The sequence below is a fragment of the Salmo salar genome, chromosome ssa03 (genome assembly GCF_905237065.1).
Source record: "Salmo salar chromosome ssa03, Ssal_v3.1, whole genome shotgun sequence".
Lineage (NCBI taxonomy): Eukaryota > Metazoa > Chordata > Actinopteri > Salmoniformes > Salmonidae > Salmo > Salmo salar.
Genome location: NC_059444.1, coordinates 56953208 through 57097386, shown reverse-complemented (window position 1 = coordinate 57097386; position 144179 = coordinate 56953208). Strand labels below are relative to the sequence as shown.

At 44.1% G+C, this 144179-nt stretch overlaps 2 protein-coding genes across 3 annotated transcripts; both read left to right on the top strand.

Moving 5' to 3' along the window:
* The first annotated feature begins 27856 nt into the window (after window positions 1-27856).
* LOC106600852 (collagen alpha-1(I) chain) lies at window positions 27857-49529 on the top strand. Its single transcript, XM_014192569.2, has 47 exons — window positions 27857-28138; window positions 30189-30380; window positions 30902-30924; window positions 31166-31201; window positions 32377-32469; window positions 33170-33241; window positions 33761-33805; window positions 34320-34373; window positions 34888-34941; window positions 35123-35176; window positions 35461-35514; window positions 35770-35823; window positions 35940-35984; window positions 36135-36188; window positions 36796-36840; window positions 36980-37033; window positions 37579-37677; window positions 37803-37847; window positions 38028-38126; window positions 38274-38327; window positions 38522-38629; window positions 39599-39652; window positions 39903-40001; window positions 40191-40244; window positions 40386-40484; window positions 40845-40952; window positions 41233-41286; window positions 41402-41455; window positions 41663-41707; window positions 41950-42156; window positions 42374-42535; window positions 42862-42915; window positions 43207-43314; window positions 43702-43755; window positions 43888-43941; window positions 44315-44476; window positions 44673-44780; window positions 45083-45244; window positions 45448-45555; window positions 45881-45934; window positions 46052-46159; window positions 46350-46403; window positions 46542-46649; window positions 46739-47021; window positions 47270-47460; window positions 47576-47818; window positions 48195-49529. Exons 1-47 carry the CDS (start codon window positions 28057-28059, stop codon window positions 48339-48341), a joined length of 4350 nt encoding a protein of 1449 aa, XP_014048044.1. The 5' UTR covers window positions 27857-28056; the 3' UTR covers window positions 48342-49529.
* An 11754-nt stretch (window positions 49530-61283) lies between these two features.
* LOC106600853 (neurabin-2) lies at window positions 61284-137745 on the top strand. Of its 2 annotated transcripts, none has more exons than XM_014192570.2 (11): window positions 61284-61450; window positions 65422-66939; window positions 115031-115163; window positions 117902-118022; window positions 118131-118235; window positions 121379-121514; window positions 123325-123468; window positions 123626-123679; window positions 125290-125519; window positions 133796-133892; window positions 134078-137745. In XM_014192570.2, the coding sequence occupies exons 2-11, from the start codon at window positions 65485-65487 to the stop codon at window positions 134129-134131; spliced, it is 2529 nt and encodes an 842-aa protein (XP_014048045.1). In that variant the 5' UTR covers window positions 61284-61450; window positions 65422-65484; the 3' UTR covers window positions 134132-137745. The 2 variants fall into 2 exon arrangements, with proteins under 2 accessions (XP_014048045.1, XP_045570951.1); XM_045714995.1 differs by lacking the exon at window positions 61284-61450 and adding an exon at window positions 61888-62008.
* Window positions 137746-144179: the final 6434 nt, after the last annotated feature.

Below are 144179 nucleotides of genomic sequence, written 5' to 3'. Positions count from 1 at the left end.
TTCCAGACTCACATTAAGCATCTCCAATTCAAAATTAAATCTAGAATTGGCTTCCTATATCGCAACAAAGCATCCTTCACTCAAGCTGCCAAACATACCCTCGTAAAACTGACCATCCTACCAATCCTCGACTTCGGTGATGTCATCTATAAAATACCCTCCAACACTCTACTCAACAAACTGGATGCAGTCTATCACAGTGTCATCCGTTTTGTCACCAAAGCCCCATACACTACCCACCATTGCGACCTGTACGCTCTCGTTGGTTGGCCCTCGCTTCATACTGGTCGCCAAACCCACTGGCTACAGGTTATCTAAAAGTCTCTGCTAGGTAAAGCCCCGCATTATCTCAGCTCACTGGTCACCATAGCAGCACCCACCCGTAGCACGCGCTCCAGCAGGTATATCTCACTGGTCACCCCCAAAGCCAATTCCTCCTTTGGTCAGCTTTCCTTCCAGTACTCTGCTGCCAATGACTGGAACGAACTGCAAAAATCTCTGAAGCTGGAGACTCATATCTCCCTCACTAGCTTTAAGCACCAGCTGTCAGAGCAGCTCACAGATCACTGCACCTGTATATAGCCCATCTGTAAACAGCCAATCTATCTACCTACCTCTTCCCCATACTGTATTTATTTATTTATCTTGCTCATTTGCACCCCAGTATCTCTACTTGCACATTCATCTTCTGCACATCTACCATTCCAGTGTTTAATTGCTATATTGTAATTACTTCACCACCATGGTCTATTTATTGCCTTAACTTACCTCATTTGCACTCACTGTATATAGACTTTTTGTTTTCTTTTGTTCTACTGTATTATTGACTGTATGTTTTGTTTATTCCATGTGTAACTCTGTGTTGTTGTATGTGTCGAATTGCTATGCTCTATCTTGGCCAGGTCGCAGTTGCAAATGAGAACTTGTTCTCATCTAGCCTACCTGGTTAAATTAAGGGGAAATAAAAAATGTACAAAAATTGGGTGTAATTTAAATTGAGGATTCAGAAAGAGGATGGTGCTGGCTTTTACGCTACTTTCCAACGTCCTGTCCGTTATGTTCCACACTGCTAGCCAGTGACTGGAACGTCAACGAGGACAGCAGTCATAGTCCAAAACTGCAGATTTTATTGTAGGTCTTGAGATGGTCAGAAGGGAGACCTTTAGACGTCTTCATTTGACAATAGACAACGACAGGAGATGAATGAGTAGGGAGGAAGATGGATTAATCATTCAAGAGAAATCAATATATTTTCATAGAGGTGCATTTGTCATTTAAATAAACAGCACAGCAGTGGTCATGAGAAATTGTCCCTAAAGTCCAGCTTTGACTACAATGATCTTGAAGGATTGGGTTCATTATGCTTTACCATGATCAAACTGGGACCACCATGGTCATTTCTGGTCAGATGCAGGAATCCTTCCTTCTCCCAATTCCCCTCCATCTCTTAATACAAGCTCCCTTACTCTCTCGTTCTCTCTTTACTTAACTTGGTAACATTTAACTACCCCGACCGTTCTTTCCTGCCCTGGAAATCAGCCCATGGGGGAACACGATACACCCACACACAGACCAGAGGTAGACTTACCCATTCCCTCAAAACAGTGACATAGGTAAAGCATACATTAAAGTTCTGTGTGCATCTGTGTACATTATGTATAAATATTATCCAGTATGTTAAATGTTATATTTCAGTGTTTAGAGACCCTTTGTTGTCATCTGCATGAACCTTGAATTGTTCCCCTTTATTTGTAGAAATCTGTCCCTTGACTTGACTCGAGCTCCAGATACAGTATTTGTTTGAAACATCAACCCAGTCGCCCTTTATTTCCTAGCTCCCTGCTGGACAGTGCTGTGAGAGGTTGGGCAGGGTCAAAGTGTTGTTTGAGGACAATCTGTCGAACACCAGAAACCAAATTTCTCAAATGTCATCCCGAAATCTCTCCAAAAGAAAAAAACAGTTCCCTGTTGATTTGAGCTCAAATAAAACTGTTTATGATCGATGTGGTAGCTGTGTCACCCTTTGTAACATACCTGCATGCTGTAATGGGATTTGAATTGGCAGGTAAAAGTTTTTGTAAATGATATGTAAAAGTATTTCTCCTTACATCGAATTAGGCCTATTGTCTCTACTACTTTTCAGCAACGTGCTGCAAATGTGTTCCGTGCCAGTTTGTCTAAGTAAAAGTTCAGTTCAACGCTTCTACTGTGGCATCATTATACAACTGAACTGCTATCTCTACACCGCTAACTCACTCAGTGGTTTGGGAGATTCATTTACAATCAACACAGGGATGAGATTGGGAAGATGAGACTTAAATCCACATGCCAAGGTATCATTTGTGGTCACTAGAGACAGGGAGAAGACGAGAGAGAAAGATAGCAGACGAGAGACAAGCGTGCCAAACCCCTTTGGCGTGTTATAAAGTCCAAATGCACCAGCATGAATTGGTAAGGACCTTTTGGAATCTTTCTGGAGCAATCTCTTACTAACAGTAAAGGGTCCTCCACATGAAAAAAAAGAATAGGTATATTGGGTGCACATTTTCCCCTTCTGGACCTAAAGCTGAAATCTGTAAATGGGGAAACAGCGCCACTGTTCACCCCAGCGACTTGGTCATCGTTTATGTTTTGTTGATGAAACGGAGGAGAGAAAAATCCAGAATCGTGGTAAAAAAAAGTAGCAGTACAAATTCTGCTGTTCCATCGTGCAATGATGTCCAAGGAAAAAAGAACTGTTTGGTGTTTGAAGTAGCTTCTTTGTTGTTGTAATATTGCTAAATGGACGTGGCCGTTTCACCAACTGTGGATTTCAGCTTTGAGGCCTCTTTCTGATGACCTTTCCCCAAAGGAATTTTCAAAGAAGCAGCGCACCTGTTACTTTCCTTCACAGGCCTTCTCTAACCTCACCTTACGGTCCTGAGTACTAATACTTCCGCCAATGTTGTGTTTTATGATGTCCAGGATACTGAGCAGCAGGCCCTCTAGTGAATGGTGAAACAGTTGGGAAAGATGCTATATCACACAGGAAACTGTGGACGGCTCTGGTTTACAGGACGTCGCTAACGGCATTCGTTAACCTTTCGTTAACATACCAAATAAAGTCAAACTCCAGACATGCAGCTTGCCCAACAGGGACATGTTCTAATTCTTTATTGTAGAACAAAAGATAGACATTACACCAAATGTTGGCAATGCATGGCTTTACTAATACTTACCATAACATAACGAAAGCATGGAAGAGGAAGTGACATGGCTATGGGTCCGACCTCTACCCATAATCCTTTGCAGCAGTTAATTGGACCGTGGGTGCTGAGTGTGTGTGACATAAGGGGAAAATACTGATTGTTTACACAGTGCTGCTTGGTAGGTGCTGTACTGCCCTGTCGCTGCCTTCTAATGGAGAGAGGATTGTAAGTTCCAGCTCTCAACAGGCAGGCTGCACTACTGAGAGCATTCTTTCCCCATTACATCACGTATGCCTCATCATCTACAGGAGACAATTCCAGTTTTTTTTTTTTTTGCTTTAGTTCCATTAAAAGCCTGTAGCTCTTCACACAAGTTTTCTTTAAGTGTTGTACACAAATCTTGATATATCTACAACATTAAAGAGAATGATAAATTCTACATGTAATGTTCCTTGAAAACAATTGTTTTTTCTCTATAACCGCTGTAGCAATCTCTCCCAGATTCTGTTCTTCTCCTTTCCCTGTACTGCCTCTCTAAATATATCCTCTTTGATCCACTTCTCTTTCACTCTTTCTCCTTTTCTCTTTCTTTCACCCGTTCTCTTTCCTCAGTTCCTCCCTGTGTCTGTGCAAAACTGAACCAGAGGACCAGAGACCCAGAATGAAAGACAGTGAGTTAATGTAGTCTCCAGACAGGCAGCTGAGCTCACTCTCTGACTCATTTTCCCATACTGGAACGTTGAACGACGGGGGGAAGGGTAAACCTAATCGCTGCCTCAAGAGCTGTTTTTCCAAGGCTGCGCAGGTCTGGACAGTATTTTCAGCCAACCTGGAGAAAACAGCCTCTAGACTGACTGCAGTGATATTCAACCAAGAATCCCTTTAGATAAAATAAGGCTAGAATAATTCTCTAACAGCTGGTCCCAATGTATTATTTTCTAGGGAACACGCCAGCATGATGCATGCTAGCATGATGCATGCTATAGATGCATTAACATTCAGTGTGTGTGCAGTCATAATCTGTTGCTAAACCATGGCTTTGCCCTTAGGCCCATTCTAGTTTCATTAAAAGGTAATTAAATCAACTCCTAGTTCAGACAATCTCTGTCTGAGGTCACAAAACATACCTTCCCCTATAATGCTGAAAAGACACCCAAATTAGGAATTTAATTTTAAAAAGCAGGGGAATATTTATGGGACATTTATTCAAATATCAACATTTTTCAAAGAATGCTAGGCTACTGTAGGTTAGCTAGGTGGTTTCTGTCAGTTGGCTAACCGTTTAAGTGTTCACCAGTCGTTCCAATGTCAGTGTTTCTTCAGAAATTCTAGGTGTGATATAGGCAATTCTGTTGGTGTCCGTTATAGTTAGCTACACAGTAAATCAAGGAGAGTTGAAATCACAGAGTAAAAAAAATGTAGAGTTAACTCCAGTAGAGTAAATTTATCTTAACCCTCGACAGAGTTTTAAACGCTCCCTGGAGTTAGTGTTAATAACTGGAGTTGATTGGGACTGAGTACTTTTAACTCCATTAAGAGTAAGCACAAATGTCTCTTACTTCCCAGCATGCTCTGTTGAAGGTTGATTTTTTTTAAAATTGTTTCAATATCTGTTTTCGCATGTACATTTATTCATTTTGATCTTGTACTACACAATTATATGTAACATATATTTTCCTAAACTAATCTCATCTGTAAATGGTTGGATTTATTGTAACCATTACCGAGAAGGCTGTTCCAGTTTATATGGTGGAGGCAGTCTAAATGATGGTACTCTCATCCTTACTCTGACATGTAATTCTGAATGTACATTGTGGATGTAAAATTGCTGGACATCCTCCCTCTTAAATGATACATTATGTACTTTACATTTACACCTCAAATGGGACCATATAAACCCCAAAATAGTCTCCATAGGAGTTGAATTAATTAACTAGTGTAATTATATTGTGAAAGTAAATATTACTCTAAATATTAAACTATAGCATACTGAACAACATTGCAGAGTTTTCAAAAGGTAGTTCTTTTCAATGAATACTGTACAGAGTGAGTATGCCTTTCTCAAGACCATGAAAACACATGAATTCAATTTGGAAATTTACCTCCACATTGTCAATTTCATCATCTGTTTTCACTTTTGTTATTCAGCCAGGAATGTTCCATTACACACCCGTCTCTTCGGCCGACCCCCGTTGAACAATGTGCAATGGTCTAACCAAGTTCTGGACTGTCTGTCATAGAGCATGAGGGAAGAACAATGGCTTCACTGAAAAATCAGATTTTTTTTACTAGTGAGAAAATACCAATGTGGCGCCAGTAAGAGTGGAAAGGAAAGGATTGAATATTGAATGGAGATTGCAATGTCTACCCCTCAGGTCAGAGTTCTTACCAGAGTATTTACCACTAAGAAAATGCCAAAGTATTTACCCCTAAGGAATCTATATAGCATGTATTATTATGTCTTGAAAAGGAGGAACCACAATGTCGGGCAGTGGATCCATAGAGATCCTTTAACTATAAGTATTCTCATTCTTAATTTTATGAGAGGACCACTCTCTTTCATCCAGAGCGAATTATGTTTCCTTTAGGGTGTTTCCTTCTCGTCTGAACAAAAATGGCTGCCACAGTGATGTGGGTTCACAGATTATCAAAGTGGGAAGCTTACACAGGCAGGAAGCAATGGTGAGGTCACTGCATCTGGCCCAGTAAGAAAACCTAGCACTATTTCTGTTTTTCATCCGTGGGGGTCCACGTCAGCCGTGACTAGCCACCCTGGAGGCAGAATCTACTGCGGGAGCACACTCATAGCTATCCCATGAAGCACCCTGTTCTTGAATTAGAGTCAAGCAAAAGGTAGTGCTTGGATCTAAAAGGCATAATCATATAGTAGAAAATGATACACTTCTTTGGGCGCTTGGACTCAGAAACCCATGTTGGCACCTTCCAACTGCAAAGCGATATCAGTGCTTTAGAAGTGAAAGAGTCATGTGCCGTGTCAGAAATCTGTCTTGCCTACTACTTACTTAAACTGCATACTGTGTACTAATCATACAACATACTATTTAGAACGTACTGTTTAGTAAAAACAAATGCGGCAAGCAACAAATATCAGCATACTAGGCTCCTCCTACTGAGAATGTGTCGTCTAACGCGCAATTACGTTGATTCGTTCATTTTGGTACAGCGTGTCCCCTTGGCTGATTATCAGCTGTTGTCAAACACACGTGAGTCTTGAAAGACGATTCTCTTCTTCCATAGCGTGCAGCGAATTCTACTAGATGAAAAGCCGAATGAGTACAACATCCTGGCATTTAAAGCATGCATACACCATTTTTTTAAAATGTCACATAATATAAAACTTTATTTTTTTCTCATACCCAAAATGCCTACTATTTATAACGCAAACACGGGTATTCGGACCGTGGATCTGAAAAAGTCATAGAAAATGACAAAAGAAAGAAGGAAAGAGCCTGCCCTAGGTTTCAATGGGCAGCCTGCCTATGCTAATGTGAGAGTCTTAGGCCTGGCACACAGATGATAGGTAAATTGATGTCCATGCCGACTCCGCTCCACATTGCTCTACTGTAGCTGCCGGTGATGTAATTCCACCCTGTAATTGAACCCCTCCCATGCTCGGCTTCGTCCTCTCTCTCATTTAGTAAAAACACTGCTTTTGGTGCTCTCCATCTCCCTCTTCGTCGGTGTATTTGCTCTTCCCACTGGGCAAATAAAATGGTTGAATCAACGTTGTTTCCACGTCATTTCAACAACAACAAACATCAATGTGATGAAGTGTTTTTACTAAACGAGAGAGCGGAAAACTGATTGGATTTGAAAAAAGTTCTCAACGTTTGCGAATTTTGTCATTTCCTTCACCCAACTTTGAACCTAAATCCAATGACATGGTGACATTTTTTTGTTGATTTCACGTTGAATTAGTTGACAAATCAACAAATTGTAAATCAAAACAAGATGTTGAACTGACGTCTGTGCCCAGTGGGCCCCCTCTCTCTCTGTCTCTCGCCCATTCCCTCTTTGGCATGGCCTACTATACCTGTGGTCTCCTACACACACACACACACACACACACACACACACACACACACACACACACACAAAACCTGGTGCCAGACACCAGTCCTCCGGCCCTGTCTGTGTTTATGTTGGGTTTGAGAGAAACAGCCCGTCTGGGTGTGTGGCACTGGCTGGCTGCGGCAGGTGAGCTACACACTGTCAAGTGTTTGTAGGGCGAGTGATGTTTACTCACACTCATCTGAGGATTAAGAGCCATGCCAATTAGGTTAAGACGCTTATAATAGATCTGAGACCAGATGATCATCACTTTAACATTTCTCAATGGAAGCTTAGTGTGGCCAACCACACACTCTATCCCTGGGTTTCTCTCTGGAGGGAACAGAGAAGTAAACTGACATTAAATAAAAAACATAGATTTAAAAAAAGCTACTGTCAAATGTCACTTTTTTATTCATGAAACACAATTTCAAATCAACTTCCTGGATTGACTGAATCAACATGGAATTGACTCCAACCCTGAAACGAACAACTTTAGCATCTACAGACACGTCATCAAATTGCTCCATGTCGGTGTGGTTGTCCCTGGGTTTTGCTTCATATTCTCCCTCTCCATGCTACTCCAGTGTCTTCCCTGACCAACAAAAACAAAGGCAGAGAAGTACACACAGAAATGATTCCGTTTGGGAATGTTGAAAACCCACTGTGTGGGGACAACAGTAGTTCATAAGCTACAGAGCTAAGGCTTTACCTTACTTTCAACCGTAAACCATGAGAGTTCCACAGTTCCCTGATAACAAATGACTGACAAATCACTGTACCGTGGTAAAATGTATCCAATGTTTTCAGGAAATGCAGTTAACTTGGGGGGGTAGCTCAAGCAGGACTCAAACCCACAACCCTGCATCAGAGAGCAAGAGAGCGAGAGCTCACAGAGGTCAATGAGCACCTAGCGCTGTGGTGTGAATGGTGCTGGTGACATGGATGTTCACACCTCAGCCGTGTGTAGACACTGCTGCCCATATTTACAGACCTGCCTGCTAACGGCATTGGAAGCCAGGATTTAATGCTCTACTTATAGAAGTTTAAGTTGCATTTCCCCCCCTCAGTGTTAGGTCTAAGCACATCTATACCTGTAGTTATCCATTTTTCTTCAAATCATCTGAATGCAATTCTCTCTGTTCGGACTATGACATTTTCTATGTTTTCTTTCGGTGCTTTTCATGTCTCCTGAATGTAGCCTACATAAAACCCTAATGTCTGAGTTTAGCTGCCGTAGCTGTGTTAGAGCCAGCCTGAGGTGTCTTTTATAAAACTAAGTAACGGGGAATACTATCGGTAATGAGCAATGACGTAGTTGACCATTAGTTCAGACAACTACCTCATCCCCATATTGTTATTTAGTACAAAAAAAAATAAAAAAAAATGCATGAAATGAAATGTATGCATTCACTACTGTAAGTCGCTCTGGATAAGAGCGTCTGCTAAATGACTAAAATGTAAAATGTAAATGTATTTTTTGCTCCTTTGCACCCCAGTATCTCTACTTGCAAATTCATCTTCTGCACATCTATCAATCCAATGTTTCATTGCTAAATTGTCATTATTTCGCCACTATGGTCTATTTATTGCCTTACCTCCATAATCTTACTACATTTGCACAAACTGTATATAGACTTTTTTATTGTGTTAACGACTGTACGTTTGTTTATCCCATCTGTAACTCTGTGTTGTTTGTGTCGCACCGCTTTGCTTTATCTTGGCCAGGTCGCAGTTGTAAATGAGAACGTGTTCTCAGCTGGCCTACCTGGTTAAATAAAAGGTGAAATAAAATAAAAATGAATTTGCCAACAGAATGGAGCCGAGTCAACTCGGAGTTGCAATAGGACAAGCCCAAGGTTAATGATAGGGTAAGGAAGCTGTAAGATGTTGTACATGACTGGATGACCTGTTCCATTCAGGTCATCCAGTTCCATTTGCCATGGCAACCAATGCAAGAATCCTTTCTGGACATTTTGTTTGTCAACATAATGACGTCATTGAACCAATTAAGACTCAAGACACCCTTTCTCTCCCCCTCATCCCGGTCCTAGTGTGTCTGTAACATTGGGAAAGACAGTGGCAGGTTACCTGTAATTGGAGCAGATTATTTTTAACTCTGCGTTAAATGACATGTTTTACAGTCTCCCAAATTGAAGTGGCTTGAAAAGGGTGTGATTTTGCCCCCGTTCTCCCCCCGGCCTATAATTTGTCTGGAACGCGAGGGCCTATCAAAGAGGATCCACTACCGCCGCTGCACCTGGCGGGGATAAAAAAAAAAAAAAAAAGACGGTCTGGGAAGGGAAAGAGGAGAGAGGGTATTATCTCCACATTAACAAACCCTTCTGTCTCATCTCATCCCACTGGGGCACGACCTGGTTTCCTCGAAGTTGTCGCCATGTCATTTCAACAAACATTTGATTACATTGTAACCCCATGAGCACAGAAATAGAATTCTATTCTCGTGTGTTGTCATATTAGCCAAGTCTCCGGTGTCTCACTCTGGCATCCCTGCTCATCTATACTACCAGTAGGTCTCCACATAACACCCCTGTCACTACAGATATGGTTGAAGTAATATATATATATTACTTCAACCATATCTGTAGTGACAGGGGTGTTATGAGGAGACCTACTGGTAGTATAGATGAGCAGGGATGCCAGAGTGAGACACCGGAGACTTGGCTAATATGACAACACACGAGAATAGAATTCTAGATATATACTGCTCAAAAAAATAAAGGGAACACTTAAACAACACAATGTAACTCCAAGTCAATCACACTACTGTGAAATCAAACTGTCCACTTAGGAAGCAACACTGATTGACAATAAATTTCACATGCTGTTGTGCAAATGGAATAGACAACAGGTGGAAATTATAGGCAATAAGCAAGACACCCCCAATAAAGGAGTGGTTCTGCAGGTGGAGACCACAGACCACTTCTCAGTTCCTATGCTTCCTGGCTGATGTTTTGGTCACTTTTGAATGCTGCCGGTGCTTTCACTCTAGTGGTAGCATAGTCTACAACCCACACAAGTGGCTCAGGTAGTGCAGCTCATCCAGGATGGTACATCAATGCGAGCTGTGGCAAGAAGGTTTGCTGTGTCTGTCAGCGTAGTGTCCAGAGCATGGAGGCGCTACCAGGAGACAGGCCAGTACATCAGGAGACGTGGAGGAGGCCGTAGGGGGGCAACAACCCAGCAGCAGGACCGCTACCTCCGCCTTTGTGCAAGGAGGAGCAGGAGGTGCACTGCCAGAGCCCTGCAAAATGACCTCCAGCAGTCCACAAATGTGCATGTGTCTGCTCAAACGGTCAGAAACAGACTCCATGAGGGTGGTATGAGGGCCCGACGTCCACAGGTGGGGGTTGTGCTTACAGCCCAACACCGTGCAGGACGTTTGGCATTTGCCAGAGAACACCAAGAGTGGCAAATTCGCCACTGGCGCCCTGTGCTCTTCACAGATGAAAGCAGGTTCACACTGAGCACGTGACAGACTCTGGAGACGCCGTGGAGAACGTTCTGCTGCCTGCAACATCCTCCAGCATGACCGGTTTGGCGGTGGGTCAGTCATGGTGTGGGGTGGAATTTCTTTGGGGGGCCGCACAGCCCTCCATGTGCTCGCCAGAGGTAGCCTGACTGCCATTAGGTACCGAGATGAGATCCTCAGACCCCTTGTGAGACCATATGCTGGTGCGGTTGGCCCTGGGTTCCTCCTAATGCAAGACAATGCTAGACCTCATGTGGCTGGAGTGTGTCAGCAGTTCCTGCAAGAGGAAGGCATTGATGCTATGGACTGGCCCGCCTGTTCCCCAGACCTGAATCCAATTGAGCACATCTGGGACATCATGTCTCGCTCCATCCACCAACGCCACGTTGCACCACAGACTGTCCAGGAGTTGGCGGATGCTTTAGTCCAGGTCTGGGAGGAGATCCCTCAGGAGACCATCCGCCACCTCATCTGGAGCATGCCCAGGCGTTGTAGGGAGGTCATACAGGCACGTGGAGGCCACACACACACTACTGAGCCTCATTTTGACTTGTTTTAAGGACATTACATCAAAGTTGGATCAGCCTGTAGTGTAGTTTTCCACTTTAATTTTGAGTGTGACTCCAAATCCAGATCTCCATGGGTTGATAAATTGGATGTCCATTGATTATTTTTGTGTGATTTTGTTGTCAGCACATTCAACTATGTAAAGAAAAAAGTATTTAATAAGATTATTTCTTTCATTCAGATCTAGGATGTGTTGTTTAAGTGTTCCCTTTATTTTTTTGAGCAGTGTATATAGTATAGCCTCAGTCTCCATAGCCGCAGGCAAGTGTCTCTCTGCACAATTCTGTGCCCTTACATATCATCCACCCACACCTCTAAATATACAGTAGCTCACTAGCACATCTGTGTAGTCTGAAAGGGTGATTATTACTAGGTAAGGCTTCCCATCACCCAGCTATATGACAAGTTAAATATAGACGATACAGTAGTGGTCCCTCCTGCGCCGTCTTTCCAGTAGTATCAGTGAACCTTATGGAATAGTATGCCTGTCTAGCGGGGTGCCTGTCTGGCGGGGTGCCTGTCTAGCGGGGTGCCTGTCTAGCGGGGTGCCTGTCTAGCGGGGTGCCTGTCTAGCGAGGTGCCTGTCTAGCGAGGTGCCTGTCTGCGAGTTTAGACCTGCACACAAAACAGCCATGGACTGAATTCTCAGCAGCTGGCTGGGGGCGGGGGCTCTGCTCTACCTCTACCTCACCTGACCATCCACGTCAGCTACTGACGGAACAGGGGATTTGATTCAGTGCTCGCGTTCCTGGAGGCCATATGCGACGCGGCAGAAAATGGTCAGTGCCGAGACGGGGACCTTTCCAAAGAATCGTATTGGCTACATTGGGGTTTAAACCAAATTCTACCTGGACAAGATGAAAATAGTCAGCCAACATTAGGCTATAAGAGACAACTTTATGCCTTGGATACCGATTTGAAAAACCCTATGTCTTGCATGTGTAGGAGTGCTACTACACATGTAGGAGCCAATTTACAGCACATGTAGGAGTTGTACGTTACTGCCCGGTAGCGGTTCACTGTGCTTTGTGGAGTAGCGTAGAGTCCTGACACAGTAAAAATGGTGGCGTCTGGTAGTAGCCTAATCGCAGCCAGAACACCTGCTGTGAAACAGAAGCCCTCGTTGGAAGCAGGCGCCGAATGACTGCGCCTCTCCTGCCCCTTACCTCTTAACAGAGGCTCGTGAAGTGTGTCTCACAGCTAGTATCTGCTGCCTTCCTTGCCCCGGAGGTGCGCGCGTGCGCGCACACGCACACACACACACACACACACACACACACACACACACACACACACAATCAAATACTCATGGAAAAAACACACATTTATGCAGACTCAGACACAAGAACATTCACACAAAACATGAATTGCCGCCAGTGAAACGATACATTAGTAAACTATCGCATGAAGCCATTGCGCCATGATGTTCAGACTTGTGAGATGGCTAAGCATCGGCTAAATGGACGATTGAACATTAACCTCTGCGAATAATACCCCAGTGCATCACTTTCACAAGTCCCTCACCTATTTCTCTGGGCACACATCTGATAGCGTCACCTTGGTCAAATATCCCACTTCTGACACCAAGAATGGAAATGGCGAGTGAGACATTCAAACCAGCAACCAGTTTCAGATGTTTTGCATCTTGTGAGGTTGCTAAGCATTTCAGTAATGGTTCCTATAAAACACACCCATATCTATGGGCAGATGGGCAAGGCGAAGATGGGAAATCATTACTTGTGATGAATAGGCATGAACACTCTATAGGTATAAAAGGCCTGATTGCTACCATTCAGCTAGTTTTATTTCACCTGGGAAATAACAGGGATCCTGCCAACCACTGCAGTACATTTTCCCTTCTATGGATTCTGTTCTCAATCTAGACGAGGGCTCATGAGAGGCAACATAACTCAATTACAAAGGGGATGAGCAGAGAATATAAGAACCTGCGCTGCACTAACGATGCAGGGTCATTACTGTGGTACGAAGGAAGCCCTAAGTGACGCCACACACCAACTAACTATTCAGGCCCACAATGTGATGAGGTGGCTGCACAGTGCCCGTTCTAAATTCACACTTTCCTTACAGGGCTGTGTAAAGGAAGTAATTCAGGTTCAAATATCTGCTAAATAGCTGCAAAAAGTGACACTTGAATGGGTTGTTCTTTTTGAGCAGCTGGGATTTCTGCTAATTTGGAGACAACTTATCGAGGAGGAATGTATACAATTAGTATTTAGGGAGGGTGCTAACAAGGCTAAATGACAGGATATCTATCAAACCTTACAGATGTTTTGTTGTATAAATAGACTCTAATCTATGAAGAAACATGTACTGTATTAGTTGAAATGGATGCCTATTTCAACATTGTGCTTTGTATCCAAAACCTTCAGGAAAAAAAACCAATGTACAGGACACCACTTCCTGGTACAAAAATCATTATGAGTAGCATGAGTTAGGCTACGCAAAAACAAATATCTACACACACACACACACACACACACACACACACACACACACACACACACACACACACACACACACACACACACTTAATAGATTGTTTTAAATGCTCATAAATGTTCAAAACAAGCTGTTCAGTTACTACTCTGCCCCTCACTGAGTGCCAGCAGCAGCAGCTCCGCAGGCGCATAGGCCATGCAAAAAAAATGATGATGATTGTTTTTTCCAGCTATTTGCTATGAGGGGGAACTGCCCCAATGAAATCACAGGATTTCATAGCAAAAATTATAAACGGCACAAAGTAAATGGATCGTCCTGGGGGCGCTCAAATGTGAGTCCCATCAGAACTTCTGGGTCTGCTCTCCCTCCCAATAAGTCCCTCGAGCCAAATGACTTACTTCCGCATGTGAGACTAGATCTGCTCTATCAGGTACAGATGGCGCTAAACTTTTTGTAATCATAAGTCATGGGAGCCTGGAACCTGATGAACCGGACATCTACATCCGACAAGAGTCGAAGGACAGAAGGATACACTAGCTAGAACTTTCTCATCGCAGATCTAGTAGAACAAAAAAGCATGATGGTGGCTGGCCAATTTTATTATTCATCAGGTTCTACTGTGGGTGACAGGTCGACATCTTGTTTGGACTAAAACAGCATAAAACCGGGTGAATCACAAAGCATGATCAAATTAATTAGCCTGCTAGAGTAATTTTGAGAAACATTTGTCAATTTTTGGGGTCAAATTAACCAGTTATCTAACAGCAGCTAGCTGGTAGCTCGCTAGTTGCTTAACTACCATGCCAATTTTAAGTCTTTCTAAACAAATATCTGATTAACTCAGAAATATGAAGTTATTTCAGAGTGAAAGTTAACTGGCTAGCGTATCATGCTTTGTAACATTATGTTTGCAGTTAGGGATAATGTGTTTTTACTTATTGCATCAAAATGCTTGTTGTGTTCTCCCTGGTGCGCTCATTCGTTCGTGAGCTGGCTGCTTGTTCTAATTAGTATAGTCTAATCTTTATGAGATTAAAAAGAAAATGTATTACCCTTTTTCTCCCCGAATTTCGTGATATCCATATTTTTCACTATTCCTGACATTTAATCCAAGTAAAAATTCCCTGTCTTAGGTCAGTTAGGATCACCACTTTATTTTAAGAATGTGAAATGTCAGAATAATAGTAGAGAGAATGATTTATTTCATCTTTTATTTCTTTCATCACATTTCCAGTGCGTCAGAAGTTTACATTCACTCAATTAGTATTTGGTAGCATTGCCTTTAAATTGTTTAACTTGGGTGAAACGTTTCAGGTAGCCTTCCACAAGCTTCCCACAATAAGTTGGGTGAATTTTGGCCCATTCCTCCTGACAGAGCTGGTGTAACTGAGTCAGGTTTGTAGGCCTCCTTGCTCGCACATGCTTTTTCAGTTATGCCCACAAATTTTCTATAGGATTGAGGTCAGGGCTTTGTGATGACCACTCCAATATCTTGACTTTGTTGTCCTTGAGCCATTTTGCCACAACTTTGGAAGTATGCTTGGGGTCATTGTCCATTTGGAAGACCCATTTGCGACCAAGCTTTAACTTCCTGACTGATGTCTTGAGATGTTCCTTCAATATATCCACATAATTTTCCTACCTCATGATGCCATCTATTTTATGAAGTGCACCAGTTCCTCCTGCAGCAAAGCACCCCCACAACATGATGCTCCCATCCCCGTGCCTCACGGTTGGGATGGTGTTCCTCGGCTTGCAAGCCTTCCCCTTTTTCCTCCAAACATAACAATGGTCATTATGGCCAAACAGTTCTATTTTTGTTTCATCAGACCAGAGGACATTTCTCCAAAAAGTACAATCTCTGTCCCCATATGCAGTTGCAAACGTAGTCTGGCTTTTTTGGTGGTTTTGGAGCAGTGGCTTCTTCCTTGCTGAGCGGCCTTTCAGGTTATGTCAATATAGAACTTGTTTTACTATGGATATAGATACTTTTGTACCCGTTTCCTCCAGCATCTGCACAAGGTCCTTTGCTGTTGTTCTGGGATTGATTTGCACTTTTCACACCAAAGTACGTTCATCTCTAGGAGACAGAACGCGTCTCCTTCCTGAGCGGTATGACGGCTGTGTTGTCCCATGGTGTTTATACTTGCGTACTATAGTTTGTACAGATGAATGCGGTACCTTCAGGCATTTGGAAATTGCTCCCAAGGATGAACCAGACTTGTGGAGGTCTACCACTTATTTTCTGAGGTCTTGGCTGATTTATTTTGATTTTCCCATGATGTAAAGCAAAGAGACACTGAGTTTGAAGGTAGGCCTTGAAATACATCCACAGGTACACCTCCAATTGACTCAAATGATGTCAATTAGCCTATCAGAAGCTTCTAAAGCCATGACATAATTCCCCCCCAAAAAATCCAAACTGTTTAAATGCACAGTCAATTTAGTGTATGTACACTTCTGACCCACTGGAATTGTGATACAGTGAATTATAAGTGAAATAATCTGTCTGTAAACAATTGTTGGAAAAATGACTTGTGTCATGCACAAAGTAGATGTCCTAACCGACTTGCCAAAACTATAGTTTGTTAACAAGAAATTTGTGGAGTGGTTGAAAAACGAGTTTTAATGACTCCAACCTAAGTGTATGTAAACTTCTGACTATTTATGCTGTTGTTAAAATGCACAGATCACTTTATCTTCTCAAAGAAACCCTTGGTAGTTCGAACAGTTGGTATTATATTTCTGTCATCCTGCTTTGTTGAGAACTCCAACCACCCCGCGCCCCGGATATTCAGCCAATCAGAGGCCGCCACTGTTCCGATGACACCTTTCATGTGGTTACTTCCCATCTTCTGAGATGAGCAAATGTTCCTCATTGGGTAATTACAGGTTCACATTACTGTACAGGTGGGTTTCATTTTTCAACAGACAGTTAGCAGAAACGTCCATGTAGCCATTGATGTGGAGTTGAACCCCTCTGCACAGACGCAAAGAAAATAAATCTTAGGTAACCGCGCTCCTCCAGCAGACACAAAATGCCCAATTTACTGGTGCCCTGGTTCCTGTCTTGCAGATGTTCGTAAACTACATGTTGTGTGTTTAAATACATGATTATTAGCCCCCCAGTAATGCGCTTTTTTTCACCCCACTCCTCCCCACTGACATCCACTCGCTGCTTTTGGCAAACATGCGGCTCCTGCAAAACTTCAAACGGCAAGGCTTCCGTTCATAAAAACGACATGCTTTAAAGAGAGAGGCACCTTTAGGGTTGTGGGCCGTGAGGAAAAAGCTGCATCAGTGTATTCATTAAAGGCCTCTTATGGAGGTAAAGAAAAAGCTACAGTCATCTTTTCATCACTTGCTGTGCTGGCTTGCTCTGTTCTGCAAGTCTGTGGTCTCCCTAGTAGAAAATGGTACATAATACATAATAACCATCAAATCATTCTCTTTACCCCAAGCTGCTCTGAAGTGCAAGGTAGACCGAACGGAACATCAAGCTACATTGGTGTGTTTTATGGTAGTATGTAGCTGCTGTACACTTACACAGTGCAGTCAACTCCTGATAAGTAAAGATAAAGCCTTGTGCCTAAACTCTAGCCCCAGCCATGCTAATATTCTTGATATACCTGTAGCTTCTCGGGGTTATTGCTTCATTGAAATGTGCACGCTTACATACTTACTCGGTCAAATCTTTCATGAGTAAGACGAAAGTACTATAATATAGGAGGCACTTGATCATCTTTCTATTGTATGTACATGTAGTTAAAAATTATATTTGGATGAATTTGGCTCTAAAGCCTTGTGCTGACCAAGAATCAGTCTGAGCAATATAAAGGAGTTGACCTCCTAGGTCTGAACAAACATTTGTCTTCAACTTTGGGGTAAATGGCAAGGCGTAGAAGGGTATGGTGTGTGAAATTATGTGTACACACATATGGCAGTTGGCAAACTAAACCCCTACATTTTACTAGTAGCTTGGCATAACCAACCCTGCTCTTATGGTTTGTCCTTAGAGGCCCCAAATGTAATAATCTGTTCTTCTTTAAAACCCTTTCCTGCAGGGAAATGACCTAGTGGCCTTATCGGTAGAATGTTCATATTTTTCATTATTTCATTTAATTAATAAACATTTTCAAAAGACTACCAAGAAAGATGCCAATAAACACCTGTTTAGCCCACTGCAGTAAAAGGTTAACAATGTGTGTAAATCAAACATCCCATTGCCCTTTCTTTCTTTCTGTGGTAAAAACAATAATAGTATTTTTCCCCAATTAAGACTAATGCAAATCTTATGTGCTTCTCTGGCACTCAACTGCATCCAGTCTCACAACTTTTCCACTATCTTCTGTCCAACTTAACTCAAGAGCCTGACGTCTGCTATCGCTATGGGGGGGGGGGGTATTGTCTCGTGTCAACTGCGAGAGGAGCTGTAACCTTTCTGCGCTGCGGTCTGCAGAAGAAAAGTACACCGCGACAGTTCGTCCTCTCCCTCTTTCCATCTCTCTAAGAGTCTGAGCCAACCCGACACAGTGGGACTCCACCCTTCTTAACCACCAGTTTGAACTGTACAAGACACTGACCACAGAACAGTAGATTACAAAGAGTCCTGTCTGGCCAGCCGGACCAGTAAATTAATGTTTCTATTTCAGACGCTGTTTGCCCTTTGGCCAATGCAAGGCACCAGCGGTGCTCTCAGAATAGCTGAATCCCTAACAAATGGAGATGGGTAAGAGTAGGTGACTAACTGGTGCGTGACTTTGTGGTACTGCAGTAATACATTTAGCATATATGGCATTTTGCAGCCATTTTGGTGGAAAGTAAAGGTATGTGACCACTTGTGGCCTTCACTGCACATTACAGAAACTCACTAAAGAATGAATGGTGTTAAAAATGCCAAATGTTAGTGAGAATTGCAGTACAACCCTTTGAATTCCACAGGCTCCTTGAGAGTAATGAAGCCAATGAAATGAAAAGCAACAAAGACAACAATCATATATAGGACAGAAAAGTTCAACTGGTTCTACAGTATCTCCTCCTTTCTTCCGAACTTCAATTCTTCCCTGGTCCTGTGTTTCCATTCCAGGAAAGCTCCCGGTCGGTCTGCTGGCAGGGCCAGGCTCAACAAGAGAAAGTTTCTCTGCTCCATCTGGCTTCAACCAGCACATTGAGCAACACTCACATACAGTGCATTCTGAAAGTATTCAGACCCCTTGACTTTTTCCACATTTTGTTACAATACAGCTTTATTCTAAAATGGATTAAATACAAAATCTCATCAATCTACACACAATACATCAATGACAAAGCGAAAAGAAAAAAAACTTTTGGCAAATATATAAAAAATAAAAAACAATGACCTTATTTATGTAGGTTTTCAGACCCTTTGATATGACTCGAAATTTAGCTTAGTTGCATCCTGTTTCCATTGATCATCCTTGAGATGTTTCTACAACTTGGAGCCACCTGTGGAAAATTCAATAGATTGGACATGATTTGGAAAGGGACTCATCTGTCAATATAAGGTCCCACAGTGGACAGTGCATGTCAGAGCAAAAACCAAGCCATGAGGTCGAAGGAATTGTCCATAGAGCTCTGAGACAGGAATTTGTCGAGGCACAGATCTTGGGGAAGGGTAACAAAAAATGTCTGCAGCATTGAAGGTTCCCAAGAACACAGTGGCCTCCATCATTCTAAAATGGAAGAAGTTTGGAACCACCAAATCTCTTCCTAGATCTGGCCACCCGGCCAAACTGAGAAATCGGGGGAGAAGGGCCTTGGTCAGGGAGGTAACCAAGAACCCGATGGTCACTCTGAGAGAGCTCCAGAGTTCCTCTGTGGAGATGGGAGAACCTTCCAGAAGGACCACCATCTCTGCAGCACTCCACCAATCAGGCCTTTATCGTAGATTGGCCAGACGGAATAACTCCTCAGTAAAGGGCACATGACATCACGCTTGGAGTTTGCCAAAAGGCACCAAAAGGACTCAGAGACCATGAGAAACAAGATTCTCTGGTCTGATGAAACCAAGATTGAACTCATTAGCCTGAATGCCAAGCTTTGAGTTTGGAGGAAACCTGGCACCATCCCTACGGTGAAGCATGGTGGTGGCAGCATCATGCTGTGGGATGTTTTCAGCGGCAGGGACTGGGAGACTAGTCAGGATCGAGGGAGAGATAAATGGAGCAAAGTACAGAGAGATCCTTAATGAAAACCTGCTCCAGAGTGCGCAGGACCTTAGACTCGGGCGAAGGTTCACCTTCCAACAGGACAACAACCCTAAGCACACAGCCAAGACATCGCAGGAGTGGCTTCGGGACAAGTTTCTGAATGTCCTTGAGTGGCCCAGCCAGAGCCCGGACTTGAGCCCGTTCAAACATCTCTGAAGAGACCTGAAAAATATCTATGCAGCGACGCTCCCCATACAACCTGACAAAGCTTGAGAGGATCTGCAGAGAAGAATGGGAGAAACTCCCCAAATACAGGTGTGCCAAGCTTGTAGCGTCATACCCAAGAAGACTTGAGGCTGTAATTTTTATACATTTGCAAACATTTCTAAAACCTGTTTTTACTTTGTCATTATGAGATAATGTGTGTAGATTGTATTAAATTGCCCGCCCCAATCATTTTAGAATAAGGCTGTAATGTAACAAAATGTGAAAAAAAAGTCAAGGGGCCTGTCACGTCCTGGCCAGTATAAGGTCAATTGGTATTGTAGTTTGGTCAGGACGTGGCAGAGGGTATTTGTTTTATGTGGTTCGGGGTGGTGTTTTGGAAAATAGGGTGTTTGATTTAGTATTTCCGGGTTTTTGGTTTATGGTCTGTGTTTATGTATTTCTATGTGTTATCTAGTTAGTTGTATGTCTATGTTTGGTTAATTGGGGTGGACTTCCAATTGAAGGCAGCTGTGTGGTGTTGCCTTTGATTGGAAGTCCTATATTAGTTGGGTGTGTTTGTTTGTCTAATTGTGGGAGATTGTCTTTGGACTGCTGTGTTGCCTTCAAGGCTATCATTTTTGTCGTTCATCGTTTTGCTTAATTTTGTATACGTGTTTGTTTGGTTTTTTCCTTCTTTTACGTTAAATAAAGAAGATGAGTATACACATACCTGTTGCGTTTTGGTCCGCCATTTCCAACGACAAACGTGACAGGGCCTGAATACTATGAATGTACTGTATAATACATCTATTTGACTCCTCTGCTAAAATATACAGGATCTTAATTTGAGCCAGTTTGCTACAGCAAGAATAATCCTCCAGCAACAGGAAATGTGAATTATTATGTGGATTATAATTCATTTCATGGAAATGTTTGTAGGGGTTGTATTTTTCATAAGGGCAAATCAAGTCTGAAATGACAAACTTCAGAAGCCTTTTTCATTCTCAGCAACAAAAGTGATCAAATTAAGATCCTACATCTTTGTTAATTTGTTAATTCCCGTTTTCATCGTATTCTTTGTTAATAATAAAATACAGTTTCACTGCAGTGCAGACGATTAAAAATACAGTATTCAACTACAGCATAACATAAATTATACAGTATGAGGCGATGAGTGATATTGGGTTGCATTCTTCCCCTACCAGTCCATACTGAAATGGTAATGACAGCATCATAAACCCTCACCTGGTCACAGTGTAACAAAAGGGTGTGGTGGTGGGGGTATGGAACGATAGGTCTCCGTCTTACCCAATCTGACACCAAGAATCCATCTAATTTGCATACAATTGGTTGGAGCATGCAGCAAAGTCATTATGATAATGGTATTGTCAAGAGTTCCAGCATAGTAACACGATGAGACAGATCTGAAGTCTCACATGTTGTATGTCCAGGCTTCATTGAGTTCATAATATGTTACTTATCTTCACCCTTAGATGAATAGACAGTAATGGTATGCAGTATGGGTGTGATGGAACCTCAAATGTCTTCCTATTTGTAGTCCAGATAGGTAAAAACCCATAACTAAGTGTTTGTATGTCTCAGATTAAGTCAGTTCGTCTTTTGTTCCATTTCAGACGTGGTGGTTTGGCCTTAGTTGTCAGAAATCATGTTGAGTGCTACAATTTCAGTGACTTGGAATGAAACGAGAGGACCCAAATATTTTGTAAGCAACAACTTCCTCTCAAAATGAGCCAATGGTTTTCTACGAGCCAATCGAGTCACAGTTTGAGGCCTTTGATTGGCTCATTCCGAGAACTTTAAGTCAGTCATTTCTATTTTTCTCAAGTCCTTTTTAGAGATTTGTTTTGTTTGTACATGTGTGTGTGGGTGGAGGCTGCTTGAGGACCTATGTGCTGCATCCAGTGTCCATGGATGTCCATATGACGTTGTGTTTGAACTATGCTCACACAGAATACATCTAGATGTACTTTCCAAATGCACATTTCTCTAGAGTCTAGAACAGCAAGTGATTAAGATATGTTTCTGCAAAATAAAGCTATTATTACTATAGACAGAATAGAACCATGTCTTTTTTTATGAATGAGCAGCATACGCTTTTCTTTCCATGATTTACTGACGATAATTGAGGTCTTGCAGTGCCATTGCGTCCATCTTGCATTCCTCTCCTTCTTTCCAGGTTTGCAGAGATTCCTACTCATTTTCTGTTTTTATGATGCTGCCGGGAACCACAAAGAGGATGGGACCCTTTCCAAGAGGGAACAGCTGCGGTGAAACACCAAACTGCGTGAAGCTGGTGTTTTCAGAGGCATCCCCCCCTTTGCACAAGACTGACACCCACCCATCAACCAGTCTCCTTGTATTTTCCTTCAACAAGCAGTGCCAGTAGTTGTTGATTAGATTAATTAGGCAACTCTCCAAAATAGAATAATGAGAGGGTACGTGGCTGTGCATCAAGGGTCAGAGCTCAAGGCTTGTTATGTGCTGCGTTTACATAGGCAGCCCAATTCTGATAGTTGTTCCACTAACTGCTTTTTGACCAATCACAACAGATCTTTTCACATCAGATATTTTTCAGAGCCGATCTGATTGGTCAAAAGACCACTTAGTGAAAAAAAGATCAGAATTGGGCTGCCTGTGTAAACCCAGCTTCAGAGGGCCACTTGGCATAAAACAGCAAATAATGACACTCATAGGAAACTGATCATTAGTTTATTTGTAGATGGGAGTTCTACCTTGAAAGGTTGGGTAATTGGGTAAAGGGTAATTCCACGGTAACAGAGTGATGCTGAGACTCAGATTTTTCACTTTAAAACGTACTATATGTCAAACTAAAACCAATGGTTGCAAAGTTAAACAAACCAACTCTATACACACAGACAATTTGTATCAATTTCTACAGATTTTGTTGTACAAAAACACATTTACTTGAAGAACAGTGCAGAAGCAAAGTTCGGTAACAGAATGATGACACAAACAGCACAAACTATCATTATGTTACCAAACTTTGCATCTGCACAGTGGAATTACCCATATGTGAACTGGCATGCATGTGTAAACTGCCCTTTACTCAATTACTGTACTCCATTAACATCTTCTGACTTTATCATGTAGGCTTGGGGTCAATGGCATCTCAATTCTATCACTGGCATTGCATATCTAAGTGAAGCTCTGCAGCTCTTAATAAGCCACATGTGAGGTGTTTTGGTTGGCAAAGAGATGAAGATCCTTTTTCAATGCTGGTTCTAGACGATGGCGAGATCATTGAAGTCTCTGCGTTCTCTCGGCCTCGCTCTTGCCCTCCGACTGAATGATCAAAACTACAGCCCTTTTCGTTGCAGCTTCCCATCTCTCTTCATGCGGTCTTTCCACCATCAACAGTCCATGTCCAAACACTCATAGGCCTAAATGTCTTTGCTTCCTCGTTTTATTTATGCCTTCCTTCCTGAGGTGAGAGCAATATGGCTGCTGCAGCCACCAGCTATAGCAGCGGAGATTTCATCACACTGCTTTTACACATTCATATATCGTTAGGAGCATATGGCAAAGAAGTCTTGAGGTATTGCTCGCCTGAGGTAGAGTACCTCGCTCGTCGGATGTGGCAGAGCTTGCAAACTATTACGGACTACAAAGGGAAACCCAGCCACGAGCTGCCCAGTGACGCCTGCCTACCAGACGAGCTAAATGCCTAAAGCATGCATGAGAGCACCAGCTGTTCCGGACGACTGTGTGATCGCGCTCTCTGTAACTGATGTGAGCAAGACCTTTAAACTGATCAACATTCAAAAAGCCGCAGGGCAAGACAGATTAACAGGACGTGTACACAAACCATGCGTGGACCAAGTGGCAAGTGTCTTCACTGCCGTTTTAAACCTCTCCCTGACCAAGTCTGTAATACCTACATGTTTCAAGCAGACCACCATAGTCCCTGTGCCCAAGAAAGCGAAATTAACCTGCCTAAATGATTACCGCCCCATAGCACTCACGTCAGTAGCTATGAAGTGCTTTGAAAGGCTGGTCATGGCTCACATCAACACCATCAACCCGGAAACCATAGATCCACTCCAATTCACATACTGCCCAAACAGATCCACAGATGACGCAATCTCAATCGGACTCCACACTTCGCTTTCCCACCTAGACAAAAGGAACATCTATGTGAGAATTCTGTTGATTGACTACAGCTCAGCGTTCAACACCAAAGTGCCCACAAAGCTCATCACTAAGCTAAGGTCCCTGCGATTAAACACCTCCCTCTGCAACTAGATCCTCAAAAAGTTATACTGCTGCACCATCGAGAGGATCCTGACCGGTTGCATCACCGCCTGGTATGGCAACTGCTCAGCATCTGACAGTAAGGTGCTACAGAGGGTAGTGCGTACGGCCCAGTACATCACTGGGGCCAAACTTCCTGCTATCCAAGACCTATATACTAGGCGGTGTCAGAGGAAGGGCCAAAAAATTGTCAATGACTCTAGTCACCAAGTCATAGACTGTTCTCTCTGCTACTGCACAGTAAGTGGTACCAGAGCGCCAATACTAGGACCAAAAGGCTCCTTAACAGCTTCTACCCGCAAGCCATAAGACTGCTGAACAATTAATTAAATGGCCACCGAGACTATTTACATTGACACACACACACACACCCTTTGTTTGTCCACTGCTGCTACTAGCTGTTTATTATCTATGCATAGTCACTTTACCCCAAACTACATGTACAAATTTCCTTGACTAACCTGTACCCCGCACATTGACTCTGTTCTGGTACCTCCTGTATATAGCCTCATTATTGTTATTTTATTGTGTTACTTTTTTATTTTTTTATTACTTTAGTTTATTTTGTAAATATTTTCTTAACTCTATTTCTTGAACTGCATTGATAGTTAAGGGCTTGTAAACTAAGCATTTCACGGTAAGGTCTACACTTGTTGTATTCGATGCATGTAACAAATCAAATTTGATATACTAAGAACTAAGCCAAGGTTAAGGTCTTGAATTACAGGCTTGTAGTTTGACTTTTTAATTTGAGATATTTGACACTTTTGCTTGTCAAAAGTAGCCCTGCACAAATTTTTGAGCGTGACCATGTTTATGTATTTTTTTTAATGTAGGCAATTTTTTTGTATGCATTTCCCTCTGGAGACATTGGTGGCCATCACAGCAGAAAACACTGTGGCTTTTGCTGTTTCACTTGACATTCTTACTGCACGGTCAATTTCACATTTTTGCGACGATTCGATCTGGAGAGTTTGGGCGAACATCTGACAACAACAAAAAGATTAACGCCTCTCGGTATGGAAGCATAACCTCAATTTATGACGGACATTACTTTTATACGACCCTGCGGTCTGTCAAAAATAAACATTTTTAGTAGTCTAGGCCTATACAAGCCAATCTAGGAAAAAGTGCCCAATACGTAATTGCAGTAACCAATGCGAAGTTGCAGTTCAGTCATTGTTGTTAAACATTCAACATGAATATACAGTCTTCCATCAAATTACGTTTCTATTTTAATCTGCTGATCGACAAGTGAAGCTTAAAATTGCCTCATCAAAAATAAAGCAAGGCTTACATTTACAAAAGTTAGGGTATTTCCCGCGCGTAAAGAAAATCACAAAACTACAATGAATTGCATTGATAATTGTAGACATACAGCCTATTAAACATGCGGCTGATCCGAGTGAAATTATTTTTAGCACGGATGATTTGGTCGTAACCGCAATCTCTCTCATTCACACAATTGCCGGGTAGCTCGCAATTGGTCCTGTAGACTGCCATTGGACTGTACAGCAGTCCATCCTAAATGCTACCTATCCAAATGGAGGGTGCATTCACGCAAAGCAAGCTTCCTTTTCTCACTGACTTTCCATCATTATGAGAAGCCAATCGTGCCCCGTTCTGTGTTTATAATGGTACAATGCACCTTTAATTCAGTCCCAAATACACCTGATTCAGAACTCGAAATGATGAGGTGGCGCTTTCCATCTCAGAGAAAGCATTCCATCGTCATCCTAGTAAAAAGAAAAAAGACACGCATTTCTTGGATAATGCGAAGGCACGTGAGAAAGGCTCAGAAGTGAAGGGAAAGAGCAGGGATGGGATTGGGTAGTTCTGCTCAAAGCTGCAACGTGTCTGCAGTGCAGAGAAAAGACTACTGATGCCAAAAAATGTATTTTTCATAAGGAAGACGCAGACGCGTCTATGGAGAGGTGTCTTTCTGTGCGTAATAATTATAGTATGGGCGTTACGGAGCGGTGCCTCTGACGACCTACAATTACACTTTATTCACTGATATCTCGTTGTATTGATTTGCTATATGTGCATGGATGTTGTATGATACCTTCATCTGGGGAGTTGGGATGCTTTTTGTTTTGATTTTTAACAAACTTGAGAGAGACAGACGTCCTAAATAAATACATTATTTTTCGTTCTGAATAATTCGTTTCCATTGTGGAAACTCCCCTGAAAATCCACATCGGTTTCTGTCACGCTAACTTTTTTTGCGTGTTTATGGCTGTGCACAGACATTCTGCAGCATACATACGACCAGTAGAAGTAGAATAATTGACGGTTTCCATTCACAGAGAGAATCGGGTATATATTCTTCAAACAGGCTATAACCGGGAGTTAATTTACGGTATTCTCCTCAAGCGACCTGTAGTGGGGTTGATGCCAAGATGAAAGATGCGCTGGCAAGCCACAGGCATTCAATTTTCCGACCACTCGTTCCACGTACCTTTCTGAAGCCGAGCCCATATCGCATGAACTATACTATGAACAAATTTGAAATAAAAACGTAAAATTACAGCCAAAATAATACTATAGCCTAAACTGTGGGGTTCCATTGTGCCACATAACGACACTGTACACTCCTTCCCTAAACTGTAGCTCAGTAAGGCCTAGCAGCCATCCTTTCAGCAATCAAGATCCTTATCGATATGATGATGGGCTACATACAATAGGTTATCGAAAGCCCGCACACCTCTCCCAATATGATCGGTCATAGAACTTCAAACCACATTTACTACAAAAACGAAAATAATCTTAGGAATACATTCGATATTGCCCCACATCTGGATTCAATCGATGAGCAATTTCACCTTACAAAAAAATGTAGGCAAACGTTTCCGATAGATAGATTTCGATCAGAAATATCCTAGGCCTGGACACAGATGTATAGGCCTGCTAAGCAACAGCCAACCCATCCCCACAGAATAATACATGGCAACGGAACCACAGCTCCTGAGCTTACAGTGCGTGCCCAATTTAGTGCCCAAGTTGATGTAGCACTTTTACTCGTAAAAGTAAGACTGTGCTACAACTGCAAAGCATTCAATATTGACAACAAAATAGCATCTGCCTGGAAACACACACGCGATGTAAGGAACATAATTTAAGTCAATTTCCTGTGCAGAGCTCGTTTCTATTTAATTGCAACCCAGAAGAATCTACCGAAAGTGAGCTAGGTATCCGGGCCCTCCTCGCCAATCGACTTTTGGAGATGTCATGGCCTGTCGTCTGTCTAAGCCAGGATGGGATGTTTTTTTTTTTACAAAGCCTCCACCTTTTCTAGAAAGATCAAGTTTCCTGAGACTTTAAGGTGAAAAAAAGTGCCTACGACACCCCCTTTGTACCGATGGAAGGAGGGACTTTTTTTTGTAATGAACATGAGCATGCTAGAGCTTTCTGGTGAAGCCAGCACCTCCCCAAAAGTTTGGAATATAAAAGGCAGGGCAAAAAGTTTATGTAGGCAGTAGGGAGTTTTCTGCGGGGTCTGGATTGGAAATACAGAGGACCGGTCCCCTACTTGTATGATTGGAGTCTAACGGAAAATATAACTTCCCCCCTCGCCTCAAAGAGTCTACATGTCTAATATTTAGACATGTTCAGCTTTGTGGATATTCGGTTAGCGCTGTTGCTCAGCGCAACAGTGCTTTTGGCAAGAGGACAAGGCGAGGACGATCGTAAGTGTCACTTTGTAGTCTATCCTTGCCTCTGGTATGTAATTGTCTTAACGAAATTCATATGGAAAGACAGTGGGTTGATGGAGAAAAGTGGTTTTCATAGGGACAAGGTTTGCTGATGACTGAGCCATTGAGATACATATTAGGATACATTTCTATTCTTTATCTGTGGTAAGTGTTTATTGATTGTTGACTGGTTCCCTGGTTGTTTGTGTGTGTGGCATTAATAAGGATAGCCCACCTCTTGCAACTTGAGGAGAGTGTATGCGCATCATTGCTTGTTGGCCTTCTCACGCGTTGGAACGAGTTGGTACAGGTTCCAAGGCTTTCCCTTCCACTCGTTATTTGATGCCCTGGAGGTACATTTTAACAGCTGGAAATATTGGAATGCATGTAAGGGACAGATGGGAAAGCTACAAGGCATGCCAACTCTCTGCCCATTGGATTGAGTGGAATTGAATAGGCCTATATGGCTCAACAGTCTGGAAATAAAGGATACAGGCATTCAGTTGGTTATTAAACAATAATTCGTAGCCTGAGGCTAAATGGCAGCCCAGTAGAAAAGGATCAGGGTCATTCCTGAACGATGGAAATCTAGTTTTTCTAAATGGCATGTAGCCTAGGATACAGTCATTCATCACATGTAGGCTATACATTTTCTAATATAATTGTTTTACTTTTGCGGAAAGACTACAGTGACCTCAACATTGAAGGAGAGGACAAAGCATCATCATGCGCAATAAGCTCAGTTATTTGGCCTAGGTAGCTACTTACAAAAAGTTGATTCTAATGAGAGATAAAAGGATAAGAACCTAAATGCATTACCTATAGACAAACTACATTATCCGTTTTAAACTATTGGATTATGGTGTCAAATTGTCTAGACTGGTTGAGTATAGGGTTTCTAGTTGCATCTGGGGCGGACAGATGTGCAAATTCGCTCTACGGCCCAGTAGCGCCACCATGTGGTTCTGACATGCAACTCCAACAATGACATGCATTAGACGCGCCCCCTACCATCCCCTTTCATTTTTTTTATGATAATTGAAAACACATTCAGACTTCGGAAACTTTCCACTGAGGGATAAACGCTGGTGCTTGCCAAGCCGATAGTTTTCAATTATTTCAGCAGCGTTTGGAGGACAGCATTGACGACGTGGACCTTTTCCACTGACCGTTTCGCCCTCTACAGTCAAATTGTAGTAACTCCTGTGGACCAACATTTTTTGTTTTGGACACAGGTTGGCGGGCCCACAGCTAAACGAAGACCACAAATTAGCCATCAATACACTATATAATATAGGCTATTTAGGCCTAGTTCGAGCGCTAGCTGGGCTTACTTTGGAAATGCAATGTCTGGTTGGATATCTAACAATAAATAAACATGCTCAAAACGAATTTTGAGGTAGTCAAGCCTGCTGAGTATACGACAAAGCAGGATCAATTAGTTAGCCAGCTAATTTGAATAAAATAAACTGAAATACTTAACGTTATTCATTTTCTGGTTCATTAAGAAAATAATAAGTTATTTCAGATTTAAGCAAGATATCCGGGTAACTAATTGAGCCTACTTTGTAGTATAGGATAGCAATCCCTCAAGGATTGCTATTTTACGTTTCAATGTAGGACATAGGCCTTACTTTAATCGTTTTCCAGGCCTTCTGTCCTGTTGTTCATTCCAATCAAGGCATTACAAATGCATTTGTCATTTAGCACAGTGTTTCTCAACCCAAGTCCTTGAGTACCCCCAACAGCACACGCATTTTTGTTGTTGCCCCTGACAAACTCACCTGAATGAATTTGTTGGGGATTAATTCTAGTTGACAAGTTGAATCAGGTCAGTTTGTCTGGGGCTTCAAGAAAAATGTGTACTGTGGGGATACTCGAGGACTGGAGTTGATTTATCAGACACTTATCCAGAGCGACTTGGTGAGTACATACATTTTCGTATACATCACCTGGTCAAGGCGTCATCACATGGGCATCCGTGCCTTCCAAGTCGACATTGAAGGCAGCGTTGTGAACTATTTCCTCTCTGCATCTTTCTCAGGCACCGCCGGCAGCTGTACGTTGGACGGTCAATTCTACAACGACAGAGATGTCTGGAAACCCGAGCCATGCCAGATCTGCGTGTGCGATAGCGGCACAGTCATGTGCGACGAAGTTATCTGCGAGGACACATCCGACTGCCCCAATCCAGTGATCCCCCACGACGAATGCTGCCCCATCTGCCCCGATGACGGTACGCCGATTTCCTCCCGACTCAACGTTCACGGAGTTTACGTTACAGGCGCTTCCAGAATCAGTTTTGAAATGTTTTTCGAGGCCTCAGAGGGACTATTCGGCTTTTACTTTTAAGGGGTTGGAGAGCATTTTATGGATGGCCAACGAGGAATAAACTTGGATTTACCTTTATTCCAATCACACCAGTCATTTTTTTCCCCTTTTCCTCCGAAATGTGATGGGATACTATTCAGTGCTCCAGGCACATATTATGCGCATGACCAGTCTGGTGCCACTGCCACCTCCTAACTACCTTTGGCCTTCCTTTCAACTTTGACCTAGTCTCAAATTGGGCATTTTGTGTACATTTTCATTAGGCCTAGTTCAGAGATTGTAGGCCCCTGTTAGTTCTAAATCTAATAGCATAGGCCTAATGTACAATTTGAATTCACCCTACAAATATTACATTTTTTTACTGTTCAGATTTTTTCAGATATTTCACATTTGAATCTAATTGTTGTTTTTCTGTTGCTACCATAGGCTTCCAGGAGCCAAAGGTTGAGGTAAATATGATATGATCCTTATTGTTATTATCTATTAGATAAAACGTATAATTAGATTTGCTATTATTGTTAACGTTTAAAATGTACTTTACATGTATTCTTTATTGTTGATTCATTATAAACACATCATTGCAACAAAACTATTTGATCTTGACTGCAACACTAGTAAGGCCATAGGACAATAAGAACCACATCCTCATTTACAATCATAACCTAATTCTACTATTTTCCCGTCAAATAGGGACCCCAGGGTGATCGTGGAGCCAAGGGCGAGCCAGTACGTTTCACTTCCTTATTTCTATCATGCTTTGTATTCACTTCCGGTGGGCCAAAACCTAACAAACATGAGATGCATGCAAAACCTTCAAGTCACAGTCTTTCACCGATCCTCCTTTGACAGAGGTGTGTGGACGTTTTAAGGTTTGCACCTGTATCCCAAGTTAGGATTTGGCCATTGTGTTCTGGTATATTTTTGTACTTGTGTGCCTCTTGTCTCAGTTTTAAAGGACAGGCATCTTGCACATATCACTCATCATGACTGTTGTATTATCTCGTAATACTCATAGCCGAGTTTTGGCCTATAAGATATTAGCCATTAGTAGTTTCTGCTTTTATATTGGTAATGTCTGACACAAGGTTAGATTGTTATCGAAGGCAATGGATAGACATGTACATCCAGAGTCTTTGGAGTTTACTAGTGGAGCTAAATGGCTAAATAGTCGACCACTACCTTCATTATTTAGATCTCAGTTCATATTCTTCAATTGGTGTAGATGTTATACTTAATCCAAAACCCAACCTGTCTAGATACCCATTTGGTGACTAGCATTTTGAGATATGTGCGGATTTGTATCGGGCCAGCATATGCAGATATATTGTACATTTATTGAAATAGAAATACAATTTCTTAACTTGAGTAGTTCTACTCCATTTCAAATTAATTTGAAGAATAATGTAGTTCTCACAATATCTGGGACAGTGACTGGTTGGCCCTAACCAAATACTTTAAGTGGGTACAGTGAAGTGTTACAATCTTTATGACTTAAGTCACTTGGGATTGTCTTATAACTGAGACCGTGCGTGTAATTTTATCTCCGATCAGTTGGATGGATGGATGGATGGATGGATGGACCGACTGGTAGATACTTATACAGTTGGATGAACAAATAGATAGATTGATGTATGGAAGGACAGGAAGATAGCTAGACTAATGTACAAGTAATCTGAAGGTATTACAGATACGACCCATCAATTTGTTTCTAATATACAAGGGGCCTATATGCCTTGAGTTCACCCCAACCCCAAGGCCTATGTTAGCTTCTCCCTTGTCACTCTTCACTAATGCCTTATCCCCCATAGATAATAACGAAGCCCTTTTCTATATTCAATGACTACTACTATGTCTCTGTGATAGTTTATCACTAACCAGCCTCTCTCTTGTCTCTCCTGCAGGGAGCTCCTGGTTTCCCGGGCAACGATGGTATTCCTGGCCAGCCCGGCCTTCCTGGACCCCCAGGCCCCCCTGGACCCCCTGGCCTCGGCGGAGTAAGTATCTCAGGCCAAGATGGACATTTAGCCCACTTAGTAATGACCCGGTGTCTTCTTTGACCCAGGTGGAAAGGTTATGCGTTAGACAGAGGAAACTGATCCTAGATCAGAGATTAGGGGCAGCTTCTGTTGTGGGTTAGTAACTTAGATTGAAAGAAATGGGAGAAAGTGGCTAGCTCTGACAGCCGGTAGGAGAACACAGCAACACCCTCTTATGATGTCACATATCTTAACCTCACTGATCTCCATGTAGTCTGGACAGGCTCCAAATACAGTTAGCGCAGTAAATACAACAGAAACTATTGTGCTAGTCTATTCAGAATGGAAATCTCCAAATCATAATGATAAACCTCCAACAAGAGTACAGGCAAGAGCACGGGAGGTGTAATGCTAAGCTATCCTGGTTAGAGTGCAGTGCAGTCTGTATTTCAGCACCAGGGCAGGTGGACAGTGCCCAGCCAGGAGTGGACAGGGAGGTAATGCCAAACACAGCTAGGGAACGCCAGAGAGGTAGTCACCCTGTAGATATGTAATGGATATGAACAGATCTGTCATTGATATGGACAGGCCTAGTGCCTTGTATTCTCTAGCCGTGTTAGGCCCATCCATATACTGTATGTCGAGATTGCAGCACTGTTCTCATGATTCCCAATACTGACTGACTGTAACACATCTCTCCCTTGTGTTTCCCGTACAGAACTTCTCCCCTCAGATGTCTGGTGGTTTTGATGAGAAGAGCGGTGGTGGCATGTCCATGCCCGGCCCCATGGTACGGACATACAACTACACAGAGCCTGTTGGCCCAGTAGTATCACTCGCTCGTGGAATCTGTTTTATGTATAGGCACTACCGAAAACTATGGCCATGGGAGACTTTTGCTCAGCAGAAGTCCCACAAATTGACCTCTGTGGTACTCCATAGGTCACAGAAAATACTATCCCTTAAAAAAGAAGATATTTTCATGTCTTATGTACTTCCATATTCCATAAACGACTAACACTATACATTAGATGTTTGAGATATCTGCATAACCTTTGACTCATAATCTCCCTGTTACCACTGTGTAGATGCCTTGAAAAGTTACTGATACCACTATTTTAATATCCCTCTTCATGGTACGACTGTTGGGCATTAGAATGTATACTTTGGGAGGAATCTAACTCTCGCCCACCCACCCTTTGGTTGATCCTTTGGTCAGTTGGCTCCTTCTCAAAGATATATTCTAATGGGAAGACTGATGTGATTGGTCAATAATTGACTGATTGTTTCTCTTCCTTTTGATTGACAGGGCCCCATGGGTCCCCGTGGTCCCCCAGGACCTCCTGGCTCAAGTGTAAGTATCCCTTCCCATTGTGTTCTAGCTGTTTAAATGGCATTTGTCATGTAGGGGAAGAGACCTCGGGTCAACGGTCAAAAAGAGGTCAGTTTATGACCCTAGATGAATTGCATGATGGGAGTTGAAGTCGCTCTCGAGTTGTTTAATTGTAGGTGTGTTTTTTTTTTAAGCATATATGGCTGTATGTAAACTTTGTTTCATTTGATAGGTTCCTGACCATTTCTATTTAGTATCTTTTTAGTTCTTGTCAATTTTATTTTAGTTTTCGTTAGCTCCTAGTGTCTGTCATTGGCTTTACTTTTAGACTATTTGTATTGCTTTTTTGTTCTGTTTTTTGTTGTTGTTACATTCAGTTTCAGTCTTCGATAACTATAATGACTGTGGGAATGTTTTACCCACAGGACTCATTGTTCCATATGCTCATAGCCCATTGACAACAGAATTAAACAATGTTGTTTTTTGGATGGATGAACGTCATAGTCTGACATTGTCTCTTTGTCTCCCCCTACAGGGACCTCAGGGTTTCACTGGCCCCCCTGGTGAGCCTGGTGAGGCTGGTTCTTCCGTGAGTATCTCGTTCCCAGAATTTTCCAGAAAATGATACACCACCATCTCAATATCATCTCAGTATCTGAATCCCTCATAAACACACACTTTGAACTAAATTCTACACCATATTCTGCAGGGCAATACAATGTCAAAAAGCAGGAAATAAATCAATATATAATAGCTACACTTAAAAAAAAAACTTCCAAACAACCTCCAGAATACTAAGCCACCCATTACCTGCTGCATAGGCCTTGCCCCAGCCTGATGCTTGGAATGGACTCCACTAAGGTCACAGGGTCACCAATGTATGTTAATGTAGCCCCCCACACACACACACACACACACACACACACACACATCACCACCTTCCAATAGTATTTTGACTTACCTACCTATTAATTATAGTTTCTAGATTAAGGACAAATGATCCTAGATTATTTCCATTACTGACAAATTGTAATGATATTTCTCATATCAAGAAATCTCACGCACACACACAGCCTTCTCACCCAGTGGTTTATTTCTTACAGGGTCCCATGGGTCCCCGTGGTCCTGCTGGTCCCCCTGGCAAGAACGGAGATGATGTAAGTCACCAAGATATCCATCATTAAAATCGACCATTTAACATCTATGTCCCAGGACAATTTCTGGGTAAGATATTCATAAAGGGGATGGATTTGGAGCATAATTTATTCCTCACCTTGTCTCCTGCTCTCCATCCCTCTCCTTCCTTCCTTCCCTCCTTCCTACCCTCTTCCCATCCAGGGTGAGTCTGGCAAGCCTGGTCGCCCCGGTGAGCGTGGAGCTTCCGGCCCACAGGTGAGTCACAATGTCATTCTAATGTCACCTTATGTTACTCCATACTCCATCCTACACTCACTCTAGAACGTTAGTCTCAAGAGCAATAGCACCTAATGGTCAGACACCATGAGACATCTCATATACTTGAAGGGACGTTAAGCCATCATAACTCGCCCTCTTTTTTTTCTTTCTTTCTTTCTTTCTTTCTTTCTTTCTTTCTTTCTTTCTTTCTTTCTTTCTTTCTTTCTTTCTTTCTTTCTTTCTTTCTTTCTTTCTTTCTTTCTTTCTTTCTTTCTCTCCAGGGAGCTCGTGGATTCCCCGGAACCCCCGGCCTTCCCGGCATCAAGGGACACAGAGTGAGTCACCGCGCCCTCAAACTGTCCTGGTAGAAGTTGCTCTCCAGAGCAGACCCAGGATCAGCTAAACGTCCCCATGTCTAACCTTAATCATGAAGGGGATGCACGTTAAACTGATCTTGGATCAGTGTCTGGTGGCAACATCAGCCTATACTTCCCAAATAGCAGCAATACAATCTGCCCTATTTTCCTCTCTAATCTTGTCCTCTCTCGCTCTGTCCCTCTCTCTCTCTCCCTCTCTACTTCCTTCTCTAGGGATTCAGCGGTCTTGATGGAGCTAAGGGAGAGACTGGCCCCGCTGGACCCAAGGTGAGACCCCTTCTCCTCCATCTCTCCTACTGATGTTGAAATCACACACAATCCCCCTTCCCCCCTCTCTCGTCCCCCATTCACTGACCTGTCTGTGTCCGTTTGTCCTTCCTCAGGGAGAGGCTGGTGCATCCGGTGAGAACGGAGCCGCTGGAGCCATGGTGAGTCCCAGCCTCCATTTAGTCAGCAGACCTACACAGTACTATGAGTGTAGAGAGAAGATCACACTCATTTTTAACATTCTGCAGCAGTAGCAATGTGAATGGCAGCCATGGTTACTTACCGTGCCACTATCTCTCCCTCTCTTTTAGGGGCCCCGTGGTCTGCCTGGTGAGAGAGGCCGTGCTGGTCCCAACGGAGCTGCTGTAAGTCAACCCCACAACCACCCCCTGTAACCAGTTGTGGGAAAAGTACCCAATTGTCATACTGGAGGGAAAGTAAAAACACCTAAATAGTAGTACTTTAAAGTATTTTTACTTAAGTACTTTACACCACCCCCTGTAACCATAAACAAGGGGTGCAATATCATCATCACAACATTGTCTTATTGACAGAGACCCTATACCTGTAGCTCAACGGTCATCACATTTCCCAAGTAATTTTGTATATTTCAGATGTTTACTGATCAGTCCAGGGCTAACTTGTTGGAAACAACCGTTCTTACTCTCAATCTACAAAATGCCTCACAAACTGATTTGCCTGAATGTCCTATATTGTTGAACATAAGCCTTGTACAGCCTTGCATACTGGCCTCAGTAGGAAGCCATATTTGATATGTTCTAAAAATTCAGTATGTCAGTTAATTCGTTTTACAGTGTCATGTTGGATTCTGACATTGAAGGGTCAGCCATTTTGTTTGTTTACAATTCATGTTTACAGTTCAGCCATATTTGAATTGGACCCTGAAGGGTGGTAGCTGGTTGCATCTGACCCAGTTGTGCCTCTCTCTCTTTGTATCTTTCTCTCCTGCAGGGTGCTCGTGGTAACGATGGTGCTGCTGGTGCTGCTGGTCCTCCTGTAAGTACTAACGCCAGCTATCTATTCACACATACACAACCATCAACAGAAACATATTGGTACACAAGCTCACTTATGCAGTATTCATGATTTAGACACTAACTCAATCCTCTCTCTCTCTTGTTTTCTTGTATTCTAGGGCCCCACTGGCCCCGCTGGTGCCCCCGGTTTCCCCGGTGGCCCCGGAGCCAAGGTAAGATATCAACTGGCACCTATCCGTGTTCACACACCTGTATACCTTCTATCCTCTCCCCTCTACCCTCACCTCTAGTTCTTTCCCAGGGAGCCGTATTTGGAGAGGTAGATGAGATAAAACATACAGTACATCCATTCTAGCACAAAAGAAAACAACAAAACAACAATGGTAATAGTAATCTACATACTGCTGGGTTTCCAAGATAGTGGTATCCATTTGCACCATGCATGAAACCGTGTGTAGTTGACTGCCAGTTGAAAGTATATCCAGCTTCACTATTGTGATTGTGCCATGCCATGTGACCTTCAGAGGTCACATTGATTTATATGTGGATATGATTCTATTGAATGGCAGCATAGTCGAGTATTAGTACAGTACTACCATAGGGAAGTACTAGGTAGTAGGGTAGTATAGTACACTAGTACTTCACTTGGTAGTAGTAGTACTACTAGAGTAGTACTTGTGTAGGGTAGTACTAGTACAATACTAGTTCCATGTTCTTTCTGTTCTTGCCCTGACCATATCTATCTTCACCCCAACAGGGAGAGGTTGGTGCCCAGGGAGCTCGTGGTGGCGAGGGACCCCAGGGATCCCGTGGAGAGGCTGGTAACCCAGGACCCGCTGGCGCTGCTGGCCCTGCTGTGAGTCTCACCCTCAGAAACCTCTAGTGAAATACACCTCTGGACTGTGTGGGAGACTTGAAGTTACATTTGCTATCCTTGTGAGAGACTTTCCCCTCTAACCCATTGGTTTGTGTCTCTTGTAGGGAAACAACGGTGCTGATGGAAACCCCGGTACCAAGGGTGCCCCTGTAAGTCTACACCTCACCCCACTCCTCAGTGAACTAGCCATTTTAGTTGTCATTGGTTTGTCTTGGTATTTGTTAGAGTTCAACTTTGGAAATAACCAATATTGTTGTCACTGACTGGTCTCTCAGTGATGATGAATCCAGGAAGTATAATGATTGTTGTCTCTCTGCTGCCTCCTTTAGGGTTCTGCTGGTATTGCTGGCGCTCCTGGCTTCCCTGGACCCCGTGGACCCCCCGGACCCCAGGGTGCTGGTGGAGCTCCCGGACCCAAGGGTAACACTGTAAGTCCAGCTCTCTCTGACTTCCATCACTAAATATTGTGTATATATATATATATAATATCTTAACTTGCTGTTATAACTTGGTCAGAATGCACAGACCATTGAGTGTGGATTCTGATAATGATGTTTGTTGTTTCTTCAACCTAGGGTGAGGTTGGTGCTACTGGAGCCAAGGGAGAGGCTGGTGCTAAGGGAGAGTCTGTAAGTACACCTTTTGACTTCCTCTTTGGTCAAATACGATCCACCAAGTCACCCATACCACGGACACTGTATCCACATACTCTGTCAGCAGTCTATATGTGTCTGAACTCTACCACTGTACTGATCCACATCTCAGCACAATGCCTTGCCACCCTCCATTTCTCTGACCTCTATCTTGTTTCTCCATTACCCAGGGCCCCGCTGGAGTCCAGGGACCCGCCGGCCCTGCTGGTGAGGAAGGCAAGAGAGGGTCCCGTGGTGAGCCCGGTGCTGCTGGTGCCCGTGGAGCCCCCGGCGAGCGCGTAAGTACCCCAGATAGTCACACACTGTCCCCTCTTCATCATACTCCTCCTCTCTCCCTCTGTCCCTCTCTCTCTCTCCCTCTCTACTTCCTTCTCTAGGGATTCTTACTCCTTACTCTTAGGACAGCCAGTTTGACTGTCCTCTTACTCCTTACTCTTAGGACAGCCAGTTTGACTGTCCTCTTACTCCTTACTCTTAGGACAGCCAGTTTGACTGTCCTCTTACTCCTTACTCTTAGGACAGCCAGTTTGACTGTCCTCTTACTCCTTACTCTTAGGACAGCCAGTTTGACTGTCCTCTTACTCCTTACTCTTAGGACAGCCAGTTTGACTGTCCTCTTACTCCTTACTCTTAGGACAGCCAGTTTGACTGTCCTCTTACGCCACATGTCCTCTGATGTCCTAGTTTTAGATTACCCTCCCCCTGCCTCACTAAACTGTGTTGTAGGCCTCCAAAATCCACTGTCTTCCTCTTCCAAAGAACCACCATTGCATTCCTGCCCCATACCCATCAAAATGATGGTGTTTGAGCCATCCAATATGATGCATTAAATCAACTATAGGAACTGGGTCAGTAGGGGAGTGCGATACAAGAACTTGAGCATTTGTCTTTTTATACATTGCTTACTTCCTCAACAGTACAGCTAGCGTTGGCACACGCATACACAGCGATGATATCTCTATGACTATTCCATCACATAAATAATCACATTTCGACTTATGAAGGCTTAGCTCGTTGGAACCAATATCTAGCTAACAACCTCTCTGGTTCCCAGTCAGCTAAATGTAACTGTCGCCCTCTCCCTGATGTTTCACCTCATTTGGCCACCAGAGGGCTGTGAGCGCTGAGCAGTAATGTGGTGTTACTGAATGGTTGTGTTATGGTGCTGAGGTAGCAGTAATGTTGTGGCACTGACTGAGTGACAGTGTTGAGGTATTGACCTGTGTTGTGTTTGTCGCCCCCTACAGGGCGGCCCTGGTAGCCGCGGTTTCCCTGGTGCTGATGGAGCTGCTGGTCCCAAGGTGACTACACACACACACACACACACACACACACACACACACACACACACACACACACACACACACACACACACACATACCTGGAACAGACACACATACACACCTGCAACACCCACCCACTTGTTCAAATGTATATACTACAGTACACCACCAAACGTTGCTACATGCTATGGTCACTAGCTAAGTACAGCAAACTCATCTCTCCATCTCTCTCTCTCTCTCTCTCTCTCTCTCTCTCCCTCCATCACAGGGTGGCCCCGGTGAGCGTGGTGGCGCCGGAGTTGCTGGAGCTAAGGGTAACACTGGTGAGCCTGGCCGCAACGGCGAGCCTGGTATGCCTGGATCCAAGGTGAGTAAGACAGGGGATCGGTCTCAGATCGCTGGACATTTGTTATGCTCTATCATTGTTGGATAGTTACTCCACAACTAATAGATACTAGAAGAATGGAACCAATATATTCATGTTAATGTGGCATATCAAGATATGTTATGTACCTGACCTTTGCCCTCTCACCTTTGCCCCCCCCCCCATCTCTAGGGTATGACTGGTAGCCCTGGCAGCCCTGGTCCCGATGGCAAGACTGGCCCCTCTGTAAGTTCCTCAGCTACAGATTCACCTGACCCTCACAGCACCGATTCAACGACACTGAAAGACACTGATAAAGATGAAGACCTATGGCTACTTCACCCAATTTCACTGTGGTCACTGACTCTCTACCCTCCTCTGTGACAGGGAGCTGGTGGTCAAGATGGTCGCCCCGGACCTCCCGGCCCCGTTGGAGCCAGAGGCCAGCCCGGAGTCATGGGATTCCCCGGACCTAAGGGAGCCGCTGTGAGTAACCCTTCTCTCTCGCGCTGCTCTCATTCGGGCGCAGTATTTTATGGGCTAATTCGAGAAATGTGATCTGAAGTTGCGAGGAAACACAATGTATCAGTGGAGGCTGCTGAGGGGGAGGAAGGCTCGTAACAGTGGGTGGAATGGAGTCAATGGAATGGTATCAAACATATGGTTTCCATGTGGTTGATACCATTCCGTTGACTCCATTCCAGCCATTACTATGAGGCGTTCTCACCTCAGCAGCCTTCACTGCAATGTATGATATAGTTGTCCATAGCCTAAAACCTAGGTTTCAGTATACAGTATTGATCTCTGATGGGAAATGAGCTAATGGGTATTTGCCTTCTCCTGTAGGGTGAGGGTGGCAAGCCTGGTGAGAGAGGAGTCATGGGACCCGGTGGCGCTGTTGGCGCTCCCGGCAAAGATGGTGATGTTGGTGCTCCTGGTGCCCCCGGTGTTGCCGTAAGTACACTTTCAGCATCCCACAATGCTTCACTTCCATTCTCCCCGAAGCTTTGAGGACAACATTCTTCAGTATTACCTGCACTACGTCACACTTGCACACAAGCAAACACACTATCACTAATACAAGCCAGCATGGAATCTCCTAGGAGATTGCAACACCACTTTTGCTTACATTATATGGGGGTAACTCCATCCACTACCAAGGTGTAGCACCCACCATTATGCCGATCACACTAATGTTCCTAACCAACTCTCCTCCTTCTTCTCCTCCTCATAGGGACCTGCTGGAGAGCGAGGCGAGCAGGGAGCCGGTGGCCCCCCTGGATTCCAGGTACAGCATTGAACTATGGGAAATGATCAGCATCTGACCAATCACAGATCTCCTCCTACTTCAGGACCTCTGGCCCTTGCCTCACCTGTCTCTCACTTGTCTCTTTGTATAACAGGGACTTCCAGGACCCCAAGGTGCTATTGGTGAGACTGGCAAGCCCGGAGAGCAGGTAAGAATACTACAGGAGTACAGCATCTTTGGTGTCACTCACTGCCCCATGCCTTGTCCTTGGTACTCATCACTACATGACACTTGACTTCCTGACAAGATTTGTGACTTGACAATGCTAATCTCAAATCTCTAATTGTGATCTCTAATATCCTCTCTCTCTCTCTCTCTCTCTCTCTCTCTCTCTCTCTCTCTCTCTCCTGTCTAGGGTCTGCCCGGTGAGGGTGGTGCCCCTGGTTCTGCTGGATCCAGAGTGAGTATCCCAGAATAATAATGACATCACTTCCTGAGTGGTAGACTGCTACAGCTACACTGTAGCCCAGCGGCCTAGCCAAACTAGACAACGGCTAAAGGCTAAAGCAGCAACAGACTAGCACCCAGCCGACCCAGGCTAAAAACATTAGCATTGACATCGAAAACATCCTTCATCTTATATACATGTGATGTGATGCTCCGGAACCAAAGCTGATGTCCTCTCTTCTCTCCGTACCCCAGGGTGACAGAGGTTTCCCCGGTGAGCGTGGTGCCCCCGGCCCATCTGGACCCGCTGGTGCCCGTGGCTCTCCTGGCTCTGCTGGTAACGATGGTGCTAAGGGAGAGGCTGGTGCCGCAGGAGCCCCCGGTGGCCAGGGACCCCCTGGCCTGCAGGGAATGCCCGGAGAGCGTGGTGCTGGTGGTCTTCCAGGCCTGAAGGGAGACAGAGTGAGTACCGGTGCCGCCCTTCACTTATCATCCGCCATGCCTAAATTCATGTTCATCAGTAGGCCTTGACTTCATACTTCTGTGGCACTCAGTGGCATACCCTCCATCCATCCAAACTTCCACTTGCATTACAGTGGACTTGCCTGAGTCCATCCATCTCGGTATCTGTATAACCCACAGCGTACAATACTAATTCAGCTACTCTTGTGTTTGACAGGGTGACCAAGGAGTCAAGGGTGCTGATGGCGCCGGTGGTAAGGATGGTGCCCGTGGTATGACTGGCCCCATCGGACCCAACGGCCCTGCTGGCTCTCCTGGTGATAAGGGAGAGACTGGCGCTCCTGGAGCTGTTGGACCTTCTGGTGCCCGTGGTGCACCTGTGAGTACCTCAGGCCCAGCCTGTCACCATCTCACCACAGACATGACACAAAGACCTAAAAACATAGCTCCCCATGCATCCATACCACGGGGCATCGCTCTATGGGAGTTAGTCTTGAAGCTTCAAATAGAGACCACATTGCCACAATGCATGAAGCAAAGTAAAAATGGTGCCGGAACACACCGAGCACCAAAGCGAGCAATAAAGAATGAAACTTAAGTAGAAATAAAGGCGTATAGAAGAAAGAACTTACCCACACTCATGTGATGCTAGTCCCTGACCTGTAACACACTCCTGGTCTGACTAACCCTAACCTTCTCTCCCAGGGTGAGCGCGGTGAGTCTGGTGCCCCCGGACCCGCTGGATTCGCTGGGCCTCCTGTAAGTACACACACCTCTTTACCTGTCCTCATTTCACGCAGAAATCACTTCTCAATTCACACAGAAAACACTTCTCAATTCACTCAGAAATCAGCTGCCAATTCAAACAGACATCGGTTGTCAATCAAGATGATGACTCGTAACATCTCGCACACTATGACAATTCTAAATTGAATTCGTTGACGTTAAAGGAGACCGGCTTATCTTACCATAGCATCCAGTCTAGATGAACCTCAACACTAATCTACTCTACATTCACTCAATCACTTCTTCTTCTCTCTTCTCCTTCAGGGTGGTGATGGTCAGCCTGGTGCTAAGGGAGAGGCTGGAGATAACGGTGCCAAGGGTGACGGTGGTGCCCAAGGACCCGCTGGACCTACTGGAGCCCCTGGACCTCAGGTATAACACGTGGGACTGACCACTGGGTACCCACCCTGACCCATCTTAAATGGTTCTCTGTAGCTCAATTGGTAGAGCATGGCAGTTGCAATGCCAGGATAGTGGGTTTGATTCCCGGGACCACCCACATGTGAAATGTATGCACGCATGACTGTAAGTTACTTTAGATAAAAGCATCTGCTAAATGGCATATATTATGATATAGTTCTTTATTGATATGCATTAAAAGTCATTCAAATGAATTCCACTATCATAGCCCTGCAGCGGGTACTCTCAGTGACTTCAGCTGGAGCGCTGTTATATTGGTCTACCCGGTAAGACCACAGTATTACAGAGATGTTTGGATTGCTCTTGCTTACTGACTGAAGCACTGCTGTATCCACACAGGGTCCCGCTGGAAACACCGGAGCTAAGGGCGCCCGTGGTGCTGCTGGTCCCCCTGTAAGTAGCTTTATATCTTATCCTCCCAACATCTCTCATCTGTCTGACTGTAAAAGATAGCATTTGTAAAGTAGAATCATGCTTCCCAATCTGATACACTAGGTTGACCAGTGCCTCTCTTTCTCTCCTTAGGGTGCCACTGGTTTCCCCGGTGCTGCTGGTAGAGTTGGACCTCCCGGCCCATCTGTAAGTGCTTCTTTCTCTACCACCATTCGAACTGAACCATGTCCATCCTCCATCAATATACCAGTCAATACCCTGGATCTGGCCGCTGGTTCCAGATTTAACCATAGGCTAACACTAAGCAAGCAAACAGCTCGATAATAGCTTAAGACAGCAATCCCACAATACAACAGCACAACTATCAATACAACATGTTATTGTGCAACCAACCCAAGACATAACGGCATTGCCTGATGCCCAAACAGGCATCTAGCTAGGCGTTAGCTTAACATTTGGTTGATCCCAATACTGTCATCGATAACAGCCATTGATACAGGTTTATTCGGTCAACTTCAGCCTCATCTCATACTCAACCATCCTCTCCTCTTTCTTTCAGGGCAACAACGGACCCCCCGGACCCCCAGGCCCTGGTGGAAAGGAAGGACAGAAGGGTAACCGTGGTGAGACTGGTCCCGCCGGTCGTCCTGGTGAGCTTGGCGCTGCTGGACCCCCTGGTGCCCAGGGAGAGAAGGGACAGCCTGGTGGAGATGGTCCCAATGTAAGTACCCCTTTTTTTGGCTGTCACTGTCACCCTAACAAAGTAACACTCTGACCCCTAAACTGACAAGAGGGAACAATACGAATACACCTTTTGGAGTGCACCTGTAACACACGCCGCTGGAGTTCAGATCTGACGCTTTAGAAAAGGGACACCTCAATGACCTATTCTCTCTTTCTCTTCTTCTCTCCTACAGGGACCCTCTGGAACTCCTGGACCTCAGGGTATTGGTGGACAGCGTGGTATTGTTGGTCTGCCCGGACAGAGAGGCGAGCGCGGTTTCCCCGGCCTCGCCGGACAACTGGTCAGTGCCTCAGAGTGCTATAGTTCTAGAACTTCACATTAAAGGGCGTTAGGCTTTTGCAGAGGAGACAGCGTTCACGGTGGATATCCCTCGTTTTCAATAAGGCAGTGACTAGGTGGTCTATAAGCCTGCCGCAATGATGCTAAAGGCCCTCTGTGCTATCGCTGCCAAGATGGCAGCCGACAAGTGCAACGCTCTTGCAGTAGCTTATTCATACAGTGTAGTTGTCATGGCGCTACTTCAGTAGTGGTACTCCGGTGTTATGATTGAGGTCTAACCCTGTTCTCTGTTTCCTGCTTTAGGGAGAGCCTGGCAAGCAGGGACCTGGTGGCCCATCTGGTGAGCGTGGACCCCCCGGACCCATGGGACCCCCTGGACTGGCTGGAGCACCTGGTGAGCCTGGTCGTGAGGGAACTCCTGGTAATGAGGGATCTTCTGGTCGCGATGGTGCTGCTGGACCCAAGGTGAGAGCTATGCTCGTACACTGTCCTCAAGACAGAGTTAACCCTTCACTTTGGGAACCAGCCTGTAGACAATCTACACTGGGCACCATTACACGACTACTTGCATGGCTGAAATAGGCATCACATACTGTAAAGTATTGGGATTATGTCAGGAGTTTGATCTTCTCTTGACCCGTCTCTGTTCCCCTCTGTCTTGCCTATAGGGAGAACGTGGTGAGTCTGGTGTTGCCGGTGCTTCCGGTGCCCCCGGGCCCCCTGGTGCCCCTGGACCCGTCGGCCCTGCTGGAAAGTCTGGTGACCGTGGAGAGTCTGTAAGTGTCCAGATCCTCAGCCATTACTCCCTTAGACTGACGAGGAATACATAACTGGATGCAATTCAGACTTGATAATATTCAGAGACCTTACTGTATGTTGAAAACTGTTGTTGCCTCAAAATGGCCGCCCGTCGCACAGTAACTAGTTAAGGCTCTAGAAGGGGTTGAGGTCTTAGTTTGTAGTCCTGTTAGAATACAGCATATGCTGGAGCTCCTAGTAGTTGAGCTACATAGTCTTTATGACATGCCATCGAGTTGGGATTATCAATTGAATTGATTGTCATAATCTCTTTATCTCTCTTTCCCTTTCTCTCTTCTTCAGGGTCCTGCTGGCCCCGCTGGTATTGCTGGCCCTGCTGGTCCCCGTGGCCCATCTGTACGTATATACTCCATCACAAATTCATAAAACCATCACGATGAATACAATATCTGCTCTTCCACTCTGAGTCTGAGGAAAGGGTATACTGAACACACCTGTCCTTTTCCCACCCAGGGACCCGCTGGAGCTCGTGGAGACAAGGGAGAGGCTGGCGAGGCTGGAGAGCGAGGCATGAAGGGACACAGAGGATTCACTGGCATGCAGGGACCCCCTGGCCCCTCTGTGAGTACCCCTACTGATTACGAATCAACAATAATAACAACACACAAGTGACTCCAGCAGAAACAAGGGAAATGGGTCGCTACACACAAGGAAGAGATAACACAGAACCTAGCAAGTGGGAAAAATCAACCTTCTCCCTGTAATGTTGTTTGATGCAATAGGCACCTAAATCTGTTGTTTCTGCCCATAGGGACAATCTGGAGAGTCAGGACCTGCTGGAGCTTCTGGCCCCGCTGGACCTAGAGTGAGTATGACCCACATTATGACAACGGTCACACAACTATCAGCATAGCAACGTTATGACTGTGGATCACTTCTCTGGTGACAACATGATGTGGATAGTCTACACTGTCGTATTAAGCTTTGGCTCTCCCTACACTAGGGACCTTCTGGATCTGCTGGTGCCGCCGGTAAGGATGGTATGAGCGGTCTGCCCGGCCCCATCGGACCTCCCGGACCCCGTGGTCGCTCTGGAGAGATGGGACCCTCCGTAAGTCACTTTCAACCACTTCAAAATCGATATATTTTGCTACTTATTCTTCTTCACATCCTGATCCCTTATACTTCCTCCACATATAGGGACCCCCTGGCCCTCCCGGTCCCCCTGGCCCCCCCGGACCTCCCGGCGGTGGATTCGACATGGGCTTCATTGCTCAGCCCGCTCAGGAGAAGGCCCCCGATCCCTTCCGTCACTTCCGCGCCGACGACGCCAACGTGATGCGCGACCGTGACCTGGAGGTAGACACCACCCTCAAGAGCCTGAGCCAGCAGATTGAGAACATCCGCTCTCCCGAGGGCACCAAGAAGAACCCTGCCCGCACCTGCAGAGACCTGAAGATGTGCCACCCCGACTGGAAGAGCGGTGAGTTGGAGAGTCATAGACCCATTCTAGACTACGGTTGCTCGCTCATCATTAGTCAAGAAATTGCTTGGCTTTGAGGAAAGCATGGAGCTGTATTGGTTCTGACAAGCTTTGGCATAGTGTGTAAAGACATCTTCAGTAGACACAAGCTATTTTAGTTTCTGTTGAGTCTTGCTGTCTGTGGAGTCTCAAAACAACCACAATCACATTGGATGTTCTTGACGCGATCCACTCTCTTCTCCATGCAGGCGAGTACTGGATCGACCCCGACCAGGGCTGCACCCAGGATGCCATCAAGGTTTACTGCAACATGGAGACCGGCGAGACCTGCGTCTACCCCATCGAGGCTGATATCCCCAAGAAGAGCTGGTACACCAGTAAGAACATCAAGGAGAAGAAGCACGTCTGGTTCGGCGAGGCAATGACCGATGGCTTCCAGGTGAGAACATCGGCGCGACAATCTGGGCTGTTGGGAAAAGAGGACCCTAATCGCACCATTCTCTCGGATGACGAGTCCTTGATGCTAACTCCAATCTTTCTCCTCTCCCTCACAGTTCGAGTATGGCAGTGAGGGCTCCAGCGCTCAGGATGTTAACATCCAGCTGACCTTCCTGCGCCTTATGGCCACTGAGGCCAGCCAGAACATCACATATCACTGCAAGAACAGCATCGCCTACATGGACCAGCAGTCCGGCAACCTGAAGAAGTCCCTGCTTCTCCAGGGCTCCAACGAGATCGAGATCAGAGCCGAGGGCAACAGCCGCTTCACATACAGCGTCACCGAGGACGGCTGCACGGTGAGTCCTCCTTCCGGCTGTTACCTACTCTCTGCTGTATCTTAGGCTGTGTCCGCTCAGGAACTTCTCTAGAAAGAATCCTTCCTCTCAGGGATGGTTTGAGAGAGAATTCTCGCCTCTAAAAGAGGAAAGAGAATTGGAAAGGGCTTTTGGGATTATGGTGTTAATGTAGGACAAGGGTCACTAGTTGGAAGCAGATGAGGGTTTGATGTGAGGGGCTTTGTGATCTGGGATGATATTCCTCATCCCTTGGTATAAAGGGCTTTTTCCAGGAGCCATCTTTTGACAGGGGGATGGGAGGGAATGATTTTAAATTGATTAGGAAACGCAACTATGGATTCTGATTGTGCCTTTTTCATCTTCTTTCACATCACAGTCGCACACTGGTGCATGGGGCAAGACAGTCATCGACTACAAGACAACGAAAACATCCCGTCTGCCTATTATTGACATCGCTCCTATGGACGTTGGTGCACCCAATCAGGAATTTGGCATTGAAGTTGGCCCAGTCTGCTTCTTGTAAAAAAGAAATCTGGACTTGAAATTGTTCGTGTGTGTGTATGTTTTTTTTCTAGCAGTCATCCCTCTCAACCCTTTTCTATGCATTTAAAAAACCCTAGAGTTTCATTTGGCCGTTCAAAAATGGTCCACTTGCTTAAAACCGCACTTCTGAAGACAGTGGTTGTGTGTCATCAAGCTTTTTTGAGACCACTATTACCACCACCATCAACACCGAGGATACTTTAGAAGACTCAATGGTTTCACTGGCAAAAAGAAAATAATATATACTTGTAAAGTGTAAAATCCCCCCTGGAGTTTGACAGAAAAAAAACATCCCAGATACAGGTGACTTTTTTACCACTGCGGAAGGACAATGAAAAAGAAAACCAAATGCTTTGTACCACTTTCAGGTGATGTCAAATAAATCTTAAAAATGACAGTGAAGTGTCTTGTTGTTGTACCCACCTGGAGAAGCAGTTGTTGTTCCTTCTGAAGTCACACGAAAGCAGCATTAGAGACATGGGTTCAACTTCTTTTTTAATCTTATGGCTACCTCAAAAAAGAAATCCACGTTACCCAGTGTTAGTTAAACCCAGGTTAGATTTTACACGGCAGAAGTATGGTTGTAAGTAACAGCTGCAAAAGGTGCTATTCTTCATGAGGTCCTGACAATGGAGGGTGATCGAAATTGTGCTATTATGTTGTCATTCTTGCTTGCAGGACCTTAGGTGCTAAATTAGCAGATTATCTTGATGTCAGTCTTAACAGATGTGTTTCAAGTGTTGGCTAAGATCTCTGCAACAGAGGCATAGCAAGAGGTATACTGTAGTTAGGATGCACACAACCCTGTCTAGTGTAGAATGAGCAGGTGGATTTGTTGTCTTTTGTTTTTAACATCTTTTGACACTTTTTGGTTGTTTGTTTCGTTTTGAAATCCCCCCTTTTGTGGTCCAATTGCTTCTAGCAGTACCCCTCTTTCACCCCCCCATTGTTTTCGTTTTTTTGTTTTGTTTTCTTATTTTATGCGAAGGGTTTTGGAGAAAAAAATTGAACACAGAAAAAATTGAAATATCAAATTATGAGCGAAGCAGACACACCGTTGGGGGATTAAAACAAGAGGATCTGTACCTATTTTGTATATGTATAAAAATTTGAGATGTTTTTAATTATTTTGGATGCTGAAATAAAGCATGTTAAGTGGTCTACCTTATGTTTGTCAGACATGATCTTGACTATTCCCTGACTGCCCAATGGACTTGAATGAGGCACAGCTTGCACCTGTTACAGTTGTTTTGACTGAAAGGAAGATTAAAGAAAATCTCAGAAATGTTTGCCTCTGAAAATGATATGCTCCTCAGAATCAGGTAATATTTAAGGTGGAACCATGTCCAAGGCAACAATTAGGCTAAAGTAAAAACACATGGTGGCCATTGTTAGAGTTAAAGACAGTTCAATAGTACAAACACAGCACAGAAGATGGATACTTCAATACTCTACCTTTACAACATAAGATAAATGGTTTAATCCTTTTTTTCTGACTTAAATCTAACCTGGGCAGAATCCAGTTTGAAGATGCATATCCAAGACATTTGACTTCAGTCCACACGCTGTTCGTCTCCTTCCGACAGGGTTGATTTAAATATATATTCCATTCTGTTATGTCAAGTAAATCCACCAGCGATAACCATCCACATTGGCGCGCCCTTGGAGACAGCAGCGGTGCGCGACACCTCTGTATGCAACAAAATATATCGTGCCCACAGTTTACGCATTGATGTTTACGCATCCATCGGCAAAAGCAAAACCACTTCACAGTTGAAATCCAATTTGTTTCAAGCGTAGTTCATCCGAAATAGAAAAATAAATACAAGAGGATAACCATCCGTAAGACATTCTCTCTGATAGGTGTTCAGTTGTGGAGACCCAGCACCATAGTCTAACCATCTCTGCCTTTCAGAGGCACACTATTCAGGTGGGCTCTACTCTACCCGTTAGCCCTGAGCTGGCTTTACAAAGGGCCCGATTGTCCACCCTGTTGTGTCAGCAGGCAGCAGCATAGTAGGCGGCTACCCCCAAATTCCGGAGGGCTATAAGGGTTTTAGTTAGTCTGTAAATTCCAACTTTTGGGCTCCCATTTCTCAGATATGCAATATCAATATTAAGCACAAATAACGGCTTTTTGGCTAAATAATATAGTTCGGGTAGGCTAGTCTGTTTTGGTTTTCCAGTTTGTACTCAATTTTGGAGATGGAGTGGTGGCCTGGGGTAGGGGTACGTGAAGATTTTGAGGGGGGAGGTGGGTGAACAATCATGAAGGAATATTGTGAAATTGGATAATTCATTCTGTAAATGAATGCACTTGTAATTTCGCTCTAAAAGGATCTTTATAACAATGTTATAATTGTTCAATAAAAAAATAAGTAGGTTATTTTTCTCCTATATTGTTGATATTCTCTATACCCTGTCTCAATCTGGACTTCATGTTAAGAAAAGTGTGACAACATGCAGGTACGCAGACACATCCACACACAAGCACACACATAGCAACACACATGTTTGTTTTACTATCCTTGTGGGGACCAAATAATTGATTCCCATTCAAAATCCTATTTTTCCTAACCCCTAACTGTAACTCCAAACCCGTAAACCTAACCCTAACCCTAACTATAACATCTAACCCTAAACCTAAGCCCTAACCCTAATTGTAATCCTAACTCTAATACCTAACCTTACCTAAATCCAAACCTAATTGTAACCCTAACCCTAAATCTAACCTCTAAGCCTAAAATAGCCTTTTCCATTGGGGAGACTGGTGAAATGACCCCAAATTACTGTGAGGATTTCTGGTCCCCTTAAGGATAGTAAAACCAAACACACACACACACACACACACACACACACACACACACACACACACACACACACACACACACACACACACACACACACACATAGTTAAAGCCACATTCTGTATGTAAAATTCCTGTCATTGGAATTGATGAGATTATTACTGTCTTGTTTTATCACAAACCATCCTTGTTTTAGTAAGTTGTGTTGCTTTCATTACATGTCATGCACCAGGCCCAGATACTGTATATTGGCTATAGAAATTAAGTAGATTGACTATTTGCATTGCATGAATTTGCATTTGCTCTGTTGTTTCCCTTTTTGTTAGTGACCAACTCTTTGATTCATGGTGGGCATATTGTTTTTGTGCTGTTTGTAGAGTACAGGTATTTTTTTATGTCAATAGAGGGAATACTGCCATCTTGTGGAATCAGGTGGTTCAGGTCATATAGGCTAGGCCTAGTAGTACTCTAAAAACAGTAGATGTATCTATCCCCTGAGGCAGGTATTCCCAAACTGAGGATGGCATTGCGTACCCTGACGCAATGCCAAATAAAAATGTGATTCACATAAAAATAAATAAAAATAAAAATCTTCATATTTTCAAACAGTCCATTTATATTTTCAAATGGGGCTATACTGTACACTTGGGTGAGGTTTTTTTCTCACCTGAGTAGCCTCATTTCTCGTTTCACTGCCAGAAATAAAATTAAACCATCTAGTGTTCAGCTAAATAACAACACAATGTCAAATACAGGTAGCCTAGTCAAATAATTAACATCCAATCACATTAACTGTTACTCCCCCGCAGGAATTCCACTAACGGTCTGTATGTAGCCAAGCTGTAGCTGCTGCTCATGTTGGTATCTGTACTGATGGCACAAAAGCCATGACAGGGAGACATAGTGGAGTGGTAACGTGTGCAAGCAGTTGCTCCCGACTCCACTTGGGTACACTGCAGCATCCACCGAGAGGCTCCTGCTGCCAAGGGAATGCCTGACAGCTTGAAAGACGCTTTGGACACTACAGTGAAAATGGTTAACTTTGTTAAAGCAGGGTCCCTGAACTCTCCTGTATTTTCTGCACTGTGCAATTATATGGGCAGCGACCATGTAATGCTTTACAACATACAGAAGTGCTGGGTCGTTCGTGAACCCGGCTCGCATATCAGAAGAGCCAAATCTATTTATAAAAATATAAAACATTTTAGATATGAATAATCAAGAGATTTAAATGATTAGAATTAACTAATTCAAAGAACGAAAAAAGAAATTAAATAATATAGGCCTAAATGCTCAAGCACACACACATTTGTTCTGACTGTCTACTCAGACTAACAGCCTCACCTGTTGTTCCTGTCAATCAGACACGCAGTGTCAACCAATGAACCAAAGATGCGTGAAGGAGGGCCGAGCCAACTCACTCACAGTCACACACTTAGCAGCCGAGGAGAGAGAGGAAGGACAGCTGTGAAAACAATAGCTGGAAAATGAGTTGGAAGCACAGTAGCATTTGGATGCACTTTAATAATGTAAACAATGTTAGAGCACAGTGTAGAATTTGCCAAAGCAAAATCTCATATGAAGCCAGTTCTACGCACAACATACACTGGCATATGTGAACTGTGCACCCAACTGTGAAGCTATCTGTAGGGGAGCTTCGAGAAACTAGCGGGCCTGCTAGTGATAGTGGTGGAGCCAGCACCTCCACACATGGAGATGTATCCACTCAGTCAACTAGGCCTACTCCGCGACCCACAGCAACGCAGTCTTCTATGGACCAGTTTATACCAAAGTCTATGTCTGTAGCAAAACAAGGCCAAATTGATATTGCATTGGCTAAAATGATTGCCACTGATTTCCAGCCATTTTCGATCGTGGAGGACAGAGGTTTTAGAAATTATAGCAATAGTCTAAATCCAATGTACACAATTCCAAGCAGGAAAATCCTTTCAAAATCACTTATTACACAACTGTACGAGAGCACACAGGCTTCAGTGCGGGAAAGAGTCCTGAAAGCTACTGCAGTTTGCCTTACCACTGACTGCTGAACATCAAGGGTAACCACTTCTTACATGTCGGTTACATGTCACTTCATTGAAGATTTTTCGATGTCTAGCTGTCTTCTGGACTGCTTTTTGTTCAGTGACAGACACATCTCAGAGAACTTGGCAGAGGAACTGTTGAGAGTGGCCAGAGATTAGCAAGTAGATGGAAAAGTGGTCTGTTGTGTTTGCAACAATGCAGCTATATACATTATATATGTATATGAGCAGTAGATGAGAATGTAGTATCAGTAGACCAAACATGAACCTGAACTAATAAGTTACTGTCCTCTCTTTTCAGCTATGTGACAGCCTCAAAAATTATACTCCTGTGTAAGGGTCTGTAGCGAATCACAGCCAGCCACCAGAGAGAAGCAAATGTAACCACAGGACATGTGACAGAGTTGATGGACACCCTATGTTCATCAATGGACAGAAAGTTCCACAGAATGGAATATAATCACGTGCTATCAGAAACCGCTGCACTTGACCCCAGGTTTAAGAAGTTTGCCTTCAGTGATGTCAGAGGGATTGATGAGGCTCTTCAAAGAATAACCTCAGCAGCAGGGAGGGACAGCCCCAGCAGTCAGCTGGCTCAGGCACCAGGGCAACAGGAAGAAGAGGAATCAGATGGAGCAGAAGCACCAGCAGTAGTGCCACAAACGTCTGCTGTTTGGATTGGTGTTCATTGGTGTTCTTCCATGCCGTCCCTAGGAGGGGTGCGTCCCTTGAGTGGGTTGAGTCACTGACGTGGTCTTCCTGTCTAGGTTGGTGCCCCCCCTTGGGTTGTGCCGTGGCGGAGATCTTTGTGGGCTATACTCGACCTTGTCTCAGGATGGTAAGTTGGTGGTTGAAGATATCCCTCTAGTGATGTGGGGGCTGTGCTTTGGCAAAGTGGGTGGGGTTATATCCTTCCTGTTTGGCCCTGTCCGGGGGTATCGTCGGATGGGGCCACAGTGTCTCCTGACCCCTCCTGTCTCAGCCTCCAGTATTTATGCTGCAGTAGTTTATGTGTCGGGGGGCTAGGGTCAGTCTGTTATATCTTGAGTATTTCTCCTGTCTTATCCGGTGTCCTGTGTGAATTTAAGTATGCTCTCTCTAATTCTCTCTTTCTCTCTTTCTTTCTTTCTCTCTCTCGGAGGAACTGAGCCCTAGGACCATGCCTCAGGACTACCTGACATGATGACTCCTTGCTGTCCCCAGTTCACCTGGCCGTGCTTCTGCTCCAGTTTCAACTGTTCTGCCTGCGACTATGGAACCCTGACCTGTTCACCGGACATGCTACCTGTCCCAGACCTGCTGTTTTCAACTCTCTAGAGACAGCAGGAGCGGTAGAGATACTCTCAATGATCGGCTATAAAAAGCCAACTGACATTTACTCTTGAGGTGCCGACTTGTTGCACCCTCGACAACTACTGTGATTATTATTATTTGACCATGCTGGTCATTTATGAACATTTGAACATCTTGGCCATGTTCTGTTATAATCTCCACCCGGCACAGCCAGAAGAGGACTGGCCACCCCTCATAGCCTGGTTCTTCTCTAGGTTTCTTCCTAGGTTTTGGCCTTTCTAGGGAGTTTTTCCTAGCCACCGTGCTTCTATACCTACATTGCTTGCTGTTTGGGGTTTTAGGCTGGGTTTCTGTACAGCACTTTGAGATATCAGCTGATGTAAGAAGGGCTATATAAATACATTTGATTTGATTTGGATTCTGTTTGACGAGAGAGCAACTGGGGATGCAGCACGAAGGAATCCCTCAGCAGATGCCATAATGGAGGTCCGATCCTATTTGGAGGAGCCCCTCCTGCAGATCTGCAGATCCTCTGAGCTGGTGGAAGAACAAGACCACGGCGTACTGAAGTCATGACAGAGAGACTCATAGTGCATAGTGGCAACATCTGTTCCCTCTGAGAGGGTCTTCTCGAAAACGGGACAAATAATTACTGAGAAAAGAAACCGCATCAGCCCCTCGAAAGTGACGCAGCTTGCATTTCTGAATGCAAATCTCTCATAAAAGCAAAATATGGTCAGCATTGCTGTGTGCTGCTGGTTATAACATGGCAATAAAGAGAGAGAAAAGAGGGACCAGATTAATGTTTTAAGTGGGATGCTGCAGTTTTGCAAATTGTTATTTATTTTCTTTGATATGGTGCAATATTCTATTATCATGTTCAGATTGTATTCGTTTTGCATTGTTAGATTTATATGCACTTTGTTTATATACCTTAAAAAGTTATACTTTAAATGCAAATGTTTAATAGCATTCTTTTTCATAACCAAATGTATTTAAAAAGGCATTGGTTTGTTAAGGTAGAGTATGATTTCATTTAATAATTGAATTAGAATTGTTTTAACACCAATCATAGTCAAACTATCGCAAACTGTTTGACTTGAAAAAATACAAAACATATATTTTTAAAGAGCCGTTTGGGAGCCAAAAGAGACGGCTCTTTTTGGTGAGCTGAGCCGAACGAGCCGTCTCAGTGAAAAGAGCTGGAATGCCCATCACTATTACTGACCATCATTTTCACATGTCTGACCGCTTGCTTGATGACGAGTTTCTCACACGACTGGCCTCTGGGTGATGTTTTTTCTTGACTGAATGATCTGAATCTAGGATTACAGGGACTCTCCGCAACTATATTCAATGTGCGGGACAAAATTGAGGGTATGATTACGAAATTGGAGCTCGTCTCTGTCTGCATTACGGACAACACACAGGTCTTTCCATCATTGTATGATTTTTTGTGTGCAAATGAACTCAAGCCTACGGACAATGTCAAATGTGATATAGCGAAGCACCTGAGTGAGCTGGGTGCGCAATTACGCAGGTACTTTCCCCAAACGGATGACACAAACAACTGGATTCGTTATCCCTTTCATGCCCTGCCTCCAGTCCACTTACCGATATCTGAACAAGAGAGCCTCATCGAAATTGCAACACGCGGTTCTGTGAATTGCAGAGTGTCCTGCATTTGCAATTCGCGCTGTTAAGACACTGATGCCCTTTGCAACCACGTACCTATGTGAGAGTAGATTCTCGGCCCTCACTAGCATGAAAACTAAATACAGGCACAGACTGTGTGTGGAAAATTATTTAAGACTGAGACTCTCTCCAATACAACCCAATATTGCAGAGTTATGTGCATCCTTTCAAGCACACCCTTCTAATTAACCTGTGGTGAGTTATTCACAATTTTCGATTAACAAAGAAGGTGTTATATGTAAGATGGTTAAATAAAGAGCAAAATTATTTATTATTATAATATTATTATTTGTGCCCTGGTCCTATAAGAGCTCTTTGTCACTTCCCACGAGCCGGGTTGTGACAAAAACTCACACTCATTCTTATGTTTAATAAATGTATCGTAGTGTTTGTGTGGCAGGTTTACAATGATGGCAAAAACAACATTTGAGAGTGCGCTGACCCTGGTGCTGGAGGGGGTACGCAGCTGGAGGTTGAATGTTTGAAGGGGTAGGGACATATAAAAAGTTTGGGAACCACTGCCCTGAGGCAATAGAAAACAAAGCTAATGGAATAGATAGAATGGAGACTTCAATTCTTGGGCGGGACTTAAATTGGGGAAAGATTAACTTCATGCAAAAGTCTCTGCGATATCGCAGCGCAATTTACCAATATAACTTCCAGACCCTACTGGATAGGCTGTTGATACCGAGCACTACCGGGCACGCTGTCGGCTTGCTAGCAACCACATGACGAGCCACGCTGGACAATGCTAGCGTGGCTAGGCAAAACATCGCTGCTTGTGGATCACAGCCGTGGGATTAAACGTATTGTAATGAAATAGGCAGGGAGCAGGACTCGAACCCTCGACCTTCTAAGCACGAAGTCCAGCGCGCTATCGACTGTGCCCCAAACGCATGCTCAAGCGGCAGAGTCGATATCCGTGCGTATAAACCCAGGGTCATTACAGTATTTTGGCGTGATGCCTGACAAAATGTGCACGCAGTCGCTATTGAGTCCCTTTGGCTGTCTGTCACATGCATCACATGTTGCCTGGGTAGGCTCCAGTCGTTCACCACAGTGAGTCTCCAGACAGAGAGAGACAACAGGCAGCACAAATGTGGGTCATTACTGCGGTGTGTGTGTATGTGCAGCAGCCACATGACCACAGGCAGGGGAGGCGTTGCCATGGAGTTGAGAGATTCAAGGCCTCAGCTGCAATGAATCTCCCTGAGAACTGGTGCCTGCTGTGAGCCAACCTGCTGCAGGTACAGTGGTCTGGACCCTACATAATTTGGTTCTGGTGGCACTTGGCTGCAGCATGCTGCTTGCAACACCACCAGAGTTGTGGGTTTGAATCTTGAATGGGGCCACATATACAGAATATGTTTGATAATACAAGTTGCTTTGCAGCTAATAATCATTTCATTATGCAATGTAGATGTGGATATTCGATGATGTTACATATAAATAATTTAAGCCCATCAATATTAATAATACATTTCTCACAGACTCACACTGTAGGAACCCAGTTCTCTTTTGTTATCCAAGCTGGAGAAGAGTAGGGACGGCTGGTTTGTTGCTCTGCCATCTGCTGGCTGCATATGGTCAGTAGAAATAAATCATTACATTTGAGTAGGTTGAAGATAATATTACCACTACCAATATTACTGTTACCACTAGTCCTATTATCAATAGGTATGAATGATACAAGTAATCTTTAATATGTTTATGGTATATAGTGAATGTGCTGTTATATAGGGATATATAGGGTTCAGTCAAGGCAACATCTCTTACCATCCCGCCTCTTCTCTCTGCAGCAAGTCTGCAGTGTTGAGTCATTGGTTTAGACAGCTGGGCTGCATCCCAAATGGCACACTATCCCCTAAATAGTGCACTTCTTTTGCCAGAGCCCCATGGGCCCTGTTCAAAAGTAGTGTGCATTGTAGGGAATAGGATGCCATTTGAGACTTTCCTCTGCTGTGTTGACCCATGGTTAACTCCAAAGGATGATAATTCTGCCACTGCACATTAGAACCTGGTGATAGAGGGAAATGATCTCTCTCTGTGTAGACTAGACAGATGGAATCCCATTATAAACTGGAAGGTAAAAAAAATGTACACACAGATATTTTAGAACATGGTTTTCTCACCATGTCCTCTGTGCCCATCAGGTCTGTTATTGGAGTGTTTTACATGCCCAAGGAGCATTGTGGTGACACTGACAGGAAGAACCACCCAACCTTAACCAAACAGAAAGAAAGGCAAGGGCAACATGTGTAAGAGGCTAGGGTAGACCAGGCCTTCTCAAAGTCAAATTATAATGGCTGAACATGAAGATGGTGTTTGTTCTTTAAATAAACAACACAAAAAGATGACAAAAGAATTACACTATTGCAATGCCTTTATAATTCAGTTTATAGCCTATGGTATTCTTTCTATAGAGGGTGAGTGAGCAAATCACATGGGTATGAGCCTATAAAAAGATGCCTGTAATTTCATCTCTGAAAAAATATCTATAACATGCCACTTTCCACCTCCGGGGCCCAGAGAATGGTGGCAACGTGTCTCTAAGTGCAAAAATGATATCAATTTACGAAACATAAAACAATGACATCATAGAATACACGTTTCCCTCTAATCCTGCATGTTATTGTCATGTTCAGTGGGATAGGCCTGCATTTTAAGAGATGGCTCGGTTTATTCCCTATTTTTCATTCGTTTTTACCAGGTTAGTCTCATTGAGATACAAATCTATTTTTCAAGAGAGACCTTCATTTCTATACATTTCTACCATGTATATTCAGCTATCCAGTCCATATGTGCAATTAGCCTAGTAGTAGCCTACACACTTTGGGAAAAAATACCCTATCTAGAACCCAAAAGGGTTTCCCCAGAGGATTCTACATGGGACCCAAATGAGTTCTATCTCGAACCAAAAAGGGTTCTCCTATGAGGACAGCCAGAGAACCCTTTTGGAATCCTTTTTTTTCTAAGAGTGTATGTGATGGGTTGAATAATATGACACTCATAATGTGAGTAGAATTATTCAATACTGTATAAGGCAATAGCTCTATAAAATGTATTCTCTGTTCAGTGCATTGGTAAATAACAATGTCATGCTCCCTGATGTGGTTAGTGGTATAGGCTACTATAAGACATATTTATGTCAAGAGGTCATTTGTTTGTAAAACAACTGAACAAAAATATAAACTGAGAAAAAATATAAACACCACATGTAAAGTGTTGGTTCCATGTTGAATGAGCTGAAATAAAAAATCCCAGAAATGTTCCATTTGTACAAAAAACGTATTTCTCTAAAATGTTGTGCACAAATTTGTTTACATCCCTGTTAGTGAGCATTTATCCTTTGCCAAGATAATCAATCCACCTGACAGATATGACATATCAAGAAGCTAATTAAACCGCATGGTCATTATGCAGGTGCACCTTGTGCTGGGGACAATAAAAGGCCACTCTAAAATGTGCAGTTTTTTCACACAACAAAATGCCACAGATGTATCAAGTTTTGAGAGAGCGTGCTATTGGCATGCTGAATGTCCACCAGAACTGTTGCTAAATAATTTAATGTTAATTTCTCTACCAAAAGCCGCCTACTACATACTTTTTGACAATTTGCCAGTATGTCCAACCGTCCTCACAATTGCAGATGACGTGTAACCAAGCCAGCCCAGGACCTCCATATGTGGCTTCTTCACATGTTGGATCGTCTGTAATAAAGCCCTTTTGTGTGGAAAAAAACGAATTCTGATTGTCTGTGCATAGCTCCACAGTGGGTGGGCCAATGCCTTCCCAGGCCCACCCATGGCTGCGCTCCTGCCCAGTCATGAGAAATCCATAGATTAGGGTTTAATGAAATTATTTCAGTTGACTAATTGAATTGTTGAAATTGTTGGATGTTGCATTTATATTTTTGTTCAGTATACATCGATAAAGGAAATGGAAACACCTTTAGACAACATATGTTTAATGTAATTAAAAGGCACTATAACGCCTGTAGCCTATCCGATAAACTTGACAAGGATCTCATCTAGATTAGGCCTTCTTAAACCCATAAACGATAAAGAGATTTTTGTTGTAATCCAGGAATAACTGTGTTCGACTATTTGTCCCTGCATTTAAAGAGCAACTGCCTGTGGCAAATGGTGTTTGCATGTAAGTGGGACATTCTGCAAAGGATTGTTTCAATTTTACCACAAACCAAGAACAGAAACTCGTCACACTTATCACCATCGTATAAACGATCTAACAAAACCTCATTGGGTTTGGATAATCCTATGATGAAGTGTCAAAAGGAAAGTGGTGCCATTTGGAGGTGCCACTGGCTGTTGTTACACTGCTGTGCACTGTACACACATACAAATAGTAATACAGGCCTAGCATACCATCCCGTCAAAGTAGTTAATTGTGTCTTTGGAAGATGTTGTGATTGCTTTTGAATAGTGAGCATTAACCATTGTTCTTCTTGTGTGTTCACAGATTTAACTCACGAGGTCGCTGCCGACTCTCACATTTTTGTTCCATTCCAAGGAACAGCCGAACAATGTAACAACCACTACCACTTCGATATATATATTTTACTGTTCATTATAATATTTTTTTTATGACGTGTGTAACATTTCATTGGGCTATACTTTGACTTGATTTATTTCAGATCGAGCTATATGAAAGTGTAACAGCTTTTGGCGTTTGGTTACCAGTAGGCCTAATGGTTTTGGGCTATAAGGGGCTATACACGCAAATACAATGTCATTTGTAATTATTTGAGTGCTGAAATTAGTCACTTGTATAAAAACTTAATTTTAAGTGACGTCGGGGCTCCAGTTTAATCGGCTATAAACCCATAGGTCTAGCAGTCGGTTCAGTGTGCTAATAAATCATCTATAGGCCTGTTCGATTATTGTCCCGAATGTATTGTAGCCAACAGCCCTACGAGAGGCATGTCTCTTGCAAGATTAAATAGGGGGGAATCTTCAAGTGTATTTTGTTTTGCTCAACATCAAGGGTTAAGGTTGCCTGTGATGCCATATGCTGTTGGTGGTGAGGAGAGGAGGGGGAGGGATGGAGAGAGAGAGAGGGAGAGGGAGAGAGGGATGGGGAGAGAGAGAGAGAGAGAGAGAGAGAACGAGCAAAAGGCATCAGTTCGCTACGCTCGCAAGGGAATCAGAAGCGAAAACAGAACGTGGACACAATGGATTCTATAACAGACGGATTGTAACTTGAACCAACCTCTGTGAAACACTGTGATCAAGGTACGGTAAACAAACCTAGTAAAGATGTAACGACATTACATGTTTTTGCTTTTATCTTGCTCTTGTAGGGCAAAATAACTATTATTCCGACTGCAGAAGATGCAGGAAGCGATGTACAGCCATCATGCAAGCGAGGTGTTCGAGGCCCTTAATTTCCGCAGGGTCCTAATGTTTTTGACAACACGGAGTTTTGACGGACGCACATAGGGTATTGTCGGGGATGTTTAATGAAAGTGTATTCCACAATAAATGTCCTGTATAGACATAGTTTGTTGAGCAGTGCTGGCGTTTATAGCGAACAGACTAAACTATAGCGCTCCGTAATCCTGACTGACTGTCTGCCTGGTAGTCTATTAGTCACAACAAAAACCTATCATAACATGACATGTGTTTATTCTAGATGCTCTGTTGCACATCAGACACACGTTGCTACATTTTACAGACTACCTATTTGGAACGTGTCGTTTCCCGATACAATGTATCGTACGATTGTTGGACTGTAGCTGAGAAAATTGCTATTTTGTGTCAAAATTACGGAATGGTCTATACGCTGAGAAGGTGAGTCACTGACAAAATAGCGTGCTCTATCACTAAAGAATTTAGGGTAGATTGTGTTCGTGTTTTGTAGAGGATGTCCTTTGTGCTGTCAATGCATAGGCTGTTGCAATAGGTTATTCCATTCATGGAAATGGCACTGATCAAATGCGGATATCCGGATTCTCTGTCCGATTTCAAATAGGCCCAATGTTGGATAGATTCTCATCAAAGGCATTAGGCATATCATATTTAAATCCAACTGACATCATACATGACATGTAGACTACAGCAGTTTACATACAATAGGCCTATGTGTAGTGGTAGCAGGATACTGTGCTTTCTTTGTAAATACAATTAGAACGTTCATGGGATAAGGGGTCGCCATGGTAATATACAATAACAGGAAACTGGATTACATTTACATTTAAGTCATTTAGCAGACGCTCTTATCCAGAGCGACTTACAAAATGGTGCATTCACCTTATGATATCCAGTGGAACAACCACTTTACAATAGTGCATCTAAATATTTTAAGGGGGGGGGTTAGAAGGATTACTTTATCCTATCCTAGGTATTCCTTAAAGAGGTGGGGTTTCAGGTGTCTCCGGAAGGTGGTGATTGACTCCGCTGTCCTGGCGTCGTGAGGGAGCTTGTTCCACCATTGGGGTGCCAGAGCAGCGAACAGTTTTGACTGGGCTGAGCGGGAACTGTGCTTCCTCAGAGGTAGGGGGGCCAGCAGGCCAGTGGTGGATGAACGCAGTGCCCTTGTTTGGGTGTAGGGCCTGATCAGAGCCTGAAGGTATGGAGGTGCCGTTCCCTTCACAGCTCCGTAGGCAATCACCATGGTCTTGTAGCGGATGCGAGCTTCAACTGGAAGCCAGTGGAGAGAGCGGAGGAGCGGGGTGACGTGAGAGAACTTGGGAAGGTTGAACACCAGACGGGCTGCGGCGTTCTGGATGAGGTGTAGGGGTTTAATGGCACAGGCAGGGAGCCCAGCCAACAGCGAGTTGCAGTAATCCAGACGGGAGATGACAAGTGCCTGGATTAGGACCTGCGCCGCTTCCTGTGTGAGGCAGGGTCGTACTCTGCGAATGTTGTAGAGCATGAACCTACAGGATCGGGTCACCGCCTTGATGTTAGTGGAGAACGACAGGGTGTTGTCCAGGATCACGCCAAGGTTCTTAGCACTCTGGGAGGAGGACACAAGGGAGTTGTCAACCGTGATGGCGAGATCATGGAACGGGCAGTCCTTCCCCGGGAGGAAGAGCAGCTCCGTCTTGCCGAGGTTCAGCTTGAGCTGGTGATCCGTCATCCACACTGGATCAATACAATGCTGCTGATTTGAAGAATAAAGGCATTGTGGCTGGTATTTGCATAAGTATGGTCCAGCCTGATATGTTTTACATGATTTGCAACAACAATTAGGCATATTTAGTCTATAACATGGTCTGAGTGCGGGAGGGTAGCCTAGCGGTTAGAGCGTTGAACTAGTAACCAAAAGTTTGCAAGATCGAATCCCTGAGCTGACAAGGTAAAAACCTGTCGTTCTGCTCCTGAACAAGGCAGTTAACCCACTGTTCCTAGGCTGTCATTGAAAATAAGAATTTGTTCTTAACTGACTTGCCAAGTTAAATAAAAATATATACAAAAGTATGTGGACACCCTTTGAAATTAGTGGATTCTGCTATTTCAGCCACACCTGTTGCTGAAATGTGTATAAAATTGAGCACACAACCATTGGCAGTAAAATGGCCTTTACTGAAGAGCTCAGTGACTTTCAACATGGTGCTGTCATAGGTTGCCACCTTTACAACAAGTGAGTTTGTCAAATTTCTGCCCTGGTCAACTGTAGGTGCTGTTATTGTGAAGTGTCTAGGAGCAACAACGGCTCAGCTGTGAAGCTCACAGAACAGGACTGCAGAGTGCTAAAGCACATAACATGTAAAAATCGTCTGTTCTTGGTTGCAACACTCACTACCGAGTTCTAAACTGCCACTGGAAGCAACGTCCGCACAAGAACTGTTCGTCGGGAGCTTCATGAAGTGGGTTTCCATGGTCGAGCAGCCGCACACAAGCTTAAGATCACCATGCGCAATACCAAGTGTTGGCTGGATGGTGTAAAGCTCATCGCCATTGGACTCTGGAGCAGTGGAAATGTTCTCTGGAGTGATGAATCACGCTTTACCATCTGGCAGTCCGAAGAACGAATCTGGGTTTGGCGGATGCCAGGAGAACGCTACCTGCCCCAATGCATAGTGCCAACTGCAAAGTTTGGAGGAGGAATAATTGTCTGTGGCTGTTTTACATGGTTCTGGCTAGGCCCCTTAGTTCCAGTGAAAGGAAATCTTAACGCTACAACATACAATTACATTCTAAACAATTCTGTGTTTCCAACTTTATGGCAACAGTTTGGGGAAGGCCCTTTCCAGTTTCAGCATGACAATGCCCCTGTGCACAAAGTGAGGTCCGTACAGAAATGGTTTGTCGCGATCGCTGTGTCAGAACTTGACGGGCCTGCACAGAGCCCTGACCTCAACCCCATATAACACATTTGGGATGAATTGGAATGCCGACTGTGAGACAAGCCTAATCGCCCAACGTCAGTGCCCAACCTCACTAATGCTCTTGTGGCTGAATGGAAGCAAGTGCCCGCAGCAAAGTTCCAACATCTAGTGGAAAGGCTTCCCAGAAGAGTGAAGGCTGTTATAGCAGCAAACGACGAGCAGGTGTCTACATACTGTTGGTTATATACTGTATTTGAGTGACCGTAAAGACATTGGATTTGTAGTCCTCTCTCACCCAGACTCATGGCTCTGATTGCATGAATGAGGATTATTGTAATACAGTTAGCTTTAAGACCCTGTGGTGTCTTTCTACTTTGCAGCAGCTTTTGCTGTCAGTGGTGAGACCAGAAATCTTGAGGCAGCTGAGAGAAATCCTAGCGATCAAAATTATATAATGACTAAGGGATACAGCGCAAGTAATCCGTCACAAGTTGGATTTCTGCCAGGCCTACTCCAATTTGCTATCTGTGTGTTATTGTTGTAAACCCTAGACTAGTCATATCATATTTATCTCATATCATTCACTGCAGTTCTCCTTTCTAAGTGTAGGTGAATAGATAGGTTACAGCCTGGGGCGCTGCAAATCTCCTATTTACATCAGCATAAACTTCCCTCACACCCACGTGTGTAGCTTTCTATTTTTTCTCTCTCTTGGATTTCTCTAACTTGCTCCTTTTCAAGCCTCTATCCATCCTTCCCTTTCTTTCTTGTGTGCAAGATCTCTATCTATCTTCCTTTCGTTTTCACTAACCCACTCTCTCTTCCCCACTATCGCTCAATGCGGTTATTGCATTTGTGTCTGTCTACCTTATGTGGCAGCCAAACTCCCTCAGGTGAAATTGAGTGGTTTTGTTTGTTTTTCTCATCCAGGGGGAGGAAGACAGAGGAGCTATGCTGTCACTTCCAAGTCTCAGTGGCTCAGTTTGATTAACCATGATGAAGACTGAACCCCCATCGGCGGGCAGTGCCAGCTCCACCCTCCGGAGCCCGTCCCCCCACAGGAACGCTTATGAGGCGGGCATCCAGGCTCTGAAGCAGGCCCACGACGCCCTGAATAATGCCGCCAATGGGGACGATGCTGCCAAGGACGGCAAGCCGCCACGACCTACCGGTAGGGGCCGCCGCCAGTACGGCTCCAATGTCCACCGCATCAAGAACATGTTCATGCAGATGCAGTCGCCTGGCGACGAGGATGACCCGTCCAAGGCCAATGACCAGGCGGTGCGGCTGTCCCTGCCCAGGGCCAGCAGCCTCAATGAGGACGTGAACCACAGCGCCCTGCTCAAGCTGGGCGCCACTGTCTCCGAGCGCGTCAACCGCTTCGACCCCAAGGGCGGCGAAGTCGGCGGGTCCCGAGGGGCCTCAGCGGGGTACTCCAAGCTGCAGGAGACGAGGAAGATCTTCGAGCAGCGCCAGCTGCAGGAGAAGCAGTCGGCCACCAACCGCATCCTGCTCAAGAAGGAGCGTCCAGTTTCGTCCGCGGTCCAGGACAGCCGGCTGGACGTGGTAGTGCGCTTCAATGGCAGCACTGAGTCTCTGGACTGCCTGGATACGGTAGGGGGAGCCGGTGAGGCGGTGTCGCCCACCGTTAGCCAGCTAAGTGCCGTCTTCGAGAAGGGTGACCTGAGGAACAACCTGCACCGGCCCTCCTCCACGTCCCCGTTGCCCTCCCGAGGAGAAAGCCCCACTCCGGCGAAAACAGCGGAATGTCTCAACTCCAAAATCATCGCCAGGAAGGTGCAAGTCTTGCCCCCAGGCAGTCAGGAGGATGGGAGCAGCCAACCCTTGGACCAGGAGGGTTCCCCCAGAATCAGAGCAGCTCCCCGAAACGACAACGGCTCCTCAGGAAGTCCACAAACAGGGGACAGGACCTCTTCTGCTTCTACTGAAGCCAAGCTTGAGAGGGAGAGAGGGAAGGAAGCCATGGGCTCAAGTACCGGAGGCGAGCCTGGCAGGGAACCAATACCCAGGGACCAGGTGGACTCCTCCGCACCCGAGGCAGGATGCCGGCTGGTGCAGGCCGAGATCCACGCCTCACTGGAAAATGGAGAGGCCTCTGGGGGCCCCAGCGACATGGCAGTGCGGCAGGAGGGAGAGAGGGGCCACAGGGAGGAGCCAGGGGAGGGTCCCCAATGTGAGAGACAGGAAGAGGATGGCCTGGAGGAGGAGTCTCGTAAGGATGATTACTCGGAGGGCGACCTGGTGGACATCAGCGCGTACAGCGGCATCGGAGAGGACTCCGGCGGCAGCCAGCTGGATGAGGATGAGGAGGAGGAAGATGAGCCCTACGAGCCAGAGTCGAGCTGCTCTGAGATCCCGGGACTGCCTGCTGAGGAGGAAGCACCGCCGGAGAACAGGAAGATCTGCTTTAGCACTGGACCAATAAAGGTGAGTCTGGTTCAGGTGGGCAGAAATGAGGAACAGTTTATCAAGAGATAAGGGAAGAGACGTCAATACTGGTCTGTAGTGGAGATCAGAAGCTATCTGGTGGTAGACTATTATTTCGACCCTTATGCATAGTACTTAGTTTTATTATTTGTTTTACAGTAGTATTCAGAAGACAAAGCTCTATGACTCATTTGTGTAGAAGTTATAATGGTAGTTGGTTGACGCTGCCACACAGTTTACGTTGGCCTACGTCTCTACACTGACACATTTGAATGACTTGCATTTCCTGTATTGGTGAAAACATCTTGTGAAAGCCTGTGCAAAGATCAGCATCCACATACTTCCTTCCACCTTCACGTCAAATGTTATTAGTCACATGCTTTGTAAACAACAGGTGTGTACTAACAGTGAAATGCTTCCTTAGGGGCCCTTTCCAACAATGCAGAGAGAAAGAAAATAGAGAAATAATCGAAAAGTAAAACATGTAATAATAGCTACGCAATGATCAACAATAAATTGGCTATATACATGGGGTACCAGTACCGAGTCGATGTGCAGGGGTACGAGGTAATTGAGGTAGATATGTACATATAACTAGGAATAAAGTGACATATAATAAACAGTAGCAGCAGTGTATGTGATGAGTCAAAATAGTTAATGCAGATAGTCCGGGTAACTATTTGGTTAACTATTTAGTTAACAATTTAAGAGAGGTGCAAGAAAGGTGATCAAGTTACATTTGAAATTCTCTACTAGTGTTTGCCAGGTAAGTTTACCTATCTAAGATGTGCCAAATACATTCTCTCCAGCTCAGGGCTCCAGCTATGCATTTGGTTTGCTAACTTTCTAGATAAGTAGCTAGCTTGCAAGATCAAGCTTCTTGGTTACAGCAGAGACAATCAATCCACTCCTGGATCAAGATCCCCGCTGTCTAATATTTATTATGTGCGTGCAACCTTTTTGAAATAATTGTACAACTTCATGACCTGTGGTGTCTTTATCCTTGCAATTAGTTTAATGTTCTCTTGCGCTTGTAAGCATTTAGCTAGTGTTCGCTATGTGAATTTGCCAGTTTTTTTTTAGCATTTATTTGTAAAAATCATTCAATTGTGTGCACTGCCGGTATAACCATATACCCCGGTATGGTACAGAAACGGTATGAAAATCTGGATACTTCCCAACTCTTCTACAGAGTGCTTCAGAGATAGAAGCTAATAGCCCTGGTTTTGACTTCTGGATATCAGGCCAACTTATTGGTTTAGCTGTTTCAACACAGCAGCTGTATCCAGTACAGCGTGTGTTTACTGCAGAACACATTTAGCACTACTGTGTGAGCTGCTCTATGTATGACTAAGTGACTGACAACTTGTGAAATCTCTTTTTGGCTTGGTCAGCATTCATTCATTTGCTTGACACTGAGGGCCTTCTCATTAGTCCTGACAGCAAGATAGACTTCTTCCTCCTGCCTTGACGCCAGTCAGGTTAATCGTTTCAGCTTGCACCAGCAATAATTATTGTGGTGAAATCCAATGTAGAAATCCCCCTTCAACAGCTTATTTCCTCTAAGATCTATATGTTGGATCAAGGGACCTCAAAAAGCTGGGGCGTAGAAAACGGATTTTTAAATTCCTAATGCTGACTCCTGCTCCAGTGATATGTCATTTCCAGCTAGGTATAGGCTAGGTGTTCTCAGGGGCTTTAGCCTGAACCACAAGTACATAGTTTACATAAAATGTGAAATGATGTAGGTAGGTAGATATTAGCTCTAGGCTTCTGTATATTGTCATTATGAAATGTCAGATGAATATGCCAGTGGCCTTTCTCTCCCGTCCCTTGGTGACTTGCCATTAAATGCCACCAGCAAGGATTTCATCTCCCCACCATGCACAGCATGCTAACCAACCAGACAGCCACCGTATCACTGTAACTATGTGAGATGGATTTTCAGTAGCAATTTCTGCCTATAAAATATATCTTCACCTCTTCTCAGTCAGTGAGTGTCTGAGATTTCGTGATTGTGATGGGGCACAATAGATTGGCTGCATAGCCTTGTAATCCTTGTGAAGCATTGACTGCTTCGCAGTGGGCCACCCTTAAGCGCAGCCACTTGTGAAATGTGTAGTGGCATGCCATGACTTTGCTGTCACAGCAAGCAATGTGCCTTTATTCCTCAGTGGCGGAGGATAGAAGCGATCATTTAGGCTAGTCCACCATGGCGTAGAGTGGAAGGTGTGAAGCTGTTAAATCTACTAGAACTATCTCTGCATAGCCATTGCTGTTGCACTGGCTTGATCGGACCTGTGCAAGAACTGGAGATGACAGTTCAGCGTCTTATTTGACCTTTCTGACCTATCGACCCTGTTATAATGTTATGGCTTTATTAACTCAACCAAGGGTGTGGCTTAACCATGGTACATTCACTGCACCTGGGAGTTCATTCTGCAGTCAGCTTCCATTGTTGGTAAACTGTGCTGTATATGAGTGTCTTGTTTTGTCTGCAGTAGTGCCTGATACTTACGCATTTCCCCGTACCGTGACTGACTGACTCCCTCTCTTAGCCAAGGTGAGGGCACTCGGTGAAGAGAATGAATGTCAGTTAGGCATTCAGCAGGCCGTGGGGATGACTTGGTGAATCACCCGTGTTGTCCTCTTTGCAGAGATAAGGACAGAACAGGCAGGTACATTGTCCAGTCAGTCAGCTCCAGAGTTTCTGGGTCACAGGAGGGCTGCATCCCAAATTGCACCGTATTCCCTAGATAGTGCACTGACCTGGTCAAAAGTAGTGCATTATAACAAATTCAATTCAGACATTGGCCTCATTACGAAAAAAATGCCATCATTGATACATTTAATTACCATTTGTTTTCAGCAGGGTATCTCTTTGAAATAACTTATTCCAGGCCTATTCACAATGATATTGGGCTGGATGCTGATTGGGGAAACTTGCTGAATGATCATAGAAATTATAGTCAAAGCTTTTCTTTGAGGCTATTTACAGAAAATAAAGTCCTGGATGCTTTGCTAGCATTAGACAACAAGAAATCCTGGTCCGCTTAAGTGTGCAGCACCCATCATTGTTGGCTCAAACCCACATTTTTTTATTTAGAATTGTTATCAGGAAATATTCTAAAAGTATGTAAATCAGCTCTTGTGCTGCCACTCCATAAGGACGGGGATAATAGAGCTCTTCATCATTATCGCCCCATTTCAAGGTTTCCTGGTCTAGCTAAGATTCTTGAATCCTTGGTAAATGTACAGCTCTGCTCTTTTTTTTAATCTGAGAAATGTATTTATGAATGCATACCAATCAGGGTTTAGGCCTGGGCACAGCACTATTACAGCAACCATTTTAGTTGTTAGTGATCTTCTCAATGCTTTAGACACTGAAATGAAATGTGCTGCTTTGTTTGTGGACCTGTCAAAAGATTTTGACACTGTTGATCATGCTATTTTTATTGAATAAGTTGTCCTCGATAGGCCTGAGCTCTGACTCCTGTTCCTGGTTTTATGATTATCTAAGTGACAGAACTCAGGCTATCGTCATTGATGGGGTTTAGTCTGAATTTCTTGAAGTACATGAAGGTGTAAATCTTTTTAACTTCGTCTATATGCGGATGATACTACTATGTATGCTATTGATCAGACTGTTGATCTGGCATTTTCAAAACTACAGTCAGATTTTGTAGCTATGCAGGAATCCCTTGCTGATTTAAAACTTGTGCTTAATACAGGCAAAACGAAATACATGTTGTTTTTAAACTCTCGTAAGAATGTTACAGATTAAATACATGTGCACTCATTAGATGATTCTCCAATCGAACGTGTTCCCGCCTTTGGATTGATAATGAATTTGACCTTTAAATTTTTTTTAAACATATAGATGAGCTGGTTAAGAAGCTAAGATTTAAAGTTGTATTTTTCGACAGAAACAGATCGTGCCTTTCTCTAAGCAGTAGGACGCAGAATATTCAGTCAACCTTTTTATCTGTTCTTGATTATGGTGATATTATTTATCAAAGTGCAGCTGGTACTACTCTTAAACCTTTGGATGCCATCTACCATAGTGGCCTTCATTATGTTACAGGCGACAGTTTTGAGACTCATCACTGCATCCTGTATCAAAAGGTTGGCTGGACTTCCCTAAAGACCTGTAGATCTGTATATAACTCCCTTTTTGTTTACAAGGCCCTAATTCATCAACTTCCTTCTTATCTAACTTTGCTGTTGACGTATAGAATACATCAAAATACATTTCATCTTGGTGTTCTGGTGCCGTTCGGGCATTTAAAATTATTGATTGGGAACTTATTTGTTGAGGAATGTAACTGTTTTTCTGGGTGATATGTGATTTATTTGTGCTTACCGTGTGTGTGTGTCACACACACCACCGTTCAAAAGTTTGGGGTCAGTTAGAAATGTCCTAGTTTTTGAAAGAAAAGCAAAACATTTTGTCCATTTAAAATAACATCAAATTCATCAGAAATACAGTGTAGACATTGTTAATGTTGTAAATGACTATTGTAGCTGGAAACGGCAGATTTTTATGGAATATCTACATAGGTGTACAGAGGCCCATTATTAGCAACTATCACTCCTGTGTTCCAATGGCACGTTGTGTTAGCTAATCCAAGTCTATCATTTTAAAAGGCTAAATGATCATTAGAAAACCCTTTTGCAATTATGTTAGCACAGCTGAAAACTGTTGTGCTGATTTTAAAGAAGCAATAAAACTGGCCTTCTTTAGGCTAGTTGAGTATCTGGAGCATCAGTAATTGGGGGTTCGATTACAGGCTCAAAATTGCCAGAAATTTCTAAGTGACCCCAAACCTTTGAACGTGCGTGTGTGTTTGTGTGTGTGTGTTTTATATATACACACACAATAATATATATATATATATATATATATATATATATATATATATATAAGTAATTGTGTATTGTGTATGTATATTGTATTATACAGGGCGCCTCCCGGACTGGGTCATGGAGGCCTGCTGTAATTCACCAGCTTTTCATAATTATAATAATAATAACAGTACAACAGAGAAAGGGATGTGCTGCAATTACTTCAAGAAAGTCAAGATTATTTTAATCTGGTGGATGAATGCCTGGTGTAGGAGGACCTTTAGTCTAAAGAGAGAGAGCCCTGATAGGCCTCTAATTATATGTGTGGCATTGTGCAAACCATAGGGTAGTAGTCTGTAGTGGAGGAGTCCATGTTGGTGCTATATAGTGTTAAGAAGTTGAGGTGAGGGTCATAAGGCATTTTGGGGGTATTTGTAAGAATTATAGGTTAGGACACTTGAGTCTTGAGCTTGCCTTCACTTTTTTTACACTAACTTACACGTTCCATGTCTGTGACTTGCTATTCTGAATCATATTTTGTTCAGTTCAGATAATACAGGAATTGCTACCTTAAGGCCTCTGTGAAAGGTACTTTTCTATCGTTATATGAAGACACATGGATAAGATGTGACAGTTTAAGGACTGGAGCCTTGTGTAAAAGGGGTAGCTACTATAAGCTGGTGATCTGGCAGACCAAAGGCTTAGTGCTTTAGGGTTTCCAGAGAAGGACCAGTTCAGCTCTGCTGTTGTGCTCCAATGACTGAAATGGGCTTTTCAGTCCCTGAAATCTCCAAGGGAAACTGTAGTGCTTCTTTTGTTACACTCAAAGCCATTAACCTGTTCAATCCTGCCTTTGTTTTTTCTTCTCAGTGATTGATTCATTAGATTTTTCAGACTAATATGGCATTCATACATCAATGACAGTGAAAGCACCGAAATAGGGCATGAAAACATAATATATTCTCCATCTCTTTCTTCAAAGCAGGCATGCTGTCACTCTTATCAGACAAATGTTTTACTTTCCATGGTGGAGAGCTGAGAATAAACATAATCTCTCTGCATTTAGAGCAAGCTAGACCCTGCACTTTCTTTCTTTCTTTCTTTCTTTCTTTCTTTCTTTCTTTCTTTCTTTCTTTCTTTCTTTCTTTCTTTCTTTCTTTCTTTCTTTCTTTCTTTCTTTCTTTCTTTCTTTCTGTCTGTCTGTCTGTCTGTCTGTCTGTCTGTCTGTCTGTCTGTCTGTCTGTCTGTCTGTCTGTCTGTCTGTCTGTCTGTCTGTCTGTCTGTCTGTCTGTCTGTCTGTCTGTCTGTCTGTCTGTCTGTCTGTTCGTCTGTCTGTCTGTCTGTCTGTCTGTCTGTCTGTCTGTCTGTCTGTCTGTCTGTCTGTCTGTCTGTTCTGTCTGTCTGTCTGTCTGTCTGTCTGTCTGTCTGTCTGTCTGTCTGTCTGTCTGTCTGTCTGTCTGTCTGTCTGTCTGTCTGTCTGTCTGTCTGTCTGTCTGTCTGTCTGTCTGTCTGTCTGTCTGTCTGTCTGTCTGTCTGTCTGTTCGTCTGTCTGTCTGTCTGTCTGTCTGTCTCTGTCTGTCTCGTCTGTCTGTCTGTCTGTCTGTCTGTCTGTCTGTCTGTCTGTCTGTCTGTCTGTCTCTGTCTGTCGTCTGTCTGTCTGTCTGTCTGTCTGTCTGTCTGTCTGCTGTCTGTCTGTCTGTCTGTCTGTCTCGTCTGTCTGTCTGTCTGTCTGTCTGTCTGTCTGTCTCGTCTGTCTGTCTGTCTGTCTGTCTGTCTGTCTGTCTGTCTGTCTGTCTGTCTGTCTGTCTGTCTGTCTGTCTGTCTGTCTGTCTGTCTGTGTCAGTCAGCTGGCTGGCAGTACATTCCTTCAGTCCCCTATGTCATACCACCCTGCATCCCACTGCTGGCTTGCCTCTGAAGCTTAGCAGGGTTGGTCCTGGTCAGTCCCTGGATGAGAGACAGATGCTGCTGTTGGAGGGCCAGTAGGAGGCACTCTTTCCGTAGGGCCAAATAAATATTCCAATGCCCCAGGGCAGTTATTGGGGACATTGCCCTGTGTAGGGTGCCTTCTTTCAAAGGGGACGTTAGACGGTGTCTTGACTCTCTGTGCTCACTAAAGATCCCATGGCACTTATCCTAAGAGTAGGGGTGTTAACCCAGGTGTCTTGGCTAAATTCCCAATCTGACCCTCCGCATCATGGCCACCCAATCAGCCCCAGCTTCAAATTGGCACATTCATCCCCCTCCTCTCCCCTGTAACTATTCCCCAGGTCTTTGCTGTAAATGAAAATGTGTTCTCAGTCAACTTACCTTGTAAAATAATTTGCTGACAGCTCTGTGAGTTGGTCCCACACATGTTCGTTGTGTGTATGCCCACTCAAGTGTGGTTGAGTATTTGTATGTGACGCGAGAGTTTGTATCTGTCCGTCCTTGTGTAATTGTGAGAGAGTGACCCTGTTAAGTTTTTCCTGATCCCAGACAGACTTGGGCGAGTCTTATCCTCTCAAAGGGAGGAAGCAGTAGAGAGGGAAGGAGGGCTGGGAGTGTGGGGGCAGTTTAGGGGGAAGTAGGGCTGGGTGGGGAAGTAGGGCTGGGTGGGGCTAGGGCTGTGGTGATCATGAAATTGAATTAGCCGGTGATTGTCAAGCAAATAACTGCCATTCTCACAGTAATTGACGGTTAGTTAACATGAACACATTTAGCATCTCCTGCGTTCCATGCATAGCCTACAAGCCACTGATGTAGTCCTTTGGAACATTACATTTAAAAAAATCGAATACATCCATGTAATGTAGCCTACACCATCACAATAAATCTATTATTTATTGTAGACAGGTCTAAAACATAATATGTAGAAAATGTAGTCTATTTCAGATGAACAGAATAGCTTAGTCTGAGTTGTCCTTATGTTAGTCCCTGATCTGGCTATGCCATATGGCTGTGGGCTATACTAGTTCATTTAGCAGACAAGATTTGCTTGGAATTCCGTGATATTATTTTATAGTATGAAAATACAATTGACCATAGCTGAATAAATAGCGCAAAAGCAGCTATTCTGTGTTGAGCAGTTAATAAAGAAACAGGTAGTCCTATATGCTTAATTTAGAGTTATTTATGTAACGTTAGTTGTGATAAAAATGTTGGGCTATATGTTTTGATTCTTAATACATTCTAAGGCTGCATGATGTGACACTAATGATGATTTGAAAAAAGTTGCATGAACTCTGCTTTGTTTTTTGCACAGGCTGTACACACGTCATCAGTCTCTCATTCACAATTTGACAAGCACTTAATAATGCCTCAAATTTCCCGGCAGCATCCCCTTAGTGTGGCCGTAATGCTCCCTAAAAAAATCCAGGCCTTTTCCGGCCAGTGGCCGTTTTGCCTTTGGGCTGAATATAATAATTATAATTGTAACTGGGGACGCAACTGCGCACATCCTTATCCTATTCTGAGGTGGATATTGGAAGAACTGTCGATATGTACTTTTTGTCAGCCAACAAGATGAGTAGGCCTAACGAACAGCAAAAGCACTAGCCTATGTCAATCTACTATCCCTCATAGTACAAAAGTTGACCTATTCTGTGCGAGAAAGAAGTATTCCAAACAGTCTGGTACAGTTGTAGGATGGGACAGATCCCAAATGAATACAACCACTAGCATAAAAAAAAACTTTAAGCAATGAGACTGACATAACAGATCAGAACGTTTAGCTTAAAATTTAGAGAAACTATTAGGCTATTTCTTCACATTATAAGTGCAGCAATGCGAACATGGCAGTAGGCTATAAGCGCAAATTTTCCATTAGCGGGAAAACACCATTCTCAAAAGTGACCACAAATGTGATTATGCATGTAATGCTTTCATTATAAAGGTGCGTTTTTATGTTGAAAATTATCTTCCCCAAACTTCATAAACACATGCTGCGTATGTATGCCAGTTAGGCTCTAAACCCGTTGTAAAGCTGATTTAATGTACTTAATTTGATGAAGTTATTTGGCCACTTTAGTTGTGATACAAACCTAATCAAAACATATAGGTCTATGGGCTAGGCTACATTAGGTGTGCGACAATGATTTGAAAAAGTTGTAAAACTGTTTCTTGCCTTACTGCACACAAGCTGTGCATCATTCACAAGTGATAATATATAATTCACAAGTGATGGGTGACAATATTAGCCTATCAGACTATTCTTGATTTACTCTTGTCTTAACATATACTAAATAATATATGTGTGAAACCTGTCGATACAGGGGCAGAGGGAAAAAAATACATGTCATCTATGCATTTAAATAGCGAATGGGACGCTTTTCCCGTGGTTCCTTTTCATGCCAGTCAGTTAGGCTACACTCCTGAGAAGAAACGTGCTTAATATTAAAAAAGTTGAGAAATAATTTAGGCCTAGCCTATAGAAAGCTGATGGGATCCTCCTCTTTTTAATAGAGGCCATCACTCTTTTTTTCTCACGCAATTGCATAGCCTGAAGAAATGTTGAGCAGGCTCATGGGCTCTCATGAAGTGTTTGATTAGATTTTCGATTACATTTACATTGATGTCAGAGGGACAATAGAGTGCTGAGTACCAGGCAGTTAGTGAGTTTTGTAGGCTACTAATGACCATCAGCAGCATCAGAGCTTGGAGAAGCCTAGTTACCGTGACTAAATGGTCACGTGGAAATTGACTGCCATAATGACTCGTGACTGCTGGTGTGGCGGTAATCCGGTCACCGTAACAGCCCTAGGTGGGGGCATGTCTCAGAGAAGGATATAGCCCAATTTCGAGAGGAAGGGTGGGAGGGAGAGAGATGACGTTTCAGTGTGTGGACACCTGGCTCACTGCTGAGGTAGCGCCTTGATGAGTCTGCCATCACCAGAGCCAGCTGGGCTTGTGTCTCTGACCTGGGATCTGAACCTGCAGACACTGTCTTGTAACAGGTCAATGTTTCACCTTCCTCACATTGAATAACAACTGCCTGCCATCCGTAGTATTACAAGCTGACATCCTTCAATGCATCTGGTAGTTTATACGTGTCCAGCTAACCACCAGCTACCATAATTGCGTCAGTAAACAATAGTGTTTTTGATGCATCATCTAAGTCGCCTCGATGGGTAGATCTAGCTTATGCATTCCAAAGGAAATTACTTATTTGAACAAATTACCTTCTCATCAACATCTATCCATAGCATTGGGGTATAAGCAGTATATAGTACCATAACCTGGTCCATTGTCTTGCCCAGGCCTTGTACAGTGCCACAGTCTAAGTATTGAAAGAGATTAGCGGAATGCCCTAGTGGTTATAAATAGAAGTCTACTGCTCTGAACGTTCCCATAATCCACTGCTTGGTTCTTAGAGCCTCTGTACTGCCGTGCGGGGTTATTTAAAGACATCTCCCTATGTCAGAATGCTAGGGTGGCGCTGCGGGGGGGGGGGGGGCAGGTCTGGAAGCCACTTAGGTTAGGTAGATGTACTGTACCATAGACGAGAGAGTAACGCCAGCATACCGTGGATCTTTTCTTCTGTTTCTCTCCCTGTTATGCAGAGGCCCTTATCTTTCCGATACAGACTGCTCTGCAGTCAGCAGCCTTTCTGTTCACGTTTCGATTGTTATCAAAGTTTCTGCATTCCATGACAGTGCTTTTTATAGTCTTAAACGGGCAGCCTTGATTACAATGTTGCCTAAGGCTTAGGAGGCGGAGGAGGTCAATAATGTCAGTAGACAGGAAGTTTTAACATCTCCAGTTCCTGCCCCCTCGTCACCACCTGATAATGACACTGATAATGTCATTTGTATACGAATGTCAAAAGCGTGACACTCTCATGACTCATTGTTTGGGTTAAGCTAGTTAGTAGCCTATAAGACCAGTCACCAGACAGGACCAATGTACTGAAGTTCTGTATTTGTGACATATAGAAGGCTATTCAAAGTTCCAAATCCACGCATAGCCTAGGCTACAGTCTAAATGTCCACTCAGGATGCTGTATATAGCATTTTTTACATATTAAAACAAATTTTGAGAGAAATAATATTTGTCCAGCAATTGCCGCTATGCTTGCAGATGTGCATCATATGCTGCCACCCTAATCCAAAAGTATTTAACTCCAAATAACAAAAATGTAGCTTTTGTAACATTTAAACAACTCCTTTGTAAAATAAATATTTTAAAATCAAACATGTATGGAAACAGATGAATTAACACTCCTCAGTTAGCAGGCTTAAAATGTCATACCCCTAAAATGTCATACCCAAATCTAACTGCCTGTAGCTCAGGCCCTGAAGCAAGAATATGTATATTATTGATACCATTTGAAAGGAAACACTTTGAAGTTTGTGGAAATGTGAAAGGAATGTAGGAGAATATAACACAATAGATCTGGTAAAAGATAATACAAAGAAAAAAAAAACATTATTTTGTATTTTTTTTAACCATCTTTGAAATGCAAGAGAAAGGCCATAATGTATTATTACAGCCCAGCTGCAATTTTGATTTTGGGCACTAGATGGCAGCAGTGTACGTGCAACGTTTTAGACTGATCCAATGAACCGTTACATTTCTGTTAAATTTTGTATCAAGACTGCCCAAATGTGCCTAATTTGTTTATTAATAACTTTTCATGTTCAAAACTGTGCACTCTCCTCAAACAATAGCATGGTATTCTTTCACTGTAATAGCTACTGTAAATTGGACATGCAGTTAGATTAACAAGAATTTAAGTTTCCTGCCAATATCAGATATGTCTATGTCCTGGGAAATTTTCTTGTTACTTACAACCACATGCTAATCGCATTAGCCTACGTTAGCTCAACCGTCCCGTGGACTGGACACCGATCCCGAAGACGTTTTAAGCTAAAACCCACATGTAGCAAAAACTAACTAGCAGAAATTGTAAACAAGTTAGAAATGATTTAAACACACTTTGCTGTAGGCTACTATTTACTAATTCACAGAAAAATCATATATGTCATATAAAATATATTCACCCCACCCAGTATTGTAGTCAAAACTTAGCAGAAAGCATGTAGTCCTTGGCTCAGACGGTGTACTAGCGTGGGCTCAATAGCACCTCATTAGTGTGCAAGATCTTGTGAATCAGCTGTACATGTGATATGGAAGAGTGTGATGAAAGAATGCAATGTGCATGCAGAGGGTTGCAATTCCATTGAATTGGGGATAGTTTAACCAAAATATGCCACAATACCTAGAATTGCCTTGTGTATCCCACAAAAAAAGGTTCACTGTTATAAGCTAACTTTTTTGATGAATTTAAGCAAAATCCCTGGCTTAACTTCCCATGGAAAATTTCCGGAAACATTCCGTAAATTTACCAGAAGGTTTCCAACCCTTTGCAACCATAAGTAGCCAGTCTAGGCTACTGCTCATATGTTGCTGTAATAGGCATACATGTTTCTCCTTTGCATGGTGTTTTGTTGCAGGTTTTTATTTTTTTGGGGGGGGGGTTATTCATTGTCAAGCTTTAAAAACGGAAGCCAGACTGCAACATTTTAGTACCCTAGCTATGACTGTGACATGTGTCTGTGCACTTTCCCTCCACTGCACGAGGTAAACGGGACACACGAAGCAGCGCAATTGACGTTGAATTCACAGATGCCAGCGTCTCATCAGGCTGTTATTTCATGAAGTAGATGACTCATTTATACTTGCTTGTGTCCTATTGTCCTTTAGTAGTAATTTATACCCGCGTGTGAATCCTTTATCTTATTGGTATTTATTATGGATCCACATTGGTAAGGCAGCAGCTACTCTTTTTGGGGTCCAGCAAAATTAAGGCAGTTTATACAATTTAAAAGAACATTACAATACATTCACAGATTTCACAACACACTGTGTGCCCTCAGGCCCATACTCCACCACTACCACATATCTACAGTACAACATCCGTGTGTGTGTGTGTGTGTGTGTGTGTGTGTGTGTGTGTGTGTGTGTGTGTGTGTGTGTGTGTGTGTGTGTGTGTGTGTGTGTGTGTGTGTGTGTGTGTGTGTGTGTAGTGCGTATGTGTATGCATGTGTTTGTGTTACTTCACAGTCCCCGCTGTTCCATAATGTGTTTTTAATGTGTTTTTAAATCTAGTTTTACTGCTTGTATGAGTTACTTGATGTGGAATAGGGGGGCACCCTGGGTAGCCATTTGACTAGATGTTCAGGAGGCTTATGGCTTGGGGGTAGAAGCTGTTTAGAAGCCTCTTGGACCTAGACTTGGGGCTCCGGTACCGCTTGCCATGCAGTAGCAGAGAGAACACTCTGACTAGGTTGGCTGGAGTCTTTGACAATTTTTAGAGCCTTCCTCTGACACCGCCTGGTATAGAGGTCCAGGATGGCAGGAATCTTGGCCCCAGTGATGTAGTGGGCCGTTCGCAGTACCCTCTGTAAGTGCCTTGCGGAGGCCGAGCAGTTGCCATACCTGGCAGTGATGCAACCAGTCAGGATGCTCTCGATGGTGCAGCTGTAGAACCTTTTGAGGATCTGAGGACCCATGCCAAATCTTTTCAGTCTCCTGAGGGGGAATAGGTTTTGTCGTGTCCTCTTCCCGGCTGTCTTTGTGTGCTTGGTCCATATTAGTTTGTTAGTGATGTGGACACCAAGGAACTTGAAGCTTTCAACCTGCTCGACTACAGTCCCATCGATGAGAATGGGGGCGTGCTCGGTCCTTCTTTTCCTGTAGTCCACAATCATCTCCTTTGTCTTGATCATGTTGAGAGAGTGAGGTTGTTGTCCTGGCACCACACGGCCAAATCTTTGACCACCTCCCTATAGGCTGTCTCGTCGTTGTCGGTGATCAGGCCTACCACTGATGTCATTTGCAAATTGAATGATGGTGTTGGAGTCGTGTCTGGCCGTGCAGTCATGAGTGAACAGGGAGTACAGGAGGGGACTGTGCACGCACCCCTGAGGGGCCCCTGTGTTGAGGATCAGCGTTGCCGATGTGTTGTTACCTACCCTTGCCACCTGGTGGTGACACACCAGGAAGTCCAGGATCTAGTTGCAGAGGGAGGTGCTCAGTCCCAGGGTCCTTAGCTTATTGATGAGCTTTGAGGGCACTAAAGTGTTGAATGCTGAGCTGTAGTCAATGAATAGCATTCTCACATAGGTGTTCCTTTTGTTCAGGTGGGAAAGGGCAGTGTGGAGTGCAATAGAGATTGCATCGTCTGTGGATCTGTTGGGGCGGTATGCAAATTGGAGTGGGTATAGGGTTTCTGGGATGATGGTGTTGATGTGAGCCATGGCCAGCCTTTCAAAGCACTTCATGGCTACAGACATGAGTGCTACAGGTCGGTAGTCTTTTAGGCAGGTTACCTTAGTGTTCTTGGGCACAGGGACCATGGTGGTCTGCTTAAAACATGTTGATATTACAGATCCGGACAGGGAGAGGTTGGAAATGTCAATGAAGACACTTGCCAATTGGTCAGCGCATGCTCGCTGTACACGTCCTGTTAATCCGTCTGTCCCTGCGGCCTTGTGAATGTTGACCTGTTTAATGTCTTACTCACATCGGCTGCGGAGCGCGTGATCACACATTCTTCCGGAACGGCTGGCGCTCTCATGCATGTTTCAGTGTTATTTGCCTCGAAGCAAGCACAGAAGTTATTTAGCTTGTTTGGTAGGCTTATGCAACTGGGCAGCTCTCGGCTGTGCTTCCTTTTGTTGTCTGTGACAGTTTAAGCCCTGCCACATCTGACAATCATCAGCGTTGGTGTAGTGCGATTCAATCTTAGTCCTGTATTGACGCTTTGCCTGTTCGTCAGAGGGCATATCGGGTTTTCTTATAAGCTCCCGGGTTAGAGTCCCACTCCTTGAAAGCGGCAGCTCTAGCCTTTAGCTCAGTGCGGATGCTACCTGTAATCCATGGCTTCTGGTTGGGGTATGTACGTACAGTCACTGTGGGGACAACGTCATCGATGCACTTATTGATGAAGCCAATGACTGATGTGGTGTACTCCTCAATGCCATCAGAGGAATCCGGAAATGTATTCCAGTCTGTGCTAGCAAAACAGTCTTGTAGCTTAGCATCTGCTTCATCTGACCACTTTTTTATTGATTGAGTCACTGGTTCTTCCTGCTTAAATTTTGGCTTGTAAGCAGGAATCAGGAGGATAGAATTATGGTAAGATTTGCCAAATGGAGGGCGAGGGAGAGCATTCTATGCGTCTCTGTGTGTGGAGTATAGGTGGTCCAGAGTTCTTTTTCCTCTGGTTGCACACTTTAACATGCTGATATAAATTTGGTAAAACGGATTTAAGTTTCCCTGCATTAATGTCTCCGGCTTCTAGGGGACATTAATGGGTTAGCGTTTTCTTGTTTGCTTATGGCCGGAATACAGCTCATTCAATGCTGTCTTAGTGCCATCCTCAGACTGTGGACTGCTATAAAGAATACAGATGAAAATTCCCTCAGTAGGTAGTGTGGTCTACACCTTATCATGAGAAACTATACCTCAGGCGAGCAATAGCTTGAGACTTCCTTAGATATCGTGCACCAGCTGTTTACAAAAATAAATAGACCGCTGCCCCTTGTCTTCCCAGATGCCGCTGTTCTATCCTGCCGTTACATCGTATAACCAGCCAGCTGTTTGTTGATATTGCCGTCATTCTGCCACGACTCCGTGAAGCATAAGATGTTAGTTTTTAATGTCCCGTTGGTAGTTTAATCTTCCACATAACTTGTCGATTTTATTGTCCAAAGATTGCACATTTGCTAGCAGAATGGAGGGAAGTGGGGGTTTATTCGATCGCCTACGAATTCTCAGAAGGCAGCCCGACCTTCGCCCCCTCTTTCTCCGCCTCCTCTTCACGCAGATCACGGGGATCGGGGCCTGTTCCTGAGGAAGCAGTATATCCTTCGCATCGGGCTCGTCAGAGTCATGATAGGAAAAAAGGGATTCTGCTAGTCCGTGGTGAGTAATCTCAGTCCTGATGTCTAGAAGTTATTTTCGGTCATAAGAAACGGTAGCGGCAACATTATGTACAAAATAAGTAAAAAAATAAGTTACAATCGGCTGGAGGCTTGTAAAACGTCTGCCTTCTTCTCCGGCGCCGTCTTATGGCATGTATTGTGGGGTATGCATGGGTGTGCGCCAGTAGTTCAAACCGACAGCTCGGTGCAGTCATCATGTCAATACCTCTCATAACTACAAGTAGTGATGAAGTCAATCTCTCCTCCACTTTGAGCCAGGAGAGATTGACATGCATATTATTAATATTAGCTCTCTGTGTACATCCAAGTGCCAGCTGTGCTGCCCTGTTCTGAACCAATTGCAATTTTCCTAAGTCCTTTTTTGTGGCTCCTGACCACATGACTGAGCAGTAGCCCAGGTGCGACAAAACTAGGGCCTGTAGGACCTGCCTTGTTGATAGTGCTGTTAAGAAGGTAGAGCAGCACTTTATTGTGGACAGACTTCTCCCCATCTTAGCTACTGTTGTATCAATATGATTCTGACAACCAAGATTACATTTTCTGTAGGCTACGGCAATGACCCGTTGGAACCGAAACTTGGCATGGACATTTAGCCACAACACCTTTAAACATTTCGGTCTGGTAGAAGATTTGGTCAGTGATGATATAATACAGTGCACTGGCTGGCTTGTGTGTGTGTGTGGTCTAGAAAGAAAGGTGTGTGTGTGGCAATGCACTGCTGTTTGGCGTTGGCAGTGCTTGCTGTGACTTTTAGTGCAGTGCAACGCGGGCAGTATGGAAGCCAAGAATAAATTGACAACCTAAATCATTGCGCGGGCCAGATAGTAATGTGTCACTGGCCAGATCCGGCCCGCGGGCCTTGAGTTTGACACTTGTGGTCTAAATCTATTGTCTAAATGTCTATGGTTGGACTGTGTGATGGAGTTCAAATGGTGATCTGTGTGCATTTTGTGTCAGTGAGTTTGGAGAAACTGGGTGTATCATATTAAAGAGAGGAAGGAGAACAATACCAATGGCATGCCTGAGCAGCACAGCAGACCTCCCTCTCTTTCCCTCCCTTGCCTCAGTCTGCCATTCCCCTCTCCCTGGAGAGAAGGATTAATAAAAAACCTGTCTCTCCCTTTCTTTCTTTCTCCCAAATCCTCAACAGGAAATAGGCTATGACGTGAGTCTCATTGTGCCAGTTCACGCCCAATACACCTCAGAATTTCAACGTAGCTTTTAAGTCTTTGATTCCACACTGTGGTATTTTCGGTTTTGAAAACAATCTCACATGACATATTATAATTTCCCCACAACAGACATTTTGTGTTGCCATCTGGCATGTTTGCTCTTTTGCCGATGGCGGTTTGCATCCAAAGGGCAGGACTCGTTAGCAGAATCCTTGAAGACTGCTTCCGAGTTCCGAGTAGAACCTCTAAGAACAGGAATCGGACAGAGAGCATGTTCCATTTCTTTCAATTGGTTTGCCTCACCAACAGCGCAATATTGTTCTCCACCATCCAGGCTGGTTTGTCTTGAACTCTTTCTATGCCACTTCTAGACAATTTTACTGATACAGAACAGTTACTGTATTACCAATGGGCTTAACTCAATTTAAACATGCTATTGTATTTGTTCTGCATCATTAGCCTAACCTTGGGAGTCTCTCTCCAGTCTGCTAACAGTGTTCTGCCTGTGTGAACGAAAGCTCCTAATGATTCTAATTATCTCAGAAACTCATTCCATCCCTCCGAAGCCTTCGGAATTGCCTGCTGTTGAATTTCCTGCTGTTGTAATCCCCCATTACCGAATCGGGAACAAATGAGGATATAGCATGACTTCAACATTACCAGTAAAAGCCAATGTAATTCGACCCCAGTGTTTGTTTCTGCCAACTGGAAAACCACTAGTTTATGACGCTCCTCGTCCACATTTCCAAGATGGCGTAGCAGTCAGACGTCTTTGTCCTGTCGTGTCCCTTGTATATATCTTTTTACATCTTTTTCTTTGCATATCTTTTTTAAATATTTTCCTAAACCTCAACTTCTAAATATTCTCCTGCAACCCGCCTCACCCAATGTGGCGTGGATCATTTTTTTTCCTTTTTTTCTAAAGTATTTCTATTTACTTCGGATCTGGAATCCCTCAACTGAAGCTAGCCAGCTAACTACCTACCAGCTATCAGTCAGCAAACCATTGCTAGCGGTCATCAGCTAACCTTTAGCTCGGAAAGCTCTCGCCAGTTCGAACAACGTGACTCAAACCAGAACATAACGGACCTATTATTATTTTATATATTTTTTTCCCCATATCCCCGGATTCCTACCGTAGATGAACATTTTCATCTGGATCTTCGCAACTAGCTAACCGCAATCCCAGGTGACTACTCCTGGCTAGCGTTTCCATCCCGGAGCAAGTACCAATTAGCCTGAAGCTATCTCGGCCATGGCTCCTGTGCTACCACCGAAGCCCACTCCTGGGCTACAATATCCGGACCCCTTCTACTGCCGGTACGGGGCACGGAACCCCGCCGATCCTCTACGACTGGAATACCGACATAATCTCCCCGAGGATTCCAACAGGCCCCTCAGGCGCGATGTCCGCTGAAGGCCCATTCTGCTAACCGGCCTACTAGCTAGCTATCTAGAGCTACTTGAGCCCTAATAATTCCACGACTGGTCTATTGACGTCACCACAAGAAGAGGAAAAAACAGACTTACCCCCATCGCGACTTCCCCCAAAGGCTAACTTGCTTGCCCCGGTCTGCTAACTGCTAGCTTGCCTGCCCCGGTCTGCCAACTGCTTGCTTACTAACCCGGTCTGCTAACTGCTAGCTTGCCTGCCCCGGTCTGCTAATTGCTAGCTTGTTTAGCCCCGGCCTACTAACTGTTAGCTTGTTAGCACCGGCCTGCTAGCTGTCTGAATCGCCGTGTCCCCAGTCAGCCCAACCAATCACTGGACCCATATGTTCACTTGGCTACGCATGCCTCTCTCTAATATCAATATGCCTCGTCCATTACTGTCCTGGTTAGTGATTACTGTCTTATTTCACTGTAGGAGGCTCTAGCCCTGCTCAATATGCCTTAACCAACCATGTTGTTCCACCTCATACATATGCGATGACATCACCTGGTTTAAATGTCTCTAGAGACTATATCTCTCTCATCATTACTCAATGCCTAGGTTTACCTACAATGTACTCACATCCTACCTTACCTTTGTCTGTACAATATGCCTTGAATCTATGCTATCATGCCCAGAAACCTGCTCCTTTTACTCTCTGTTCCAAACGTGCTAGACGGCCAGTTCGTATAGCCTTTAGCCGTACCCTTATCCTACTTCTCCTCTGTTCCTCTGGTGATGTGGAGGTTAATCCAGGTCCTGCAGTGCCTAGCTCACCTCCCACTCCCCAGGTGCTCTCATTTGTTGACCTCTGTAACTGTAAAAGCCTTGGTTTCATGCATGTTAACATTAGAAGCCTACTCCCTAAGTTTGTTTTACTCACTGCTTTAGCACACTCTGCCAACCCGTATATCTTAGCCGTGTCTGAATCCTGGCTTAGGAAAACCGCCAAAAACCCTGAAATCTCCATTGCTAACTATAACATTTTCCACCAAGATAGAACTGCCAAAAGGGGCGGTGTTGCTTGCAATCTACTGCAAAGATAGCCTGCAGAGTTCTGTATTACTATCCAAGTCTGTACCCAAACAATTCGAGCTTCTACTTCTAAAAATTCACCTTTCCAGAAACAAGTCTCTCATTGTTGCCGCTTGCTATAGACCTCCCTCTGCCCCCAGCTGTGCCCTCGATACCATATTTGAATTGATTGCCCCCCATCTATCTTCTGAGCTCGTGCTACTAGGTGACCTAAACTGGGACATGCTTAACACCCCCGGTCATCCTACAATCTAAGCTTGATGCCCTCAATCTCACACAAATGATCAATGAACCTACCAGGTACAACCCCAAATCCGTAAACACGGGCACCCTCATAGATGTATGTCATCCTAACTAACTCGCCCTCCAAATACACCTCTGCTGTTTTCAATCAAGATCTCAGCGATCACTGCCTCATTGCCTGCATCCGTAATGTGTCTGCGACCAAACGACCACCCCTCATCACTGTCAAACGCTCCCTAAAACACTTCTGCGAGCAGGCCTTTCTAATCGACCTGGCCGGTGTATCCTGGAATGACATTGACCTCATCCCGTCAGTAGATGATGCCTGGCTATTCCTTAAAAGTGCCTTCCTCACCATCTTAAATAAGCATGCCCAACTCAAAAAATGTAGAACCAGGAATAAATATAGTCCTTGGTTCACTCCAGACCTGTCTGCCCTTGACCAGCACAAAAACATCCTGTGGCGTTCTGCATTAGCATCAAATAGCCCCCGTGATATGCGACTTTTCAGGGAAGTTAGGAACAAATATACACAGGCAGTTAGAAAAGCTAAGGCTAGCTTTTTCAAACAGAAATTTGCATCCTGTAGTACTAACGCAAAAAAGTTCTGGGACACTGTAAAGTCCATGGAGAATAAGAGCCCCTCCTCCCAGCTGCCCACTGCTCTGAGGCTAGGAAACACTGTTACCACCGATAAATCCACTATAATTGAGAATTTCAATAAGCATTTCTCTACGGCTGGCCATGCTTTCCACCTGGCTACCCCTAGCCCGGTCAACTGCCCAGCACCCTCCACAGCAACCAAATCCAGATAGCTGATGTCCTGAAAGAGCTGCAAAATCTGGACCCATACAAATCAGCCGGGCTAGACAATCTGGACCCTCTCTTTCTAAAATTATCTCCCGAAATTGTTGCAACCTCTATTACTAGCCTGTTCAACCTCTCTTTCGTATCGTCTGAGATTCCCAAAGATTGGAAAGCTGCCACGGTCATCCCCCTCTTCAAAGGGGGCGACACTCTAGACCCAAACTGCTACAGACCTATATCTATCCTACCCTGTCTTTCTAAGGTCTTCGAAAGCCAAGTTAACAAACAGATTACCCACCATTTCGAATCCCACCGTACCTTCTCCGCTATGCAATCTGGTTTCAGAGCTGGTCATGGGTGCACCTCAAGCCACACTCAAGGTCCTAAACGACATCATAACCACCATCGATAAGAGACATTACTGTGCAGCCGTCTTCATCGACCTGGCCAAGGCTTTCGACTCTGTCAATCACCACATTCTTATCGGCAGACTCGACAGCTTTGGTTTCTCAAATGATTGCCTCGCCTGGTTTACCAACTACTTCTCTGATAGAGTTCAGTGTGTCAAATTGGGGGGCCTGTTGTCCGGACATCTGGCGGTCTCTATGGGGGTGCCACAGGGTTCAATTCTCGGGCCGACTCTCTTCTCTGTATACATCAATGATGTTGCTCTTGCTGCTGGTGATTCTCTGCTCCACCTCTACGCAGACAACACCATTCTGTATACTTCTGGCCCCTCTTTGGACACTGTGTTAACTAACCTCCAGACGAGCTTCAATGCCATACAACTCTCCTTCTGTGGCCTCCAACTGCTCTTAAACGCAGGTACAACTAAATGCATGCTATTCAATCGATCACTGCCCGCACCTGTTTGCCCGTCCACCATCACTACTCTGGACGGCTCTGACTTAGAATATGTGGACAACTACAAATACCTGGGTGCCTGGTTAGACTGGAAACTCTCCTTCCAGGCTCACATTAAGCATCTCCAATCCAAAATTAAATCTAGAATCGGCTTCCTATATCGCAACAAAGCATCCTTCACTCATGCTGCCAAACATACCCTCGTAAAACTGACCATCCTACCGATCCTCGACTTCAGTGATGTCATCTATAAAATAGCCTCCAACACTCTACTCAACAAATTGGATGCAGTCTATCACAGTGCCATCCGTTTTGTCACCAAAGCCCCATACACTACCCACCATTGCGACCTGTACGCTCTCGTTGTTTGGCCCTCGCTTCATACTCGTCGCCAAATCCATTGGCTACAGGTTATCTACAAGTCTCTGCTAGGTAAAGCCCCGCATGATCTCAGCTCACTGGTCACCATAGCAGCACCCACCTGTAGCACGCGCTCCTGCAGCTATATGTCACTGGTCACCCCCAAAGCCAATTCCTCCTTTGGTCAGCTTTCCTTCCAGTACTCTGCTGCCAATGACTGGAACGAACTGCAAAAATCTCTGAAGCTGGAGACTCATATCTCCCTCACTAGCTTTAAGCACCAGCTGTCAGAGCAGCTCACAGATCACTGCACCTGTACAAAGCCCATCTGTAAACAGCCCATCTATCTACCTACCTCATCCCCATACTGTATTTATTTATTTATCTTGCTCCTTTGCACCCCAGTATCTCTACTTGCACATTCATTTTCTGCACATCTACCATTCCAGTGTTTAATTGCTATATTGTAATTACTTCGCCACCATGGCCTATTTATTGTCTTAACTTACCTCATTTGCACTCACTGTATATAGACGTTTTGTTTTCTTTTGTTCTACTGTATTATTGACCGTATGTTTTGTTTATTCCATGTGTAACTCTGTGTTGTTGTATGTGCCGAATTGCTATGCTTTATCTTGGCCAGGTCGCAGTTGCAAATGTGAACTTGTTCTCAACTAGCCTACAGTGGGGGGAAAAAAGTATTTGATCCCCTGCTGATTTTGTACGTTTGCCCACTTACAAAGAAATTATCAGTCTATCATTTTAATGGTAGGTTTATTTGAACAGTGAGAGACAGAATAACAACAAAAATATCCAGAAAAACACATGTCAAAAACGTTATAAAATGATTAGCATTTTAATGAGGGAAATAAGTATTTGACCCCTCTGCAAAACATGACTTAGTACTTGGTGGCAAAACCCTTGTTGGCAATCACAGAGGTCAGACGTTTCTTGTAGTTGGCCACCAGGTTTGCACACATCTCAGGAGGGATTTTGTCCCACTCCTCTTTGCAGATCTTCTCCAAGTCGTTAAGGTTTCGAGGCTGATGTTTGGCAACTCGAACCTTCAGCTCCCTCCACAGATGTTCTATGGGATTAAGGTCTGGAGACTGGCTAGGCCACTCCAGGACCTTAATGTGCTTCTTCTTGAGCCACTCCTTTGTTGCCTTGGCCGTGTGTTTTGGGTCATTATCATGCTGGAATACCCATCCACGACCCATTTTCAATGCCCTGGCTGAGGGAAGGAGGTTCTCACCCAAGATTTGACAGTACATGGCCCCGTCCATCGTCCCTTTGATGCGGTGAAGTTGTCCTGTCCCCTTAGCAGAAAAACACCCCCAAAGCATAATGTTTCCACCTCCATGTTTGACGGTGGAGATGGTGTTCTTGGGGTCATAGGCAGCATTCCTCCTCCTCCAAACACGGCGAGTAGAGTTGATGTCAAAGAGCTCCATTTTGGTCTCATCTGACCACAACACTTTCACCAGTTGTCCTCTGAGTCATTCAGATGCTCATTGGCAAACTTCAGACGGGCATGTATATGTATTCTTGAGCAGGGGGACCTTGCGGGCGCTGCAGGATTTCAGTCCTTCACAGCGTAGTGTGTTACCAATTGTTTTCTTGGTGACTATGGTCCCAGCTGCCTTGAGATCATTGACAAGATCATCCCGTGTAGTTCTGGGCTGATTCCTCACCGTTCTCATGATCATTGCAACTCCACGAGTGAGATCTTGCATGGAGCCCCAGGCCGAGGGATATTGACAGTTCTTTTGTGTTTCTTCCATTTGCGAATAATCGCACCAAATGTCGTCACCTTCTCACCAAGCTGCTTGGCGATGGTCTTGTAACCCATTCCAGCCTTGTGTAGGTCTACAATCTTGTCCCTGACATCCTTGGAGAGCTCTTTGGTCTTGGCCATGGTGGAGAGTTTGGAATCTGATTGATTGATTGCTTCTGTGGACAGGTGTATTTTTTACAGGTAACAAGCTGCGGTTAGGAGCACTTCCTTTAAGAGTGTGCTCCTAATCTCAGCTCGTTACCTGTATAAAAGACACCTTTGAGCCAGAAATCTTTCTGATTGAGAGGGGGTCAAATACTTATTTCCCTCATTAAAATGCAAATCAATTTATAACATTTCTGACATGCGTTTTTCTGGATATTTTTGTTGTTATTCTGTCTCTCACTGTTCAAATAAACCTACCATTAAAATTATAGACCGATCCTTTCTTTGTCAGTGGGCAAATGTACAAAATCAGCAGGGGATCAAATACTTTTTCCCCCCACTGTACCTGGTTAAACAAAGGTGAAATAAAATTGTTGCTGTATTGTCTTTGTCTTGTGCCCTCATGTTAGAGAGAGCCTACTCCTCTGTAGATGCCCATGAACTGAAACATGCTTAGAATGAGGGAGGACGAGTGTTTTTTTTTATTTTATTTTTTTTTTTTTCCTGTCCGTGAGGCGGCCATCTTGGTAGTGATGTAGGCCGATGTGACATGCCCCATTTATGGAAGTAGAGGCATTCTTACTGTACATGACATAGATTGTTTGTGAGGTTAACTTCAGCAATAGCGTGTACTGTACCCCCAGTCAGTGTGTCGGGCCGTATGAACTGGTCTTGGCTGTGCTTCAGCTCTCAATGAGATTAACATCCTACTTCTCCCAGGATTCATTCAGCTGCTGACTGTAATGGTACAGTAACTCATCTATCTGATTTAAAGCAGTGATTATTGAATATGGTGTTATGAAATATTTTTTTATTTCACCTTTATTTACCAGGTAGGCCAGTTGAGAACAAGTTCTCATTTACGACTGCTACCTGGCATATTGACTTGGGCTTGGTTAAATCACAACCCAAAACAGGAAGGCATTGACAGCAAGCAGATTCTGTTTTTCCTCAGGACTTATTCTGCAGTTCTACATAGGCCTACTCCAATCTCTTCTACCTCAGTATGTGCCCCACAAAACAAATCTACTTTCAGGTGCTGTCACAGTCAGAAGCCTGACATAAAGCCAGGTCACAGATAAACATTGTAAAGCACACACAGCTTTTGTACATGTATCATGGGCAGTAGGTAGCCCAGCTGCTAAGGACTTGGACCTGTAGCTGAAAGGTGGCTGGATTGAACCCTGGGCTGGGCACTGCAAAAATGTGTGAATTGATGGGTTCAACACATCCTAAAAGACATTGCCCTACCATTAGGCCCCTTGAGCAAGGCTCTTAACATGCTCTCCATCCAGGTGTGCTGATCCTGTGCTTTTTAAAATGTTTTAGTGTGTGTGTGTGTGTGTGTGCCTTGCCGTCAGGGTGAGATGAGAACAGCATTTAACCATATGACTGTGGATTTTCAATCCAAGGCCGTGTTTATTTTATAGCCCCAGGTATAGGCAGTGTCTTAGCCATGACTTGTTTTATCTTGTGTGTAACCTCCACAGTGATCTCTTCTCAGTGTTTTCTCCCAGTCAGCGGAGTCTGACATGTAGAGTAGGAGGATGGTGAGAATGGATTGTTTGTGCCACATCGATTTAAGAGGCTGGAGTGCCATTTTGTGCGTTGCGGGGGTCTGAATTGAGCTGGGATGTAAGTTAGTAACCCTTTACATCCCTGTCATCATAAGGTTACAATGAAACGATTGTGTAATAATGATTAATAGACTACCCTGCGCCTCTTCGCTCTCATTGTAGCGAAAAATAGTTAGTCCCTGTAAAGTTTTTTTCCTATATTATCTCCTTAAAATAGCTAGCCATCAAACCTCAATATCAAGCAACTTTCTCACATTTGAGGAAGTATGACAATGTGATTGGCTTACATTCACTCCAAGTGACCCATGAAAGCACCTAGCCTTATAGAAAACCTCTGCAGTGAGCTATGTATGTTGGTTAATGACTAGCCCTTGTGTAACCCATTCAACTTGAACCCCGCCCTTACTGCGCCGCGGTGCGACGTGACGCTAGCCACATAGTAACCGTCATAATAGGATTACTGCTACGTCTCTATTCGACAACAGTGACACTTACTAGTGTATACAGGGAAGGGTGGCCATGTTGGAATCCGAGATTCAGAAATACACTATGAACCAAGATCAACTAAGATGGTGCACTTTGATTCAAGCGTAGATGATCAGTAACCAAACTTTGTTATGGCGGTCTCTTAAATAAACAACTTAGCCATGTCGTGACCTGATCAACGCTAGTCATTGTTTCCATTCTGTATTTGCATGTTGGTTACAGTGAAACCTTGGTTTGCATGTGGCTGTTCTGTCTCCCCTCTGCATTAATGCGACTGTTTAAGTAACCTAATTTTGAACCATGAAGTCTGGGTTCATAGCATTACACCAGCATGGGTTTCCATTGTAGTTTGATGATCATGTGAACACAGTGAATCAAGCCATCACACTCAGAGAAGGATTTGACCTTCTAATGGTTGTTGATGTGATTGTTGCCCAGGCAACTCCAATCGCTGCTGCCCTTCTTACTTTCTGTCTCTGACATCTGTTTCAGGATCAGGTTTCTACCAAAGGCCATGACCATTATGAGCTAACAAGCAAAATAATCCTCTGCAAATTAATCTACTTCAAGGACATTCTACACTGAACGTGAATAATTGTCTTGTTCTCGTCCTCTAGTCTCGCTCTCTCTTTTTCTTGGCGAATGGCTTCTGCCTGTCTGTCTAAACTGTGGCAATCTTTTTCCTACTCACACATTTATATTAAGAATTTCTGTCTGAGGTGGAGCCATAGCTTCTTCTTCCTCTCCCCTGTACACACACGCCTTCTCTCTGACATCATATTCACTTGTCTGTCTGTCTGTCTGTCTGTCTGTCTGTCTGTCTGTCTGTCTGTCTGTCTGTCTGTCTGTCTGTCTGTCTGTCTGTCTGTCTGTCTGTCTGTCTGTCTGTCTGTCTGTCTGTCTGTCTGTCTGTCTGTCTGTCAATGCATTCCTGCACAATACCCCCACGCTTAAGCTGCCTCTTTACCAAGACATCAACACCAATGCCATCTAAAGCAGGACTTGCTTATGTCTCACTTTTTTTTTCTTCCTAAAAGCAACGAGCAGGGTTGCCAGTACTGGACCTTTCAATCCACCATTTCTAAAGCGCTTGGGTTTGATTTAGCCTAGTTCTTATAGAGGCTGTCCAAGGAAGGTCACAACAGGGGAACGAACAACTGGCAACCCCCTCACTAGTTATGACTCACACACTGGTCTCTGTCTCAACATGATACTGAGCCATGATTCAAAACTGCTGCTTTCATTCATTCTTCCTTTCTCTAATGCTCTCTTTATTTTGCGCCATTTTTTTTGTCCTCTCTTTCTAGCTCTTTACCTGGCTCTGACTGACTGCTTTCTCTCTTTCTTTATCGTGTTGTCTCTCGCGCTGTGTGTCTTTCTTTATCTTTCTTTATCGTCCCTCTTGAGCCAATTCAAAAGTCACAAAAAGAAGAAATGTGCCATGAATTGACTGAATTGAAATGGAATTGAGCCCAGCTCTGAAAGATACCATGTAGTCAACACTCCAATGTTACAGCTACTGTGCATTGTGAGGGATTTTTATTTTTGTGGACAGCACATGGAGGCTTTTAGCCCTTTTGGATACAGGCTTAGTTAATGACTTTCTCAGACACAAAGAAGCTAGGCTAGAGTCTGCTGTTAGTGTTATTGTGTTTTCTCTCCGACATGTTTTCCTGGTGTTTGGGACAGATGCCTACGAGGGCACGTGGAAGTGTGAACCGCGCCCGCCAGGAAAAGGGGGAAAGGCGAGGAGCAGAAGTCGTTGCCCAGTGGAGTGAGGGTAGAAGGGAGGGAGGTCGATATATATGAGGTGATGTATATAGAGGTGATATGTGCCAGGGTGAGTTTGGTGGAATGGAAGGAGGGAAAAGGAGAGAAAGAGAGGGGTGTTGATTCAGGATGTCCCTCCCAGACTGCGGAGTCTAATGAGGTGCACAGTGCATTCTCACGCACATAGCCAATCAATTTCTCCCTCTCCCTTTTACACCCTTCTCTCGGACACTTGAACACTTTATCTGAACCCCTGACATGTCTCTCTCTCTCTCTCTCTCTCTCTCTCTCTCTCTCTCTTTCTCTCTGTTATCATGCTGAATCTCCAGTGTTGGCTGGACCTGCCTATTAAAACTATAGAAGGATCCTCCTTTTCACACTGAGCCCACCTCCAAATGCGCACCCCCCCCCCCCTCCACCCCCCAACATCCACACTCACCCCCATTCCTCTTTCCAGCTTCTCTCAGCCCACTTCCCCTCCATAGACCGACTCTGATGGCGAGGTTGTGGTGTGGCGGCCTGGAACTCCCACATCCTCCATTTTTAGAAAGCGCTTATTATTTTCTCCACTTGTCCTCAAGCTGTCTGCACCGTCTCCTCGCCTGTCACTACAACTACTCTGCTCTTTCTGTTACTCTGTAGCTACACGCCAGCTGGTACTGCTGTTGGTCAGTTTATGCTCGCTTTATTACGTATGCAATCCCGCAACGCTAGGACTATAGTGCATCCCTATAATACTAGCAAACGCTGACTTTTCTTTACTTTTCAATGTCTGTCTCAACCTGGCAAGGTCTTTCATTTCTAAACTAGAGTAAATTCTGTCCCTGTTGCACCCCACTTTGTGTAGTTTTGACATATTTTTGCCTATTCGACATGCCCTTAGTGAAAAGTGACTTAGTATATTACAGACAAACCTGGATTGTATTTGTCGCTGCTGGGGCTTCTATTGAAGTCTCAAATATTTGGTGTGTTTGAAGTTTAAAGTGAACAGTAATTATTATGTTTTAATTTTTCATTTAAACTTTCTTTAAAAGTGTTCCCAACACCTCTGGTGGTATGCAAACAGAACTTAAGGAGAGTTGTTTGTTTGGTCTAAGAGCTCACACTAAAATCTCAAATGTCAGACTATCTAGTGTGACAATCTAGTGTGACTGGCTCTCGTTCTTACTAGAGGTCGACTGATTATGATTTTTCAATGCCGATACCGATTATTGGAGGACCAAAAAAAGCCAATACCGATTAATTGGCCGATTTTAATATTAAAAAAAATGTATTTATTTATTTGTAATAATGACAATTACAACAATACTGAATGAACACTTTTATTTTAACTTAATATAATACATCAATCAAATCAATTTAACCTCAAATAAATAATGAAACATGTTCAATTTGGTTTAAATAATGCAAAAACAACGTGTTGGAGAAGAAAGTAAAAGTGCAATATGTGCCATGTAAAAAAGCTAAGGTTTAAGTTCCTTGCTCAGAACATATGAAAGCTGGTGGTTCCTTTTAACATGAATCTTCAATATTCCCAGGTAAGAAGTTTTAGGTTGAGGTTATTATAGGAATTGTAGGACTATTTCTCTCTATACCATTTGTATTTCATATACCTTTGACTATTGGATGTTGTTATAGGCACTATAGTATTGCCAGTGTAACGGTATAGCTTCCTTCCCTCTCCTCGCCCCTACCTGGGTTCGAACCAGGAACACATCGAAAACAGCCACCCTCGAAGCATCGTTACCCATGCAGAGCAAGGGGAACAACTACTCCAAGTCTCAGAGCGAGTGACGTTTGAAACGCTATTAGCGCGCATCCCGCTAACTAGCTAGCCATTTCACATCGGTTACACCAGCCTAATCTCGGGAGTTGATAGGCTTGAAGTCATAAACAGAGCTGTGCTTGAAGCATTGCGAAGAGCTGCTGGAAAACGCATTAAAGTGCTGTTTGAATGAATGCTTACGAGCCTGCTGCTGCCTACCACTGCTCAGTCAGACTGCTCTATCAAATATCAAATCATAGACTTAATTATAACATAATAACACACAGAAATACGAGCCTTAGGTCATTAATATGGTCAAATCCGGAAACTATCATTTCGAAAATAAAACGTTTATTCTTTCAGTGAAATACGGAACCGGTCCGTATTTTATCTAATGGGTGGCATCCCTAAGTCTAAATATTGCTGTTACATTGCACAACCTTCAATGTTATGTCATAATTACGTAAAATTCTGGCAAATTAGTTCGCAACGAGCCAGTCGGTCCAAACTGTTGCATATACCCTGACTCTGCGTACAATGAACGCAAGAGAAGTGACACAATTTCCCTAGTTTAATATTGCCTGCTAACATGAATTTCTTTTAACTAAATATGCAGGTTTAAAAATATATACTTCTGTGTATTGATTTTAAGAAAGGCATTGATGTTTATGGTTAGGTACATTTGTGCAATGATTGTGCTTTTTTCGCAAATGCGCTTTTGTTAAATCATCCCCCGTTTGGCGAAGTAGGCTATGATTCAATGATAAATTAACAGGCACTGCATCGATTATATGCAACGCAGGACAAGCTAGATAAACTAGTAATATCATCAACCATGTGTAGTTAACTAGTGATTATGTTAAGATTGATTGTTTTTTATAAGATAAGTTTAATGCTAGCTAGCACCTTACCTTGGCTTCTTGCTGCACTCACTTAGCAGGTAGTCAGCCTGCCACGCAGTCTCCTCGTGGAGTGCAATGTAATCGGCCATGATCGGTGTCCAAAAATGCCGATCACCGATTGTTATCAAAACTTGAAATCGGCCCTAATTAATCGGCCATTCCGATTAATCGGTCGACCTCTAGTTCTTACACAACCCTCTTAATTCAGCTTCCCTGTACTTATATTTCAACTCGTGTAAGACATTTGGGGGGGGGCATAGAGTATGTGACACGTGTGTGTGATCCTTACAATGGATGGCTTTCATGTCATGGCTTATAGCAGGCTGTCCCTGCTCACTGCTTAGTGATCACCTTGTCGATGAACACTGAATATGATGACTAAGACGTGATGAAAATGCTCCTGCATAAGTAATCATGTCTATAAAAACATGCTGGGTCCTCCCATCCATCCTCCCACTGCCCTGGCATCTCTGTTGCTTTTATGCTTCTGCAGTTTCCTTCCAGTTTCACAGAAACAAGGAACACTATTTTAAACAAGAATGTTCTCTGGAAGTCGGCTCGCTAGACATGACATCCATTGGAATCACAGCACATAATGTCACAATGTCGAAGTCCCAAATGGCACCCTATTCCCTATGTAGTGCACCACTTTTGGCCAGAGCCCTATGGACCAGTGTAGAAAATAGTGTGGAAACTGTCAAATGGTTAAGTGTTAAGTGTTTGTTATGAACTTTTAGAAGTGGGATTTTCACTGGGTGGTTACTTTAACCATTTGTTACCATTATCACCATGTTACAGATTGTGACAACACAACGGCCATTTCAAAAGCCAATCCAACAGGAACCTGCTGACTTCAAGGTCTAATCACGCCTTGTGAGGGCCGAGGTCATGAAAGACTTAGCAATATAAACTTGTTTACGAGAGCCGAGGGCAGGCAGGAAACAGCAGTTAGAGCTGAAGAGAGAGAGCTGTGTTCATGTTGCGCTAGTGACGCACAGCTTTTACTGTCACTTAGCTAGCTGGGCTACAAGAGGCCCCGGGAGGAGTAGGAGGAAGTGCACTGAAAACAAGGTGTTTCGGCTTTCGCAACAGGCAGCGCCAAACATAGATGTATAAGTAATAGCTTGGGTATTACCGCAACCAAAGTGTGGTAATTGTTTCCAAGTAGGAATGGCTCATTGACTGATTTGGTTTTTTGGGGGGGGTAATTCTAGATCTATGTGTCTATCTGGTCTATTTTACATTTTATTCTATAGAAGAGGTTTGTATGGAAAGTGATACCGTCGTCCTCAGTGCCCTGTTGTTACCCAACACTGTCTCTTCTTCAAACGATGTAGATATGATCTGAAATCATGTTTGGTGCTTTGTTCTTACTTCCTGAATTGTTTGGTGGTTGTAATGCCTACTCTGTTCTACAAATGCCAAATGCTACAAATGTGTTACCCTAAAAGTGAATTGTGTTAGGGGGCATAGCTGACTTTCGCCTCATTCTTTTGACATTAATGTCAGTGTCTTTTTTTTTTTTATACCGAGTAGCAGATAAATAGTGTGTGTGCGTGTGCGCCACGCACACTCCATTGTGACATATAAAGTCTGTTCCATAGCAATGACCCCCATTAGCACTGGTAGACTGACACCTATTTCTCTGTCATTTAGTTTCTGTGCAACACTTTAAGACAGCTTCCGCCTGGAGAACGGCTTTTCTGGACGACATTGTGATTGTTTGGCCCCAAAATGGCTGTCGTCAGCGAGGAATGTCACTCTGGCTCAGTGGCCTCCAGGGCTGTTTTTGCTCTCACATGTCGTGGCTAAAAGACCGAGAGGAGGAGAGGGGACGGTGAAGAGGACCTTTTAAGACAAGCTTTCATCGTGTGTGTTTGTCCTCTTTTTCTACCTTTTCACATTCATCATTTCCACTAAGTACCTCTTCTCCGATGACAGCCGATCTTTGCCGTTTTTAGTTTTTTCCTCTATATAATGCAAATTATTTAGGTGAGGTGCATCTCTTCACGTGACGGGCATCCTTTGAATAGACTTTTTCGGTTCTTCTGGTTGTCTTGTTATTGTTCTTGTTTTGCTGCAGGACGGTCCCAGAGGGTTGTTTTGGTCTCGGAGAGGAAGTGCTAAGGCTGCTGACACAAAGGCTATTTTCCTCCCCTTCTCCTCCTCCGCGTGGGAGAAAATGGCGCCTGTCTTTGGCTGGAAACACAGGGGGTTGGTTGTCAAGAGGGGCACAACGGGTCAGGCTGAAGTGGAAAGAGACAGAAAAACGAGAGAGAGCTTTTCTGTCTTTCGCGCTCTTGCTTTCTGTTCACGTCCCTTTGATAGTCTTCCACTGGCTAGAAGCCTGTGGAATGGTTAGAAAGAAAGAGAGAGTGTGAGGGAGAGAGAGAGCACACTGCTATCTTTGTTCTCTTTCACTCTCTGTCTCCTTCCCTCTTTTGCTCATGAGATCTGTGCCTCTCCCTGCCCTCTCTGCCACTCTCTCCCACTGCCTCTCTCTTTTCTGCCTCTCAGTCCATCTTTCTCGGTCTGCTGTCTCTCTGTCAACCTCCCTATCTCTCTGTCAGTTAGTGCCACTGTCTCCCCTCTCGCTTTCTGTCACACCTCTCTCCCCCTCGACCCTCCTCCTTTTACGCTGTCCTCCTCTAACTTGATCTCTCTGTCTTTTCTCCACCCGTCCTGCATCCACCTCACTGCGTATCTGTTCAAAGCAGCCATTTAAAGAAATGGTCTCATTGTAATCACTGCCTCTGGGTGTCAAACTCATCCAGCCCAGAAAGCCTACTCACTGCTCCTGCATTATGTATGCGTTGTTTTGTTATTGTCCCTCCTCGGTGTGTGCCTGGTGGGTCCTGTTTTTTTTTTTGGGGGGGTCCACACGGTACAGGAGGGACCATTTTGCCACTAAGCGTGTCTCTGTCTGTCTGTCTGTCCGTCTGTCTGTGTGCGCTAGGTTAACTGTTTTCTAAATGGGATTCCTGGAGCTACACATTTAGCAACCAGCTGGGTGGTTGTGGAGAGGAAGGAGGGAGAGGGGAAGGAAGGAGGGATGGGGAAGTAGAGATGCAGTGGTTTGGGGAGAGAGATCATGATTGGTTTGTTTGTTGTAACTGGTAGAAGCTTTGGGGTGGGTCTTTCTCTCCGTCTGGCATTTAGTAGTTCATTTAAAGTAGCTGTATTGTTGCTAGTAGCGGTAGGTTAGAAGCACTGGGAGTTGTCTCTCACTAACATAATTGTAACTGTGCAGAGTTTACAGTTAGCACAACAGTAGTAGCTACTAGCAGCCGTGACCTCGGAGGCAGTAGCCAGTCTCAGTCAATGGGACAGAGAGGCTGAGACGGAGACAGCGCCCTGGGGGGGTAAGCTGGGCGGCATGCCTTTTGACCCCTGATCCTTTTCCCTCCACGCTACTGAGCCTCTTTTGTGTGGCCAAACGACAGCCATTTTGGTCAGTGTAATGCCCCCGTTATCGGCCTCGGTCCAGGGGCCAGCGAGAAATAAAGGACCTGTGAGGATCAAAAGGGCATAATCAGTCTTTTACAGCTGCTAAGGCTGAGATGGAAGTGTATACTGGATGGAAACACACACATACATTGTAGTAACCCAATGTGTGGACAGTTCTACAGCTAGTGTTTCCCTGTGACATAATGTGCAGTAGTAGTTCCCTACCAGCGGTACAGTACAGTACAGTACAGTACACCAGCAGCAGGGATGTTTATGGGTGTTCATCATTAAAAGGCTGCAGGCTGAGAAGGACATGACCTCTAAAAAAGCGAGAGAGACATGCCCCTGCTTCTTCATCAGACATAGCTCAATGACTGCCTGTGTGTGTGTGTGTGTGTGTGTGTGTGTGTGTGTGTGTGTGTGTGTGTGTGTGTGTGTGTGTGTGTGTGTGTGTGTGTGTGTGTGTGTGTGTGTGAGTGAGAAAGGGGGAGACCATTTGTGCATTCTTAATGTGTATCTGTGGCCATCTGGCCAGTATGTAGGAGAGAGTGTTCGTATCTTTATGTGCGTGTGTATGTGTGTAGTTATATTGGTGAGCGTGTGTGTAAGCCCTCCTCCATTCTCTCTAAGCTGATTGGACGGTCTCTGACAGCCAGTGTGCTCTGTGGCAGCAGTAGCGGTGCTATGATTGGTCCAGCTGCTCCAGTGGCGGGGGCTGTCCCAATGGGGGGGGGGGGAGTTTGACGTCAGTACTGCTCACTGGGTCAGCATGGCGAGAAGGGAGGAGAGGAAGAGGGGGGTATGATGGAGGAGGAGGAGGGAGGGGACACTGCAGCATTCAGAACCCCTCCAATACAAGGACGGATGTTTTTTTTTCTTGCCAGGTTGGAGGAGGGAAGATGGAGAGAAGAGAGGAGACATTCATATACACTCTCTCTCTTCTGCAGTGACACTACTGCTGGTAGTAGTGCGTTGAGGGCCTGCTATTTTCAATGGCGGTTGTGCAGAAGGAGTGGGGGCAATTTTGGGGAGGCATTTGACTATTGTGGCTTCTGCAATGCTGGATTCTTGGTGGGCAAGGCTTGTCGTTTCAAAAGATGCCATCGAGATAGAATGTGGGAAACTTTAAGGTGTTAGCAAGGCTCACACCATTAGAAAGATGGATAACCGGCCTGCCAGTAAAACACTTAATTCCTTTGTTTTTTAAACTCTAAACGGAGAGTGTTCAACTCTGCGTGTTGACTTGTCATTTATTATTTGTAAAATCGATGGTGGATCGCTCTGACCTGCAGTACTGTCCCCATTCATCATGGTGGAGGGACCAGGAACAAACACCTCAAGTGCCATGCCGTTTACAGCCAGAAACACTCTCTCGTTGTAGTTCTCTCTTTCTCCCTATCCACATCCTAGTTCTCGCTCACTCTCTCTTACGGCTCGCTCGCTCACCCTCTCACTGCTCGCTCTGTTTCTCATTATGTACAGGGCCAATAACAGAAATGAAGAGTGCTCTATCCTTCATTTTCTCACTCACTCCTTCTGGGGAGAGGTAGGGGGTTATTAGAACAGAGGGAATGCTGCATTCCTCTCGCCATCTCTCTCTCTCTCTCTCCTCATTGTTGATTAGCAAGGAGGAGAGCGTCACTCCCTCTATTGCTCTCCTCCTCTCTCATCACCCCTCACTCCTGTCTTTCCTCTCCCCTCCCTCCCTCAGCACCCCCACCCGTCTTTCCTCTCCTCCTCTCTCTCCCTCCCTCAGCACCCCCCACCCGTCTTTCCCCTCCTCCTCTCTCTCCCTCCCTCAGCACCCCCCACCCGTCTTTCCCCTCCTCCTCTCTCTCCCTCTCTCAGCACCCCCACCCCTGTCTTTCCCCTCGTCCTCTCTCTCCCTTCCTCAGCACCCCCCACCCCTGTCTTTCCTCTCCTCCTCTCTCTCCCTCCCTCAGCACCCCCCACCCGTCTTTCCCCTCGTCCTCTCTCTCGCTCTCTCAGCACCCCCCACCCGACTTTCCCCTCCTCCTCTCTCTCCCTTCCTCAGCACCCCCCACCCCTGTCTTTCCCCTCCTCCTCTCTCTCCCTCTCTCAGCACCCTCCACCCCTGTCTTTCCTCTCCTCCTCTCTCTCCCTCTCTCAGCACCCCCCACCCCCGTCTTTCCTCACACTCCTTTTGTCCCTCCCTCAGCATGTTTGTATAGGTTCAATCATTTCTAGTCGTCGTCTGTCTATCTGTGTACCCTAGAAGGGTTAAACAGACAGAACACCGAGGATTCGCTTGTCAATCTCCAGTGTGTCAATCCCTGCAGAGATGAGAGAGTGCAGTGTGCTAACAGTGCAAAGCCCCAAATCCACAATTTAATACTGTTATATTGGATATAAGAGTCATATTGAATGTTGATTGGACATGCATTGATTATGTGACAGAGATGATGGTGCTTATCGGTATGCTGTCTAGTGGGATAGTTGTTTTGTGACGGGCATGACAATTTTCACATGACGGTGATTGTGTTGCCAAATGACTCGCGTTACTGAGTCTCATATTCAGCTGCATCACCTTATCCATCAACAGAGTGGTACTGTCAACCGAGACGCAGTGTAATTACAGGGACATGATGAGGGGATATCTTCCACCCCTGCCGTCTCTCCTCCTCATACAGCTGGGTTGTAAGTAAGTATGCCTCATAGGAGCAGGAGCCTATCTCCTGTTTCTGTAGCGTGAGGCAGCTTGATGTACCAGTACACCCCCACCAGACAGGATGCTAGTCTATCACAGGGCCTTACCCCCGATCTATCTCCTTAATGCTGAGTGCCAAGCAAATTGGGTCCCATTTTTACAGTCTTTGTTATGACCTTTTTGAGGATCGAACTCCCAATCTCAGGGCGGACACTCTAAACACAAGGCCACTGAGTTGGCTACAGCTGGGTTGTACACCGTAATGAAATGTGATTGCTTTATTGATTGGTGACCACTAAAAGCAGCCATACATCATGGGATCAATAACATTTATTTAAGCTTTGATCTTTTAACCCCAAATGGTGTTTGGAACATTGGGAGATCTGTTGTCGTTTGAGGCCTCCAGGCTTGGAGCCTCCAGGTTTTTTTTGGGGGGGGGCTAAGCACTCTGTGACAAATGACCTTTTGTGTAATGTAAAACAAAAAACCAAAGAAGGTTAATTGAACAGGAAATTGAACGTTGCTTCAGCTCGATGGCCTCAGACACAGTCCTTAGCTACTGCGGTTTAGCTACTACGTGTCATGCATTTATCTGGTTTGAGCCCTGGTATGAATCGATATTCAAGTCAGCCAATATCATATACAGTAATTAACTCAACACGTTATTTATATGAATGCTTTCCTTCAGCTCCAAAAAAAAAAGAAGATGTTTACGTGCTGTACACGAGCCACGTTGTTGTTTCGGTTTGAATCTTGCCCAAAGTCTGATTTCGTCTTCAACCCTGGTCTGGTCTCAAACCTGGTACCCTGCCCTGGCTAGCTCAATGTGTTGATGACGATGACAGCCAGAAGCCCTGCAGCTAGTCTGCTCCCTCTCCTCCATCTCCTCCTCTGCTCCACCAATCACAGAAAGAGGAGCGTCTGTCCCTCCCTTCACTCCTTCATCGGTTATCCATGCTAATGAGCCTGGGGCCAGGGAAGTGGACATAGCGGTGCAGAGCGGTGCAGAGCGGTGAGGAAGGGAACGTGGGATTTTCTCGTCTCCATGTGGATTCCATCCCTTTTAGGAGATCAAAGCGCTCTCTGTCTGTCGGTTTTTAAAAAAACTGCCGTTTGACATGCTGTATGATAGAAATGGATCTAATGAATGATTTGGCTTGCTGAGTGTTGACCTAGTATTAGCAACACATGATTTAATAGCTCGTAGCTGCTACCCTGCCAGACATACTATGACCTCATACATATCTTCTGACATATATCCCCAGTGTTACATAGGGAACTGCTGTAGTGCCTGCAGTGTTCTACTACGACTACATGTCCTACTGCTAATCTAACCCTTTACAATGCCACCTGATGGTAACGGAGCTAATGAATAGTCTGTGCTAGTGTCAGTGATGTTGATAGCCAAGGATAACCATGCTAGCTACAGGAATGTGCCATCTCAGTGATGGCTAGCTATAGCTAGTTGCTACGTTTTAATGTACATAGATCAGACTGACATGCAGTGATGTATACTATAGGCTATAAACTATCCTACAGGGTTGTGTTTCTAGTTCCAGGGGATCTCTGTATACAGTACGTATATCTTATGGTTTTTGAAGCCATCTTTTGAGAATGCATCTAGTGAATGGTTTGATTTAGTCTCCATGTCATTAGTGGCACAACATCCTTACACAATAGACTGGCCAGTTCCTCCCTCTGGCTATGGTAAGATAACATATCTGCTGTACAACCCAAGTAATTCCCAGAAAGGCATATGAAGCATTTATTGTGTTTCAACTGTGAACGGTCGTTTCAAATACCAACTGGTGTGTGTGCATCTTCTGAATGGTTTAATTGACTAGAATAGTGCACTGTTTATCTGTAGGCTTAGGCCTACTATACAGGCTACAGTGTACAGTGATTCAGACCAGTGTTTCCCAAATGGTGGGTTGTGGCGGATTTCTTTGGGTTGAGACATAACTGGCTATATGCTTTCGCTTTATTTGTGGCTTATATTTTCAGGAAAACACCCAAAAGCTCTATTGAAGATACGTTTGAAAACACACACACACACACACACACACACACACACACACACACACACACACACACACACACACACACACACACACACACAGGAAGAGAATACCCCCCCCACACAAGTCTGACAGTGGAAACACACACCGACGCGCGCACACACACAGGCCTGTCACAAGGGAGGTGGAACACAAGCTCGATCTGTATCTACCACTTCCTGTCGTCATGTTGTGCTTCCTGTCGTTCCCCAGTAGTGTCTGACACTGTCGCAGAGTCAATCTTGAGCGTATTCTGCTGAATATAGCCCTATGATACAGCGATCGCGCCATGGCGTGGCAGACGCCATAGTGACACCATAGCAACCCCTTAGCTGTCAGATGTAGTGACACATGAACCCCCTAGAGACATACAGACAGATTGAGACATACAGACAGATTGAGACATACAGACAGATTGAGGCTAATGGTGCGCATGTGTGCGGGCGCTGTCAGACTGCATCCCCAACACATCGTCACATCAAGTCAACAAGTCAACAAGGAAATCTTTCTCTAAACCTGCACATCTAGACAGGAAAACATCTTCATCAAATTAGTCTCTCCCCACTCCCCCTGCCTCCCTCCCTTCCTCCCTCTCTAAACCCCAGAAGCGTGGTCCCTCTCCCCTCCACTGTTAAAACCAGCATGGCTCCTTAGGTTCATTATCAGATCACCAAGTGGATTATTTAGCTAGGCAAACACCCTCCTCTGCATCCTCCTGCCCCTGCTGTGGTAGCTGTTCGCACGCTATGCTAACGTTTTTATGCCTAAGGCAGCAATGTAAAATAGTGGTTGGGACAAAATTGGTGTTATAATGTGGGATTCGGGCTTTGAATTAAAGGCGTATACCTGCTGTTTTCCCTTGAGCAATGTATTAAAAAAAATCAGAATCTCAATTATTAATCGTTTTAAACTATTTCCAAAAGAAACTATTTGGTTGCTAAACTAAATCAATCAGATACTCTAAATGTACACTACCATTCAAAAGTCTGGGGTCACTTATAAATGTCCTTGTTTTTGAAAGATAAGCACATTTTTTTCTCCATTTAAAATAACATAAAATTGATCAGAAATACAGTGTAGACATTGTTAATGTTGTAAATGACTATTGTAGCTGGAAACGGCTGATTGTTAACTTAGGCCTAGGCCCCTTTTTTCTCCACTTCCTGTCTGAATGACGTGCCCAAAGTAAACTGCCTGTAGCTCAGGCCCTGAAGCCAGGATGTGCATATAATTGGTACCATAGGAAAGAAAACACTTTGAAGTTTGTAGAAATGATTACTCAAATCGCTGGCGCCAACTAAACAGACCTTTTGGGATATAAAGGATTTTAGCTAACAAAACAACACTACATGTTATAGCTGGGACCCTTTGGATGACAAATCAGAGGAAGATTTTCAAAAAGTAAGTGAATATTTAATCGTTATTTGTCAATGTATGAAACCTGTGCCGGTGGAAAAATATTTTGATGTAGGGCGCTATCCTCAAACAATCGCATGGCATGTTTTCGCTGTAATAGCTACTGTAAATCGGACAGTGCAGTTAGATTAACAAGAATTTAAGCTTTCAGCCGATATAAGACACATATGTACATAAATGTTTAAAATCCATATTATTTATTTGAATTGCGCACCCTCCAGTTTCACCGGAAGTTGTCCCGCTAGCAGGACCCCTAGCCCTAAGATGTTTTTAATGGAATATCTACAATGGCGTACAGAGGCCCATTTATCAGCAACCATCAATCCTGTGTTCCAATGGCACGTTGTGTTAGCTAATCCAAGTTAATCATTTTAAGAGGCTAATTGATCATTAGAAAACCCTTTTTCAATTGTTAGCACAGCTGAAAACTGTTGTTCTAATTAAAGAAGCAATAACACTGGCCTTCTTTAGACTAGTTGAGTATCTGGAGCATCAGCATTTTTGGGCAGAAACAAAATGGCCAGAAACAAAGAACTTTCTTCTGAAACTCGTCAGTCTATTCTTGTTCTGAGAAATGAAGGCTATTCCATGCGAGAAATTGCCAAGAAACTGAAGATCTCGTACAATGCTGTGTACTACTCCCTTCACAGAACAGCGCAAACTGGCTCTAACCAGAATAGAAAGAGGAGTGGGAGGCCCCGGTGCACAACTGAGCAAGAGGACAAGTACATTAGAGTGTCTAATTTCAGAAACAGACGCCTCACAAGTCCTCAACTGGCATCTTCATTAAATAGTACCCGCAAAACACCAGTCTCAACGTCAACAGTGAAGAGGCGACTCCGGGATGCTGGCCTTCTCTGGGATGCTGGCCTTCTCCGGGATTCTCTCTCTCTCTCTCTTTGCGGGTTGCCCAAACTGATTGCATTTATATGGCGTTCCTCCGTGAGGGATGCTGAAAATACTCTAGTCACATTCCCTGTGTACACAGGCCTGGCTGAGAGCTATGCTGTGTGTGTGTGTGTGTGTGTGTGTGTGTGTGTGTGTGTGTGTGTGTGTGTGTGTGTGTGTGTGTGTGTGTGTGTGTGTGTGTGTGTGTGTGTGTGTCTGTGTGTGTTGCATGGTAACCAGGCAAACAGTGTCAAACATCGGCCCGGCATGCCCAATTTTCATCGCTCTTAAGGCGCATGAAACCATATGCTTCTTTTTAAAAAAGGAAAAACTGCTAGTGAAATACAACCTACGCACAAACTCTGCCCCGCCTCCCTGGATTCTGAACTGCTGACTGCCAGAGCTTCTACATACATTTGTCCGTGGTGTTCGCCTTCTGAATGTTACCTCATGTCTCACTCTCCCTCCACCACTCCCACTCCAGCCAGCCACCACACCCCCTCCACCACACTGAAGTACACATACAGCTGGGCAGAGCCGAGAGAGAAGGAACAGGCTATGCTATGGTTGTTATTGCTATGCTGTTAGCATTAGCAACGTGCTATGCTGCTGCTAGCGTAGTGCCAGCCACATGCCAACTAAATCCTGTGGAATGGCTGAAAGGCATGAACCAGGAGATGGGTAAACACAGTGGTCAGCCCAGACACATTCCTCACGGTCTTTGTTTGCATCCCAAATTGCGCCCTATTCCCTGTACTTTTAATCTGGGCCCATAGGACCGTTTGGGACGCAGGCACTTTCTACCCATCTCCCTAAGTAACCCGCTGAAGGTGGGGTTGCCCTTAACCCTTAACAGATCTAGGTTGAGATTTACCCTCATTCTTCATCTCAACCATTTGGGAGATTGATGAAATAATAACTGATCCTGTATACATTGTTAAGAACAGCTCCCACAAACTGAAAACAACCAGAACATCTGTTTCATTCCCCCCCCCTCTCTCTCTCTCTCTTTTCTTTCTTTCTCTCGGTCTCCCCCTGAATCGGGTTAGTCCATGGAAGTGTAAATCTGTCTTCCCTACTATAGGGTGTGCTAATCCTACTTCATACTATTTAGAACACACTGTTTAGTAAGAACGAATGCCGTAAGCAAAATATCACCATATTAGGCTCATCCTACTGAGAATGCGTAATCTAATGCACAATTGCGTCGATTCCAGCCATTCGTTCATTTTGGTACAGCGCGTCGCTTTATGTGATTATCAGCTGTTGTCAAACACGTGGGATCTCGAAATAAGATTATCTTCCTCAATAGCGTGCCGCGGAATTCTACGAGATGAAAAGCCAAAACGAGTATGACATCCTGGCATTTTAAAGCATACCTAAATGTTCGAAATGTCAAACTATGAAACGTTATATTTTTGCATACCCTAAATGTCTACTATTTAGAACGCAAGTATGGGTATTCGGACACTCTCCCTGCCACAGCTGGCTACTTGTATCAATGTACAGCTCCAGAGGGACGGCAGGCAGGGGACTAGGACAAGCTGCCAGCTCGGGATGAGGCCAGAGCAGGGCCCACAATTCAGACTGGTTCTCGTACTGTACTATCAAAAGGATTTACTCACGTCTGTGTGCTATACAGTAGCCTGCTTGCTAGCCTGATTTTGCTACGTGTCATTATGTGTCTTTGGCGAGATGACAATATAGCATTGGTGAATGTAGAGCTAGTCAGGCACACAGGCTAACTGCACATCTACATGGATACATTATCGGAAAATTGTTGGCTACAGTAACTATCTTAGCCACCCTTATTCACTACAATAACTTCACTCTCAGCTGTAGAGTTGTATTTCTTTACTGGTTTGCATTTGGCTGGTGTTTTATGGCTGGGAAATCATGCTGGGAAGCTGTGTTCATTTTCCACTGGTCATATCTGGATCTCTGAGGTCACCTGCAATCTGCTCTCTCAGTCCGCCCTCATTCTCATGTTGTATTTCATGCTGGTAACCACTAACCAGTTTATAATAGAAATAAGGCACCTCGGGGGGGGGTTGTGGTATATGGCCTATATACCAATATACTGAACAGAAATATAATGCATCAATTTCACTGACTTACAATTCATATAAGGAAATCAGTCAATTGAAATAAATGTAATTATGCCCTTATGCCCACCCAATAAGAATGAGTTTTCCCCCACAAAAGGGCTTTATTACAGACAGAAATACTACTCCGTTTCATCAGTTGTCTGGGTGGCTGGTCTCAGATTATCCCGCAGGTGAAGAAGCCGGGAAGTGGAGGTCCTGGGCTGGCTTGGTTACACGTGAGGCCGGTTGGACGTACTGACAAATTCTCTAAAATGACATTGGAGGTGGCTTATGGTAGAGAAATGAACATTAAATTCTCTGGCAACAGCTCTGGTGGACATTCCTCCAGTCAGCATGCCAATTGCATGCCCCCTAAACTTGAAAAGATAAACATCTGTGGCGTTGTAACAAAACTGCACATTTTAGTGGCCTTTATTTATCCCCAGCACAAGGTGCACCTGTGTAATGATCATGCTGTTTAATCAGCTTCTTGATATGCCACACCTGTCAGGTGGATGGATTATCTTGGCAAAGGAGAAATACTCACTAACAGGGAAGTAAACAAATTTGTGCACAAATTGAGAAATTTAGCTTTTTGTGCGTATGGAAAATGTCTAGGATCTTTTATTTTAGCTCATGAAACATGGGACCAACACTTTGCGTTTATATTTTTGTTCAGTAATATATGCCATTCAGCAGATGCTTCTATCCAAAGCGATTTACAGTCATGCTTGCAAACATTTTACCTACGAGTAGTCCCAAGAATCAAACCCACTATACTGGCATTGCAAGCGTTATGCTCTACTAACAGCTACAGTACATACCTCTCTGTGTCTGTCCTCATTCTTATTACAGCTCTAAAAGCCATTACTTAGATTTTGTCCATTATAATTTTAGTACAGCACATTTCATAATTGACTCTATAGGAAGATAGAGATTAGTATAGAGATATCATTGAGCTGGTCAGCTTTTTCATATCGAGTAAGCGCGGGCAGTATCTTTTATGTTCTGCCCGATTATTGAAGCTTCTGCTAATTCGGCCATATTGTCAAAGTTATTGTACATTATGTTTTCAAATGTCAAATAGTTTAATTCGATGTTCACAATTTGACTGAGCAATACGCCATGATAGTGGAGACACTGAAAACACACAGGTTTTTTCAAATGTGTGTGCCGTGCACGTTTTAAAAAGCGTGTTAGTGTGTATGTGTAAAATTAATTCCCTGAAGTCTAGACCGAGAGAGATGCTGAGACTGGGGGAAAAACTGCCTTCTTACTGCAGCCTGGGGAGAGGGAGACAAAGAGAGAGAGAGAAACTGGTGTCAAACTAACATTTGCCAAGCTGCGGGTTGCTATGGCGACGGGCATCACGTGACCATGGTGATGGTATTCACACAGAGTGGGGAAGCCATTGAGAGAGCTCAAGTGAGATATTCTTGAAAAGCAGAGTCAAGATTACAATGCATTTGATAAAATATTGATGCTCCTAGGCAGAGGGAGTGAGATTGATGGGATGTGTGTGGAGGGAGAGGTCAAAAACAAGGTTGCGAAAGAAAGGGCCTATGGGATATTTAAGGATTTTTATGCTTATTTTATTTATTTTCTCTGACTGACCCAATCATTCTATATCCCTCTAACTTTAAATATTCAAGCCTAAATACTGTAAAAATGTGCTTAACAAGTCACATAAGTTGCATGGACTGTGCAATAATTGTGTTTAACATGATTTTAGAATGACTACCTCGTCTCTATACCTCACACATACAATTGTCTATAAGGTCCCTCAGTCGAGCAGTGAATTTCAAACACAGGTTCAACCCCAAAGACCAGGGAGGTTTTCCAATGCCTCACAAAGAAGGGTACATTCTAGGGGTAGATGGGTAAAAAAACTAAAACAGACATTGAATATCCTTTTGAGCATGGTGAAGTTATTAGTACACTTTCGGCGGTGTATCGATACACTCATTCACTGCAAAGATACTATAGGTGTCCTTCCTAATTCAGTTGCTGGAGAGGAAGGAAACCGCTCAGTGACTTCACTGTGAGGCCAATGGTGACTTTTAAAAAAGTTTGAGTTTAATGGCTGTGATCGGAGAACTGAGGATTTGTAGTTACTCCGCAATACTAACCTAAATGTTAGAGTGAAAAGAAGGAAGCTTGTACAAAATACAAATATTCCAAAACATGCACCCAGTTGGAAACAAAACTAAAACTAAAGTAAAACTGCAAGAAATGTGGCAAAGAAATTAACTTTATGACCTGAATACAAAATGTTATGTTTGGGGCAAATCCAACACTTCAAATTTTCAAGCATGGTGGTGGCTGCATCATGAGTATGCTTGTAAACAGCAAGGACTAGGTTGTTTTTTTTAGGATAAAAAGAAACGGAATAGCGCATAGAGCTAAGCACAGGGAAAATCTTAGAAGAAAACCTGGTTCAGTCTGCTTTCCAACAGACAGAGATATTAGATATTTAGATATTTCTGTATTTCTTATTCAATAAATTAGCAAACATTTTTAAAAACATGTTTTCACTTTGTCATTATGGGGTATTGTGTGTAATTGGGTGAATAAAAAATACATCAATTTAATCAATTTTGAATTCAGGCTGTAACGCAACAAAATGTGGAATAACTCAAGCGGAATGAATACTTTCTGAAAGAGAAAGGGGATACCTAGTCAGTCGCACAACTGAATGCATTCAACCGAAATGTGTCTTCTGCATTTAACCCAACCCCTCTGAATCAGAGAGGTGCGGGGGGCTGCTTTAATGTTGCTATTTGGGACATATCCATAGACTGTCTGGTTGTAGTTATCTAATAGCTGGAGAGACAAAAATCATCTTCGCTGGCTGCTACATAGGGCCAATCATATGATATTATGCGAAAACACACTTCTGGCTTATGTGCTTTGAAATGGCTGTTCCTTTTCTTATGCTATGGTGTAGTGTAAGGTAACTTATCCAGAGCTGTCTTAGGACGAAATGTTTCTGTTTTTTAAACATCTGGATGGCGCTGCTCGGTTTTCACCGGCTGAAATGAGCTGTAAAATCAGAGGCATAGTTTGTAGGCTTATATTCCATTCGGGAGGTGTTATGCAAATGATATGTAAATTGGGCCCTCATCAGTTAAAATCATGTTGATTTACGGTTGGGTTTGGTTCAGTGTGGCTTTGTGATAAGTAGTCCGTCTCTGGTGTGAAAGAAAGCTAACAGGTATTGGTATTTACTAAGGGTAGTGATCTGGCTTGCACAGTAGTAATTATGCGTCTGCCTTTTTGGAGCAGAGGGACGTGACACACCTACTAGCAGCCCTGAATAGAGCGGCTGATAAGGTGACGTCTTTCACTTGACAAGAAGACGCATCACACTCCTACACTTTATTTAGGTGTACCTGTCATTTTGTTAAAAAATAATAATAATTAAAAGTTGTACTATTTTGATATTGAATCCTGCATTGTTGGGGAGGGGCTTGCAAGTTATTAAGTTAAGCATTTCAGCATTTCATTGTACTTGTGCATGTGACAAATAAATCAGCTTGAAAATTGAAGTGTCAGGTCTCGGCTTCTTTTCGTAAGAGCTTATGAGGCAGACGGTGTTCGTGTCACTCTATGGAACGCTGAAACTTGAACCAATGACTTGAACCAATGCTGAATTCCAAAACCTTGTTTGTCATGTTTTCTTTTCGCCTCTTCTCCTTCTGCCTCTCACACAGTAAACCTCCAGTTCCTGTAAAATACCACACGGCTCATTACATTCTCCCCTGACCAGCTGATGAACTCAATTCCCTTGTTGCCTACTTTTAATTATTTCTCACATCTGTGCCCCATCTACCTTCTTTACTCCCCTCCTATGAGCACAAGACGTTGAAAAGATGTCTTTGGGCAAATTTTTCTCACTGGGCCTTGATAGCATAGAACTGGACCAGGCCACTAGGGGATATGGGGTTAGAATTCTAGCAGTTCAAAATCCTAAAGGTTGAGGGTTATGTTTATCCTTTAACCTCAGCAAGAGGATATCCACCTTATTTATACTTGACCCTCTTAGCACGCGTGTGGATAACTCTGTTAGAGCTGTTGTTCATCTAATTTTTACTCTGGAAATAACAAATGCATATTAATAATGTTGTTATGGCAACCCTGGATCAAATCAAATAACTGAATAAAGGATTCCTCCCAATTTATGATATGAATAATACATGTGAAACTCCATGACCTGTGTGTGTGTGTGTAGCCACGGCCACGTGCATGACCCCATTTCAAATATTAAACCTCATCTCTCTGACAGCAGAACACATACCAAAAAAACGCCCCTACCTGCCCGGACACCCCTCTAATACACTAATGCAGGATGGGAAGTTATGAAAAATACATCCCCCTGTTAAATATAAATCGCCTGAGAAGCACTAAAATACACCCCACCTAGCCGCTCACTGGAGCATCCTCACCGCTGCTCTCCACACCCACAAGTTGCCAGCGTAACATGGCACTCCAACACCCCCCAGAAGTATGTCCTCGCTGCCAGAGTGAATTTGGCTAGCTGCAGAGGGAGGAGAGAGGCCTTAAATACACACACGCTCTCTCCTCTCTCTCGCACTCACACACATTAAACTAGATAGACTTTATTAGGTTGGATGAGAAGCCATTAGCTCAGCGAGAAGCCATGAGAGTGTGTGTTTGTATCAGCGAGCCGTATATAACACCACCCCTGTCTGTCCGGCTACTGGAGGCATCTCCTTCCGCCCTGTTAGCGCCTTGCCTGCCTGGCTCTCCTTTTAGCTCCGGGTAGAGGCCTGTAGGCACAGATTTAGGATCAGCTTACTCTTCCCGTAGTCTTATCCTTAACCATTAGTGGTGAACATGCTAAACTGACCGTAGATCATTTTCTAGAGCAAGGGTTCCCAAAGTTTTTCACTCAGGGGCCCCCCTTCTAGCATCGGGGAACATCCTGTGCACGCCCCACGTCTATTTCTATGGGCACAAGCACAGTTCATGACACAAACTGTTCACACCCCTCTTGTGGGTGGAGAGAATTTTACAGGTTTGAAGCTTATTTTCTGTAATTCTCCACATTTTGTCATGGGATGCAAAGGAAATGTTGCAAATTTTCTTGCAATTCTATACATTTTGCCACGTCTATGTGTTCATGTGATATTTGAGTGACAAAAAAATTACAACATCTATGGGCTAAAAAAAACATTAGCAAACATGGGCTAGTTGATCTGGACATTTCAGACAAGTTCTAAATAGCTCTCTAAGATACGTAATGACTAACATGACGAGGAAAACTGAGGATGCACCACTGTTCTAGAGGACGTCTTCTCTATGGGAAACCTGTTGTGGTGTAAACCTTGCGTGTTGGTGTGTGTCGAACTGACCTATGACCTTTTTGTCTTTTGGCAGGTGTTCACCACATACTCCAATGAGGACTACGACCGGCGTAATGATGATGTGGATCCCATGGCGGCGTCGGCTGAGTACGAGCTGGAGAAGAGGGTGGAGAGACTGGACCTCTTCCCTGTGGAATTGGAGAAAGGTAAAAACCTGGTGGAATCTTCTAGAGCATTACAGAACCCTACTGAACCTCACAGTATATTGTTAGTCCTGCATGGCTCAGTCGGTAGAGCATGGCGCTTGCAACACCAAGGGCCGTGGGTTTGATTCCCGCTGGCCCAAACATAGGTAAAATGTATGCACACGACTGTCATTTTGGAGTTCAATAGCATAAACCAGTATAACAGAAAGACATAAATAGAAAGAATTAATTGTAAACATTTAACTGTAACTATTAAAGTTACAACTGGTAGCTAAACATTTTCAGTGAAGTCTGTAGGTTCCATTAAATACATTTAAAAATAAATACAAAATATATATATACACACACACAGTGGGGGGAAAAAGTATTTGATCCCCTGCTGATTTTGTACGTTTGCCCACTTATAAAGAAAGGATCAGTCTATAATTTTAATAGTAGGTTTATTTGAACAGTGAGAGACAGAATAACAACAAAAAAATCCAGAAAAACGCATGTCAAAAATGTTATAAAATGATTTGCATTTTAACGAGGGAAATAAGTATTTGACCCCTCTGCAAAACATGACTTAGTACTTGGTGGCAAAACTCTTGTTGGCAACAGAGGTCAGACATTTCTTGTAGTTGGCCACCAGGTTTGCACACATCTCAGGAGGGATTTTGTCCCACTCCTCTTTGCAGATCTTCTCCAAGTCCAAGTCCTGTCCATCTTCCCTTTGATGCGGTGAAGTTGTCCTGTCCCCTTAGCAGAAAAACACCCCCAAAGCATAATGTTTCCACCTCCATGTTTGACGGTGGAGATGGTGTTCTTGGGGTCATAGGCAGCATTCCTCCTCCTCCAAACACGGCGAGTTGAGTTGATGTCAACAAGCTCCATTTTGGTCTCATCTGACCACAACACTTTCACCAGTTGTCCTCTGAATCATTCAGATGTTCATTGGCAAACTTCAGACGGGCATGTATATGTATTCTTGAGCAGGGGGACCTTGCGGGTGCTACAGGATTTCAGTCCTTCACGGCGTAGTGTGTTACCAATTGTTTTCTTGGTGACTATGGTCCCAGCTGCCTTGAGATCATTGACAAGATCCTCCCGTGTAGTTCTGGGCTGATTCCTCACCGTTCTCATGATCATTGCAACTCCACGAGGTGAGATCTTGCATGGAGCCCCAGGCCGAGAGATATTGCCAGTTCTTTTGTGTTTCTTCCATTTGTGAATAATCGCACCAAATGTTGTCACCTTCTCACCAAGCTGCTTGGCGATGGTCTTGTAGCCCATTCCAGCCTTGTGTAGGTCTACAATCTTGTCCCTAACATCCTTGGAGAGCTCTTTGGTCTTGGCCATGGTGGAGAGTTTGGAATCGGATTGATTGATTGCTTCTGTGGACAGGTGTCTTTTTTTACAGGTAACAAGCTATGGTTAGGAGCACTCCCTTTAAGAGTGTGCTCCTAATCTCAGCTCTTTACCTGTATAAAAGACACCTGGGAGCCAGAAATCTTTCTGATTGAGAGGGGGTCAAATACTTATTTCCCTCATTAAAATGCAAATCAATTTATAACATTTTTGACATGTGTTTTTCTGGATATTTTTGTTGTTATTCTGTCTCTCACTGTTCAAATAAACCTACCATTAAAATTATAGACTGATCCTTTCTTTGTAAGTGGGCAAACGTACAAAATCAGCAGGGGATCAAATACTTCCCCCCCCACTGTGTGTGTATGTATATATATATAATTTGTTCTTAACTGAAGTATATATATATATATATACTTCAGTTAAGAACAAATTCTTATTTACAGTAAATATACTTTACCTTCAGTTAATTAACAACAAATTCTTATTTACAATGACGGCCTACCCCGGACGATACTGGGTTCAATTGTGCGCCGCCCTATGGGACTCACAATCACAGCCGGATGTGACACAGCCTGGATTCGAACCAGGAACCATAGTGACACCTCTTGCACTGAGATGCAGTGCCTTAGACCACTGCGCCACTCGGGAGCTCGAATTGCTTCAACTAGCTAGTTGAAGTCTTTAAGTAACCTTTATCTTTTTCCTCACAAATCTGCTAGCCACATATATTTGCATGACGAGCGAACACCGTAGTGGTCACTAATGAATCCAGAGTTGCCCGTTATCTCCTTATTGGATTTATATAACACTAGATTAGCAGTGGCTAATTGGGTTCTAATACGGATAATGCCTGCGTATACAAAGTGGCGTAATAGCATTAGCTAGCTTCTGTATCTTTCTGTCAAGGTCCGCCATTTTATTCAATTTATTTCCTTACATTGGGAAGGGAACATATTTATGAGGTTAGAGTTCAGGTGGGCCTTCTCGCTTCAGCAAACAAAGGAATGGAGGGGTGCTTAACAACCATGACAAAAATCATGAGAATGGCTTAACAAGAAAAGCTTCCAAAAGGAGCACTCAACAAAAAAGAGCAGAGTGATTTATTTTTGCTGACTTTAATCCATTGTACAGGATGCAAACAGGTCAATGATGTTTCGACGTCAAGCTGACGTCTTCCTCAGTGACCACTGCACTTAGCTCCTACTTCTAGCCTAGTGGCCCATTGAGACACAACAATGGATTAAAGGGAGCAAAAATAAATCAATCTCTGCTCTTTTTTTGTTGAGTGCTCCAACTTACCTTGAATTAGTCCTTTTGGAAGTTTGTCTTGGGAAGACACTCATATTTATGAGGTTATTTCCCCATTTCCTATCCCCTCTTCTCCACAGATGGGGACGGTCTGGGGATCAGCATCATCGGCATGGGTGCCGGGGCGGACATGGGTCTGGAGAAACTGGGCATCTTCGTCAAGACGGTCACTGACGGAGGAGCTGCACACCGAGATGAAAGGTTCTGAACAATCTGTGTTACAGCAGTGTATCCCAAAATATATATATTTTTGCTTGCTCCTCATCCTCTTTTCCCATTGTTCACTATAACTCCCTCCCTCCCCTGCAGGATCCAGGTGAATGACCTGATCGTGGAGGTGGACGGGACCAGTCTGGTGGGCGTGACCCAGGCCTTTGCTGCCTCCGTCCTCAGGAACACCAACGGCACTGTCAAGTAAGAACCCTCACTCAATAGCTGTCAATAAACACTTTGTTTCAACATCAAGCTATTGGTACAGTATCTATTATGTATTTCCTGCACTTTGGTCAAATATGGTTCAACAGTACCCTGACAAAATCTGTTATGAGAAACTAAGCATGGGATTGGAGAGAAGGGGGTCTAGATACAGAATTGTATAAAGACTGGTGATGGGGAACCAAACACACTATTGCTCCCAAGTACCATAACTCTACCTCCCTTCAGACTGGATCACAATTGGAATCCCTCTCACCCCATTCCCACCTCTAATCCCCTCATATCCCTCTCTCCTGCATTATTAACTGCCTGTGTGGGTCCTTGTGTTAATTGGCGGGGCAGTTTGACTGTAGTGTAGCTAGGCGAGCAGAGACGTCTCTCCATGTCTTCACATCACAGCCACCCAGAGATTGGACAGCCTGATTTTAATACAAAATAGTAAAATAAGAACTCAATGTTTATATCCCAGGACAAATTAGCTAGCAACAGCAAGCTAGCTAAATAGGACAAATTAGCTAGCTAGCTACATTACACAAACAAAACAGCAAATGAATCCAATGCTTGATGTAATCATTGTGTGCTAAGAATATGGGACCAAATAAACTTTTGATAACTTTGATACACACAAGTGAACTTGTCACAATACTTTTGGGCCCCTAAAATGGGGGGGGGGAGAAAGAGTCCATGTACAAAAAGTGCTGTCATTTCTAAACGGCTCATATGGATGAAAATACCTTCAAATTAAAGCTGACCGTCTGCATCGAAGGTGCTGGAGTACATAGCCAAAACAAAACACACTGTCCCAATACTTTGAGCTCACTGTATCTCTGCTAGAGCTGACCTTATCTGCTATTGTCCCTTCTCAGTGTACAGGGCTTGAGAGGGATGCCTAAGGTAAAGCCAAACATGTTTAATGTTAAAATCTGCTACTCTTTTGGAACGCAGTATTGTCAAGATAACTACTTTTTACCGTGTGTAAAATTGCTTGTTTCATTTGAAAGCTTTTTATAAAAATACAAAAAATGCATGAAATGAAATGTATGCATTCACTACTGTAAGTCGCTCTGGATAAGAGCGTCTGCTAAATGACAAATGTAAATGTAAATGTAAATACATGAGCCTGGATCCTAGGGAGATAGCCGGAGAGGCCGGTGTCGGTGAGGGAGCGGCGAGGCTATTTATAAAACAACCTGGTCCAACCTGATTCTCGGACCAAGCTCAGGTTGCTGTCTAACACTACGGACTGTAATCAAAGGAGTGAGGGAGGGAGAGAGGGAGGGAGGGATGCCCCAGAAATGTTATCGGGTGCCCAATCGGACTCTTGTCTCCCCTTGTGGAAGCACCTTTGTTCAAAGTGAATTTGCCACCTATTTTTCAGTTTTGTACCCTGTTTAATCAAAATCCAGGAAATGGATTTGTCTGTAGACAAAATTCTCTGTGGAGAATGCTGGTGTATGACCTCATCCAAGGTAGGATGGGTTTGTACAAATGGTGGCAGGGGGATACTTGCAGATTCACACGTAGACGGTTCCAGACAAGGCCTGGTTGTTTTCCACTTCGCCTCATGTCCTACATCCTGGATGGAGCGTGTCTCTGAGCTTGTGAATATTCATTGATTAGCACATCCGTCGATCCCCCTCACAGGCTGCTGACTGGTTGCATGGACAGGCGGTGATGTTTTGATTGGTCCAAAATTAGAAGCGCCGTCTCTCTGGTAAATATGCTTCGGCATAGTCGCAGCAAATAGATGGCGAGGTTTGTTTTGAAAATGCTGGAGAGGTTAGGTGTCGTATTTGCTTGACATCTTTTTCCGTGCACAGCTTGGCTTTTCCACATAGTGGTTAGATTCCTAGTCACCGTTTCTTCCTCCCTTTTGACCACCACAGAGTTATTTCTCCTCAGGCAAGAAAGGGGCACCCTAGTGGGTTCTTAACCCTCACACACTCATCATGAAACACCCGCCCACACTGAATGCCACAGTGATGCCGGCAGTCGTGTTGAATTATGTAGCTACCTCTCTCTGGGGTCTCATGCGCATGTGTGGTAGTCTAGTCTCAGGCAAGGATACAGATTGGTGACCAGAGGTTTGTTAGTTCAAATCTCACTTAAAGGGATTTTTATGATGTAATGATCAATGCCATTTTTTTTCTGCAGTTAACCATATTAGGTGTACAAAAATATATCACGTTAGAATAGATTTAGAAATGATTGTTTTCATCATATTGTCTAGTGCACCAACATCAAGGAATATGATGTTCTGTTGAGAGAATCCCTTTTAGTACAACGTGGTATTAGCTACAGCGACATGGTTTCCTTTGTCTTACGTGTCACTGTGCATCTGGCTGCTTTGCACACATGCTTGGGTGTGAAAAATGATCCCCGGGCAACCCGTCCAGTTGAGGTCTTTCCGCTCGATCATTCCATTGGACAAACATGTGACAGACAGAACTGGTGTCGCGGTCTTAAGGGTCCCATCTGCAACAGGATAACTCTGTAGACGCTTCAGTCACACATTCTATAAAACATGCATGTCCTCTCATGCTTTGTTTATTTCATTGTTATTCTCTGTGCTACATAGAAAAAGGCTGTGTCTAAAATGGCAATCTATTCCCTATATAGCTTTCTGGGCAAAAGTAGTGCACTAAATAGGGAATATGGTTCCATTTCAGACACAATCTTCTGATGGCGTGCTACACTTATTCACTGAATTGTCTTTCTCCCTTAGCATAATCTTATCACATTTTCTACTCGTTACAATGTCAACTCATCCATCCATGTACAGTGAGTGTCATGTTCCTTCCAGGCACAAACTGTAATTTTCATTTCCCATCAAAAGTTGCTGCCCTGGCTTGCACTTGTTTGTAATCTGTGGTGGCTCTTTTCTTGGAAAATGTAACTGATGAGTTATTTTAATTCTACAGTATGGTCCTTCTGTGATTATAACATATTTATCTACATTCTACTGTGTATCTTCTGAAGTTGCAACCACTAGACCTAAACTTAACCACCCTACCCTAGGTTTACCTTACTACCCACTAAACCATACCCTAGGTTTCCCATTGGCTACTTCTTGACAGACATGCCTTCCTACTCACCCCGTTGGTCGTTGTTAACCCATGCAGGTTCATGATTGGCCGAGAGAAGCCAGGTGAGCAGAGCGAGGTGGCCCAGCTGATCCAGCAGACCCTGGAGCAGGAGCGCTGGCAGAAAGAGATGATGGAGCAGCGTTACAGCCAGTACATGGAGGAGGACGAGGAGGTGAGGGGCTCACAATGGCTGTGTCCCAAATGGCATCCTATTCCCTCTATAGTGCACTACTTCTGACCAGTTACCATAGGGCCCTGGTCACACACACACACACACACACACACACACACACACACACACACACACACACACACACACACACACCATGAAAAAGATTACTTCAGCCCATCCAAAACATCTTCGCTCGTTCTGTCAGTCAATAATATGACAAAACAAGATGGCGCTAATGAAGCGTTTGACACTTCCTCCCCAAACCCTTACAGATGTTCCATCAGGCTCCCTTCACAATGGAATAATACAACTAGAAATTCTAGAAAGAACACTCTTTGTTCACCTCCCGTTCACTGATCTAACAGGACTGGATAGGTGTAAGCAATATGACGGAACCTAGGTGCACATAGTGCTTTACACCTGCCCAGTCATCTCAGATCTTTGAAAGGGGCTGAATAAGGACAGAGGCGGTAGGGGAAAGCGTTGTGGCATGAAGCCCAGCCCAGCAATTTTCTCAGTTCCTTGTCTCCCCTCAGTCTCTTCCATGGAGAGGAAATGCTTGAATAATTGAATCCGTCTCCTTGCTAAATTCAATCATGTTCAATAGATGTCTGGGCTTGGGTGTGAAAGACCGACAAGTACGGACCAGATGCCACGACCCAGGTCTGGTATTCCATCACACTGTCTCCCCATCAGAACATGCCGCCCTCCCAACAGATCTGAGCCTGCATCAATGTAATTTCCTGCTAAAGATGTGTTACCAGTTAACATACACGTCCTTTCTAATACATTTAAAAATGAATAGTAGGTGTTATTTGGTCTTGTTTTTATGGGTAGGCATCGTTTGATGGCATTGTCCTATGTGACTCCGGCTAATCCCTCAGTCTCCGTGCTTTGTTCGTTTCTCCCCCAACTCTGGTTGGCTATGCAACGTTCAAACAGTGTAAACATTTTTCAGCACGTTTGGAGAGTTGACACATCAGACAGTGTTGTTGTGACAGGCACGTTCAGGGCTTTGATGCTTCGTCCAACTGGGAGGGAATCAGACGAGCAGACAGACCAGGGTTGGGGGGGGGGCTGTGGGTGTGTGGCATTCCCTCAGAGAGAGTGACTCATTGGTGTGACAAGGTTAGGAAACCTTTGTTGGGGCTTGTCCCAGGCGGCTGTTGTTAAAGGAATATTTGGAATGGCTGTGTGTCAGTCTTTGTGTTGTGTGTGCGTGAGGTGGGAGGTGTTAGGAGTGAATGTGTGTGTGTGTGTGTGTGTGTGTGTGTGTGAAGGTGGAATTTCAAACAGAGGTGTGTTTTTTGTTATTGACCTCACCAGGTCCATATAGACGGTACAGTATAGTGGGATTAATTGCACCAATCAACAGAACGATTGTAGACTATTTCTCAACAAAGATTCCCGTCCCTGCAGCCACGGAGTCCCCTGACAAGCTTTGCCTTTTGACAGGCTTCCTTGGTAAACATAAAATGGTGGTTGCCCAATTCTAGTGTGTCAATTCTGGCCCACTAACATTCTACTCCTGGATAGCTTTTTCGTCTAAGCTCAACTTTACCATCTAGTGGCCATTTTAGGGTACAGGGAAAACATTGAAAAGATTGAAGAGAAATAGAAATAGAGGCCTATCCAATGGGAAAACGTTGGTTTCCCATTGGTGAAACCATGTATTTACTTCACATGGTAGTTACATAGGCAGGGATGGTTACTGTGTGACATTGTTGGTTCACAACAAGACCGAAACATGACAGGAATGTGTCTATATGCACTCCCTGAATATACTCTGAATCTTCTCAATGTCCTCCAGACAGGTGAGTATGCCACGGATGAGGAGGAGGAGATGAGCCCCATGTTCCCCAACGCCATAGAGGTGTTTGACCTGGCGGAGAATGAGGACATGCTCTCCCCCATGGAGATGGACCCTGAGAAAATGGCCCACAAGTTCAAAGAGGTGAGCAGGGAGGCTTGATGCCAAAGGCAAATGTTCATCTCGAGATGGAGAAAAAGTTATATTCAATTCAACTTCTTGTTGAGAGAGCGTATGAGATGAGACATTGTGCCAGAGTGAACCATGGTGTTAAATGTTTTACCTCTCTCTCTCTCTATAGCTACAGATAAAGCATGCTGTCACCCAGGCTGAGATTCAACAGCTGAAGAGAAAGGTTAGACCTGCTCCAAAATCAATTAACCAACAAACATAGGACTGGTTTCACAGACCCACGTTAACCTCTTACATCTAGACGTTCCGCTAGCGGAACACCTGCTCCAATATCCAATGATAGGGCGTGGCGCGAATGACAAATTCCTCAAAAATACAAAAACTTCAATTTTTCAAACATATGACTATTTCACAGCATTTTAAAGATAAGACTCTCCTTTATCTAACCACACTGTCCGATTTCAAAAAGGCTTTACAACGAAAGCAAAACATTAGATTATGTCAGCAGAGTACCAAGCCAGAAATAATCAGACACCCATTTTTCAAGCTAGCATATAATGTCACAAAAACCCAGAAGACAGCTAAATGCAGCACGAACCTTTGATGATCTTCATCAGATGACAACCCTAGGACATTATGTTATACAATACATGCATGTTTTGTTCAATCAAGTTCATATTTATATCAAAAACCAGCTTTTTACATTAGCATGTGACGTTCAGAACTAGCATACCCCCCGCAAACTTCCGGCGAATTCACTAAGAATTTATTAAATTACTCACGATAAACGTTCACAAAAAGCATAACAATTATTTTAAGAATTATAGATACAGAACTCCTCTATGCACTCGATATGTCCGATTTTAAAATAGCTTTTTGGTGAAAGCACATTTTGCAATATTCTAAGTACATAGCCCAGCCATCACGGGCTAGCTATTTAGACACCCGGCAAGTTTAGCACTCACCAATATCAGGTTTACTATTATAAAAGTTTGATTACCTTTTGTTGTCTTCGTCAGAATGCACTCCCAGGACTGCTACTTCAATAACAAATATTGGTTTGGTCCAAAATAATCCATCGTTATATCCGAATAGCGGCGTTTTGTTCGTGCGTCCCAGACACTATCTGAAATGGCAAATCAGGGTCGCGCGCATGGCGCAATTCGTGACCAAAAAAATCTAAATATTCCATTACCGTACTTCGAAGCATGTCAACCGCTGTTTAAAATCCATTTTTATGCAATTTTTCTCGTAAAAAAGCGATAATATTCCGACCGGGAATCTCCTTTTAGCTAAACAGAGGAATGAAAACAAACCCTTCGGTCGACGCGGGCACGAGCCTGAGTCTCACAGTACTGTAACCAGCCACTACCCAAACGCGCTACTTTTTTTCAGCCAGAGCCTGCAAAGCCACGATTCGGCTTTTTACCGCCTTCTGAGACCCTATGGCAGCTGTAGGAAGTGTCACGGGACAGCTAAGATCCTCACTCTTCAATAAACAGAGACAAGAAGAACGACACCTTGTCAGACAGGCCACTTCCTGCCTGAAACCTTGTCAGGTTTTTGCCTGCCAAATGAGTTCTGTTATACTCACAGACACCGTTCAAACAGTTTTAGAAACTTTAGGGTGTTTTCTATCCATATGTAATAAGTATATGCATATTCTAGTTACTGGGTAGGAGTGGTAACCAGATTAAATCGGGTACGTTTTTTATCCAGCCGTGAAAATATTGCCCCCTAGCCATAACAGGTTAACCCTTGACTAAAACACACAGTCCAGGAGTAAACTAGAAGTATACAGGAGTAAACTTGACAATTTCTTCCCTTATGTAGCTGGCGCATTCAGAGCAGGACAAGCTGCGCTGGCGCATGGAGCGTGCCCAGCTGGAACAGAGCGTTCGGGAGAACAAGGAACGCATGGAGAAGCTGGAGGGCTACTGGATGGAGGCCCAGAGTCTGTGTCAGGCGGTGGACGAACACCTGAAGGAGACACAGGCCCAGTACCAGACCCTGGAGCGCAAGTACAGCAAGGCTAAGCGCCTCATCAAGGAATACCAGCAGAAGTAAGGCTGATAAATAAGGGGGATTCTGGGGGTTTGTAGGGGGGAGAGGAATGGAAGATTCTGGGGTTTGTAGGAGGTAGTGCTGAGCAATTAACCGAAATTGCAGGTTTTTTGTTATTAAACGACCTACATCGGTTCAATTACTTAAATTCCTTTGGTTGAAGGATCTACAATCATGCCTGACGAGGCCAATGAAATCTGTATCTCGCTGGAAGCCCCGCCTTCCACAGGTGATAAGCGTGAGGCTCAGATTAATTCCTTCAATTTAATACCGCTCTTCACCGAGCCCAGAAACAGGTGGTGCTGGGCCAAACAGGTGTTTTGACCTTGTTTCCTTCTTTCAGGGAACAGTAGTTATAGTCATAATGCTACGTTCCCTTTCAGTCAGTCAACTTTGGTACAACATACTATGGGGAAGTATAATCACACCCCAGGCCGACCCCAACGGATAAGAACACCGGAGCCTGTAAGAAGTGTTCTGGTAACCGGCTGGCATCTAGCGCTGGACCGCACGCATAAAAAATAGACAGGGAAAACTTTATCATAGAGGTTACCCTACCGACCAGTCATAGGTCTGGCGACCAACGCGTCTTGTAACCTAGCTGGGAATGGGACAGACAGCTCTGAAAAACAGACCCCTTCTGTTGTAACAGACGGGGGCGATTCGTAATTAAATCTAATTCCCAGGAATGAAAAGCGTTGAGCTGGAGACAGACAGTTCATATAAACCACAGAGACTGCATGTGGGATAATAGTATGATTGCGTCCAACCCTGCTCGTTCCCTTGACTCTGCTACCAACAACCCACTAATTGCCTAGAGAGCCCATAACCTGTATCACTAAACACCTCATAGGGACTAGTGAGCTACAGGCAGGAATCAGCAATAATTCCCAGTAATGAGCCACCTATGGGGAGGGGTGACCCAACTTGTCACTGTTACCCTGGGGAGATTGATATACCTCATGATCCCCATGAAACGCAGGGTAACAGAGGGGGTAGCATTAAACACGCTTCCAGCTTGAGTTGTGCTTCTGTGAGACTTTATAGCCTGCATGAAGCCCGGACCCTTTATGGGCACAGGGGGCTCTGGCAATAGCTGACATATCACCCCGTTTGACATGGCTTTGGCCTTGGCACTGTTTCCTTCACTCCCTCCAACTCCAGAGGGAAATGGGGATGAGGTTACCATAACGCCGGGGGAAAAGTTATTACGTTTCACTCGCCGGAAGTTAAGCATGCTAGCCAACGTTAGCCAGGAGTTTTTTTTAGCATAAGCTAGGCTAGCTAGCCTCTTTGACCGCAGCATGGTCCATTTTAGAATAACCAAGCGACTTAACGCTACATATACTAAACAAAAGAGCTACCCCAGCAACTCCACTGTGGTGAGGCAGGAATAGCTAGCTCACCTCTGCGACTGGGTAACCAAGGTGGGACCGGACTCTCCATCAACAAGTCTGGGAAGAGAGGCAAGCGGTGCTTGACCGAGGCAGACACAGGCGGTAGGGGGTAATGTACGCTAACCCTATTCCGTACAAATGTGCGCAACAGCGACATTCAAACGAGGCTGCAAAGAAAACTAATGGGACTGTTTGACATCAAAATCTGGGGTGTGAACTACGTTTCTATTCAAGCGTTGATTGACATGGTAATGGTGTTATATCTAGCCTAGCTGTAGAAGAACGCACATCTGCACAGTTTCACATTGTACATCACTCTCTCGTTTAATGACATGTGCCACTCATTTTGACAACCCATTCATCCGTAAAGCAGCACACTGTCGTAAACCATAACAACGTACAGTATGACGTACAGCACGTCGTACCATACATAACATTTCCCTCCCCCTTTCCAAAACCAGGGACTGGGACCATATATACAATGTCCATAGGGCAAGAACCTAGAGTGATACCTGTAAGAAATAAACATTAACCCTTAAACGGAAGGACTCTCCAAACTAGCCAGTCCAGTCCAGTTGACTAAGACACCTACCGGAGCCTAAGAATGAAAAGAGGTTAAGTAGTCCCCCAGATGAGCAGGGCGAGTTCGTGCCCGCATAAGCCTTTCTTCAACCGCCACCACTTGTGGCTCTGGCCCTTGGGGAGCCCGTAGAGGCTGGGGCTCGGGTGGTAGTAGTGGGGGAGGTCCATCCGGTGGCGTCTCTGGCCTGCATGTCTATTTTGTGTGCATTCGTATTCCTCGATGGGCAGGGACTTTTCTGAGGCTGCTGGCGTGCCAGCGTGATCCATTGCTTAACATGAATGTTGCGGGCACGAGTTGTCGACTGACCTGCAAGGGGTCCGACCAGAATGAGGCCATTTTGTTGCACCGCTGAGGCCGTCGGGCTCGGACCCAGTCAGACATTTGGATGATCGACTTCTTCACCCTGTGTGCCTTGTCTAAACGCTGTTTCATTGCTCTTTGGTGCCTGGTCACTGCCTGCTGTTCTTGGGTGCACCTAGTTGCCGGTTCTGCTACTCTCTGTGTTCTGAGTCTGTCCAGTGGCAGTTCCATCTCACGACCTAGCATGAGGGATGCCGGGGAGACCTGTGTTGTGTGTTTGCTTGCTCTGTAGTGCATTACCGTTTGATTCAAAGCAGTTTGGAACGTGCACCCCTGGACCAGGTGCGCTCTGATGCCGTTCTTCAGCGTTTGGTTGAAGCGTTCCACCCCTCCGTTAGATTGTGGGTTGTAGTAGGCCGTGCGGATGTGTTTGATTCCCTTGTTGCTGAGATATGAGGAGAACTCGGCAGAGGTTAGCTGGGGCCCATTGTCCGTGGTAAGGGTGAGGGGTAGGCCCCACCTTGTGAACAGGCTGTCTAGGATGCCCACGATGGCCTGTGCTGTGACAGTTCCGACAGGAACCACTTCTGGCCACTAAGAGTGGAGGTCATAAACCACCACCAGGAAGCGCTGATGGTGAGGGACTGCGTGTCCATGGATCCCGCCACAGATGTCCAGTTGGATGTGCTCCCAGGGGCGGGACGGCCATGCGAGAGGCTGCAGGGGGGTGGGGCGGACTGTCCTGTTTTCCCACTGAGAAGGCATGCAGCAGAATCCCTGACCAGGGCTTCAATGTCGTGGTCGATGCCTGGCCACCACACAAGGTCTCGACATCGCTGTTTGACCTTCACTATGCCCAAATGCCCATCGTGCACCATGGATAGAACACGCGCACGCAGACCACAGTGCAAACCCCCCGAGAGACACAGACTTCTTCCCAGCAAGAAAGTTCGTGCTTCACCCTGGCGAAAGTCGCCAGCTCTTCCGGCACGTGTCCTGGCCATCCAGTGCATATGTAGGTGCGCAGGGTAGACAGTGTGGGATCCTGTTCCGATGCTTGCTTCAGCTCCTCCAGTGAGACGACTGACTGAAGAGGAGTGTAAAGCGTTTGTACAAGCTCTGTTTCGTTGTCGTCTGGCAAGACGGTCGGACTAGGAGCATCAAAGGAGCGTGAGAGGTGGTATGCCACCACGTTATCCCTCCCCGGAGTGAACTTCAGCTGATAGTTGTACTGTCTGAGGCGGTCAGCCCATCTGTGCAGCTGAAGTGGCTTGTGGCCAGTTCCTGATGCTGACAGTAGCGTTGTGAGGGACTGGTGGTCGGTTCCGAGCGTGAACAGACGGCCATATAGGTAGAGGTGCCACCTTTCACACGCCCAGACACAGGCCAGTGCTTCTCGTTCGCCCACAGAGTACCGTTATTCTGTGGGGCTCAGGGCCCTTGAGGCGAAGGCGACGGGCCTCTCAATGCCCTTCTGCAATTCTGCAGCTGTGCGAGGACAGCTCCTAGTGCTACAGCTGAGGCGTCACATGTGACAATGGTGGGGCAGACGGGGTCAAAGTGAGCCAAGACTGGGGCTGTGGTGAGCTGGCTCTTCAGTGAGCGGACCGCGTCTGAGCAGGCTGCCGTCCAGGCCCATGGCTCATCCTTCTTGAGTAGCTGGCGAAGGGGCGCTGTGGTCTGGGAGTAGTGGGGCAGAAACCGGAGGTAGTAAGCTGTCATGCCCAAGAATGAGGCCACCTGAGAGGCTGAGGTCGGTTCCGGGATCCGGCGGACGGCTTCAATGTTTGACATGAGTGGCCGACAGGCGGAACCCCACAAACTCGACGGCTGGAGCTGTAAAGGTGCACTTTCCACCGTTAAGGGTCAGGTTCTTCTGCAGTAGAGTGCTGAATACTCTGTGGAGTCGATAATCATGGATGTGGAGGTCAGGGCCGTGGACCACGATGTCATCCAGATAGACCGCCACCCCAGGTATTCCAGCTAGGATGGTGCTCATCACCTTCTGGAAGCAGCTGGGGGCGGAGCTAAGTCCAAAAGGCATGCGTGTATATCTGAACACGCCAGCATGTGTGACAAAGGCCGTGAGGTCTCTGCTAGCTGCATGGAGGGGTACCTGAAGATAACCCTGACGAAGGTCAAGCTTTGGCTTAGTTGGTAGAGCATGGTGTGTGCAACGCCAGGGTTGTGGGTTCGATTCCCACGGGGGGCCAGTACAATTTTTTATTTTATTTTTAAATGCATGAAATGAAAATGAAATGTATGTATTCACTACTGTAAGTCGCTCTGGATAAGAGCGTCTGCTAAATGACTAAAATGTAAATGTCAATGTGGAGCCATGGAATTGTGCGGTCAGCTCCTCAGCTGTAGGCAAGGGGTACTTATCCGGGACAACGGCCTTGTTCACAGCACGGGGATCCACACAGGTCCGGATTCCACCTGACTTTTTGGTTGCAATGACCAAGTTTGAAATCCAGGGGGCAGCGTTGACTGGCTCAATGATGCCTGCATCCAACTGTGCCTGGAGATCTTTTGTGACGTCATCACGCAGTGCAAAGGGAATGTGCCGCAGGGGCTGCATGACTGGGATCACTTCTGGATTCACTAGGGGCCTGTGAGTAAAGGCTGTGAGGCAGCCCAGTCCATCAAACAGAGTTGGCCAGTTCTGTTGCCATGTGCAGGTAACCTGGTGGATAGCTGACCCACTGTCATCTGTCAGTGTGAATCCCAAGCCTGTGAAGAGGTCGAGGCCCAAGAGGTTGGCACCCCGCTTTGCAACATGAAATGTGAATGATGGCAGATGCTTGGTGCCGTAGTGTACTGGGACCTGGAGGGTGCGTACAATGTCTATCTTGGATCTACCGTACCCACACAGGGCAGTGGAGGGCTGTTGGAGTGGTAGGTGACTGAAAAACTTGTAGTAAGTGGCAAGGTTGAGCAACGACACCGCAGCGCCAGTATCCAGCAGTAAAGGCAAACCCACCTCACCCAGCTGCACAGTGCATGTCCTGAATGACACATGGTTGGTGGAGACAGTTCGGATTTCCGTGTGTTCATGTTGAGAGTGAGATGAAACTAAGGGCCTGTGCTGGGTGGAGCTAGTAGCTGGGGCAAAACGACACACTTTCGCAAAGTGATTGTATTTTGAACAGTTCTTGCATATTTTCCCACGGGCTGGGCAGTTTGAAGCCCTTGAATTGTGAGAGCTAGCCCCACAGTTGCCACAGCTACTTCTGTTTGTTTGTCTCTGTGCCTGCTGCACGGGCATGCCGGTGTCTGTGTCCATGCAGCTATCGATGTGGGAGGCCGTGCGCAGCGCGTGATCGTTGTAGTGCGCCTGCTCAGGCTGAAGCTGCTGTGTGAGAATGGCTGGGGGCCAAGTGTATGCTGCAGAGCTGTCTGTTAGCATAGTAGCGCATTCCAACGCCGCTTCAACCTGGAGTGCTATTTTAATAGCTCCATCTAGTTCTAAATTATCCGATTCCAAAAGCAGTTTCTCCCTTGTCTTTTCACATAACGTCCCCTCTATCAACTGATCCCTGATGATCTCGTCCTGAAGTGTCCCGTAGTTACAAGAGCTAGCCAAATCCCTCAGATTAGCCACGTAGCTTTGAATGGACTCACCCGGCCGTTGGTGTCTCTTCCGTAGCCAGTAGCGTCGGAGGAGCACTCGCTCTTTCCCGGCGAAGTGGTTCCGTAGGAGGCTGACTGCAGCAGTGAATGTAGGAGCCGATCCAAGCGCTCTGAAAATCCTCTGTCCCTCTGTACCGAGGCAGTGACGGAGCAGTGCTGTCCTCCGCTTGTCGGAGATTGTAGAAAAGTCCATAGCTTCGAGATAAGTGTTAGAGCTTCCGAGCCAGTTATTCCACGGGACTGGATGTTCGCCAGGCACGGCGAGGAATGGTGCTGCCGGTGGTAAACTGAATTCAGCCATCTTCGTCGCCATAACAAATGGGTCTATAGTATTGGAGACAATTTGAAAAAACGGACCCCTCTGACGCTGTACATTACATCGTAACTTGTCATAGTGTAACGTACAGCACGCATAAAGCAACTCATTCTGTCTTACAGCCTCTCTCCACCAGGTGTAGCGCTTCTCTCACCGTTTAGAAACAAGAAATGGACAGGGACAGGGGGGATACCTAGTCATTTGTTTCGTCATCACTGTAAGCGATCATGACTCTCAAAAGCCGGTGTTTACTTCTGAAGATCACATTAGCACCGCCCTAAAAACCCGATTCAAATATGTATGTAATGACACATTATATAAACTCTTAGTGTTTTATTTACATTTTAGAGGCGATAAGGTGATAAGTTGGACAGATCGAGGGAATTCTCCCCCCCTTCGCGTTCTTCATTGCTGTGCCCGCACACCCTGTGCCGCCCCGGCAAGATGCCGTCCTGGGCGGCTGCCCATGTCGCCCGTACCTAAATCAGCTACTGCATTTTGTAATAGTCTATTTAATAAATCTCTTTGCCAAAATTAGTCATTTCTCCCATGTCTTATTCCACTAGTATTTTTGAAATTGTAAGGATAATTCAGCCATAGTTCTGAAATGTTTGTTTGCCAACATCTTACTCCCTCCTCTGTTTAATATAACACACATACATTAATGATTCATTTCGGTTGCCTATCCTGATGTGAAGTTTGTTCTATAGAAAGTATTTGACTCTGATGTGTGCCACAGAAAGTATTTGACTCTAGCCACAAAATTAAGGACATTAGAAGGGGGGAAATCTGGCGGGGGGGGATTTTCGGCACACACCGGCATCCGGTCAAGGAAAGTCGCTATCGGTAATTCCAAGCTTCCCCAAGAATACTTCACGTCTTTCCAGGGAGTTTGTACGCAGTATGTGGCAATGCGCACACCGACTGGTTTAAGCGAGGGCCGCCTGAGCGTGCTGCAAGCTGAGACAAACTACACATAGATCGTGAGTATCTTTCAGAGAAATACTATAACCGCATGACTGGGGGCATGATCTCGACCACAACTCGGCTTAGCCATCGTCGTCTCGGGGGTTTTAGCCATCTTACTCATTGCACCAGCAAATTGAAGAATAATTGTTTGTGATTAGAAAAGTAATGAGAACAAATACAACCTTAGCACACAACGTCCAGGGGATGAGCACGCTCTACCACCATGGGACAGTTTAGTTGGCGCAACGTAAGACAGTCTCGTTTTCAAATAGTTTGTTTTAGTAGCGTGAATCATTCCTGTTCACACTGAGCGGAATAATTGAAAGAATGAATCATCCCTCACGCTTATCACCTATGGAAGGCAGGGCTTCCAGCGAGGCGCAGATTTCTTTGGCCTTGTCAGGCGTGATTGTAGATCCTTCAACTGAAGTCACAAGAGTGCGACTCCCCCATTGTATGTTGTACGGAAGTTGACTGACGGAAATGGAACTAGTAAAATTATTTTTTGTCAGACGGCATACTTAGCCAGCTATTAGGCAGCTACAGCTACTAGGTTCGTCAGACAGTACAGTACGGGGAGCACCGAGATAACGTTGGATGGTTGTTTGGCTGGCTGGCTGTTATTGCCTGAGATGCGATGACTGAATGAAAAATAATAAAGTCATAAAATAAAAAACAAATAATATACACAACTGATATATTGAGTTATTTCATAGTAATTCTATTGATGTCTTCCCAATGTGGACCTGACAGAGACAATCGATTGTTTTCAATGTTTTGGCAATTGAATGTTCACTGTTTTTGGTTTTGAACCCCCCCCCCCCATTTTTTTAAATCAAAACTGAAATCGAAAACCGTGAACAATTTTTGTATAATCGAACCGAAACTGAACCAACCTCAAAAAAGCACTAATGCTCAGCACTAGTAGGAGGATGAGAGGAATGGGGGTTTCGGGGTTTTGTAGGAGGAAAAGGAATGGGGGGGTTCTGGGGTTTGTAGGAGGTAGAGGAATCGGATTCTGGGGTTTGTAGGAGGATGGATGGGTAGGATTCAGCCTAACAACACTTTGTGTCTCAGGGAGATTGAGTATCTGAAGAAGGAGACGGCTCAGCGCAGAGCCCAAGAGGAGACAGAGGCCACTCATAAGGAAGAGGCAGACAACCTCCAGGACAAGGTGTTGTATGATTAGGTTCTACTGTATGTGGAAACATTTCATGAAATTCTCAATAATTATGTAAGACATTTTGCTTTGGTTAATCAAGATGCATAGCAAGAGGATGCTACTGAGTTATGATCATTCTGCCTGGACATTTTGGGTGTAATAAAAGCCCCTTCTCTCACTCTCTGTCCTCTCCTCAGATCACAGACCTGGAGACCAAGGTGGATGCTCTGAAGACCTCTGATCCCTCCTAAACCTCTCGCAGAGAGAGGGAAAGGAGGAACAATGCCTTGACACCTGGGCCACCATTTTTCCAATCCACGTTGTCCCCGACGGATTGTAAGAACAACAAAAGAAGAAGAAAATAATGGAGAAAGGAAGACATTAGGGGCAGCAGTTTGAAGGGGGGTTGGGGGGTTCAAAGACACCTGCAAGGGAAAATTGAATACTTTTTTTTTTTTTTTACTGATGTCTGTCATTTGCTTCGAGCCGCGTCAACAATCCCAATATGCTCCTTATTCAGTACCTGGAGTCCTTGTTGCATTGAACCACATTCAACTAGTTAACTACCCAACTGATCAATCTGTGAAGGAGGTCGCTTGTCTTCTATGCTCTTCTTTCTGTCTAATCACTTGTAAAATAACTCACCAGGAAATACAGCCCCTACTGACTTAATGCTTGTAGTCTATTCTAGACTTACTGGATATGGGGAACAGAACTGGGCAGAATAAACTGTATTGATGACAGAGACTGTCCTCCGATACTGTTGAATATACTGGTGATAGACAGTGCTTCTGCTGTATGGCGTGATCTCTCTTGATTTCTACTAACTGAACAAAAGAAAATGGCCGCGTCCCCTTTTTGCTAGACTGCTCCCCTTGTATGATGGAAAGACTCAGGTTGGGTTCAAGTTCATTTGTACAGTGATGATATGCTTGTTTTGTATATATTCTTTACATATATTTAAAATTGCTTAAAAAGCTTAAGCAGTGTGGCTGGGTTGGGGGTGGGAGGGTGTTGAATGGAATCGACGTAAGCATCGAGAAGACTGGGTATACAGAAGATGGTCTAATTCCAAGTGGATATAGGACATGCAAAGTGGGTGCATTTTCCTTTTCTATTAGCAAAATGGCAAACAGGGTGTGAATATGTGTAAGGTTAACAGTTCAATGTGTTACTCGTGGTTTTACTTGCGTATGTCTCACCTTGGGTTCTGATAACGTGGAGGGTCAGTATTATTTGACTTTGTGCTTCACTCTATATGAATTTCAGAATCCGGGTTTTTCCCGCCCCAACCAGCAAGGTCTTACTCACGCTCCAGCGTTTGCGTCTGGAGTCACTGCTAGATTAGCAAAGGGGGTTAAATCTAGCCTTCAGACGGTGTATCCCTTCGAATTTGGGGACTGGATGTCAATCTTTGTGTAATGTTGGGGTAGCTAGAACCATGGGAAAATGTTGTTACATAGCAGCTTTGTGAAAGAGAGCGAGATCGACGGAGGCAGGGGAGGGGGGGGAAACGCTCCAGCATGCCTCAATAGTCTCAAGTGGCTTCCTATCTCCTTGTCTCCTTTTCTTCATTTCATCTGATCTGAAAAACACAGGGAAGGTAAAAGCAAAGCAGTGTGTCTGATCTGATTCCTACCAGAGGTTCTCCTGTCACCTGTCCAGTGTATCTCAGGTCAGTGCAGATGAAGGAGACAGGAGGAGGCCACTGTGGACTACTGAGGTGCAGTAAAAGGTCTTTGTCTGTAGACGCGATGCTCTCACTTGATTCTCCTATAATACCAGTCAGCTGCCTTGCTCCCTCTTTGCTGCTCATGTTTGTCAACAGTGTCTTCTTATCCAAGACTAGGCATTTGGAACTTCCTGTCATCACTTACTTCACTGTCCCCTAGTGGCACAAACAGGTCAGACTCATTTGCCCCCACTATGTATTCAATTTTTTTTTCTTAAAAGTGGCCCTATTATTATTTGAATCTTGTATCATTTTAATTGTTTTAATGTCAAATTTGTATTATTTTAATTATGAAAACAGAGTGTTCATGGGCCCTATGTTACTGTACAGCTCTGTTATGTTGCAGTACTGCTCTAAGCCAGGAGGTGTCACTCTTTCAGTGAGTTTTGATTGAGAGAAGGCATACTAGGTCATCAGGTAGTGAAAAATTCCTGGTTTGCCATCTCTGGAATAAGCTGACACGTTTTCTGACCATATTTTTCAGTATTGGGTAATATTGGAGTCGATGTGTGAACCACTTCCACGTGCTGAGAAGTGGCATTGAACAGAACTTAAAAGGGACTTAAAGGCCCAGTGCAGTCAAAACAGGATTTCCTGTGTAAAATTATATATTTCCATACTATGAGGTTGGAATAATACTGTAAAATTGTGAAAATGATGATAATGCCCTTTTAGTGTAAGAGTTGTTTGAAAAGACTGCCTGGGAATTTCTGCCTGTTTTGGTGGGATGGAGTTTAGGCCTGCTCTAATTAGCTAATATAATTCCAAACAGCTAGTTTTCAGTTTTCCCCTGCCCACTCAACCTTTGCTAAGAAAGTATATTTGTTTCTTTTTGATGATTTTAATTGAAAACAATCACAGTGAGGTACTTAGATGTTACCCAGAAATTAATTCATATTGAGATGAAATGGCGGCATTGGACCTTTTTTAAAGCAAAAGGAAACACATTCATAAAAATGACTTGTGTGTTTGTCTTGTATGGCCTACTAACTCCATACAGTATGCTTGTATAGGATGCTGGTCGTAACATAGTGAGTGTGCCAGTATGGAACACACATGGTCCAACTTAGAGATAAGCAGTGCCTCTCTCATCTCAAGACCTTTTATATCCACTGTCCCCAATGGTATTATTGCTACTTTGCGCTTTCCTCTTGGCTATATGCAGTATATGTTTACTTTTTAAATCCATCTTCATAGTGAATACCTTTGCCTACAGTTGTGAATCAAAACTGTTGACCTCTACTAACCAAAAGAAAGAGAACTGCATAGAACACATTCAGATAGACGCTGCTACTGTGTCTGTTAATGTATGACTCTCAAACGGACCTAACCAACGGACTTGCCTGTAAAGTCTTCATCACAAAATGGACTCCTTCTCTCACCTCTCAGATGGCGGGCAGACACTGGACAAGTATCATTTAACTACAAACTGGACTAAATGAAATATGTTCATCCATGAACATTCCATGGCTAGCTATGCTGTCAGTAAAGTTACAACCATGGGAAATGTGTCAGAAATGGGATAGTTGACCAATGAAATGGCTGGGTGAAAAAGGGATGTGGTTTACTGAAGTGGATCTTTGAATTTGACACAACATTTAGCATCTTTGTGATTCCAGTTCTGATAGTACCCCTCAAGGCAGTATTAGAATACAGTACATATGCTGGGCAATGCATGTTCATATCTGTACTTCAGAATAGGAAAGAGGAACCACATGTACACATAAACCACGCCAATGAGGGCATGAAACAGGAGCTCTATATTGTGATCTAGACCAGATTAATCGTATGGCGTCTCATCTTTTCACATTCCATTGTACACTTTGTCATTACTTCGAGTGCATGAGATTCAATATGCCAGATAAATGCTGTTGGAAACTCATTCTGGATCTCTGCTTCATACTAGAGACTCTTGCATTATTGACCATGGCCCATTAGTATGTGTAATAGCATTGCCCTCCTCTGAGGTGGAAGGAAACTGGTTACATTCCTTTTTGTATTATTCTTTTTTTTATCCTTGCCTTGTGGTTTGCAAACACAAATGGGTAAGAGGGGAAAAAGTCCTGAAATTCATCATGTTTGTCTCACATAATTTACTGTCATTGTTAATAAATGCAGATGTGTTGAACAAGAGCTCAAGGGTCACGTTGGCTTGCTTTGTATGCACTGAAAGGGGGATCTTTTTCATAAATGAAAGATTATAGTAATGTTAGTGTCTGTTTCAATTGTATGCACTCAATTTGTTCACAAAGTCAAGAGGTTCTTAAAGATTAGAGGCTATTTCACTTTTAAATGATTTCCTCAAAGTGTCTAATAGGAGCTTTAGGATAATAGTTGGCCTTAAGGTATCACAAGGAACATAGCCAACACATCCTTGAATTATTGCTCTTATCACAGCACCATGTCTATATCCTTGCCCTGACCATGTTGTTCCCAGCCCCCGCAATCCTCAGGAACATAACTACCTTGAGGTCATGCACAACATTAGGTAGCGTGACGTAATACCGTTATAAAGTCTGTTACTTTTCATCAGTCATCATTAGTAGTTACCTTTCTTCCATGGAGCTGATACAGACATGGACAAGAACTTCAAGTGGATCACTTATGGATGACAATAAGGCAGGCTTAGTCCTTGAAATACATGTAGGCCAGGGATTTCAAAAATTGCCTATATGAAAGATTAATCTGACTGACTGCATTGGAAATAAGATGTTATGCCCTAAAATATTGCAATAGCGGTATGGTTACTGGCTTGTAGCCTTTGGATTGTTTTTACTTGGATAAGTGCTCTTCTCAAATTCCTGTTATGTAGCTAAAACAATCAGGGGCAGGGATGAGCTCCCTCAGCCCAATGCAGAGCAGGATTAATTTACGGCATCATCTCGTGTCTGACTGTGAGACCGCTGATAAAAACACGAATCATTCATATTTAGCTATATATTCTCATCGTGGTGGCGCAAACAGTTTACGAACATAATTCAAATGTTTTAAGGACTTTTAGGCCTCTATAGCCTCAATCAGTAAGCTATTTAAGCAATAAGGCACGAGGGGTTGTGGTGTATGGCCAATATACCACGGCTAAGGGCTGTTCTTTATGCACGACGCAATGCGGAGTGGTAATAAATGTTTTGTCATACGTGTGGTATACGGTCTGATATACCACTGCTGTCAGCCAATCAGCATTCAGGGCTCGAACCACGCAGTTTATAAACTTTTATAATCATCAGTGGGCCTGTTATTTCATTAGCCTATGAATACATTTTTAAAAGTTGTAATAATCATAACAACGGATATTGATAGGCATATTAGTCATATAATAGTCCTATATATTAGTGCTATTACTAATAGGCTATCTGTAGTGGTTGCATTATAGAATAGCACCAAGCCAATCAGGTGCAGTAGGACTATATTAATGACATTATCATTATCACTTTATGACACCTGCAATTCCCGAATTCAGGGTGCAGTTTAAACGGGCTTGTACTGGTGGTACATGTTTTAGCAAATAGAAATAACGAAAATGTTGCATTCTTCCCAAGTCGGATGGAAAGCAGTTGGATTTGAAAGAGCAACAGGAGAGAGAAATGGAGGAGGATAAAGATTCAGTAGTCCAGCCAAAGAAAGACAGGACTGGCAGTGGAAAGACAACCTGGTCTCAGAGCCTTTTGTATTATTCTGTATGTAAAACCAAGACACTCCATTTAGTATGATATGTTAAGTTTGGTATGGTTTCATAAGACAGATGGTTACTTAGTAGGGTGGCTGGTCGGGTGTATAACGCAAACGTCTAGCAACCCAAAGGTTGTGAATTCGAATCTCATCATAGACAACCTTAGCATTTTAGCTAATTAGCAACTTTTCGACAATGTACTACTTTTGAGCTACTTTGCAACTACTGCGCATGTTAGCTAACCCTTCCCCTAACCCTAACCTTAACCATTTTAGCTAACCCTTCCCCTAACACTAACCTTAACCCTTTTAGCTAACCCTTTACCTAACCCAAACCTTACCTTCTTTCCCAACCTGGTCTCAGAGGTTAAGTTAAAATGACAACAAATACTGGTTCCTTCCTGCACTGTAATATAATAATATGAATATGAATTCAATCTCAACATTTGAGTTGGCTCATGATTGGAAATAGCACATCCACCCTCCTCTAATGCTCCACAATTTCAACAGGACCTATTCTATCCAAGTATTTGAATGGATGTTAGTCCTGCATGGCTATCTGTCAATAAGTGAGATTTGTTTTCTTCTAGGCGACAAGAAGGTCAACTGTCAGGAAGTGCTCGGCTGAGCAGCATGGCACAAATAGGCCTACAGAAGCAGGTTAGAGATTCAAGAAAGTTTTAAATCCACACAACTACAGATTAGTAGTTTGACAGAAACAAGTACTATAATGTCATTATACAGTATCAGCATTGACAGTATCAGTATCTGTTACGGCTTGGTAATCGTGGAGGAGGAATGAGGTGCAGGAAGCAGCGAACACAGGGTAGTGGTGTTTTTAATATACACTCACACAAAAACAAATGTTCCCAAACACAGGGGAGAAAACACATACGGCGTAAAACAACGCCGACACGAACATAAGCCGTCTGACAAGAAACAATCCCGCACAACACGGAAGCGGGCCAGCTAAATGAAATAGCCCCGCTAATTAACTAAACTGAACACAGGTGCCCAAAACCAAAAAAAGGGAAAACCAAAAAGGGAATCGGTGGCAGCTAATAGGCCGGTGACGACGACCGCCGAGCGCCACCCGAGCAGGAGGGGGCGCCACCCTCGGTGGGAATCGTGACAGTATCTTAAGGGTTTTTCTTTATTTTTACTATTATTCTACATTGTAGAATAATAGTGAAGACATCAAAACTATGAAATAACACATATGGAATCATGTAGTAACCAAAAAATGACATGTGGCTTGATCTGTGTCTCACAAAGACACGGCGGTTAGAACCAAAAATCTCCAATTTGGACTCCAGAACAAAGGACAGATTTCCACCGGTCTAATGTCCATTGCTCGTGTTTCTTTGCCCAAGCAAGTCTAGTCTTCTTAATGGTGTCATTTAGTAGTGGTTTCTTTGCAGCAATTCGACCATGAAGGCCTGATTCACGTGGTCTCCTCTGAACAGTTGATGTTGAGATGTGTCTGCTACTTGAACTCTGTGAAGCATTTATTTAGGCTGCAATTTCTGAGGCTGGTAACTCCAATGAACTTATCCTCTGCACCAGAGGTAACTCTGCGTCTTCCATTCCTGTGGCGGTCCTCATGAGTGCCAGTTTCATCATAGCGCTTGATGGTTTTTGCGACTGCACTTAAAGAAACTTCCAAAGTTCTCGAAAAATCCTATCGCCATTAGCATAACAAAATTTAATAATTATTTTTTTTCAATTTTTTTTTCAAATTATATCGTTTTATAGATACACCTCTCCTGAATCGAACCACGTTGTCCGATTTCAAAAAGGCTTTACAGCAAAAGCAAAACATTAGATTATGTTAGAGGAGTATATCGTAAAAGTAGCCACATAGCCATTTTCCGACCAACCACATGCATCACAAATAACCAAAAAACAGCTAAATGCAGCACTAACCTTTGACAATCTTCATCAGATGACACACCTAGGACATCATGTTACACAATACATGCATTCTTTTGTTCGATAAAGTTCATATTTATATATAAAAACAGCATCTTACATCGGTGCGTAACGTTGACTAACTATTTTCCCTCAAATGCATCCGATGAAACAGCGCTACAATTTACTAAATTACTATTCGAAAACATTTTTAAAATGTAATATTGTCATTCTAAGATTTATTGATGAATATCTCTTGAAAGCACCTGTAATGCCAGATTTAAAAATAACTTTACTGGGTAATCACACTTTGCGATAAAAGGGGATGCGATACTCAGAACAATAGGCTAGCAATACAGGTCAGCGCCATCTTGGAACAATCGCATATCAAATCTAGTCTTGTATACTATTGTCAATAATCCCTTACCTTTGATTATCTTCATCCTTAGGCACTTCCAGGAATCCCAGGTCCACAACAAATGTATTTTCGTTCGAAAAAGTTCATCCTTTATGTTCCATTAGCTTGTTGTTGTTAGCGCGTTCTGAAGGCTGCACCAAAAGTTCCGACGTGCGCGGGGCTACTCTTTCAACAAAATGCATTTTTTTCTTATTTAGGTTCGTTCAAACATGTCAAACGTTGTATAACATAAATCTTTAGGGCCTTTTTCAACCAGAGCTCCAATAAGATTCAAGGGGGACGATTGCATTGTCTTTATAAACGTTTCGAAAGGGGAGGGTAGCCAGCAGCGGCGGCGTCGTAATGGTGAGGGCCCTAACCGTGTGACCACGTTCCACAGCGTGTCATTCTGTCAGTTTTCACAGTAGGAGACTGAAATCACTTTGTAAAGACTGGGGACATCTAGTGGAAGCAATAGGAAGTGCTCAATGAACCATAGCTCACGGTGTGATTAATAGGCAACGTGATGAAGTTGAGTCCGCAATTCAGAATTCCACTTCCTGTTTCGATCTGTCTCGGGGTTTTGACTGCCATATGAGTTCTGTTATACTCACAGACACCATTCAAACAGTTTTAGAAACTTTAGGGTGTTTTCTATCCACAAGTATTAATTATATGCATATCCTAGCTTCTGAGTTTGAGTAGTAGGCCGTTTAAAATGGGCACAATTTTTTTTCAAAATGCGCTGTGGCGCCCCCTATCCTAGGCGACCGTCAAGAGGTTAAAGTACTGATGGACTGTCCTTTCTCTTTGCTTATTTGAGCTGTTCTTGCCATAATATGGACTTGGTCTTTTACCAAATAGGGCTATCTTCGGTATTTCTGTCACAACACAACTGATTGGCTCAAACACTCTAAGAAGGAAAGAAATTCCACAAATTAACTTTTAAGGAGGCACACCTGTTAATTGAAATGCATTCCAGGTGACTACCTCATGAAGCTGGTTGAGAGACTGCTAAGAGTGTGCAAAGCTGTCATCAAGGCAAAGGGTGACTATTTGAAGTATCTCAAATGTAAAATCTATTTTCATTTATTTAACATTTTTGGGGTTACTACATGATTCCATATGTGTTATTTCATAGTTTTGATGTCTTCACTGATGTCTTCATTATTCTACAATGTAGAAAATAGCAAAAATAAAGAAAAAGCCTTGAATGAGTAGGTGTTCTAAAACTTTTGACTGGTAGTGTATATATATATATTGTCAATACTGATACTGATGGTATAATGACATTATAGTACTTTTTTCAATCAAACTGCTAATCTGTAATTGTGTGGATTTAAAACTGTCTTGAATCTCTAACCTGCTTCTGTAGGCCTATTTGTGCCATACTGCTCAGCCGAGCACTTCCTGACAGTTGACTTTCTTGTTACCTAGAAGAAAACAAATCTCACTTTATGACAGACAGCCACGCAGGACTAACATCCATTCAAATACTTGGATAGAATAGGTCCTGTTGAAATTGTGGAGCATTAGAGGAGGGTGGATGTGCTATCTCCAATAATGAGCCAACTCAAATGTTGAGATTGAATTCATATTCATACTATTATATTACAGTGCAGGAAGGAACCAGTATTTGTTGTCATTTTAACTTACCTTTTTCCCAACCTGGTCTCAGAGGATTTCACATTATTCTGTAAGTAAATCCAAGACACTCCATTTAGTATGATATGTTACGTTTTGTATAGTATGTAATACAGTCGTGGCCAAATGTTTTGAGAATGACACAAATATTAATTTTCACAAAGTTTGCTGCTTCAGTGTCTTTAGATATTTTTGTCAGATGTTACTATGGAATACTGAAGTATAATTACAAGCATTTCATAAGTGTCAAAGGATTTTATTGACAATTACATGAAGTTGATGCAATATTTGCAGTGTTGACCCTTCTTTTTCAAGGCCTCTGCAATCCGCCCTGGCATGCTGTCAATTAACTTCTGGGCCACATTCTGACTGATGGCAGCCCATTCTTGCATAATTAATGCTTGGAGTTTGTCAGAATTTGTTGGTTTTTGTTTGTCCACCTGCCTCTTGAGGATTGACCACAAGTTCTCAATGGGATTAAGGTCTGAGGAGTTTCCTGGCCATGGACCCAAAATATCGATGTTTTACCACTTAGTTATCAATTTTGCCTTATGGCAAGGTGCTCCATCATGCTGGAAAAGGCATTGTTCGTCACCAAACTGTTCCTGGATGGTTGGGAGAAGTTGCTCTCGGAGGATGTGTTGGTACCATTCTTTATTCATGGCTGTGTTGTTAGGCAAAATTGTGAGTGAGCCAACTCCCTTGGCTGAGAAGCAACCCCACACATGAATGGTCTCAGGATGCTTTACTGTTGGCATGACACAGGACAGATGGTAGCGCTCACCTTGTCTTCTCCGGACAAGCTTTTTTCCGGATGCCCCAAACATTCGGAAAGGGGATTCTTCAGAGAAAATGACTTTACCCCAGTCCTCAGCATTCCAATTCCTGTACCTTTTGCAGAATATCAGTCTGTCCCTGATGTTTTTCCTGGAGAGAAGTGGCTTCT

Excerpts from the sequence above, each read along its gene's own strand:
- LOC106600852 (XM_014192569.2), top strand. The coding sequence starts at position 28,057 with ATGTTCAGCTTTGTGGATATTCGGTTAGCGCTGTTGCTCAGCGCAACA. Across the intron at positions 28,139-30,188 it reads AGGACAAGGCGAGGACGATC|GCACCGCCGGCAGCTGTACG; the intron begins GTAAGTGTCACT and ends CATCTTTCTCAG. Across the intron at positions 40,245-40,385 it reads ATGGCAAGACTGGCCCCTCT|GGAGCTGGTGGTCAAGATGG; the intron begins GTAAGTTCCTCA and ends CCTCTGTGACAG.
- LOC106600853 (XM_014192570.2), top strand. The coding sequence starts at position 65,485 with ATGATGAAGACTGAACCCCCATCGGCGGGCAGTGCCAGCTCCACCCTC. Across the intron at positions 118,236-121,378 it reads AACACCAACGGCACTGTCAA|GTTCATGATTGGCCGAGAGA; the intron begins GTAAGAACCCTC and ends TAACCCATGCAG. Across the intron at positions 123,680-125,289 it reads TTCAACAGCTGAAGAGAAAG|CTGGCGCATTCAGAGCAGGA; the intron begins GTTAGACCTGCT and ends TCCCTTATGTAG.